Here is a 144,179-nt window from a genome sequence, read left to right as displayed (position 1 = left end):
TGCGCTGGAGCAGGGGGCAGACGCATGCTCCATGTGAACATGCTGAAGCCCTACTACGAGCGCATAGAAGAGGTGACCGCTATTTGCGCCTCTGCCGCTGAGGACTTTGACAATTTACCTCTCCCAGACCTCCTAGAGAAAGAGGGCCAGAAAGAGGACCTGGAAGAGGTTCAGTTAGGTGAACGGCTGAGTCCCCAGGAAAGGGCGCAGGCTCATAGTCTAATAAGGGAAAAAGGAACCACTTTTTCTAATCTCCCCGGGTACACCCCGTTAGCCACCCACAGAGTAGAAACACCAGGGCAGACCCCTCTCCGCCAACCTCCTTACCGCATACCTGAATCCATAAAGGATAATATGCGCAAGGAAATTGAAGAAATGCTACAACTAGGAGTCATAGAGCCCTCTGAAAGCCCTTGGGCCTCCCCAGTAGTTCTGGTGCCGAAGCGGGATGGAACTACCAGCTTCTGCATAGACCGTATCCGATGACTACCCTATGCCCCGGATAGACAAGCTCCTGGACAAAATGGCCAGGGGCTAATACCTCACCACAATAGATCTTTGTAAGGGGTATTGGCAGATTCCCCTAGCCGAAGAGGCCATCCCTAAGTCGGCGTTTGTCACCCCGTTTGGCCTGTACCAGTTTAAGGTCATGCCATTCCGGATGAAAAATGCTCCGGCTACTTTTCAGAGGACGGTGGATCGGCTATTGGGTGGGTTCCAGGAGTACGCTTGCGCCTATCTAGATGATATAGCGATCTTCAGCCACTCATGGACTGAACACCTGACCCACATAGGAGCCGTACTAGACCATATTAGGCAGGCAGTATTAACTCTGAAACCCAGTAAGTGCCATATAGGGATGGCAGAAGTCCAATACCTACGACAACGGTTAGGGAGCGGCCAACAAAAACCCGTACCAGCTAAGGTAGAAGCTGTAGCCAAATGGCCAACCCCTCGTACCAAAACTCAAGTACTGGCATTCCTAGGTACCGCAGGATACTACCGTAAATTTGTACCCAACTACAGTACCCTGGCCAAACCCCTCACCGATTTGACCCGCAAGAATCTTCCTAAGATAGTAGTCTGGACCCCAGAATAAAAAAACGGCTCTTGTGAATGCACCTGTACTTGCCGCCCCGATCCAACTAAACGCTTTCTCGTCCACACAGATGCTTCTATGTTTGGATTGAGGGCAGTACTGAGCCAAGTCAGAGAAGATGGCGGCGAGCATCCAGTGGCTTACTTAAGCAGAAAACGTTTACCCCGGGAAGTAAGCTATGCCGCCATAGAAAAAGAATGCCTGGCCGTGGTGTGGGCCCTTAAAAAGCTGCAGCCCTATTTGTATGGACAACCCTTTTCCTTATTCACAGATCACAACCCGCTGGTGTGGCTGAACAGGGTGTCAGTAGACAATGCCCGGCTGCTGCGCTGGAGTTTGGCGCTGCAGCCTTTTGACTTTACCATACACTACCGCCCTGGGAAGCAAAATGGCAACGCCGACAGGTTATCCAGACAAACTGAACTTGAAAAGTGATCTGTGAGCGCTCCTCCGGACATCCCCAAGCCGATCCGTTGGGATCAGACTGTGTATGCCGGCTTGGTTCTGGGGGAGCATTGTGGCAAACATCGCCACTTATTGAATGTCTTTCTAGTCTGTACATCTTCCCCTACCCCCTCAACCTCCCATCAGCCCTTGCTATTGTCTGACCCCACCTTTCCTTGTACCATAGTAATCAATGTATTGTATGTAAATGAGGCTGTTGGAGGTTTGAAACCAGGTGCGCATGCCTAGTAAAGTCAATTGACTCCCAAACTGTGTGTCGTCCAGTCACTCTTGAATATTGACCTGTTTCTTCAGCTACAAGGGGATTTAAGTGAAGATATTGAGGGTATACCTTGAAGCTCTGCAACACTATGTATAAATATTTCAGGGGTCAGTACAGAGATCTCTCCCATCATCTATTTATCCCCAGGACTGTGACGAGGGGACATCCTCTGCGTCTGGAGGAAAGAAGGTTTGTACACAAACATAGAAGAGGATTATTTACGGTAAGAGCAGTGAGACTCTGGAACTCTCTGCCTGAGGAGGTGGTGATGGGGAGTACAATAAAGGAATTCAAGTGGATGTATTTCTGGAGTGTAATATTATTACAGGCTAGAGCTACTAGAGAGGGGTCGTTAATCCAGGGAGTTATTGCCTGATTGGAGTCGGGAAGGTGTAGGAGGTTTCTCAAACTGGTGTAAAGCTGAACTGGCTTAGTTGCCCATAGCAACATATCAGAGTTCACCTTTCATTTTCCAAAGGAGCTGTAAAAAATGAAAGGTGGAATCTTACTGGATGCTGTGGGCAACTAAGCCAGTTCAACTTTAAACCAGTTTGATAAATCTTCCACATAGCACATAGGAAAATAAGTGTTTTAACAGCAGATCACAACATAAAACTTACTAGTATTATGTTAACCCTTTTGCTGGGTTGGGGCACTGCATTACCTCATATTGTAATACAAGCTGTCCCTGGCGTCTTACCACATTGATCTCCAGTGACCTGCAAAACAGACAGCATGTATATACACAAGACACAGTAACATTCTGGCTCCTTCTTCTTGTCTTTGTCCTGAAAGAATTAGGTTAAGGCATATGCAAAATAGACAGTGTGAATATATTCGGCCTAGGCATTCAATCACAGCAGGTGGGATCTGGGTCAAATGCATCTTCCAATAGGGCCACATGGGGAGGTGTATTCTTAAACTTAGGATATAGTCCTTGCAGTATAGGATTAAAGGGGTTGTCTCACTTCAGCAAATGATATTTATCATATTGCCTTCTTTGCTGACTCCATAGATTTTTACATTGCATATTACACTGCTCATTTCCTGAGGTTATGACCACTGTGCGCTTCCGCAATACGAAAAAATCCGCAGCACTCGTCGGTTTGTGGTAAATAAAGTGGATTTATTCCATAGAAAACAGCAAGGGAATGCGACGTTTCGACCGTTCCCGGTCTTTCTCAAGCAATAAAGTGAATACAGAAACATGTGTTTTATATAGTGCCTAATCAATTACCTAAACCCTCCCCCAGGTACATCCGTTCATTAGCATTAGTGCATATACATAACCATTAACAAATGGCGTCCTTGTGCAATATATCTTAAGTTCCATTACCTCTCCTACAGGGGATAATGTCCATGGGGTCTAATTTCCTCTCTTCCGGATCGTCTTAGAACGAGTTTCATTCGGCGTCCCGGGGTCTCCAATGCGCATGCGTCCCTTTTGATCAACAGCCAATAGAAAAAATTATTTAACTGACGTCACCAGTTGTCAATGGCGTGGAGGCAGACTTTGCTCCACGTCATTGTAGCGCATCCATCCTGTCCCTTTTTAGTGACGTAGGTGTCGTCATGGAGACGCGGTCAGTTTACATAGCGAGCGCGTCACCCGACTCCTCCTCCTACCACTATTCCATTGGTCTCCGGACACATCCTTGTAGGTGTGAGTTCCTCCCTCCTCGCTCTAAAATACCTCCAACATTCAATCTATGGTGTTTTCTCCACACCAAAGATCTCTACAATCACACTTTGCTTGATATGGTTCCTCCAGAATAATTGCCGTATCTCCTCAGCAATACATCCCTCTGAGGAGACCACATCTGACTGACCATTCCTTTATGAAGGCAATCTTGTCTCATCAGTATCACTTGATGAGGCAGACGCCCTCCACTAGGAGTTTTTTAGGGTCTCGTAGATACCACGAGTGTCAGTCATATTCAATGACAATGACTCCCGTGGCACCACAAATTCATTCATCCATCAGCCATATTTTTCAGCTTAAAGGTAATAGAGCATGGATAGGACTCACCCCCTACACTGGACATGCCCGTTGACCATATACTCTGGACCACCTGCTAAATGATCTTGGGGACATCGGCATTAGAAACTACGAGACGGAGGAGGACCCTAATATAGACATCCCTGAGGAAAAATATAATATACTAGATACACGTGAACCAAGGGGACTCAACAGGGATTTCAATTTGGGGGTCTTCCTATAGGGGTTTCTGTGTATCTCCTCTGGAATGTAGACTGGACTCATATTTATTTTTTTGTGTAACCTAAGATTGTGCCCAACTCAGTTGTGATGATTTTAAATTTTTGATTAATATTTTTTGATATGTTCACTAACACGAATATTATATTTTTCCTTTTATTTTTCCTCAGGGATGTCTATATTGGGGTCCTCCTCCGTCTCGTAATTTCTAATGCCGATGTCCCCAAGATCATTTAGCAGGTGGTCCAGAGTATATGGTCAACGGGCATGTCCAGTGTAGGGGGTGAGTCCTATCCATGCTCTATTACCTTTAAGCTGAAAAATATGGCTGATGGATGAATGAATTCGTGGTGCCACGGGAGTCATTGTCATTGAATATGACTGACACTCGTGGTATCTACGAGACCCTAAAAAACTCCTAGTGGAGGGCGTCTGCCTCATCAAGTGATACTGATGAGACAAGATTGCCTTCATAAAGGAATGGTCAGTTTGGGATGTGGTGTCCTCAGAGGGATGTATTGCTGAGGAGATACGGCAATTATTCTGGAGGAACCATATCAAGCAAAGTGTGATTGTAGAGATCTTTGAATCTTTGGTGTGGAGAAAACACCATAGATTGAATGTTGGAGCTATTTTAGAGCGAGGAGGGAGGAACTCACACCTACAAGGATGTGTCCGGACCAATGGAATAGTGGTAGGAGGAGGAGTCGGGTGACGCGCTCGCTATGTAAACTGACCGCGTCTCCATGACGACACCTACGTCACTAACAAAGGACAGGATGGATGCGCTACAATGACGTGGAGCAAAGTCTGCCTCCACGCCATTGACAACTGGTGACGTCAGTTAAATAATTTTTTCTATTGGCTGTTGATCAAAAGGGACGCATGCGCATTGGAGACCCCGGGACGCCGAATGAAACTCGTTCTAAGACGATCCGTAAGATAGGAAATTAGACCCCATGGACATTATCCCCTGTAGGAGAGGTAACGGAACTTAAGATATATTGCACAAGGACGCCATTTGTTAATGGTTATGTATATGCACTAATGCTAATGAACGGATGTACCTGGGGGAGGGTTTAGGTAATTGATTAGGCACTATATAAAACACATGTTTCTGTATTCACTTTATTGCTTGAGAAAGACTGGGAACGGTCGAAACGTCGCATTCCCTTGCTGTTTTCTATGGAATAAATCCACTTTATTTACCACAAACCGACGAGTGCTGCGGATTTTTTCGTATTGCTATTTGATGGTGGATCAACAGCCAGGATCCCGATCTGCTGGCACCAATATTACCGTGGTTAAGGTATAGTGCATGGATTTTCCAAATTGGCTGATTTTGGAGACAGGCGTGCTGCCGGATCTATTTACACTGTGCGCTTCCGGACACCAGAAAAGCTGGTGCTACTTCTATAGTGTATAAAAAAGGCCACCGCTGCTGCATTGCAGTGGTGGCCATAACCACCAGAAATGAGCAGTGTATAATGCGATTGAAACATGAATCAAGAAAAGGAGACAATATGGACAATCACATTACATTAGTAAGTGCCTTGTAATAACTTTGTCTACATGATAAATTCCATTTGCTGAAGTGAGACAACCGCTTTAAGTTCATTACTACGAAGAATTCGTCCACGGTAAAGTGGATAGATACAATCAGGCACAGGGGGCTTGAGTGTCTTAAAGTCCATTCCCTGTATACAGTACTCACTAAAAGTTGGGGATATTTGGCTTTCGGGTGAAATTTATGGAAAACAAAAAGTTCATGTTACAGTGATATTATATCATGAAAGTAGGGCATTTAAGTAGAAGCATGCAATGGTGATTTCCTCATCTCAAACAATTATCTGAAACAAAACCCAACAACAGTGGTGGGTATACCCCCACAAAAATGTCAGTGTCATGTGGCCTTGAGCATCAATTACAGCTTGACAAGTCAACTTGTCTGCTATGGCATGGCACACCACTCCTTTTGAAGGGCGGCCCTCAGGTCATTGAGGTTCTGGGGTACAGTGTTACGAGCCTCTACACAGCGACTCAGCTGATCCCATAGGCTTTCAATAGGATTCAGGTCTGGAGAAAGTGTAGGCCACTGCATTTGTGGTACCTCAGTCTCCAGCAGCCATTCCCTAATGATGCAACGTCAAAGAGCTGATGCATTGTTGTCCACGAAAATGAAATTAGGCCTGTGTTGTTCATACAAAGGCACAATGACTAGATGAATGATGTTATTCAAGTAGTATGGGCTTGTAACTGTTCCATTCACAAAGTGTAGGGCAGTTCTATATTGACTAGACACACCTGCCCACACTGTAACAACACTACTACCACTAAAGGCTTGTCTGGTGACAACATTAAGTGCTCTCCTTGACGTGTTGGCAGCCATCATTTCTGCTCAGCGTTAATCGATTTTCATCAGTGAACAGCACTGAAGCCCACTAGTCCCTCGTCCAGCATAGATGCTCCTTGACCCATGCAAGACAATGATACCTGTGACTGGTGGTGTGGTCAGGTACCCTTGCAGGTCCCCTAGCACTCAGACCGCAATAATGTAAATGATTTTGGATGCTCTGACGTGACACTTGGGTGACTATAACCTCCCTTAAATGCCCCTGGTGTGGCATTCATCATCCAGTTCCGCATGGCATTGTTCACAGTGAAGCAGTCATTAGTGTGGGATGTGGCCAAATGGCTTTCTGTGACTCTTCCAGTCTCTCTGAATCTCTGTTGCAGCCTGGTGATGACACTCTGTGACACTCTAAGCCAGGGCCGGTGCAAGGATTTTTGCCACCCTAAGCAAAGATCCATTTTGCCGTCCCCTCATGTCATCACTCACTGACAGACACACACATACACTCACTGACAGACATACATACACTCACTCACTGACAGACATACACCTACCCACAGAAACACACACATAGAATCTCACTGACAGACACTCACTCACTGGCAGACAAACACACACACATATACTCACTGACAAACATACACATACTCACTGACAAACACACAGACACTTACTGACCGACAGACATCCACACTCACTGACATACACTCACTCACTGACATACACACACAGACACTCAATGACAGACACACATATATTTACTGACAGAAAGACAGACATACATACACTCACTCACTGACATAAATACACAGGCAGACACTCACTCAGTCAAACACTTAAACACTCACCTCCCTGGGGTCCAGTGTGGTCCAGCTCCTCAGTCTTCCAGCGTGCCGTTTAGTATGCCGGGGACGGAATGACGTCATATTCCAACATCACAGAGGGCGCACGAGGGAGGAGTGGGGAGCCGCTAGAACAGCCTCCCTTGCCGCCTGCCTCCTCTACTCCGGTAATTTACTGGCAGAGCAGGCACCTGCCATCAGGGTAAGCAGAAGCCTGCTCTGCCATATTTAAGAAAGACCTCTACCTCCTGGCCCCCCTGTAACGGCGCTAGGGGCGGCTCAAGAGCCGCTTGCCCAGGATTGCAGCCCTAGTCAGGGGGAGCCCACCAGGGCTAGGTAAACGCCTAGTTCACCTATATGGTTGCTCTGGCCCTGCTCTAAGCTCAGTGGCCACTTCCGTCTGAGAACATCCTGCTTGAAACCTCGCAATGGCGAGGTACTGTTGATCAATTGTTAGTGTTGTCTTGGTCTCATGATTTCAAAATGTGAACAGCACGACAAGGAGGACTGTTTAAATACCAATTCTAATTGAACCAGGAATTTTATTGGGCGATTCATGGATCAAACACCTGTTGTGAATTTTGCCATTAAGCTCCTTGTTAGACAACAGTACGTTGCACAAAAAGTTCTGAAACACTGAACAGTTGGGCATGTCCATTTAAAAGTTTAGAGAAGGTCACATTAAATTCACCTGTAAAGGTTAGAGTGAATTTTAGGTTCATCCTGAAATTTCACCCACAAGCCAAATATCCCTAACTTTTGGTGAGTAATAGTTGTGGTCGGGGCACTCACGAAAGAAGGACTCCTACCTGCTGGCTAGCTAAAGCGGTTAGAGTTATGCCGGAACCGCGACGTTGAAGGAATAGCTGAAGGAGGCCAAAAAGAGCGACAATTCCTATCATATCGGAACGCTACAAACATTTATTCATAACACCAAATTCTGACAAGCAAGACTCATTTCAGTATATGGACAAGGAATGTAGCGGCTGAAACATGACGAACGCCAACGACCTAGTCTTATGATTATATGTGCTGGAACCCGATTCCGAACCCGCATATTGAGGACGGGTCTACTGCCAGATTAGTCAGTAAAACGCGAATATGAGTTATGAATTGGGGACAGGTAAGGTGAGTATTATGGAATGGTAGCAAAGGACTGTCGGGCGGTTTGTTTGGCAGAGAGGACAGAAGCTGTTGCAGCACGCGCACGGGGCCCCATTGATGAGAGGTCGGGAAGAAACACCTGGGTCAGGGTGCCTACCTGAGAGGTCTTGGTGATGAGTAGCGAGAGTATGTAACCATCTCTGGAAGCCGAGAGCTGACCGAGAGTGACGTATCTGCTACTGTTAGCCAGGGAGGTAAACTCGGCCGGTCTCAACCCGTAAAAGGCCAGGTACATGGCAGCTTAATTATCAACTATGCAGTGCACCGAATGGTTTTGTCTAGCAGGTCGGAAAGGTCGCGGAAAAGCTGGCCAGTGACGGGTAGCCGGCGAGTGCGTGTCTCGCAGTCGCTTCTCTCGAGACCCCTCAGAGTAGCTTTAATGGCATGGATTGAAAACAACGAACCTGGCTGGGTGAAACTCATGGCTCTAAAATGTTGCACCCCTGCGAGGTAGGACTTGACCGCGGCGTGGGATAGTTTCAGATTGGGGTGACAGTAACCTATAAACGCCGGGATGTACGGAACGAACTCAGTGTCACCTTGCGGACAGGAGTCCTGAAATCTCTGGAAGGCTCTCCAACCTGTCTGGTAGGCTCTGGCTGTATTGGGTGAGAGGGACTTGTCTAACAGTGACCGAGCGGTGGCGAGATGAGCGTCTATGGAAGGAATAGAGCAGCGTATGGCGGGACTGGACTCCCGATGACATCGGCTTCTGGACAGATCTGTGAAAAGAGGGTAATAAACGAGATAATGCGTCGGCTGCTGCGTTGTGGTTACCGGCTATGTGAAGCTATGTAACGAAACTGGTGTTGTAATGACAGAAGGACCAGGCGCCTAAGAAATAACATGACATACAGACTTAGAAGAACCACTATTGAGAAACTCGATGACGGCTGCATTATCGGACACGAAGGACGTTGTCTGACCTGACCAACTTTGACCCCAGGTATGGGATGCTGCCACTAAGGGCTAGAGTACAAAACTGCTGAGGTACGGAAAACCCAGGAATGGAACTGACTTCGATTGGCCATCTGTCTGCTAACCAATGATTGCCAAAAATAGCTGCGAAACCTGTATTGGCAGCGGCGTCGGACAAAATTACGGGGGAGTTGCCGGATATTGTGGGAACAAAGAGCGAGATGCCATTCCATTGCGTGAGAAATGATTCCACATGTTCAAGTCAGCTATGACCATATCGCCCAGACCTATGCTGCTATCCTGGGAAGGGGCTGTAGGAAGGAGTGAAAGTAACGAGATACGAATGCCCTACCTTGCGGAATTGTACGCATGGCAAAGTTCAACATACCTAACAGGGACTGAAGCTGAACTTTATAATCACTCTAGTGGATGTGAAACTATGAACGACTTCCCTGATTCTCTGTAATTTGTCCCTTGGCAACCATGTTCTGGGTGTCCAATACTATACCAAGGAATGTGATGACTGCGGAGGGACCTTCCACTTTCTTGGGAGAGACAGGAACCCCTAATTGTCTGAAACACTCCAGTAGCAACGAAGGTCTTTGGGGGGAGCGTCAGGACGCTCAATAATTAAAAACTATTCAGGAAGTGAATAACATAGCTACAGTGGAATTCATGGACTAAATCCAGTGGAGAGCCTTGGCTAATTGGTCAAATAACCACAGGCTACTCTTAGACCCGAATGTGAGATTGAAAGCAAAATAATAAAGGTCCCTCCATTTGATGCCATGCCATTGCCAGAGGGATGGTTTGATCGGTAGTAATTTGAAGGCGTCTGCAATATCAGCTTTAGAAAGGATGGTGCTGGGACCTAACTGTAAGATAAGAGCGATGGCTTGATCTATGGTGACATATCTCATGCTAACCTCTTCTGATGGGACGAGAGTTGATGTTAAGTATGGGAACTGCTGCAACCGAACTATATTGACAACACACATGTAATTATTATCTTCTTTTAATGAACAGACTACTTAGGGTGGGCTCTGAAGCAGTTAGTACATATGTGTAGCAAGCGGCACTGACTGAAGTTACAGGACGCATGGTTGAAATTATTACAATTTGTGACCTGCCGAGTAGTTTGATGGGTCTACCCAGCTTGTCACCTAAACCAGAGGATCTGTGTGAATCGGACGGGCCGGAAACAGGACCTGTAGAACTAGACCCCTCACTCTGGGCAGCCTTATGACACCACACCGTAGAATGGTCAATTGACTGGCACAGGGAGCATGATAGTGCTTTAAGCCCGGCGAAATGCCTACAAATCTCTGAATCAATATTGGCCCAGTTAGTAAGAAACTGGAACTGACTTGAGGTGGCAGCTGCCTTGACCGAGAAGAACAATGGTAGTCGTAGAAGGAACTCCCACCGTACTTGTAGCCCAACTCTGTTATCCTGAACAAGTATAAATCCAGTTCAACCCTTCTCTCGGGACGAACTGAACAGACTACGTCTCTGTACAAACTAAAAACGAGCACAAACTCAGGTACCGTGAGCTTGCGGTTCAGCCTGTGGTCCCGGCCTTCCAGGACCACTGACACATCCCGACAGGCAATTACCCTACTGTTTTCAACAACAGATGGATCTGTGTCAGCGAGTTCTGAACAGTGACCACTGAGACTTCTACCTGCTGCTGAGGGCCTTAGTTAATGACAATAACCGGTATAACTCAGCCTTCCCAGCAGAAGCGGGATGCGAAACACCCCGTCTGGACATCTCCGTCATCAGCCTAGGGACGGTCCAAGTGCGAGGAGACGACACATTGCCCCCTTCTGACATCCTGGCGGGGTTCTTGTCGACCGAAGCCTCCACTATGTCTGAAGCGCGTGACATATCCTGTAAATACAGCATGCACAAATCAATTTCTGACTGCCAACCGACACCGGGATCATGTGACGTAAGCTGTGGGAAGGTCGAGACCCATGCAACTGTGAAGAATACGAGTGAAAAGGGACGAGAGGACCTGAGCCGAGGAGAAGCGATAGCTGAACCTAGAACACCCCAGTGATTGATGAGTCTGACGGTGGCACAACTGACCCACCACCAGAAGGAGAGAAGAGGAATAGTAACACGACACAGCTACTGCCATACTGTACCCTGATGGTTGAACAACGTGCAGAATATATTGGAAGAAGGACGACACAGATCCTGGAATAATTCATATGTAAGATCCCTGCGTACGACATACCGCCAGGCGTAGAGGCGTGTGCCCAACAATACGGAGATCCTCTAACTAGCACTGAACAAGTATATCGCCCCTTCCTTAAACTCCATCAGTGAAGCATGGGTAACACTCTATAATGATTCTTTTCTCCCCCCCTTTTTTTTTTTTTTCTTAAATGTATATATATATATATATATATATATATTCAAAGAGTATAGGTTAGAGAGGGCTCACCTACTAGTCAAAAATGATATGGGTGCTCCTACAAGAGGATTCACCCACTCCTCTGAAATTTATGACAAGAAATATAAAAATAGTAGGGCACACCAGCACCTGGATTTCACACGGAGAGTTTAGATACAATAATATGTATTTATTAAACACAAAAAACAATCTATTCCGACATATTATAATGCATAGATAAAATCTATAAAAGACATAGATACAGTGGGTATGTGAATATAAAAATATAAAATATAATATAAAACAGAAATAAAAATTCCTTATATTGACCTATGGGTCAGAGTCTTTTGAGACAAAAGGACTTCACGTGCTCGGCAATAAATTGTTGCTGCAAAGTCAGTAAAATAAATTCACTATTGGTAATAGAATAGATAGGTCGCAGTTGTTTTACTCACTGTTTCGACACTGACGATTTAATTGTAACACTGGTGGCGTCCCACGAGTGATACTATTCTTAATGCGTTACGGTGTAATAGGAATTTCCACCGAGTCTATGTGAATATCAGGTCCGGGATCTTCAGTGATGTAAGAAGCTGTGCTGTCGTAGAAGCCGCTCAGTGGTATCTTAATGCTGCGCTGTTTGTTTATATCACGCAAGCTGTAGAGTCACCAAATGCGCTTCCCATAAGTTACCGACAGGTATCCAGCTTTCCTTTATGAAAGTATATTCTCACCGATCCCTTGGCTGTTGGTTCCTTTTCTTTAAGCGCTTTAATCTTCTAATTCTGTGTCTTATTTCATGGGATTTACGACAGCACAGCTTCTTACATCACTGAAGATCCCGGACCTGATATTCACATAGACTCGGTGGAAATTCCTATTACACCGTAACGCATTAAGAATAGTATCACTCGTGGGACGCCACCAGTGTTACAATTAAATCGTCAGTGTCGAAACAGTGAGTAAAACAACTGCGACCTATCTATTCTATTACCAATAGTGAATTTATTTTACTGACTTTGCAGCAACAATTTATTGCCGAGCACGTGAAGTCCTTTTGTCTCAAAAGACTCTGACCCATAGGTCAATATAAGGAATTTTTATTTCTGTTTTATATTATATTTTATATTTTTATATTCACATACCCACTGTATCTATGTCTTTTATAGATTTTATCTATGCATTATAATATGTCGGAATAGATTGTTTTTTGTGTTTAATAAATACATATTATTGTATCTAAACTCTCCGTGTGAAATCCAGGTGCTGGTGTGCCCTACTATTTTTATATTTTTATATTTCTTGTCATATATATATATATATATATATATATATATATATACACACACACACACACCATTTCTCAACACTCCCTTTTTTTTTTTTTTTTTTGTGGTCGTAACCCCTGGTGGCCACTAGATGGAGCCAACACAGGGCACAGCACCATGGACTGTACAGCCGGCAGACGCCACCAGAGGGAGCCTGTGACAACCAACACTGCTCCATGGACTGCATTGACTCCGGCGGCCACCAGGGGGAGCTCACACAGCGCCGGCCACCTGCAGCACGGGCAGACAGCGGAGGAGACAGCAAGCAGGACGCTGAGGTGAGTGTGCGGCTGACATGACAAGGGCCAGAGCGGACATGGGGGACATGAGGGGCATGAGGGGAAAGAATTAACTACAGCTACCGAGAGCCCTACCTAGCTAATGGCACAGCGGCCCGTGCCAGACATTAGGGGAGGAGAGACGTATGAATCGGGATCGCGCTGATCCCTGCACCCTACGATTCATGCCACGTGGGAGTCGGGGCTCCTGGCAGACGCTCCGGTGCAGTGTGGCCCCCTCTTACCTAAGGGAGCCGGCACTGCCGGCCGGACTTGTGAGCCGAGACTGCAATTGTGGCAGCCACTTACCTGATCTAGTAGCTTGCTTTGCGTGGAAACGAACTTCCAGGACCAGACGCAACTTCACGCACCGAACGAGGCCAGCGTTTGACACGTCATTGAAGGAGGGGCAGAGGTGCCATGATATAGGCAACCGTGCCCCTCCCACAAATACAGGCCAATGAATCGGCCTTAACACATATCACTTAAACATGTAAGAAAACATCAGAGTGGCTCAGGTAACTTAAGCTCTTCTCCAGACACACAGTGCTTAAATGTTGCATAACTTTAACATATCATAGCTCTCTGAGAAAAACCTAGGGGATCATTTATGAAACTGGTGTAAAGAAGAACTGGCCTAGTTGCCCATAGCAACCAGTCAGATTCCACCTTTCATTCTGGAGGAATCTGATTGGTTGCCATGGGCAACTAAGCCAGTTCTACTTTACACCAGTTTGATAAAATACCCCCCTAGTCTTTTCTCTGGGCGCACATACTTGAACATTACAAAGAAGGTTTACACCTGAGAACCAGGAGACTTGATGCACATCATGAAAAAAGAGGTGAACAAGTGGTAGAGTCTCTGGGGAGTCTCTATGGGGAGTCTCTAGGGTAGACTTTGTGGTACCAACAACACATAACAGGGCTAGTCTCTTACTCTGGTCTCTTGGATCTATTTTCCTTCTTTTGTTAACTTGGGTTTAAGGCTGAGTAGCATCCCCAGCCTCTGAATCACTGGCAGAATCTGTTCTGTCTGCTCTGGCTGCACAAAAAGCATCAGCAGCCCCTGTTTTGGGTGTCTGTTTCACTGTGGTGGTTTGGTGACCTCTGGTCATAGGCGCTATGGTGATTGAAGCAGAGAGTTTCTGGTCATAGGCGCTATGGTGATTGAAGCAGAGAGGTGATTGAAGCAGAGAGCAGCTCAAGTAGTGAGACTTAATCACTTACTCTGAACCTTTGAGGGCTGCCTCGGTACAATTCAGGAGGAGCCCAACCCAGTGGTGATGGAAATGATGAAGCTGATGTTCATAATGATGGTAGATGGCATTAGTACAGCTGTCACAGCGGGACCATAAATTCCAGACTCCTGACTGGGACCCAGGTACACTCTTCAGGTCCACTGAAGCCTTGAACGAGTTATAACCACCAGATGAGCTGGCAGGGGTTCCTGTCACGGGGGACAAGCACTCAGACACACAGAAAAACCAACAACCAGGCTCTGAGCAAGAAGCAGGGGAAGGGTCACCTCCTAGCTAATCCCTGACCTCTCTCCCTGCACTGCTCAGACCACAGGCAGACCTTAGTGGTAGGAATGCTGTGTCCTCGTGCCTAGGCTAATACACCCTAACTTCCCTGAGATGGTGAAAAGGGGAAATAGGAGCAGCCTGCTCGCACAGAACCTGGATGGGAGAGAAGATATCAACACAACTAAAACAGCAAACAACAAGAACAGAAACCACACTTATCTGTCACGAGGGTGTCAAGAACCACGCCTGACTCCGTTATACCCGGGGTCAGGAAGTCGCAGCGGTTGGCTGTGCGCTCTATGTAGAAAGATAGGGCTGTTTCTTTATGGTAGCTTTCTGGGTTTGCTTTGCAACCCTTTTTGGCTCACCTCAGGGATCCGTAGCTCCTTCTCCTCAGCTGTTCCTTGTCCAGCACTCCCAACCTCCTTATATTCCCCTCTCCCACTTCTATGGTTATAGAGCTTCCTGCCTGGACTTCTATACTGACCCACTGGAGCTGCGTTGCTGCGTTCCCTGGTTGTTGTTCCAGAACGTTACCCTCCAAATCCCTGTTGGGCCTTTGTGGTCTGCTGTTGTCGCCCACCTGGGATTATATGTTTGTCTGTATTGTCTGTCCTCTCCTTGGTGTTTTCCTCTTAGTGTCAGTGGTGTGGACTAGTGATCCCACCGCCCCGTTCACTACCTAGGGCTCATCTTAGGGAAAGCCAGGGTTTAGGCACGTGATCGGCATACGGGTGAGGAACCCGTCTAGGGACGTCATGTGCCGGCATACATACATAATTCGTCTGGGTAGCCATCTTATATGCTTCTGGCATATGTAAAAAAAAAACAGTGAACTCTCATCTTCCTGAAGCCTGCGTCACCTATGATATAGATGGACACTTTTATTACCACTACTCTGTAAGGCCAGCTATAAAAGGTCATAAAGGCTATACCAGGCCCAGCTCATCCTGTCCTATAAGATAAGATCAGCTCGCTGTCAAGCCTGGCTGGAGCGTGACATCATTAATTTCCAGGTCTGGTTTGAGGAGAGCTAATAGCCCTTAATTAGCTCTGGGCATAAAACCAGTCCACTTTCATATTTCATTTATGAATCAACTGCCCTTTCTGACACCAGATCCAGGCTCTACAGAGTATTGTGGTTAATTGGGTATCAAATATGACTAGAGGATGTGATTCCGTAGCTGACCTATGAGTGGTAGAAGAACTGCAGGTCCCAGCATTACCGTGTGTGGTCTCATTCTGTAGGTAAATAAATAAGGATCGCAAATATGTATTCTGTATAAAAATATGCCGATGTATCAAGGAGATACGGGCTTAAGTATAATCCTCATTGTAGGAACTGAACTTTGATGGGGTCATAAAACACTTGGGGGCCAATCCCTAGGCTTCCCAGTCACTCTGCTGCCATTGGCTGACAGGAGTAAGTCTCCTGCCCATGGGAGAGTTCATAAAAATCTGTGCACAAGGACAGAGGAGAGAGACCCATGGAACATCACCAGACACTTAATTGGACATTGACGGCATATCCCTGTATCAGAAGAACTTTGAGGGTCTGCCCTGATACATACTGAAAAGGGGTTTGCAAGGATTCAAAAAGGACATATGAACGACCATCTGAAACCCTCCAGAGAAACTAAGTATTCTTTCATCTTTTTCCCTTTCATTTGAACTGTCGTGATTATTTATATTGTTATTATTATTCTGTAGATTTATAGTCATTTTCATTAGACTTGTATGCACTGCTTTTTACCTTATTAAAGATTATAAAATCTAAATATCCAAGTCTTCCATATTCTAAGCTGCTGAACAACGTACCGTGCCTTTGAAGAGACGTTACCAGGTAGTTAGTTAAATTGCATTTAGGAATTGTAGCTGGGGGTGATTGACTGCGGTTGGTCAGTAAGTGATATCCGGTTCATCCACTGATCTGTGTGATAGTGAATGACCCGGATAGTCGGCTCGTGGACCGGGAACCCACGTGGTGGCAGTTACCGAAATGTAGTGGGGGGTGTTAGCTGAATGGTAATACCCCGGTCACGTGAGGTCTCTGTGTGTGCGCAGACTCCGTCACAGACCACTACGTCACAGCTGTGGGATCCGGAGTGATCGGATCCATAGTACGTGACAGTCAGGGCAGTCAGGTGCCAGCCGCAAGGTGACTCAGGGTTCACCACCTTTCCCTCTCCCTTGGGCAGGGCCTTCCCTTTTCCCTCCCTTTGCGTGAGGCCGGTCATTACATTATCTTAACAGAGCTGGACAGAAAACTTTCCTTGCTTGCTTGCTTCCTAGGCCAGACTGATTTCTATAACCCGCTCAGGGCACTGGAAATGAGAGCCATTTAAACTAATGACCCCACCCAGTGCACCTGATGGGAGGTGGATCCAGCACGACTCCAAAACAAACACTATAAGCGTGCTGCTATTCTGGCCGACCTCCGCATATAGTCAGAGCCGGGCATGACAGTTCCTGACTGCACTTTGGCAGATGGTTTTGCAAGAGCAGCAGACCTTGGCATACTGGGCCCACTCACAATGGGAGAGCTGTGAGGGCTCAAAGCTAGGGTGCATCCCACAGTTCCTCTACTCTCAATAGAATATGTCCTGGGCCGGTTCTCGAACATGACAGCTTGATGGCTGAAGGGTAGGGGCACCATCATTGCCTATGTTGCACTAAATAGGCAAAATCAGGATGTCTCAACTATACTACACAAAAAAGCTGAGAAGTTCTCTTTACCAGACCACACAGTAAAGAGAAGACATCTTGTTTACTGCACCGCACAGGACTACTGATCGCTCCTCTTTACTTTACTTCACAGGAGAGCGATAGATCCTCTTTACTACACCACACTGTTGAGCTGACAGGTCATATTTATACACTGAAATATCAAAAATCAAGTCACTGAAGCCCTGACCCGACAAACTACCCCAAACTGATCGTAAACACACTAAAAAGTCCACTTTTGGGTATGCATGAACACTGTCCCATTTTGACCCAGTTTGAAGGATTGTCCAAAAAGGTCTTTACTACACAGTGCAATAGAGCTTAGAGGTCCTCTTTAGTAGACTACTCCAGAAAAATTAGAGGCCCCTTTGCTACACTTGTTGTGAGAGATGATCAGTTGTCTTTACTGCACCACACAGGACAACTGGCAAATCCTATGTTCTACACCACACTAGACAGCTGATAGGTCCTTTTTACTACACTACACAGGAGAAATGACAGGTACACTCTACAGCTCCACACAGGAGATCTGACAAATTACAGTATCTTTACTACACCTCATAAGAGAGATGACAGATGCTCTATACTGCACTGCACAGGAAACCTGACAGATACTTTGTATTATACCACACAGGAGAACTAATAGCTCCTCTTTTGTTCCACAAATATCACACAAGAGCGCTGACAGATCATCTATACTACACAGTAAAGCAGTCCAATTCCCAAGATGGTCTTAGAAAAATTGTCAATGTGGGTATACTGTACATTATATAAGTCAGTGGCAAGGGTCTGACCAGTACCGTATTTACAATAATTCACCCAAGGGCACATGCCTAGGACACTATTCACTTGGGGGGCAGCTGGATATAAAACGATCTATCTGGCGCTCCCTGTGGGGGGCATTACTGCTGTGGGGACATTGTGAGATACATTAATGCTGGATGCACTGTAAAGGACATTACTACTATGGAGACCCTGAGGGACATTCTTACCAGGAGACATAGAAACATAGAATGTGTCGGCAGATAAGAACCATTTGGCCCATCTAGTCTGCCCAATATACTAAGTACTATGGATAGCCCCTGGCCCTATCTTATATGAAGGATGGCCTATGCCTATCCCATGCATGCTTAAACTCCTCCACTGTATTTGCAGCTACCACATCTGCAGGAAGGCTATTCCATGCATCCACTATCTCTCAGTAAAGTAATACTTCCTGATACTACTTTTAAACCATTGCCCCTCTAATTTAAAACTATGTCCTCTTGTAGCAGTTTTTCTTCGTTTAAATATTCTCTCCTCTTTTACCTTGTTTATTCCCTTTATGTATTTAAAAGTTTCTATCATATTCCCTCTGTCTGGGGCAGTATTCTGCTGGGGCAGTATATTGTACTGCACTGTGGTATTCAAATGTGCTGGGGCAGTAGATTGTGCTGCACTGTGGTATTTGGTTCTGCTGGGGCAGTAGATTGTGCTGCACTGTGCTATTTGGTTCTGCTGAGGTAGTACAGTATGTTGGGCTGCATTGTGGTATTTGGCTCCGCTGGGGCAGTATATTGCACTGCACTGTGGTATTTGGTTCTGCTTAAGCAGAATATTTTTCTGCTCTGTGTATTTGGTTCTGCTAGGGCAATATTTGTTTGTTCAACTGTGCAGTCTGGTTCTGTTGGGGCAGTGTATTGTACTGCACTGTAGTGTTTTGTTCTGATGGGCCAATATATTGTGCTGTGCTTTGGTATTTGGTCCACTTCAGAACCAAATACCAAAGTGTAGCACAATATACTGCCTTTCTATGGTATTGTTAGCCACATCTACCTGTGTTAGCCATACCTATTGAAGTTAACCTCACCTATTCATGTTGTCCCCTACCTTCTGTGACTTTGTGCCAGCCTACAACATTAAGCCACTTTAAATTCCCAGTCCACCCCTGTGCCTGCCCCCTCTTCATTAGTGCCCTAGACAGCCACTACTCAATCTTCCACTCACCTTATCCAGACCCTGATAGAAAGTTTTCAGGCTTGGTGTCTAGGATTGCATGAGCCCTGGGTCTAAAAAGTAAAATTCACTGCTTCACACTAAATTCACATCTATGGTTACACCCCACCCCCATATATCTTGATTCTGAATCCATCTCTTTATACCCTGCTGCTGCTGTAGCCTTTATTTAGTTGTGTTGGTAAATCGCTACACAAAGTCAGCAGCACTGTAAAACAACAGGACAGGCTCACTGTTAATAAGAAAACCCCTTTAGGGGATTAGGGTCACCATCTCCTACAGTAGGCAGGCACTCACGTAAATTCAGTGCACAGCGGCAGTTCTCATTCACCTGACCTCAGACAGTTTTTATTAGTTTCAGAACCCAATTATGAAGACATAAACTTGAAGTGAAAACCTAGGTCATCCAGCATTTCTGCGATTACTAAGCGCTGTCCCTGAACCTCTGCGGACACAGGCACATCTAGCCAACGGCGCTAAATGTTTTCAAATAGGATCTTAAGAGGAAATCTAGTAGCATGGAGGTTCAAATCAGACCAAGGACTCCCTCTGTTTGTGTGGATTTCCTCCGGGTTCTCCAGTTTCCTCCCACACTCTAAAGACATACTGATCGGGAAATTAGATTGTGAGCCCCACTGGGGACAGTGTGATGATATGTAAAGCGCTGCAGAATATGTTAGAACTATATAAGTGAGCAAAATAATTAACTTAAACAAGCAGATAACGGTAACACTTCTAACAACAGTTGCAATTATATTTTTCTTTATAGTGGGCATACAGTGCTCTATATCCGATCATTCTGACTGACCACAAATATTTGTTACTGCAGCAGCTTGTGTTAGCTCAAGAATCATGTTTTCTGACAAATTATTAAAGGCGATGGACATTTTCATTGCATGTATTCTGATGAATAAAACATAATTTCAATAGATTTTTATAAAAAATATTCCTACATGTATCTTCTGCAAATTGCAAGTGTTTCTCATACAAATGAAGCTGCTGGATGCATCCTGTGCCGAATCCATCAGACAGCTGTGTAACGATTAGAGATGAGCGAATTATTGAAAAGTTCAATTCGGCTGATTCGCCGAATTTTACAAAAAAATTTGCTTTGTGTCGATTTACTTAGTCACAAAGGGCATTTTTTTGTAAGTAGCGGGTGCAAAGACAGGGAGATGCAATAGCGCCGCCCCCCATCATTGTACCCCTCATATGCCGTGTTCATACATTATCGTGTAAAAATTTTTTAATTCAACTTACTGCCTCCATTTGCTCGCGACAGGCTGGCCGCCACCATCTTGCTTGACTACCTGGCACGGAATCTCGCGCAGTGCGAGATGACATAATCACGCCAGCCATCGTGTTGACGTCATACATCACCAGGCACGGGATTTTGGCCTAGATATTCAATCAAGATGGAGGCTGGCGGCCTGTCGCGAGCAAATGGAGGCGGTAAGTTAGAATTTTTTTATTTTTTTCAGGTAAAATCGATTCGCTACTACAAAGCACGAGGAAATTCGGCTTAGAGGCGGATCGAATTTATCCTGAAATTCGGAACGAATTCCACTTTGTGGGATTCGATTCGCTCATTTCTAGTGACGATTCATTCTGCAGTCTCTCTCCAAAATGTTAATCTATGCTTACATCTTAAGTTTTATAGGGTAACAGTAGCATAATAACATGTAGAAGACATTGGTTTCAAAAATTCTATATGCAGCACAGAAGTTAAGGGAAATCATTTACTCTAATCAAACACTGTAAAACTTTAAAGGGAATCTGTCATCAGAGACCTCCCTCTCAAGCTGCTTGCATTGACAAATAGCTGCAGTTCACCTAATTAAAAACACAGTTTTTCTTGATCTCGAGTTATACTTTTTCTTAATATGCAAATTAGGCCCTTGGTGCAATGAGGGCATCACCATTGCTCTTATTGCACCCAAGCTTCACTCACTTCTGTGGCCAACCCCTCCCTGGCTGCTTTGTTACTGCTTGGCCCTCTCAATCAAAGCAGCCATGAAGGGGCTGGTCATAGAAAGGAGCAGAGCTTGTGATTAGGGATGACCAAACTTCAATTTTGAAGTTCGGGTTCGGGTGCAGGGAGAGGACTCCTGCTTAATGCAAACAGTTTGAGGTAAGTGGTGACAGATTCCCTTTAATGTTTCACCTGGAATGAGTGCTATAGAAATGTATTATGTTAATTGGATTCGTCAACTAAACTGAAGTTTGCCAAGAATTTGATTCATTCCAAATTAATTTGTCATGAATCACTATAAATCAGGTATACCCGAGCTACTCTGCCTCACGGAGCGGCGGTGCCGCACCTGCCTTTCATTTAATAATGAAGACTGCACTGTATAGTCGGTCTTCATTGTTAATGGCTCTGCGGCACCTTTAATGCACCTCCTCTCTCTGCATCTTGCTGACTTTTCTAGGACATAGAGACTTTGAAGGATGATTTGGAAGAGGTAATGCCAGCAAAAGATGAGGATGGTTATCATTAAAACCTGGCCCCGGTAAAGGGTGCTGACTGGATGGTATTGGTTGGCACGCTGGAACCGGAATAATAAAGGCTTCCATCTTATTGGTATTGAATTACATATCTTAGTTTACAGCTGATGTAGGAATAAGTAAATGTAGGAATAAATAAAACATGATGCAGAAAAAGTCTTAGTGTACTCTCCCTGCACTCCTCCTACACTCTCCCTGCACTCCTCCTACACTCTCCCTCTCCAATATTCTTCAATTAATCATTTTCAGCAATACTGTCTTTAGCGCATGAGCGCTTGCCACATCTCTCCCTATGCTCAGCTCACAGGACAATGGTGGAGACCTCACGTGATGAGAGTTTTATAGGGCTGGGACATCACAGGGAATGGCTATCTGCACATTGACTGGCTGGAGGGCATTATGGGTGATCTTGCATTCCCGGAATTGTGTCCTCTACCGGGGTGCACCTAGAATTTCTGCTGCCTGAGGCGACAACTGAAACGCCCGGCTCAGGCAGCGCCCTCTGAAGGGCTACAGCAACTAGGACTAAAGCCTAATAGAGGAAACGGTGGGCCAGGGAGACATCACTGCCATCGTAGCATTCAACTGTTATGCTGTCCTGAGTACAGCATAGTAATATGTAGAGATGAGCATTTCCACAATGAAAGCGCTCATTGCCCATGGCCCTTCTGCTGCCCCCCTCTTGCCCCTACCTGGTGCTGCCTGAGGCGATCGCCTCACCTGGCCTTATTGGTGGTGCACCCCTGGTCCTCTACACTTAGTTTTGCTTTCTAACACGTGCAGCAACCATTTCAAGAAAATTGATTCATTACCACGAAGCGTGAGGAAATTCGGATTAATTTAGAATCAACGTTTTCCTAAACTTCGGACTGTATTATGCTTTGGATTCTTCACTTCGCTCAACACTAATGTTAATGTATTGTCAGGTTGAGTTATGTGTGTTTTTATGCTGAATAGATTGGATGTATTGAGAATTGAATTGCACAGGGATTGTTGGAGACCAGCTGCTGTTAGTATAAATCAATAAACTGACATTTGTATCAGTGAAGTTTGTACCTGTGAAATATTTACATAGCTGTTTATTGATTTATTGACTGAAGCTCAGACACGACCATATACCCATATAATGGCAGCTAAATGTTTCCGGCAATTGTTGATTAGTCACAAACATCGGCTTGGAGAAATGTTAACCCATTCTTTCATACTAAACAGCTTTAATTCTGGTATGTTGGTAGGTTTTCTCACTTCAACTGCTTGCTTCAGGTCCTTCGACATTTCTATTGGATTAAGGTTAGGACTTTGACTTGGTCATTCCAAAACTTAAATTTTATTTTTCTTTAACCATTGTTTGCTAGAACGACTTGTGTGCTTTGGGTCGTTGTCTTGCTGCATGACCCATATCAGATGTCCTGACATTTTCCTTTAAAATTTGCTTGTATATCTCAGAATTCATTGTTTCATCAATGACAGCAAGTCGTCCAGGCCCAGATATAGCAAAACAGGAGCAAACCATGATAGTATCAACACTGCGTTTCACAGATGGGATGAGGTTTCCATGCTGAAGTGCAGTGTTATACATTCTTCAAACATAGGGGGTCATCTATGAACAGATATACGCCACTTTTTGGTGTATATCTGTTGCAGATTATGGCGCAGATTGTGACGCAAAGGACCTTTTACTCTTTCCCACTGCTCACATCAGATCTAAAAAAAAGGGAGCGTGGTGTGGGCAGGAAAAAGGGTGGCCTGGCAGGCCTGTCTCATTTATCATTTTCTACACCTGTTTTAAGCTCCATTCACACATTCGTTGCTCGGGGTCCGCATCCGTTCTGCAATTTTGCAGAACAGGTGGGGACCCATTCATTTCAATGGAATAGGGCTGCAAAAGATGTGGACAGCACACCGTGTGTTGTCTGCATCCATAGTTCTGTTCCATGGCTCTGCTCATAAGATAGAGCATGTCCTATTCTTGTCCGCGATAGGCATTTCTATCATACGACCGGCCATGTGTGGTCCGCAAAATGCAGAACGCAAAACACTTACGGACGTCTAAATGGACCCTAAGGCATAGAAAATGGTCTAAATCTACGCCAGCAAGGTTGCTGGCATAGAGGTAGACAAGTGTAAAGTCTGCCTATGGTATGTAGATGCCGCTGCATCTACATAACCACCAGACCAGTGTCTAAATTGCTGGTCTACATAAATGTCCTATATAATGCTTCTCATTTAAACCAAAAAGTTTTATTTTGGTCTCATCTGTTCACAGAACATTGTTCCAATACCCTTCTGGCTTTTCTAGGTGATTTTTAGCAATATTGCAGACAGGCAGCAATGTTCTTTTAGGAAAACAGCGGCTTTCTCCTTGCAATACTACCATGCACACATTGTTGTTCAGTGTGCGGTCTGAAAAATACGGAATGCACATGGCTGGTATCCGTTTTTTGCGGATTCAGAATTTGCAAACTGCAAAACACATATGGCCATCTGAATGAGCCCTAAAGCATAGGCAACTAGTCACCTATTGTCAGCAGTTGCCTGTTTAAATCTCCCTCTGGAAGAGAGCATGTGATGTTGGCGCCACGCATGATTGATCTGATACCTCTGTTCCCCAATATGCCGAGCAGCTTCCATGTCAGTGAGACCTGCTGCCACAGCAACAGAACAATGTTTCCATTGAGTAACGGGACCTACCACGGGAGTACCATCAGGTACGTTCATGACAATACCCTCCTTTTACGAGGGGTCACTAAACCATTAACCAGCTGAGCAGGTTTCTCCAGATGAGCTTTATGAAATTCTTTACCTTTGCCTTAACTGACACCCAAGACCTTTCCTCCTGGCCATAACCTTTCCAAAGGATCAGGTATTGTACAGCGCCTTGCACCTTCCTGAAATGAAATAAAACATTTTGGAGACCTGGTAGTCTGATCTGGTAACCTAAGACAATAAACCACAGGACTGAGTACTTCAACAACATCATGGACCAATAAAACGAGGAGCAAGTTTACCAGAAGATACCTTTAATCGCATATTTTTTCTAGAGAGCCACACTTTGTCCTCTACAACAAAAACAAATCCCTGAGAATGTTTTTTTATCAGCCCCATTCTTTTGTATACACTGGGATTATTTCCGGTTCGATTGGACCTGAGCCCAGACTGTGTAGAGTTTATTTGTGGGGATATCAACCTCTAGATTATCAGAACTGACAAAAAAGATCACTATTGCGGATGGAAACCATATAACTGCAAAAACTGGTTATTTATGGAGAACTCTGCCAAATCTAAATGAGCTGCCTAATCAGATTGACAGAAATATAACATCTTAAAAATTGCTCCAAAGACTGATTTAGCCATTCTACCTAACCGTTGGCTTCAGGATGAAAGGCTGATGAAAAAGAGTAGTACCCAATTTAAGACAAAAAGTCTTCCAAAACTTAGAAACAAATTGCACACCACGATCTAACACAATTTCCTCAGGGATACCATGCAGCCAGACTTCATGGTCAATGAACAGAGAGGACAACACTTTTGTATTAGGCAATTGGCTGAGAGGAACAAAATGACACATCTTGCTAAATCTATCTATCAGTGATAAAAATCCATAGAAAGGTGAGCAATGAGCATATGGCCTTTTGGGAATAGGTAGAGGATAAAGCTCACCAGCAGGACATGTCCTAAGGTCTGGGCACAAACCTCACAAGCAGACACTTATGCAAATGTCTTTAGACATAGTGGGCCACCAGTTAAACCTGGAGACAAGTCTTTTTGTGCCAGAAATCCCCAGATGCCTACTTAAAATTGAATCATAGAGCTCTCCCAGGAGGCATAGATGGAACTGGTTAGGGGCAAATAATTTACCTCCGGGAAGATTCTCAGGGGCCTGATCCTGATTAGCTCTGATCGCAGATGTCAAATCCGAAGAGATAGTGGAGATGACAATAGGCAAGATGAGGTTCTGGATTTGAATACGGGAAATGACTGGAACAGAAGCTCCTAGACAAGGCATTGGCCCCATAATTCTTAGTACCAGGCGTAAAAGTAATAAAATTAAATCGAGTGAAAAGTAGTGCCCACCAAGCCTATCTGGCATTTAAATGATAACTGTCATATTTTCTTCAAAAAATCAATTTTAGCATATGTTACTGCTGTAGCAGCATTATGCATAAAGCAATCTTTAGTTTCTTCACTTACCACTTTTTTTCACGAGTTTTCCCCTTAGTTACGGCTGTTTTGAATCTTACATTATGAGGATATTCTCAAGATGGCTCCTCTGACAGTTCTCTGGGGCCAAAACTGTATTCCCTCAGGTCACATACAAACTTGCTGTAGCCAGCAGCTTCCTGCCAGCCAATTAGATTGGATTACCGAGAGACACGCCTCCTCACTCTGAAGCCTAATGCAGGCATGCAGTGTGAAGGACCGCCCCTCCGTCTTCCTAGCTGGAGACAGATGAGCCATAGCAACAGTCTTTTAAGGGAGCAGTGGAAAGGGACACAAGACATTAATGACATGCCTAGCTCTAATAAGCAAATAAAAAATATATATGACAGTTATGCTTCAAACATTTTTCATATTTTAAAAACATCAAATTCTTCTGATTAGAAATAACCTTTATTTGATATTGTGCTCCCTCTAGAAAGTTATGCAATTCTTTAAAGGCCTACTAAATGGCAAGGAGCTCTTTGTTACTAATGTCATAATTTCTTTTAGTTGGATAAAACTTATGAGAAAAATAAGCACAGTGGGGCATAAAGACATGTACTGTCCCTACCTGTAACCACTGCACAGGGGTCTGGATGTATTTCTGTAGTGTAATAATATTACAGGCTATAGCTACTAGAGAGGGGTCGTTGATCCAAGGAGTTATTATGATTGCCTGATTGGAGTCAGGAACACATTTTTTTTATCCTAAAGTGGGGAAAAATTGGCTTCTACCTCACAGTTTTTTTTTTGCGTTCCTCTGGATCAACTTGCAGGATGACACGCTGAACTAGATGGACAGATGTCTTTTTTCAGCCTTATAAATTATGTTACTATGTTATGTTACCAGGTGTCCATTGTGGCATGCACTTTGCCACACAGTGACAATTGCAAGGAGCAGCTTACGCTTTTTTGGGAGTACAGGGCAAGGATGGCTTTTTGGGAGAAATAATGCCATCTAGGTATCTTCCAGTGAGATTGAGCACACGCCATCAGCTCCCTAAAGGTAGCAGACTCAACTAAATGGTAAGGCAGCGTCTGCACCGCCAGCAACTTGGCCAGGTGGGAATTTGGCTTGTGGACCAGTGGACTGTTGAGTGGGTAGATTATTTTTTGTAACTGGAGATGCCCTGACACAGATTTCAGCCTACTATTTCACATTATTACTCAGAGATTTCAAAGCTACCCTCTGTAGTGCTGCTATATTTTGCAAAACAAAACAAAAAAAAAACATTGAATTGTCTGGAGATGCCCTGACATAGATTTTGGACTAGTATTTCACGATTTTACTCAGATATATAAAACACTACCCTTTGTATTGTAAGACACATGTTGCACGTGTATATTGCCATTTTCCCAAACCCCCAAAAAAACAAAAAACACTTAGGGTACTATCATACTAGCGTTGTTGGATTCCGGCAGGCAGTTCCGTCTCTGAAACTGCCTGCCAGATCCGGCAATCTGTATGCAAACGGATACCATTTGTAGACGGATCCGTCCCACAAATGCATTGCAATACCGGACCCGTGTCTCCGGTTGTCATCTGGAAAAACGGATCTGGTATTTATCTTTTTCACATTTTTAAAGGTCTGCGCATGTGCAGACCGCAAGACCGGATCTGTTTTTCCGGAACACTTGGGCCGGATCCGGCATTAATGCATTTCAATGGAAAACAATCCCGGATCCGGCATTCCGGAAAGTGTTCCGGAATTTTGGACGGAGAAAATACCGCAGCATGCTGCGGTATTTTCTCTGTCCAAAAACCGTACAATGACTGAACTGAAGACATCCTGATGCATACTGAACGGATTGCCCTCCATTCAGAATGCATTAGAATACAACTGATCTGTTTTTTTCCGGTATTGAGCCCCTAGGACGGAACTCAATACCGGAAAAGTATAACGCAAGTGTGAAAGTACCCTTACTATCTAGAGATTCCCTGATACAGATTTCAGCCGACTATTTCACATTATCAGTCAGAGTTTTAAAACACTACCCTCTGTATTGTAAGACACATGCTGCTTGCGTATATTGCTATTTTCCTAAACCTCTAAAAAAGAAAAAAGAAATCTGGAGATGCCCTGACACATATTTCAGCCTATTTCACACTATTAGGCTACATGCACACGACCGTATGTGTGTTGTGGTCCGCAAATTGCGGATCCGCAAAAAAAAAAAGCGGATGACATCCATATGCCATCAAGTTTTTGGGGCGGATCCATTGTAACAATGCCTAAAACGGACATGAATACGACATGGCGGGGCTATGGAGCGGACATACTGATTCCGACAGCACACGGTCCGCATTTTTTTCAGACCTATTGAAATGAATAGGTCCACATCCTATCCACAAAAAAAAACTGAACGGACACGGAAACAAACAACGTTTGTGTGCATCTATCCTTACTCAGAGATTTCAAAGCTACCCTCTGTATTATAAGACATGCGTTGCACACTAGTGCTGCTATATTTTGCAAAAAAAAACTAAAAAACATTGAACTGACTGGAGATGCACTGACATTGATTTTGGAATAGTATTTCACGGTTTCATTCCGAGATATAAAACACTACCCTCTGTATTGTAAGACACACGTTGTACGTGTAGATTGCCATTTTCCAAAACCCACATAAATAAAATAAAAATCTAGAGATTCCCTGATACAGATTTCAGCCGACTATTTCATATTATCAGTGACACTACCCTCTGTATTATAAGACACACGTTGTATTGCTATATTTCGCAAAACAAAAACAAAAAAACATTAAACTGTGTGGAGATGTCCTGACACAGATTTCGGACTAGTATTTCATGGTTTCACTCATAAATATAAACTGCTAACCTCTGTATTGTACACACGTTGCACACACATTTTGCTATTTTCCAAAAAACAACAAAAATAACTGTCTGGAGAGAAGCCCTGGCAGACATCGGTCTAGTATTTCAGGTGTTTCCACTGAGATTTCAAATGATATCCATCCTCTAGATGGTAAAACATGTGTTTTGAGCTTATTCCCCCCACAATTATTTTTTTTGCCAGTAACTGCTTTTGAGGTTCCGCTGCAGCTGTGTTATAAAGCAGTAACTGCAGCTAGAAGGCACTGCCAGACACACCCAGCCACAACTCCCCACTTCTCACTCCCTGGCTGAAAGCTTTCCCTACCTTTCCCTATTCTACATAGTTCTTCTTCTTTCTAGCTTTTCCTTTCACTGTCCCTGACACTAGAAATTGAAGCTTGATTGTGATGGTACACTGTCCCTGTGACCATTTTATATCAGGCACTGCTACACCCATCCACTCTCATTCTCAGCCCAACAGAGAATAACATTCTAGTTTACATCTCTAAGATGCAGATACAATTTAGGATACCAGTAGTACTGCTGGATGCAAGGGAATCCTGTTATTTTCCCCATTCTCTTCCCCATTTCATGGCTCTTTCTAAGGGTCCATTCACACGTCCGTTGTTTCTTTCCTGATCTGTCCCGTTTTTTGCTGAACAGATCTGGACCAGATCTGGACCCATTCATTTTCAATGGGTCCTGAAAAAAAACGGACAGCACAATGTCAGATTTTTTTTTCAGGACCCATTGAAAATGAATGGGTCCAGATCTGGTCCAGATCTGTTCAGCAAAAAACGGAACAGATCAGGAAAGAAACAACGGACGTGTGAATGGACCCTATAAGGGACACAGGCAGCACAATGATATCATCACACCGCCTGAGCCGTCCCACAGTCTGAAGAAACCGAGATTGAACTTTATGTCCTCAATTTTAATCATCGTGGGTGGAGGAAACCAGGCACTGTTCATCACGTGCCCAATACCGGCCCTACAGTGATGCATGGTGGTGGCAGCATCATGCTGTGTGGGTGTTTTTCACAGGGACAGGGGGACTGGTCAGGGTTTAGGTAAAGTTGAATGGGGCAAAGTACAGAGATATTCTTAATGAAAACATGATCCAGAGTGCTCTGAACCTCAGACTGGGCCGAAGGTCCACCTTTCAACAAAACAAAAACTAGGCTTGACCAAAGATCTGAAGTTGATTCATTAAAAGGCTTTGTTTGTAATGCTGTTTTCGTACAGCATTAAAATGTATGGGCTCAGTGTAGCAAAACTTTGTCTTGGCCAAAGTTACGCAAGACTTTGGTGAATGACTTCGGTATTCCTATCTACGTATTTTAAATCATTTTAAAATAGGAATCTGAAGTCGGCTTTGTAACTGGCTGGTACCTCGGTACTAAAGTCGACTGCCCTAGTAGCAGCACTATATACACACTGCTGCACTGCTGGTCTGTATAGAAGGATAGTGCCGGCCGGTAATCGGCCTCTGCTCCTCCTCCTACACAGCAAGCACAATGTGTGACAGTATCCTGCCTGCTGGGGAGCGCAGAGTGAGCTGTGATCATCAGAGGAACCAGGTGAGTACTTACTGTTTTTTTACTTCTTGTGAAAGGGGCACATATTTGGGCATAACTACTGGCATGGGGGCACATCTGGGCATAACTACTGTGAGGGGGCATATCTGGACATAGCAACTGTGAAGGTGGCATATCTGGGCATAGCTACTGTGAAGGAGGCACATCTGGGAATAGCAACTAAGGAGACTGGGTGTGGGTACTTATGCTTTGGGCGAAGTTAAAGGTGTGACTGAGTATGCAACAAATTGCCACAGCGCGCCACGCATGCTCATATTGTTCCCCTTCGCGTTTTTTTTTAAGTTGGGAGGTATGCACTAACGTACTATATGAATAGGAATATTTTTACTCTGCTGTTCATTATGTCAATCCTGTATGTACTACGTATTTTCTTACTGCTGTATGGGCTACGATTACTTGATCTAGTTGATGTGTATGCACTACTTGGTCAGTGAATGCATCACTTAGTAGCTGTGCACTCTAATTATTTGTCTGGTCCCGGCGCTACTTGCCTGTTTACTGTACAAAATTGTATTTATTATGCTTTTAAAAAAATTAAAATTCTGGTATGGAGAGGAGCACACACTTTCCAAACAGTCCAGGTCCCATGGTATGCTTAATTTGCTGTTGAAGACACTATATCGATTTGGTATTGTCAATTTGTAAAGACTTGGAAAATAAAGTTTAAACGTCATTTGTACCACACAATGAATACCATAAAAACAAATCCGCCAAAACAATCATGAAAGTGTTATTTTTTTCCATTCCCACAAAATAAAATTGTTAAAATTATTCAATACTTTATACTGTATGTACACTGAAAATGATGCCATTAAACATCTCATTATATAAATCACTCTACACAGAAAAGTGAATTTTCGGAACGTGTAATGGGTACTGTGTGGCAGCACAGTGTGGCATTGTATGGCATTATTATCTGGCACAGTATGCCACTAGGTCTTTTTGTATTTCTTGTTGCTGAGGCACAATTCCATAGTGACGATGGCACAGTTGGATTTGTCTTAATCTTTAGGCAGAGATCTTTTTTCATGATGGTACTATAGTGTTTGTGTTTATTTCTAGTCAGAATTGCACTGTGATGATGTCATAATAGCTTTTGTTTATTTTCCTTGGCTGAATTCTATTGTGATGATGGCACAATAGTCTGTCTCTTTGCTAAGGGAAAATATCATTGTTATGATGTGACAACAGCATTGGTCTTTACTCCTAATAATAATTCTATTATAATTATGTCTTTTGACTCAGGCAAAAACCTTTATCATGATGTCACAATAGTTTTGTCTTATTATAGAATATAATTATGATGATGTGACATTATCACAATGGTATTCTGTCTAAGCAAAAGTTAAACTCTATTGACAGGGAGAGGAGTATAGGCAGGGTATGGCGTTAAAACTTCCACCTTGTCTTTTCACTCCTCCTGGCTCTGCACACTGCTCTTCTTCTCTAGCTCATGTACATTGAAAGCCTAGATTTAATGCTGTCTGCCATCTGCTGGTGAAAGGTAAATGTAACATGGGAAATGTTCACCTTCACCTGCAGAGACAATATAAAATACAGACAACAGTCAAGTTGGTGAGAAAAGGGAGTAGTAGGGTTCCGTTGGTCCACCAGAGGAACTTATTCTTGGGGCCCGACCCCTATGTCATCAATAACAGTCTAATAGGTTTTGAATCAAAGAAATAGACCCTAGTGGCAAATGACTAGCTACAAAGGCAGCTCCAAATGACTTTTCTATTGGTGCTTTGAGACCCACTCTGGTATCTGAGCCTGGGCCCACAGGAGAATCCTGTGGTACTCTGGTGGGCCAGTCTGTCCTGTTGTGTCCATCCACCTCTGTGAGACAAATCCATCAGTGTTTAGATATGTGTATGTATGTGGAAATGTCTGTGTAATAATTTGTATATGTGAGCGTGTGAATGTACAGAATAGAGATACTGTAAATGTATGTACAGTATATGTGTATGTATACATAGTAACAAACATAGTTTACTACAGTTGCAAGAAAAAGTACTGTAAGTCAATCCTTTGGAATTACTTAGATTTCTGCATTGACTACTAGTAATGGACGAACATCGGCCGGGACAATTCACAAACGCGATCGCGCAAACGTGATCAAATTTTCGCGAACTACAAGTTTGCGGCCGGCCCAGTCACTTTGATGGCAGCCGCCAAATAATCACTAGAATTGCACAAATCGTCCCACAACATGGACAGTGACATACCAGAGGGGAATTAATGGCAAAAATTCCCACAAAAAATATGTATTTTATTTAGAGGCCATTTTTATGCATCTTAAAGGGAAACTCTCAAAAATGTGCCCTGCTGGAGCTTAGAAATTTTTTATTTTAGGCCACGGGAGTACAGGCCCAAAACATTAGGCTTTCACCAGACAGAAAACATCAAGTGATTATGTGGCTGGAGGTATATTAGACGGTCAGTGGATAACAATTTTACTGCAGGCCAGTGAAGTACAGGCCCCAAACAATAGGCATTTACTGGACAGAAAACATCAAGTGATTATGTGGTTGGTGGTATATAAGACGGTCATTGGATATCAATTTTATTGCAGACCAGTGGACTACAGGCTCCAAAAATTATTCATTCACCGTACAGAAAAGAACAAGTGATTATGTGGCTGGAGGTATATTAGACGGTCAATGAATATCAATTTTACTGCAGTCCAGTGGACTACAGGCCCTAAAAATTATTCATTCTTCGTACAGAAAAGAACAAGTGATAATGTGGCTGGAGGTAAATTAGACGGTCAATGGATATCAATTTTAATGCAGGCCAGTGGACTACAGGCCCTAAAAATTATTCATTCATCATACAGAAAGGAACAATTGATGATGTGGCTGGAGGTACAGTATTTAAATGCATAATATGTGGGAAACTACTACTGATGTTTTAGCCATATTATTTACATATTATATATTCAAAATATATAATAATATATGTAAATATATTATGGCTAAAAACATATATATGTTTAAATTAAATTTAGCCTCTATTTCTGAAGGGATTTGAACTCAGAACCTTCTACATTACAGCCCAGACCATTAACTACTACTCTATACATCTGCATGGCCAGTGGAAGTCTCATATTTATTTTTTTGTTTAGTTTAGTAACTGGCCATGCAGCTCTGTAGAGTAGTGGTTAAGATTAGTGGTTGTAATGTAGAAGGTTGTGAGTTCGAATCCCGCCAAGAATGTTTCAGAAATAGAGGCTAAATTAGATTTAAATACACTGGGTGTCCCCAAGCACCGATTCCATAGATGGAGTCAGAGCAGGGACTCGTAATCAAAGCAGGGGGAGCCTGGTTTAATGCTTGGGTTCTCCCATTGACTACCATTGTGCTCTGGTGCTCTGTAGAGCATCGGGATGTGTTCTACACTAATAGGGAGGAATCATTTCACAGCTTTTAGGTTCAGTAGGGGAGGTTACAACTTGCTGCACTGACTGGGGACCCAAAGGGTTTATTACAAGGAAATATTTCTATGTCTTATTTGCCCTTGTGCGGTGCAGTTATATGTTTTAAAGCATTTTTTGTCTTGTATTAGTGGGAAAAAGGACTTATTAGGCGTTGTGTGGTGAAGTGCGAAAATTACAGCCCTTTTTGTCGTGTATTAGTGGCAAAAGTAAAATATATTTGCCATTCAGTGGTGTAGTTATAAGTTCTAAAGCCTTCTGTGACGTGTATAAGTGGAAAAAAATAAGGGCCTATTTGCCGTTCAGTGGTGCAGTTATATGTACTATAGACCTTTTTGTCATGTACCAGTGGCAAAAATTAAATATATTTGCCGTTCAGCGGTGCAGTTATATGTTCTAAAGCCTTTTTGTGATGTAAGGTGACAAAAAATGGTTTATTTAGCACAGTTTTTATTTTAATTATTTTACGGTGTTCATCTGAGGGGTTAGGTCATGGGATATTTTTATAGAGCCAGTCGATACGGACGCGGCGATACCTAATATGTATACTTTTTCTTTATTTATGTAAGTTTTACACAATATCATTTTTATTTTTTATAAACAATTTTAATTGTTTTTAAGATTAAGCCGAATGCACACGGCCGTGTTTCACGGCCGTGTTTCACGGCCGTGTGCGGGCCGTGGAACCGCGGCCTGGATCCCTCCTGAGAGCAGGAGCGCACGGCGTCACTGGTTGCTATGACGCCGTGCGCTCCCTGCTGCCGCCGCAATACAGTAATACACTGGTATGATCTATACCAGTGTATTACTGTACTGTGCCGGCAGCAGGGAGCGCACGGCGTCATAGCAACCAGTGACGCCGTACGCTCCTGCTCTCAGGAGGGATCCAGGCCGCGGTTCCACGGCCCGCACACGGCCGTGAAACACGGCCGTGTGCATGGGGCCTAAGAGTAATGTTATTTACGTTGATAATATATCTTATTTCTTGATATGAAAGATTCAAGTATGCAATGTTGAAAGAAATAAAACAGGTAGCAAGTATATCACAGTTACATTGCATAGACAACTTGTACAGAAACATGTGTAAAAGTTTGGTAAGAAAAGCATAAGAGTAGGCACAATAGGATGTAGAGCATATGTATATAATTTTATTAGAGAGACCAGATATGAATGAAGGTGCTCCTAGTTTTAAGCTCCCAGTGGGAAAGCTCCTCTAGTCTATAAAATTGATCCACTTTGTTGGTCCATTGTTCTATAGTGGGGGTCTCTATTGAACGCCACATAGTGGGAATCAGGATGCGAGCTGCGGATATCATATAGGAGAAAAGAAGAGCTTTATGGGGGTCTCCTCCGCGGATGCCAAATGATAAGAGAGCAATCTCCGGTGTACAGGGAAATTTAGATATACATATATTTATTACTTATGTGGAAGATGTTTGCCCACCAGGTAAGTATTAATGGACAGCTCCACCAAATATGGAGAAATGTACCTCTACTTTTTCCACATCTCCAGCATTGGTCCGAAATGCTGGGATAGAAAAGAGCTAATTTTATCTGGAGTTCTATACCATCTAGACAGCACTTTGTATCCGTTTTCTTGCACCCGGACACAACGTGAAAGTTTGTGAGGAATGGTAAAAAGTTAAATAATTTCTTGTCGAGAGAATTGTCTTCCAAGATCTTTCTCCCATAAACCTATTGCAGGTTTGGCATCCACAGAGGGGAGGTTTAGTTTTTTATATAAAGTGGAGATCAATTTGGGGGGGTATTTAGTATTCGATATAAGTTTCTCAAACCACTGTTGGGGAGATCCAGTGCTCAGTTTTTAATTCCAGAAAGCAATCTCTTTTTTGAGAAAGTTAAGGAGCAAAATCTGAGGGTTAGAAATATTAAATAACTTAGCGAGAATTCTGGTGGGACGCACCCATCAGTGTCTATTGGATCAGTTATTAAGAGCTGAGAGTTTTTGATTCCTGAGGGACATGAATCCCTTATTTCCTTGGGAGCCAGAGATATGATGTCTCTGATTTGAAGGAGGGGTGAGGGTAGGGTCAAAGCTCGATGATTGGAGGAGAACCACCCCCACACTTTTAAGGTGGAGCGAATAATAGGGTTTGGAATAGAAGAGCTAGTGTGGGGTGGTCTGTCCGCCAACAAAAGAGCCCTAAAGGAGTTGGGAAGAAACGCAGACTCTATTGAAAGCCATTGTTTGTGGTTAGAAGGTCTGAGCCAATCTACCATCCTACTTAGGTGGATAGCTTTCATATATAGTTCGGGGTCCGGTAGGCCTATGCCACCTAGATGTGTGGGTTTAGTGAAGGTTGATAAAGAGAGTCTAGGTCTCTTTTTCTGCCAAATAAACTTGCGGATGCATACGTTTAAAGATCTAAAGAAAGATCTCGGAATGGCTATAGGGAGGACTTGAAGGAGATATGCGAGTCTGGGAATTACCAGGGACATGAGCATATTTTTCCTACCGAACCATGAAAGGTAAGGAAGATCCAGGGAGTCCAACTGAGCAACAATGGCCGCCAAAAGGGGGGTGTAGTTAAGATGGAATAGATCCGGTAGATGAGATGTAAGTTTGATACCTAGATAAGTTAAATGACGCGATGACCAATTGAAAGGGGAATCTCTTTGAAGATCTTTTATAAGTTTGGTGGGATGGCCTAAGTGTAAAATCTGGGACTTTTGTGGGTTTATTTTGAAGTTAGAAAGGGAACCCAATTTTTGTAGGAGGGAGGTTATTAATGGTATTGATTTGGTAGGATTGGTGGTAAGAATTAGAAGGTCGCCAGCAAAGGCTGCTAACTTGAATTCCTGTACTCCAATTTTAAGCCCAATTATGCCCTCTTCTTGCCTCAAGGCTTGTAATATAGTTTCCATTACAAGGACAAATAGTAAGGGGGAAAGTGGGCAACCCTGACGCATTCCATTGTTAATAGAAAATCTATCTGAGATGAGATTGTTCACTAACACTGAGGCAGAAGAATCCACATACATAGCAAATATTTCATGGATGTACGGAGTAGGAAAGTGGAACTTATGGAGGGTGTGCTTGATGAAGGACCAGTCAATACGGTCAAATGCTTTTTCGGCATTGGTGCCAAGTAATACTAGGGGAATTTTTTTTGTATGAGGCAAAGAAAAGGGCATCCAGGATCTTGGTAGTGTTATCTTTACCTTTTCGACCTTTTACAAATCCTACCTGGTCAGAATGGATCAGGTTAGGAAGTAAGGATTGAAGTCTAATGGCCACCATTTTAGCAAGGATTTTCAAGTCTATGTTTAATAAAGATATGGGACGGTAATTAGCACAAGATGTTAGGTCTTTTCCATCTTTGGGAATTATTGTGATTAGTGCTTTGGTCATGTCCGATGACAAGGGCTGGTCTTTTAATGCTAAGTTGCAAACGGAGAGTAAGTGAGGGAGCAGAAAATTTTGGAAAGAAGAATAATATGTGGTTGGGAAGCCATTAGGGCCAGGGCACTTGTCCTTGGGGGTTGACTTGAGAGCATTTTTAAGGTTTGGCCAAGGCATCATGTTGGGTATTGGACAAGGTAGGGAGATTTAAAGAGCCCAAAAATGTGGTGATAGCAGGGCCCCTGTCTAGTTCACTTTCAAGTCTTTCCTTTTGTGAAGGATTATTCAGGGCTCCGTAGAACAGTCTGAATTGTTCAGCGATGGCTTTGGATGAAAAAAAGTTGATGGCCCAGAGGGGATTTGATGGAAGTTACATATCTCGCCAGTCGTTTACGTCTTATGCGTTGCATCATGAAATTTGATGCTTTATTGCCATGAGCAAAATATTTTTGTTGCGAGGATAAGTAATATTTAGCTGATTTTGCATTTAAATGGTTTTTAAAGGGAACCTGTCACTGGGATTTTGTGTATAGAGCTGAGGACATGGGTTGCTAGATGGCCGCTAGCACATCCACAATACCCAGTCCCCATAGCTCTGTGTGCTTTTATTGTGTAAAAATAACGATTTGATACATATGCAAATACACCTGATATGAGTCCTGTCCCTGAGATGAGTCAGTAACAGGACTCATCTCAGGTTAATTTGCATATGTATCAAATCGGTTTTTATACACAATTAAAGCACACAGAGCTATGGGGACTGGGTATTGCGGATGTGCTAGCGGCCATCTAGCAACCCATGTCCTCAGCTCTATACACAAAATCCCGGTGACAGGTTCCCTTTAAGTTCTGTTCTAAGGGCAGTTAGTTTAGACAGATGTTGGGCTGCTAGGGATCTTTTATGAGGGGATTCTAGGTTGTGAATATCGTCTAATAATTATCAGATTGTTTCTTTAAAAAGAGCATTTGCTAATAAAGTGGCCCCTGATAAACACTTTGTGAGCATCCCATCGGGTTTGAGGGGAAATGTCTGGTGTATTATTAATGGAAAAATATACATCTAAGAGGGATGAGAAATGTTTCTTATGGTCTTCGTTGCTCAGTATGGACTCGTTCAATCTCCAAGTTGGGGGCTTACAAGGTATTGATGGGGAACGTAGATTGCAAAAAATCGGGGCATGATCTGAGATCGTGATATTTCCGATTCTCGTCTCTGTACAGAGGTGTATTTGGTCTTTGGGAGTGAAAATGTAATCAATCCTACTATAAGAATTTCCTGGAGCTGACTAAAAGGAGTAACCTATGCAGGAGGGATTGAGGCATCTCCATATATCCACAAGTCCCAAATCATAGAGTCTGGAACTTACCATAGTCTTTTAAGGTTTCTTGTGAGAAAGAGGATTTTTTTTGGAAGAGGTGTCAATTAATGGTTGCAAGGCGATATTAAGGTCGCCTGCTAAGATGAGTGTTCCCTCCTGCATAGATTCCACCAAGTTTAGAATGGAGATCAGCCAGGTGATCTGATCATTATTGGGAGCATATAAATTTACAAAGGTGTACATCTTATTTATGATACTGCCTTTTAAAATGATATATCTGCCCTTAGGCATGATATGGAGTACAGAAAAGGAACCTGAATCCCACACTCACTCCCCTGGAGGCCACCCCATCAGCCCCGCAATGGTACCAGTTTGGGAATTTGAAAATGATAGATCCGGGTATTTCCCGTGTTTATAATGGGTTTCTTGAAGAAAAACTATGGAGTACTTTTCCTTCCATAAGAGGGAAAAGATTTGTGATCTTTTTGTAAGGGGATCTAAGCCCCTTTACATTAAATCATAATTTAAGGTCTGTCATAATGAGCAGAGAAAATACGTTTTCATGGCAATCCAGTCTGTGGAAGGGGTGTCCGATTTTGGAATAGTGGAGCATCGTGGCAGCCTCCAGGAGAGAAAGCGTCCGGTTTACATCCTGTCCCCTGAATGCGGAGTTATACACATGTGTTTCAAAACTCAGAAAATATAGAAAATACATAAGACAATTAACAATACTGCAGAATAACAGTAAGAAAACAGGTAGCAACCAAATTAACATTTTGAAGCTTGAGAGCTTCTTCGTAGGGGGGTACGGTGCGTTTTACCCTAAGTAGGTATCTTGCCATAATTGGGACAGAGGAGGGTAAGTAGAATAGACTTCAAGAGAAGAGTAATAAAGGAGGGGGTAAGCGGGAGGATAGTGGAGTAGGGGAAAAGTAAAGGCAGAGTATGAGTATTTTCACCAATACTTAGTTCCCTAGAGGGAAAAAATTTGTGATTAGTGGTTAGTAAATGGTCCCGGTTATTCTTCTGGGAGTCAGGTTGCTGCTGCGATGTTTCGATCTTTGTCTTTTCGGAGTGGTTGACTTCTCCCATGGGGACATTTTGGGTAGAATTGGAAGCGTGGCTATATCGGATACTGCGTCCCAATCCACAATGTCCAATGGAGGGATGTCCATGATGGAGAACGCTTCCATTAGATCCGAATAGGAGGTGATCTTTATCTGTTTGCCAGAATATTTGAATGTAAGTCCGAAGGGAAAAGTCCATCTGTAGGGGACTTGTTTTGAGCGAAGGTGATCAGTGAGAGGTTTTAGGTTTCTTCTCTTTTATAATGTAATAGGAGAGATATCCTTATATATTGCGATTGATGATTCACCAAAGGTGAAAATTCACTCACAAATTCCCGCCAAAAGCTCCTATGTAAGACCTCTGGGATAATTATAATCCCATGAGGATTCCTCCATATTACATTTTGGGATCCCGACATTTTGTGCAAAATTATTTGGGCCCGTCTGCCACACGTCAAGGCGATCTCTATAAGACGGGATTCTAACAATAAATGCTACCTGTTAAGTGCCATGACGGACACCATAAAATTCAAAGAGTGCAGGTTCCACATGCATGCTGGGTCCTCTCTGCTTTTTATCATTTTTGGTGCCAAAATGGCCTCCATTAAATTCAGGGAATGCAGGTACCAACATGCATGCTTAGCCCACTCCTGATGCCAGAGTTTTTTTTTTTCTTTGTGTTTCTAGCCATGGAGGCGTGCACCTGCGCATTGGGATGTGCTGACTAACCCCCTTTTTCTTTGCAGATCTTTTTAAGATGCCGCAGCACTTCTTCTTGGGTCAGACAGGGCATTTTTAATGGGGCATTTACTTTAACACTCTGTATGTCACCTGACATTTTTTTTTCCCTCAGTGAATATAGTGCAGAAAATAATTTAATAGCTTTGCTTTCTCCTCATTGTTGTCTACAACTCCTCCCTCATCACTCTGTAAAGGGCCAACACTTTCCGATTTATACTTTAACTTTTATATAATTGAAGAACATTTTAGGGTTAGTTTTACTCTTATTGGCAATGAATCTCTCTGTCTCCAGCTTGGCTGCTTTTATTTGTCTTTTCTTTTTTTGTCCTTGCTTCCTCGTTACCTTCCTAGTGATCTAAATTCATTCTTTTTGTTTATTTCTTCCTTTACATTTCTATTTATCCACACAGTTTTTTTCCTTGTTCCTTATCCTTGTATTCTCTTAAGTTATGTACCTCTCACAATTGGAGTTTAGGAACGGTCACTATTTTCCAGGTGTCCCCCAACCAGCACATCTGTTTTTCTGTCAGGTCTATTGGTTACAGGGATTTTTGAAGATTTTGATACTGATGACCTATCTTTAGGACGTGAGACCCCTGCTGATCAGCTGTTTGAGAAGACACAGGCGCTCTTGTGAGCACCACAGCCTTCTCTCAGCTTACGAAGCACAGCGTCATACAATGTATAGCAGCTGCGCTTGGTATCACGCTCAGCCCCATTAAAGTGAAATGATGACCTATCCTGAGGATAGGTCATCAGTATTTAAATCTCGGAAAACCCCTTTAATACTAAGTCGGTATGGCCATCCCTCTAGTCAGATCCTGAACCAGCTAGGAAAGCTGTTTATTGCCAAGAACCTTTATGAGATATACAGGTTTCAGTTTCCCAGTCTATATCCTGGAAGTTGAAGTCCCCCATGATAACAACCTTAATTATGATTTGTATAACGACCGTATTATGATTTGGTCAGAAAATATATAAAACTTTACTACATCTCCAGGTGAGTGGAGTCCTGTATGCTGGCTGTGGGCAGGGTTGACAGAAGCATGTAGGTACTGGGAAGAGGATTGCAGAAGGGGTACAGCGGGTAGAGTTGAGCGGGGGTTACAGTAGGGAAAATATCCTCCAAGGATGCAGCCTGTCAGACTGGCATAGTACATCTGATAGACCTTGTGGTGCAACAGTACTGCATTTAACTCTAGATCAGAAGGCAACATATTCAAATTGCATTAGGATCCAGTTTTTATCTTTTTACTACATCATGGTAATTTGTCAGCTACAGAGCTAATAAATATTTATCTTATCCAGCATAGGGTTCTTATACAAGGATGTTACTGAAGCAGAGTGTTTGGTCACCAGCATTGATCCCTGCAGGCTGTGGTGACTGACAAATTCTGTGAAGTCGACTGGTGCCCTACACGTTGCAAATCTTTAATCCTGCTGTTAGGGAAACGTGTACATTCAGCTGTGAATGCGCCAGGGTGTTTAGCGAGGCTTTTAAGAGGGATTATAGTGCCTAGTAGCATCACAGAGCAAGCAGCCTTCTGCAGACCTCGTGGCGCAACGGTAGCGCGTCTGACTCCAGATCAGAAGGCTGCGTGTTCGAATCACGTCGGGGTCAGTGCATCATTTTTCATTTTCTTTCTACGTTACAGTTATTTGTTAGCAATAGCACTAATGCATATTTCTCATATCCATCAGATGGACAAGGAGTGCTTGGTCTCTATTGAACACTTTCTTCCTTTCTTTCCCGCGTGCAGTTTTCCTTTGATTAACTAGAGCTGCGCAGCCCTCTTTTTTCAAACAGAATACCGTATGTGTCTGATGCTGAAGCGCAAATAGAAAATATCCCACTGTCTTTGTGTGCTTCTAAATGAGAATATACCAGGGTGTTTAGTGAGGCATTTCAGGACTAGAACGCTGCTTAGTAGCTTCTTAGAACAGGCAGTGGTCTGCAGATCGTGCGGTTTCACAGTACGGCGTCTGACTTCAGGACAATAGGCTTTATGTTTGAATTACATTGGGGTCACTTGCTTTCTTTGTCACTTTTTAAGGGCATTGCTATTTTTTTTCTTTTTTTTTTTCTCCCTTCTTTCAAATATATGGTATATATTGATGTTGAAGGAGCAACAGCAGAAGGGTTGTCTTCTCCCCTCAGTCATTCTTATTAACTTCCTTGGATGTAACTATACATAACCACACTATACATTACTGTGGTAACTTAAGAGGTAAATATAATTTATCATTCTGGAAAAAAAATACAGATGTATGTAGCTTATGTGCGATATATGCAAGAAGCAACATTCCCGCACACTCCGAAAATTCTATGTAAGGTAGCAATAGCTCATCATGCATAAGCAATATCTCTGCAAGGCAGCAATAATCCCTAGACAGGAGTAACTTCCCTGCAGGACAGGAATAACCCTTACCACAAAAAATTCCCTGCAAGGGAGCAATAATCCCTAGATACAGTGCAATCAATTTTCCTCCGAGGTCCCAGACACAGAAACCCTTGCAGGGAAATTGCTCTTATTAAAAGGGTTATTGCTTTTGTTTTTGTCATCTTTATAAAAATCCTTGAGAAATTTAACCTAACATAAATCTCGATACTATTTCTAGGATATGGTTTTAAGGCATTGCAGTAAAATTGTGGGATGGATGTGTGTCCTCCAAAGAGTATTCCCATCTTCAACATTTACAGCAGATCCATAGCATATGCCATAAACTCTTGATCATTGCACCCTCATCTCTTGGGACATCGGGGGTTCCAGGACCTCTGTTCTCCATTTCACGTTGGCCACTTTCACGACAGAAGTCAGTACTGCACCTTATGGCTCTTCCCACATCAGTCACAGACCATCTCACTCACCATTGACTTCTATGGGGAAAGCAGGCATCTTGGATTGGGGAATGAGAGGTCACAAGACCCTATTTCTCCTAATAGGTTAGGGTACCTGCGAATATCCCTTTCAGATTATTTTCTGTGATGCCTATGAACAAAAGATCTGACTTTTTTCATAGGCAATTGTTGAGGACAAGGCATAAGAACCCCACAATTTTACATTAACTTAAAAAGCATCTTCACCATGATCAACTCTATTAAGGGTCCATTCACACGTCCGTTGTTTGTTTCCTGATCTGTTCCGTTTTTTGCTGAACAGATCTGGACCCATTCATTTTCAATGGGTCCTGAAAAAAAAAAACGGACAGCACAATGTCAGATTTTTTTTCAGGACCCATTGAAAATGAATGGGTCCAGATCTGGTCCAGATCTGTTCAGCAAAAAACGGAACAGATCTGGAAAGAAACAACGGAAGTGTGAATAGACCCTTATCCAGGCCTACTGCCTGTTTGATTATATAATGACTAAAATGATACCTTTCTTTTGTCTCTAGGGTTAATGTTTGAAGATTTATTGTCTGTTTTAGGCCTATTGCACACGACCGTATGGCTTTTTCAGTATCTTGCGGTCCGCACAAAACGGATACATGACATCAGTGTACATTCCGTTTTTTGCAGAACAGAACAGCTGGCCCCTGATAGAACAGTACTATCCTTGTCCGTTATGTGGACAATAATAGGACATGTTCTATCTTTACACGGAACGGAAAAAAAGAAATACGGAAACGGAATGAATACGGAGTACATAAAAAAAAAAAATTGGCAGACCCATTGAAATGAATGGTTCCATATACGGACCATATACAGAACGCAAAAAAAGGGAGCGGAAACGGAAAAAAAAAAAAAAACATTCGTGTGCAAGAGGCCTTAGGCCTTTTGCACATGAATGTTTTTTTTCCCGTTTACGTTCAGTTTTTTGCATTCCGTATACGGACCATATATGGAACCATTAATTTCAATGGATCCGCAAAAAAAAACGGAAGGTACTCCATATGCCTTCCGTATTTCCGTTTCGTTCAAAGATATAACATGTCCTATTATTGTCTGCAGAACGGACAATGATAGTACTGTTCTATCAGGGGCCAGCTGTTCCGTTCCGCAAAAAACAGAAGGCACATGGACGTTATCCGTATTTTTGCATATCCGTTTTTTGGCGGACCGCAAAATACGGAAAAAGCCATACGGTCGTGTGCAAGAGGCCTTATATTTATGCAAATGACCAGTGTTTGGAGCACTGATAGCGCCATGGACAATTGAAGAATTATGTACTTACCCACTAGAGGAGATGCTGGAGGTGGTTTGCACCTGGTGTATATGCAAAGTTGTGCCTGCCTTATCTTCAGGAACACCTTCTGCAACACCACACGTTTTAATGTCCATATTCTGAACATAAATTTCAATTTTCTGTATCAATTCGGGCTGTGCCTGGGGTGTAGCACCCAAATAAGTCACACACCCTTTTGCTCACCATACAGTCTACTGTGAATGCTGCATGAACTTTGCACACTTTGCTGTACTGAGGGGTATAGCATTATATTTACTACAGTTGGGGCCATTCCACAGAAGGGGGTCATTCTAAAGATGGGGGCCATTCCACAGAGGAGGGCATTCTCAATACTACAGGAAGGCCATTCTATGTACTACCGATGGGGCCATTCTACAAATGTAGACCATGCTACAGAGGGGGGCATTCTACAAAGGAGGGCCATTCTATATACTACAGAGGGGGCCATTATATATATTATCAATACACAGTTGACATTATACTACAGGTGAGATGAGAGCATTATATATATGGGCACTACAGGGAACATATTAATACAAGTGGCTTTATACATATGGGCACTACAGGGGGCATTATAATACAGGGGGCTGCAGTGGGGATTTATAAATACTGCGACTACTACAGAGTACATTATAAATATTGAGTTATATTACTACTGTGGCCTATATAAGGGTGCCTTATAGATTGGCCTTATGACTACTTTTGGCTCTAAAGGGGTGCTTTATAGAGGGGCCTTGCTACTGCTAGGGGCACTATAGTGGGCTTTATTTCTACTAGGGAGCATTATTAATATGGGGGGTAGCTTGTGGGTATAATTATTTGGCATAATATGGAGGGCATTAGATGCTGCTAAAATAATTTGTCATGGCGGTCTGGTCCGAATGAAGAAGATGAGGATAGAGGACTACATCAGATGAGACACACTGGATGTAAGAGATAGGTGGTGCTAGAAATGCGTACATATGTGTGTGTGTGTGTGTGTGTTAAAAGAAAAATGTATTCATCATTTGTTCACTGCCTTTTAACGATTTAAAGCCCATTTATCTATACTGCCTTCATATGGGAGTCAAACAGGTTAAGGATGGGCTGCTACACATGGGGCAGTGTTGCGTGCTTGCCCCCCAGGCTAAAATTCTCCAGGTATCCCCTGTCTGTGCATAGAATTGATGTCTATGTACACAGTGGTGATCACATTTTCATCAAAGAATATTGGACCCATGTACTGTCCATAAAATAGCCTCTGTGATTTTTCTGTGTGACACTAGTATTCTATCTACTATTCTGCAAAGGAAGATGCGCGCGTGAGCGTACTAGTGATAAGGTGCCGAGGATAGTAATACTCACGATTTAGTTGTCCCTTGGGGCCGACAGTGCAGTGGATGGGAAGACAGCACGAAATCCTCCGGGGCACTCTCTGTTGCAGGGAACACCAGCCAGATGTTGGTTGAGGTGCCCTTAATGGTAATTCGGATAAGGTGCTTTTGAGGCTTGGCCCCTGGTTCGTGACGACAACACCGTAAGGTGCAATGAGGAGGAGAAGTGGAATGATGAGAGAGGCAGTGGTTGAACCAGGCAGAAACTTTACTTGTCAGATGTAGTAAGGCTTCCAATAACATCACTTTGTCTTTCATACAGATGGCAAAACAAAGGTAAAGCTACAAAATCCAAATTGGCAGGCTACTTATGGTGAAGTGCATAGGTTACCTCCAGCCCACTTGAGTGAAGGTGCTGTTTTTACTTGTGCTTGGTTCCTGGTCTTGCTCTGATCCCTTAACCTAACACTATTAGTTTAGATCCTCTGTAAATGAGTATTCTCACAGATGGCCTTTCTGTCCTTAATTATGGTGGAGCTGCAGTAAGCTTAGAATCGCTCCACCTGATGTAAAGGAGTCTGGAGTCTGATAAATGACAGTTACCCTCCTTTGTCAATATAGTCTTCAGTTCAATGATCCAACAACCCAAGGGCGATCTCCCTCATGGCAGGCAAACACATCTGCTTCATTATTTGAAAAGATTGTGGTCTTCAAAGTCATAATCCACTTGATACCCCGGAAGGGTACTCTACAGCGTAGGATCCTATAGTCCTGATCTTTGGACTCAATGGTTAAAACCAGTTAGTTCTCCTAGGCTAGGCCCAGGAGGACAGATACAAGACTGTCTGCTCTCCTGCCTCCTAACTCCTCCACTCCTATTCTCTACTTCCCTCTTCACTTCCTGACTTCCTGCGTCTGCACTATATAAGTAGTGCGTTAGAGACCTTTAGTGGTAAAAAGTATGTTGTGCAGATGACCTGCCTGAAATATGGATTTAGCAGCATAGACAGAGATAGTATATAATAGTATAAAATAACATCATATTACACAACAATTTGGAGTGGACCATACACACAGGAGTGGGACAGTACATTTCCCACTGATTTAAATAAAGTCGGCCTCGACTTTCCGGGTTTGCTAGTTGCTGTGGATCTCCTCGCCGTCACCTGGAAAACACCAAAACATGCGCCACACCCATATATACTTCAAAGTTCAGCATTACACATGGATAGAGTATTTTTCAAGTTAATCCAGTAGATTCAAGTGCATAAAAGAGGTTGCATATAAATTGACATTATCAAAATATCACATGTTAAATACTTTGGTGCAAAGGGAAGATGGGCGTTGTCCTCTTTTCTTTGCTTGATGGTGAAAAAACTGGGCGCAGGCATAAAAACAAGTAATACAGTCCATAGCAAAAGTCCATAGTGTGCAAAGTCCAACTCAACATTGAGGTAAAATATTTATAGAATAAAAGGGTTAAAGTGCAAAAAGTTCTGGTGTTGTAAACATGACTATTGCATAAAACAAGCACAGAAAATGTCCTTCTGGGTACATAGCTTAAAATACTGTGTAATTTTTGTTTCAAAATTCCCAGTAAACCTGAGAAGGGGTTAAAAAAGGAGAAATGGGCCAAAAATGCGCAAATGGGAAATTTTTATGGCTTTGCTCTGTTGCAAGTCCAGCAGGTAATCCTGAGTATATATTTAAAGGGCCCCAGTAGTCTTGGTAGTGACTTGAGTAACTGCCACTAGGGGGTGCAACAAGCACAAGTTCTATGTGGGGCAAAAATATATATTTTTTATCTTTAGATGTGGCCATTCCGGCCTACTTACAAATAAGGATCCGGGGATGATGCACGTCGGTGGAGAGTGGGCTTCCCGAGTTCCACTCATCAGCAGATGAGCACTCTGGCATGGCTTCCAGCCGGCGTCGGGTCGATATAGGGGTCAGATCCAGCCGCTCCCGGACCTTATCAAAGATGGAGGTCTTCTCCTCCAGTAATATTGGCACCTCCGTAGCTTTCTTGACAGCAGCAGGGATGTCCCTCTCTGCAGCTGGATTAGTAGACCCTTGATCAGGACCCTGAAGAGACAATTTCTGTAGCTGGGGGACATACCCTTGACCAGCGTCCACTTTACAGGCTGACCTGGACCTCCTCTAAGTATGCCGTCTCTGGGGCTTTGGCCAGCGAGCTTAGGGGGGCGGAGTAATTGTGGGCTGCCATGCAACGTTTGTACTTGCAAATCCCGTTGTGTAAAGGTATTGCAACGGCGCTGAGGATGTCTCGCGCCGGTGATCCGACCCTACAGGGATGGTGGCCTCCTCCCGACTCTTGCCAGACCGTCGCCTACCCTCCTTTGATTGTTCTGGGGCGGACGGTGCACTTGGGGTCTGGGCAGGCTCTGCGGACCTCAGCGGTCGACCTGCCGTGTAATATGAGCCATATCAAGATTCCCACGCCTTGTCTATGAGCTCATAGAAATCATCACGCTCCCTGGCCAGGAACAGGGCGATCTCCGATGGCTACTGTGAGCGTTGTGAGCCACGACTTGCCCCCGCTGCTTCTGGGGTGGCCTTCGGTGGCCCCTGCATGACTTCAGCTTTAGCAGTGGTTGGTTCAGGGTAGTTTTCAGACATTGCGGGTACGTTAGCAGCCATGTTTGCAATCTCTCCCCCCCCCCCCTCTCCCAGCCGAGCACCTCCGCTTGCTCTGCAGGGCTGGCGTTCATCCCTCTTTCAGGACCGCCCCCTAGGTTCACTTGTATTAGGAAGGGGGCGGTACCACCAGGCGGCATAATGGAAAGTCTATGGTGGCGCATTCAGAATTATTTTCCCGCACTTTCAAGGGGCGGTGTTCAATTTTCCTGCTTTTAGATGGGGGTGTCACCACTTCTTCCACAGTGATGGCGCAGCACAAATTAATAAAGAAGCTTCAGGCGGCCATTTTCGATGCATAGAAAAGTCCATTCACTGACAGCAATCACTGACACAAAAATATGTGATTTTCCTGTTTTCAATGATGCAATTTGACAGTAGGGGTCCTGCACAGCATCAAGCACCAACTTTCAAGTTATTTAAGCCATTCTGCAGCTTAATAAAGACGTTTGTATTCCAGCACATATAAAGTCTCTCAACTAGGTAATGGATTTGGTCAATACACGGTCTACAGTTCATTTCAAGGAACAGAGGCGTTTTTAATTATCCCGTTCATTGTGACGCCAATTTTATGCAGCATGCTGGGGCTCTCTATGGATGATGCGCACATGAGCGTACTAGTGATAAGGTGCCGAGGATAGTAGTACTCATGGTTTAGTTGTCCCTTGGGGCCGGCAGTGTAGTGGATGGGAAGACAGCACGAAATCCTCCGGGGCACTCTCCGTTGCAGGGAACTTGGTAATTGGGGTAAGGTGCTTTTGCGTAAGGTGCAATGAGGAGGAGTAGTGGAATTATGAGAGAGGCAGTGGTTGAACCAGGCAGAAACTTTACTTGACAGATGTAGTAAGGCTTCCAATAACATTACTTCGTCTTTCATACAGATGGCAAAAAAAAAAGTAAAGCTTCAAAATACAAATTAGCAGGCTACTTATGGTGAAGTGCATAGGCTACCTCCAGCCCACTTGAGTGAAGGTGATGTTCTTACTTGTGCTTGGTTCCTGGTCTTGCTCTGATCCCTCAACCTTTCACTATTAGTTTACATCCTCTGTAAATGAGTATTCTCACAGATGGCCGTTCTGTCCTTAATTATGGTGGAACTGCCATAAGCTTAGAATCTCTCCACCTGATGTAAAGGAGTCTGGAGTCTGATAAATGACAGTTACCTTCCTTTGTCAATATAGTCTTTAGTTCAATGATCCAACAACCCAAGGGCGATGTTCCTTGTGGCAGGCAAACACATCTGCTTCATTATTGGAAAAGATTGTGGTCTTCAAAGTCATAATCTACTTGATACCCCGGAAGGGTACTCTACAGCTTAGGATCCTATAGTCCTGATCTTTGGACTCAATGGTTAAAACCAGTTAGTTCTCCTGGACGAGGCCCAGGAGGACAGAGACAAGACTGTCTCCTCTCCTGTTTCCTAACTCCTCCACTCCTTTTCTCTACTCCCCTCTTCACTTCCCATGTCTGTGCTATATAAGTAGTGTGTTAGAGAGGTGAAAAGTATGTAGTGTAGGTTAACCAGCCTGAAATATGGATTTAGCAGCATAGACAGAGAAATAGTATAAAATAACATCATATTACACAACAATTTGGAGTGGACCATACACACAGGAGTGGGACACTACAGAACCAAATTTCATCTGACATGATGTATGGCAAGGGGACCAAATGTCCATCCATGATCATATCCAGTAGCCAATTACAATTTGCCACACACTGGTTTATTCCCCTCTTTTAACTCCTTTTGACACAGCGACTTTCTGATTTTGTATTTTCTTTTTTTCGCTCTCTGTCTTCCCGGAGCCATAACCTTTTTATTTTTCCATGTACATAGCAGTATGAGGGCTTGTTTATTGCGGGACAAGTTGGACTTTCTAATGCCACCATTTAATATTGCATATAATGTATTGGGAAGCAGATAATTCTACATTCTACATTCCGTCACATTATGGGTTTCATGGGCTTTGTTTTTACTGTGTTCACTATGTGGTAAAACTGACTTGTGCTCTTCATTCTCCAGGTCAGTATGATTATGGTGATACCATATAGGTATAGTTTTACATGCAGCAATCTTCTCCACAATATGAGGAGAAGTGATCGCTAAGGACATCACTCATGCCATCGCTCGCCCCAATACAGAATCGTAGCTGGAAAAGGACAATTTAGGTGACTGCATGAAAGATGCGATTACCCTATGAACGAGAGCTTCGCTCGCTCATCAGGTAATCGGCGGCACCTTTACACCACCAGATAATCGATAACGAGCATTCCTATGAATGTTTGTTAGCGATTATCTGGCTGATTCTAAACCTGGGTAAAGGGCCCTTTAGGTCTTGTTCACACTTCCGTTTCAGTGATTTCTATCAGTGATTGCGAGCCAAAACCAGGTGGGGGCAAAAACACAGAACATGTGCAAATCTTTCCATTACACCTGGTGTCTGTGTGGGTTCCACTCCTGGTTTTGGCTTACAGTCATTGAAGGAAATCACTGTCCAAATCTGAAGTGTGAATTAGTCCTAAAACTACAGAGAATCACCATCTCATCTGAAAGAAAGATCTCACCATTTCTACAGTACTCATTGTGACAGTGTGGCAGGGAACTCTGGTAGAGAACAGTAGAGATACTACCAGTTTTTATCCAGCCGATTCCTGGCATTGTCTGCTAGACCTACACCTCTTCACACTTGGACATGACCTGGACACTCATACCTGTATGCCGCAGTATTGAACTACAGCAATTATCACAAAAGTAATATTGCCAGCAATAGCTTCTTCATAAAGAGACTTTGGGAAGATTAAAAACTAAAGAGTACTTTAACCCCCATCCTTAAGATCCATACAAAACCATTTTGGGAAGATTTTCATTTTACATTGTTGGAACTGTGTTCTAAGACTACAGTAAAGAGACATTTATTATTTTAAATATTCTACATCATATGCCAGCCATTGCACACACTACATGCCCTGCCTTGCACCCATATAAATGTGGACACCAAGGGCACCTCAAACTACCATCAGGCAGAAGCCCTAACACTGGGGAGTGCCCTGCGGGGGAAAAAGGTGCGCCCTCCTCTCACTGCACTGGCCATAGGGAGCAACGATGTGAGGAAAGCCACCGTGATAGACTTTCTGCAGCCACAGCCACTATCACTCCCATCTTCCGCTCTGACTTCTGAGAGGCTTGCTGCATATGTGAGTTGCTGATTATCCAAATGTCTCTTTACTCCTATAAACAACAATGAAGAAGTCATCTCATCTGCTCCTTTCTGGTGTGCAACACAGAAGTCAGGTGCCCCAATTCTGACAATTTTTGAGGGGTTGCAGAGTTGGCCACAAAGTTCACCAATAGTACTTACCTGTCTTTGCTACCACGATATACACCACTCACTTTTTCTCTGATATGAAAATTACATGTGATTAGACATGGACAAACATGTCATGCAGATGGTCAGTGTCCATACACAATAGCATCACAGGCCGAATGTGTTGCCCCCCGATCTGAAAAATTACATTTTTTGGTTCACGTGTTAATGTTACCACAATGCAACGGTACAACCAACTACCACCATTTTTAGTTGTTTAAAGATGTGGAAGATTCCAGACTGTGGTCATGTTAGAGTTCTCTTTTCTTCTTGACTACATAATGTGCACTGTGCATACAGTGACCTTCGTAGAAAATACAGAAACATCATTCCCATGAAACTCCATTTACTCTGGAGAGCCTTTACTTTCTGACACTGTGCTCTCTCTCCTCAGCGACATGCAGAGGAAGCCATCTATGATAGAGTACATCTGACAGCTTGACTAGCAAGTCATGCAGAGTTCTCCAAGTACTTTTCCCTTCACACCTCGTGGCACTATGTGAAGGATGCATGTGTGGCTGAAAGCTAAAAAGAATATATATTTTTTAACCAACATCTTTTGGGAATGGTTTTCAAGCCCCAAATCCAGTCAAGAACTGCATAGTACACCTTTTATTGGGAAGTAGTGACAGATCCTTCTCACCGTAGGGTATGGAGCTCACAAGTGGATGAGTTATGGTTTGATCTAAAAATGAGACATTCAATCGAATATAATAAAAGCTGACTCTTAGGATAGAATTTTATGAACAATGAGCTAAATTGGGATACATTTGAGCGTCACTAGAACAGGTTAGGGCTCATGCAGATGCTTCTGTACAAATTCATATTGCAAAGATCCAAAGTATGGTTACTGAAAAGGGGTGTTTGAGATAAACCGCCTGCAAGCCTGAACTTCACCCCCTTACAAATTTATGTCTAAACTAAAATCTTTTTATTGTGCATTGGACTGCAGTTGCTCAGCATGGTTAACTCGGTCATATTACTTTTGCAGTATTGTGTTCCATCGTGCCTTTATAGCCACTCTTTATTTACAGGTACTGAACCATTACTGGTTTACTGCTGGTTGTGGTTGTCATATTGCAAGCAGGCATCAGGGCTGTACTGGCTCCAGTGTGCATGGGCACAGCAAACTTAAAGGGATTATCCCAGGATTAACGTAAAAAATGAAAATCAGACACCATATAGTACATGACAATCTCTTTCTAACAAAGCTAGAACCAGCCCTGCACCTCACATGGCTCCAGTGATCTCCCCATTCATTGCTCTGCTAGATTTATATCAAGCTGGCAGCTCAGGGGGAGTGTCTTTTCTGCTGGAGCTAAGGGGGCGTGTCTGTGCTCTCCCTATCACAGCTCAGGAGGCAGTAAGTAGGACTAAGGCTACTTTCACACTTGCGTTCAGAGCGGATCCGTCTGGTGTCTGCACAGACAGATCTGCTCCTATAATGCAGACCATGGGATCCATTCAGAACGGATCCGTCTGCATTATATTTTAGAAAAAATTCTAAGTGTGAAAGTTGCTCAGACGGATCCGTCCAGACTTTACATTGAAAGTCAATGGGGAACGGATCCGTTTGAAATTGAGCCATATTGTGTCAACTTCAAACGGATCCGTCCCAATTGACTTACATTGTAAGTCTGGACGGATCCGTTTGCCTCCACACGTTCAGGTGTCCGCCTGCTGAAGTACGGATGCGTTCGGGGTCGCTTGTGAGAGCCTTCAAACGGAACTCACAAGCGGAGCCCCGAACGCTAGTGTGAAAGTAGAAAATAAGAAAAAAATATATATATATACAGATACCTTTTGTTGAATAAGGCCTAGTTCACACGAACGTTTTTTTTTTTTGCGAATGTACGGGCCATTTTTTTGTGTTCTGTATACGGAACCATTCATTGCAATGGTTCCGGGGAAAAAAAAACGTTATGTACTCCGTATGCATTCCATTTCCGTTTTTCCATTCCGTTGAAAGATAGAACATGTCCTATTATTGCCCGCAAATCACGTTCCGTGGCTCCATTGAAGTCAACGGGTCCGGAAATGCATCCGTATGTCTTCCGTATCCGTTCCGTTTTTTTCTGAACCATCTATTGAAAATGTTATGCCCAGCCCAATTTTTTTCTATGTAATTACTGTATATTGTACATGGCATACAGAATAACGGAAACACAATGGAACCCAAAAACGGAACCACGGATCCGTGAAAAACGGACCGCAAAAAAAACTATAAAAGCCATACGTTTGTGTGAACTAGGCCTAACTCAATTGCTATACTAAATGATTTTTATTTTTTTCATGATTTTTCTTCTCATCTAGATGAAATTCAGTTTCAAGATGCCCACCACCCATTGATTTTCATTTTGAAACTGAATTCCATCTAGATGAGAAGAAAAATCATAAAAAAAAAAAATACAAAAAAAATCACAAATATTAAATAATAAAGAGATATGTAAAAAGAAAAGAAAAATATAAATATAAGTATAATTGGTAGAATTCCAATATAGTATATTAAGTGAAATGTATAATCCCATGTTGGTTTAAAAACCACATGAGAACTGCATCAAAACCGCACATACCCCTTTTGGTGGATGTATGGTTTTATTATTGGTTATGTATATTTAGACACAAAAGAACATGAATGTGATTATCTACACCTACTTTGGAATCTCTTTATCAAAAAAACGCATTAAAACCGCATTTATCCTTTTGGGTGATTTCATATAATTTGTATATGTTCTACATGTTTTTATTGTTGGTTATGTATATGTAGATAAAAACATTAAGATAACAGTTCACACTTGTTGCAGCACTCATATTTATAGGGAGGAAAGAGATATAATTGATCTTCAAATAAAACATCCAGAATTGCGCCACTATTTTATTACAGGTGTTGTGGATTTGCTTGCTATTTTTATTTTATAGTTCTTTCACTTTTATATATATATATATCTTATATTTTATATCAATTATGTATTACTATGTACTCAGCTTATAAATAAATTGTTTCTCAGAGTGATTCTGCAAGGGGAGTTTGTCCTTACATTTTATTTAGTGACCGGATGAGTCACTGAGATCAGTGCACCCTTTCCATACAGGGTACAGGTGAGCCACCCTACTTTTATACATTGTATAATGAGTAGATATTCGCCACTTTTTGTCATATATCTGTTGCAATTCAGTTGCAGATTTGCAGCCAAATCTGCAACTTCTTCCCCCACCACGCCACATATGCCAGTTCTAAAAAAGGGGGGCTTAGTGTTGGTGGGAAAGAGGGCGGGCCTGCAGGCCCATCTCATTTATCTTTTTTTTTTGCATAGAAAACTACACCAGCAAGGGAGCTGGCATAGATTTAAGGCTGTTAGCTGCCGGTGTAGCGTTATACTACCCTACCTCGTGAGATTTCCCTACCCTCTGACTTCCTGTCGCATGAGCGATGACGTCGGGGGGCGTGTCTCACTTTTCTCCATCTGCGCATGCCCAAAAGGACACTCTAGTGAAAAGCTCAAGGCTGAACTTAGCAGCACGCCGGGAACCTGCGCATGCGTCTGGGAGCCAAGGTAGGGAAAAATCACGGGTCAGTGCGCAAGCGCAGTTAACTCATTAAAATCCACCCGATATACGCGCCTGCGCAATGTGATGGTAGGGGAAAATTACGTCCCAGTGCGCAAGCGCCGAGGGTAAGCATGAATATCCATGCCAAAAGCACTTTTAACCCTTTGCAGGAGCTATTCTCATATTGGTTCTTGACTGATTGTCCTCCTATATATAGGTTCTATTATATAGGGGGTCTGTCTGCACAGTATATGGGGGGAGTCTGTCTGCACAGTATATTTGGGGGGCTGTCTGCGCAGTATATTTGGGGGGCTGTCTGCGCAGTATATTGGGGGGGCTGTCTGCGCAGTATATGGGGGGGGCTGTCTGCGCAGTATATGGGGGGGGCTGTCTGCGCAGTATATGGGGGGGGCTGTCTGCGCAGTATATGGGGGGGGCTGTCTGCGCAGTATATGGGGGGGGCTGTCTGCGCAGTATATGGGGGGGGCTGTCTGCGCAGTATATGGGGGGGGCTGTCTGCGCAGTATATGGGGGGGGCTGTCTGCGCAGTATATGGGGGGGCTGTCTGCGGGGGCTGTCTGCGCAGTATATGGGGGGGGCTGTCTGCGCAGTATATGGGGGGGCTGTCTGCGCAGTATATGGGGGGGTCTGTCTGCGCAGTATATGGGGGGTCTGTCTGCGCAGTATATGGGGGTCTGTCTGCGCAGTATATTGGGGGTCTGTCTGCGCAGTATATTGGGTCTGTCTGCGCAGTATATGGGGGGGCTGTCTGCGCAGTATATGGGGGGCTGTCTGCGCAGTATATGGGGGGGCTGTCTGCGCAGTATATGGGGGGGCTGTCTGCGCAGTATATGGGGGGGCTGTCTGCGCAGTATATGGGGGGGCTGTCTGCGCAGTATAGGGGGGGCTGTCTGCGCAGTATAGGGGGGGCGTACTGCGCAGTATATGGGGGGGCTGTCTGCGCAGTATATGGGGGGGCTGTTCTGCGCAGTATATGGGGGGGCTGTCTGCGCAGTATTACCTGGGGGGGGGCTATCTGCGCATAGTATAGGGGGGGCATGTCTGCGCAGTATATGGGGGCTATCTGCGCAGTATGATGGGGGGTGCTATCGCGCATTTAATGTGGTGCTATCTGCGCAGCTATATGGGGGGGCTATCTAGCAGCAGTATTGGGGGGCTGTCTGCCGGCATAATATGTGAGGGCTATCTGCGAAGTATTGGGGGGCTGTCTGCGCAGTATATGGGGGGGCTGCTCTGCGCAGTATATGGGGGGCTGTCTGCGCAAGTATATTGGGGGGGCTGTCTGCGCAGTATATGGGGGGCTGTCTGCGCAGTATATGGGGGGGCTGTCTGCGCAGTATATGGGGGGGGCTGTCTGCGCAAGTATATGGGGGGCTGTCTGGCGCAGTATATGGGGGGGCGGTTCTGCGGCGTTATATGGGGGGGACTGTATGCGCAGTATAGGGGGTGCTGCTGAGAGTATATGGGGGGGATGTCTGGCAGTATTATGGGTGGGGCTGTATGCGCAGTATATTGGGGGTTCGTCTGCGCATTAAATGGGGGGGGCGTCTGCGCAGTATATGGGGGTGTTCTGCGCAGTATATGGGGGCTGCTGCGCAGTAATATGGTGGGGGCTGTCTGCCGCAGTATATGGGGGGGGCCTGTATGCGCAGTATATGGTGGGGGCATGTCTGCGCAGTATAGGGGGGGCTGTCTGGGCAGTATATGGGGGGGATGTCTGCGCAGTATATGTGGGGGTGCTGTCTGCGCAGTATATGTGGGGTCGTCTGCGAAGTATATGGGGGGGATGTATGCGAAGTATATGGGGTGGGCTGTTTAATGCGCAGTATATGGGGGGGCTGTCTGTGCGGTACAGTATATTGGGGATGTATGTGCAGCATACTTTTGGGGGGGCAGTGTATTATATTTGTGGGCTGTGCGTTAGATGTGGAGCTGTGCACCACGTGTGGCCTGTGTGTTAGATGTGTACAACCCTAATTTAACAAATACTACGAAACTGCAGCCATCTCGTCACTTGGAGAAGGATGAGAAGCGGCCCCCATCCGTCGCTCACTGGATTCTGTAATCAACGCCTGCTGTGTATGTGTGTGCACCGTCAGCCTGCTGTGTATGTGTGTGCACCGTCAGCCTGCTGTGTATGTGTGTGCACCGTCAGCCTGCTGTGTATGTGTGTGCACCGTCAGCCTGCTGTGTATGTGTGTGCACCGTCAGCCTGCTGCACTGCGTCTGTTGTGCCATTTGCTCTAACAATTTTAATTAATTTTTTTGTGTCACAACTCTGACCAGCATGTTCTCCTATGGAACACGAAGTACCTGAAGTGGAATGAAGAAGCCCATGTTTGAGGCCTGCGCCCTGGCGGGAGCATTGAAGGGGCATCTGACACGTGACGAGCTGCTCCTGTGTACTGTGATCACCGCGAGTTCAGAGGTCGGCAACCATAGGCCGTCCACATGCTGTGAATTACATCTCCCATCATGCTGGTAAAGTATTATGGGAGGTGTAGTCCAAAACATCTGGAATACCAAATGTGTATGAATGAAAAGCATGGTGTGTGACTGGTCAGTAACAAGGGTTGAAGCCTTGACGTGGCGTTACTGCTCACATGTGTATCCATGTGCCAATTCAACCAATGTGAGTGACTGTAATTAATACTGATTAGGTAACTATAAATACTGTGACAATGGAGAATTAAACGACTGTATCTCCTACACACCGCTTACACCGTGACCGTATCTCCTACACACTGCTTACACCGTGACCGTATCTCCTACACACCACTTACACCGTGACCGTATCTCCTACACACCGCTTACACCGTGACCGTATCTCCTACACACCGCTTACACGGCCATAGAGGGACATATGTTCTGACCTTTCTGAGACCTGGGGGGATTTAAATGCGGTGTCTCAGAAGATATGTTGTAAGAACAGCAATTTTTTTTTTTTAAACATTCATATTGTTCTTAACCTTACATCATGTTATGTTTTTTTTCCCCCAACATTTAAACAGGTTACACAACGCTGATCTATCCAGGACGGCTTCAGGATGGACTATAAGAAGGAGGTTTACGACGACGCACAATGGCACAAAGAAGGTAAATTATATATATTTTTTAAAGAAATGTAAATGAAATGTAAAAAGAAATGTAATTTAAGGGACTGTCTGTAACAGCAAAGCGTTTGGCTACCCTGTTTTGGACAGCCAACTTATGGTGTAATGTAGACGTAGCATCGGACATGGATGGTGTTTTTAAAGGTAAATTTTTATTTCATTTTTTTCATACAGAACTAAGAGCAGCGCTCTGGAGACTGAACAACCCCCTGATGCGGAAAATGAATGGATCGCCAACGCCAGACCTCCTGTCCCTCATGCATCTGCTCGGGAGAATCCGGGTCCCCTACCGGATCCCTCTGCTCAACAGAGGCTCTAGGTTGACATCAAAATTTAAGAGCCCTGCTGAGCAGGCAGAGATCCGGTAGGCCAAAGCAAAATGATTATGTGGACCGTGTAGAGGTTGTTTCCAACACTGTAGAAGGTTTGGACGAACATCAGAAGGAGTTTAGTGCTGCCTTGATTCGCCGCTGGGAGGGAGCAGAGTCGGCGATCCAATGCAGCCCTAACTACCATTATGGGGTAAGCATAATCAATTTGGTGGACTCAATGACGCCCGAGCAGTTGCATGAGTTTAATATCATGCTTAGAGAATGTGTCACAGAAATTGGCCACGGCCCCCACAACCCCATCCCACACCAGTGACCATTACCGACAACCTTCCCATTCCCAGCCCCCGGGCATGTGTTCACTTCTGTCTCTTTTCTACTTCTCCGTCCCACTATTTTCCCCACCACCTCTACACATGCTCGGGTACCCTCCTCCTCAGACCCTTATACAACCCACAATTTCAACCCGCATCCTTTCTTGTGGACTGTATTTTTAGCTCAGAGAATAAAGAGGACAGGGGGGCTACCATTGCCAACCTCAAACCACCTACCCGACAGTCCTACTCCACTAAAAATTATTTTTTGTATAGTATGTATATATATATATATATATTTTTTTTTTTTTTTATGGATATATTGTAATTTATACAAAAATATAAAAATGTATAGTTAACTTCGATGTATTTGTGTTTTCATTGGCCGGTACAGGGTAACAGTAACCTTTGGCACTACCGCTGTGGTGACATTACAACTACCATAGGGTCACTACTGTACGTTTATTGAAAAGCCCTTGGTATTTTTTTTTTTTTCCTAAACGACATTATTGCCAAAGGTGAACCATGAACAATACAATCAGTAATGAGCTATCTGTTGGCTCTTTATTGATCGTAGACCCTATGATTGGCACATGAACAGCAAAGGCTTGTTCGTCGTTCAATCTTGTGCCCTTCCATATGAGCCCTTGTGGGAGTCACGGTCCATCCGCATCATCAGGAATTCATTAATAAATTGTAATTTAACAGTTTGATTAATGATTTCCCTATGACGCTATGACATAACTAGTGTGATTACCACAATGGACACACAAGGGACTAACTGCTGTTAAAGGGGTATCCCAATCAATGGTGGCATATCACTTGAATATGCAACCATTGTCTGATAGGTGTGGGTACCACCGATAGGACACGCACCTATATTGAGAACGGAGCAGGTAGCGCTGTGGCTGGAGGGCACCAGATTTAATGGGGTCCGTCGACCACTGTTTGCTAATCCACAACTCTCACATAGAGAAGAATGGAGGGCGGCAGAGCATGCGCATTGCGCCATACTCCAATTTCGGGGACCAGTTCTCAATATAGGTGCGGGGAACAGCAGCTATAAGACAATGGGGGCATATCCAAGCGATATGCCCCTATTGTCTGAGATGAGAAAACTCATTTTAAGGCCTCTTTCACACGGCTGTATTCCCTACAAGAGGGCCATATGTCCCGCACTGGCATTGATCATGCCAACAGGAGTACACACAATCCTAGATTACAATGATGCTGCGCAAGTCGAGCTTCAGGTGGGACTATTGTTTAGCATAGAATAGAGAATAGATCATATGAATGCGGGACAATAGCCCATTGTGAGGCACAACATGGACAACATCAAGATGCCATGTGCTCCTGTACGCACGATCAATATGGCCCGTTAACTAACACTATACATGTTTTAGTGCATATAGTCGTGTACAAGAGTCCAAAAGGTGAGATACGGTCACAGTGTAAGCAGTGTGTAGGAGATACGGTCACGGTGTAAGCGGTGTGTAGGAGATACGGTCACGGTGTAAGCGGTGTGTAGGAGATACGGTCACGGTGTAAGCGGTGTGTAGGAGATACGGTCACGGTGTAAGCGGTGTGTAGGAGATACGGTCACGGTGTAAGCGGTGTGTAGGAGATACGGTCACGGTGTAAGCGGTGTGTAGGAGATACGGTCACGGTGTAAGCAGTGTGTAGGAGATACGGTCACGGTGTAAGCAGTGTGTAGGAGATACGGTCACGGTGTAAGCAGTGTGTAGGAGATACGGTCACGGTGTAAGCAGTGTGTAGGAGATACGGTCCCGGTGTAAGCAGTGTGTAGGAGATACGGTCACGGTGTAAGCGGTGTGTAGGAGATACGGTCACAGTGTAAGCGGTGTGTAGGAGATACGGTCACAGTGTAAGCGGTGTGTAGGAGATACGGTCACAGTGTAAGCGGTGTGTAGGAGATACGGTCACGGTGTAAACAGTGTGTAGGAGATACAGTCGTTTAATTCTCCATTGTCACAGTATTTATAGTTACCTAATCAGTATTAATTACAGTCACTCACATTGGTTGAATTGGCACATGGATACACATGTGAGCAGTAACGCCACGTCAAGGCTTCAACCCTTGTTACTGACCAGTCACACACCATGCTTTTCATTCATACGCATTTGGTATTCCAGATGTTTTGGACTACACCTCCCATAATACTTTACCAGCATGATGGGAGATGTAATTCACAGCATGTGGACAGCCTATGGTTGCCGACTTCTGAACTCGTGGTGATCACAGTACACAATGCTGGAGCAGCTCCTCACCTGTCAGATGCCCCTTCAATGCTCCCGCCAGGGCGCGGGCCTCACACATGGGCTTCTTCTTACCACTTCAGGTACTTTGTGTTCCATAGGAGAACATGCTGGTCAGAGTTGTGACACAATATTTTTTTTATTAAAATGGTTAGAGCAAATGGCAGAACAGACGCAGTGCAGCAGACGGACGGTGCACACATACACAGCAGACGGGGATTACAGAATCCAGTGAGAGACGGATTTGGTGGCAGGTGTGTCCTTCTGGATGGGGGCCGCTTCTCATCCTTCTCCAAGTGACGAGATGACTGCAGTTTCGTAGCAAAAAACATGCCATGGCATAGGAGATATAGGGAATTTTTATTTATTTTTTCGTTAAAATAGGGTTGTACACATCTAACACACAGGCCACAAATATAATACACTGCCCCCCCAAATATGCTGCACATACATCCCCCAATATACCGTACCGCACAGACAGCCCCCCCATATACTGCACAGACAGCCCCCCCATATACTGCACAGACCTCCCCCATATACTGCACAGACCTCCCCCATATACTGCGCACACAGCCAGCCCCCATATACTGCGCACACAGCCCCCCCCCATATACTGCGCACACAGCCCCCCCCCATATACTGCGCACACAGCCCCCCCCCCCATATACTGCGCACACAGCCCCCCCCCATATACTGCGCACACAGCCCCCCCCCATATACTGCGCACACAGCCCCCCCCCATATACTGCGCACACAGCCCCCCCCATATACTGCGCACACAGCCCCCCCCCATATACTGCGCACACAGCCCCCCCCATATACTGCGCACACAGCCCCCCCCATATACTGCGCACACAGCCCCCCCATACACTGCGCACACAGCCCCCCAATACACTGCGCACACAGCCCCCCAATACACTGCGCACACAGCCCCCCAATACACTGCGCACACAGCCCCCCAATACACTGCGCACACAGCCCCCCCATTTAATGCGCAGACAGCCCCCCCATATACTGCGCAGACAGCCCCCCATATACTGCGCAGACAGCCCCCCCATATACTGCGCAGACAGCCCCCCCCCATATACTGCGCAGACAGCCCCCCCCCATATACTGCGCAGACAGCCCCCCCATATACTGCGCAGACAGCCCCCCATATACTGCGCAGACAGCCCCTCATATACTGCGCACACAGCCCCCCCATATACTGCGCACACAGCCCCCCCATATACTGCGCACACAGCCCCCCCATATACTGCGCACACAGCCCCCCCATATACTGCGCACACAGCCCCCCCCATATACTGCGCACACAGCCCCCCCCATATACTGCGCACACAGCCCCCCCCCATTTAATGTGCAGACAGCCCCCTATATACTGCGCAGACAGACTCCCAAATATACTGCGCAGACAGCCCCCCAAATATACTGTGCAGACAGACCCCCTATATAATAGAACCTATATATAGGAGGACAGTCAATCAAGAACCAATATGAGAATAGCTCCTGCAAAGGGTTAAAAGTGCTTTTGGCATGGATATTCATGCTTACCCTCGGCGCTTGCGCACTGGGACGTAATTTTTCCCTACCTCGGCTCCCAGACACATGCGCAGGTTCCCAGCGTGCTGCTAAGTTCAGCCTTGAGCTTTTCACTAGAGTGTCCTTTTGGGCATGCGCAGATGGAGAAAAGTGAGACACGCCCCCCGACGTCATCGCTCATGCGACAGGAAGTCAGAGGGTAGGGAAATCTCACGAGGTAGGGTAGGATAACGCATCACCGGCGGTGGATGCGCCTAAGTTATGTGGAGGCCGGCGCCTCTACATAACTTAGGCTCATCAAGAGCCAGCCCAGAGGTATTAATACCGTTCCGAATGTGCTCCTATCTTTCTATGGAGCCCTGCGGCAGCCTAGGATCAGAGGGACGGAGGCTGCAGCACACACCATCCGGCTTCCCTTGATCCCCGATTTTTGAGCTCCCAGATGCCGTGGTCAAATGTAAAAATAGGTGCAAAAGTTTAAAAACTTCTGAATTAGTATAATATTATAATAATCAAAATAGGTGCAAAAAGCGCAATACCTCCAAAACACGGGCAAAATCTGTGGGTAAATGAGACACACAAAAAATAAGAGTCAGAAACAGGCTTTTTAGGCCTCATGCACACGACAGTTGTTTTTTGCGTCCGTCAAAAAAAAATAACTGATGCGGCATCCATTTTTTTCCCACAGATCCCTTGTAATAAATGCCTATCCTTGTCTGCAAATGTAAAAATAGTAGAACATGCACTATTTTGTTTGCTAAAGGGAAACACGGACAACGGACGCGGAACACAAACGGATGAACTATCAGCATTTTTTTGCTGACCCATTGAAATTAATGGGTCCCTATCCTAGCAGCAAAAAAATGGAACGGAGGCTGAGAAAAACTGTTGTGTGCATGAGGCCTTACTGAAAACAGGCAGAGACATTATAGTATGTGACCCCAATGTGCTTGCTCACCAGCATTTTTTCCTCTATAGAAAAAGGTGTGAAAAATATGAAAACACCTGAAAAAAAAAGCCAAGAGCTACAATATGCTACATTTTTTAAAATAAGCCAAAAAGGGGGGGGGGGGGGAGCCACATAAATAAAAAAATAAAATACACCAGTAGAAAAATATGCTTAGATGATCTTTGTTTCATAATTCCCATACACCTTTAGCTAACATCTGAAGCTGGCATTCTTACCATAAAGAAAGAAAGAAAGAAAGAAAGAAAGAAAAAAAAAAAAAAAAAAAAAAAAAAAATCACCAAAAATGCAGGTGCAAAAAATTGTACTAAAAACATGAATAATGTTACAGAATAATGCCAGCAAAAACCTACATGTGAAAGTACTCTAACAGCCCTGCAGATAAGTAGCAATACCCCATGGGTCAATTATATGAAAACTGCATCAAACTGAACAAAAACATACATGTGTGAATATACCCTAAAAGCCTATCTGTTTGCAATTATAATACTGAGGCCTAGATCACACATCACTGTTTGGTCATAGATTTTCATCAATAGTTGTAAAACAAAAACAGATGCGGGTCAAAAACACAAAACAAGCGCAAATTTTTCACTATACCTTCTCTCTTTGAAGGCTCCATTTCTGGTTTTGGCTTACAATCACTGACCAAAACACTCACGTGTGAGGCCTAGCTCGCACATCAGTATTTTGGTCAGTGATTTTCATCAGTGGGCAACCAGGTGTCGGTCAAAAACACTTACCAGGTGCAGATATGTCCATTATATCTGCGTAGCCTCAACTTCTGGCTCACAATCACTGATGGAAATCACTGAAGTGTGAACTAGGCCTGAGTGGCCAGCCCCCACCCCTGAATGGTAGGTGTGTGAGTGGATGAGATTCATCAGCATTGTGCACCTGAGCAGCCTCACAGATATAACATTGTGGCCTGTCTGAGGTGAACTAGCATTTAACCTGCCCCTGTATTAGTAAGTATGGCCCTTTTCTGTGATATGAAGTAATTCTAACCTGGTTTTCTATGGTTTATTTGTAGTGTTGGTCAAGGGAATCACAAGATGGGGGTTACAATCTTCCATATGTTTGCTGTAAAATCAACTAGTACTCATGCTTTTCACTTTTGCTGGATGCAGCCTCGCCTTGGCATATTGAGGGAAAATATGAGGGTGAGGGGATCAGGGAGAGTGAGTGAGCTATATATATATATATATATAATGTATGCTCATCTCCCCAACTTTTTGGACTTTCAAAGAGGGACACTTATGGTTTATTGTGTGAAAGATCAATTTTTCTTGCATATCTATACACTGTAATATAGAACTTTCTGAATATAGAAATTTTTTAAATTCGAATTGCATCAAATTATGAAAGGAGGGCTCTAATATGCTTAAGCGAGACAACCAAACCCTTTCTGGATCAATATTGTAAATGCAATAATGAAAATCTATACCTCAGATCAAAAAGAGGGACATAAATGGAACAAAGAGGGACCCTGACTTGGGTCAAAAAACGGGACTGTCCCTCCAAAAAAGGGACACTTGGAAAGTCTGTGTATGTTAGTAAAATAATAAATATTAACGCCCAGCCGTACATGTATGGTGCTGGGCGGGTCTTTAAAGATGGCGCCCACTCCTGAGCGGTGCAGACGACATAGCCAGCGGGTGGCCGCCTACTTCTTATAGCAGACACCCGCAGCTCATGTCTGCAACCGGCAGTAATGCCAATCACAGACATTTACCCCCTCAGATGCCTTGGTCAATCCTGACCACTACATCTGAGCGCGCTGAAAACAGAAAGCACCCACTTCCGGTTATGCGCTGGCTCCCCCGTGCAGCGATCAGAGGAGCTGGAGCGTGTGTGCATGACAGGAGGTTGCTGCATAGTATTTCCTATGGAGCCCTTGCCTGTAGTAGGGCTCCATAGGAAAGTAGTAAAATCATCATAGATTCCAATGCCATTATCATAGACTCCAATGCACAATCTAATGATTGCATGTTATAGTTCCCTATGGGAACTATTAAAAAAAAAAAAAAAAAAAAAAAAAATTCTAATCGCCCCCCCTTTCCCAAAATAAGAGAATTACAAAAATTCACATCATTTGTGTCACGATGTGCGAAAATCCCCATAGTATAAAAATATATTCCCCATACGGCAAACAGCAAAACGGAATAAATCGTCCAAATGGCCGATTCGCCGTTTTTGGTCGCTTTACTTTCTACAATTTTTTATAAAAAGTGATCAAAAAGTCACACACCCCAGAGTGGTATCAATAAAAAGTTCAGATCGCCCCACAAAAAATGAGCCCCCATACAGTTCCGTAAACATAATTACAAAAAAGTTGCAGGGGTCAAAATTTGCCAACCAAAAAATAAAAAATGTCCCCACTTTTTAAAATAAAAATAAATATATATATATAATTTTTTGTATCAGAACGCAAGAAAAACTATACATATTAGGTATCGCCGGATTTGTACTGACCTGAAGAATAAAAGTAACTGGTCAGTTTTATCGTACATCGAACGTAGTAAATAAACCCGTAAAACTGTGGTGGAATTTCACCCCATTTGGAATTTCTTTCCTGCTTCTCACTACATCATATGCAATATTAAATGGTGGCATTGGAAAGTACAACTTGTCCCGCAAAAAACAAGCCCTCATATGGCTATGTGAACAGACAAATAAAAAAGTTATGGCTCTGGGAAGGCAGGGGCCTGAAACAGTTAATATAGATGGAAAACCTCTAAAGAGGTTGTGCAGTGGTCTAAGGGTACAGCTACACTGTGACATGTTGCGCAACAGTTTTTGTAATGATAGTCAATGGTTGCAACTTGAATGGATTTTTGTGCGACACCATTCACTATCATTACAAAAAATGTTACACGACAAATGTCATGTAGCTGAGCCCTAAGGCCTCATGCACGCGAACATTGTTTGGTTCCGCATCCGAACTGAATTTTTGGCGGCTCGGAATACGACCCATTCACTTCGATGGGGCTGCAAAAGATGCCGACAACACTCAATGTGCTGTCCACATCTGTTGCGCTGTTCCATGTCCCCGCAAAAAAATAGAACATGTCATATTCTTATCCGTTTTGCGGACAAGAATAGGCATTTCTATTATAAGCAGCCCATTCTGTTCTGCAAATTGCAGAACACACGGCGGGATCATGTTTTGCGAATCTGCAGGCGCGGTCGTGTGCATGAGGCCAAATACTGATGACCTATCCTATTCCGACTCCTACTAGTCTGCTGTTTGAGGTGGTTGCAGCTCTGCTGTGAGCACTGCATCCTCTTCAAAGTCTCCTTTATGGCGGCGGAGCAGTGTAATTACAACTGCTCCATCCTGAGAAGTAATTACACTGCACCACCACTACAAAGACAGCACACAGGTAAACTGTGAAGAAGAAGCAGTGCTTCAAACAGCTGATCTGCGAGGGGCTGGGAGTCAGACCCCCACCAGTCTCAGGATAGGTCATCTCTATTATGCCATTGCACGACCCTTCCGTTTTGTGATTCAAGAGTATGATGTGGGGGCGTGTATGTCCATAAAAATGCTGTATAGATCAGGATAAGCTGAGCAGACTGATGTATAGTTTTATAGGAAAAGATTCATTATAAGGGTTCATGCACACAACCGTTTTTGTCCGCATATTATTATTATTATTATTATTATTATATATTTTTATTTTTTTGCGGGTCGGATGTGAACCCATTCACTGCAATGGGGCCACAAAAGATGCAGACCGCACACCATGTGCTCGTACTACTACTCGTACTATTCTTGTCGGTTTTACAGACAAGGATAGGACTGTTTTATAGAAGGCAGGATGTTCCATAAAATGTGGAATGCACACGGCCGGTATCTGTGTTTTGCGGATCTGCAATTAGCGGACCGCAAAACATCAACAGTCGTGTGCATGAGCACTAAGGCCTCTTTCACACTTGCGTTGCCCGGATCCGGCGTGTACTCCACTTGCCGGAATTACACGCCGGATCCGGAAAAACGCAAGTGAACTGAAAGCATTTGAAGACGGATCCGTCTTCAAAATGCGTTCAGTGTTACTATGGCAGCCAGGACGCTATTAAAGTCCTGGTTGCCATAGTAGTAGTGGGGAGCGGAGTAGCAGTATACTTACAGTCCGTGCGGCTCCCGGGGCGCTCCAGAATGACGTCAGAGCGCCCCATGCGCATGGATGACGTGCCATGCGATCACGTCATCCATGCGCGTGGGGCGCCCTGACGTCACTCTGGAGCGCCCCGGGAGCCGCACGGACGGTAAGTATGCTGCTCCCCCGCTCCCCACTACACTTTACCATGGCTGCCAGGACTTTAGCGTCCTGGCAGCCATGGTAACCATTCAGAAAAAGCTAAACGTCAGATCCGGCAATGCGCAGAAACGACGTTTAGCTTAAGGCCGGATCCGGATCAATGCCTTTCAATGGGCATTAATTCCGGATCCGGCCTTGCGGCAAGTCTTCAGGATTTTTGGCCGGAGCAAAAAGCACAGCATGCTGCGGTATTTTCTCCGGCCAAAAAACGTTCCGGTCCGGAACTGAAGACATCCTGATGCATCCTGAATGGATTTCTCTCCATTCAGAATGCATTAGGATAAAACTGATCAGTATTCTTCTGGCATAGAACCCCGACGACGGAACTCTATGCCGGAAGAAAAGAACACAAGTGTGAAAGAGCCCTAACTTGTATTTCATTTCCTGCTCATTCTGGGCTTTGAAGTCCAGGAGGCGGTCCTATCAGTGATTGACAGCTATCTCTGTATACACAGTCATAGAGGGAAGGCTGTCAATCACTGATGGGACCGTCTCCCCGACTTCAAAGCCCAGATTGAGCAGGAAGTTAAATGAATGATATATAACTTATACTGAATCTATTCCTTCAACCTGTTCCCACTGCCTAATGTAGTCTATGATTCTATGGCAAGTGTATGAGAGAAGCAATCTAAATGATTGATTGTACAAGTTTCCTAGGGGTACTATTAAAAAGTGTAAAAAATCATATAAAATTTCAAATCGCCCCTTTCTCCAAAATGAATGATAAAAATACATAAACAAAGAAAAAACTAAACATCATGGGCATCGCTGCGTGCTAAAATACAGTACTATAAAAATATTGATCTCAATAAAAATTGATCAAAACATCTTACACACTCCAAAATGGTATCAATGAAATGTACAGATTGCCCCACAAAAAAATGAGCCCTCACACAACTCCATACACGTTTTAAAAAAATTATAATAACTTAATGGGGGTCAGAATATGGAGATGAAAAGAAAAAAACAATAGATTTTTCCAAAGTTTTTATTTTATTTCAGCATTAAAACGTAAGAAAAACTATACATATGTGGTATCGTTGTAATCATACTGACCAAGAAATTTTTAATGACAAGTCAGTTTTAACGCCTAGTAAATGCTGAAAAAACAAAACCCATAAGTGCGGCAGATTAGTTATATTTTTTATTTCTTTTTTTTCCCCTGCTTTAGGGCTGTTTCCCACGAGCGGATGCCATGTGTGACATCCGCTCCGTGAAAGAGTGCCAAGACCCGATGCAGACTGCAGAGGCACGGAGCATTAACATGACTGATAATGCTCCGTGCCTCTCTGTGATCTCTTTACTACGAATTCACAGTGACAACTTTATCTCACAGAGAGGCACGGAGCATTATCAGTCATGTTAATGCTCCGTGCCTCTGCAGTCTGCATCGGGTCTTGGCACTCTTTCACGGAGCGGATGTCACACACGGCATCCGCTCGTGTGAAACAGCCCTTACACTACATTGTATGCAACCGTAAAAGTGTCATTAGAAAGTACAACTTGTCCTGCAAAAAAAATAATCATATGGCTGTAACTGGAAAAATAAAAAAAGATTTCAGAAGCCAGGGAGTAAAAAACAAAAATGAAAAAATGGAAAGTCGCCCAGTCATGAAGGGGTTAAAACTAGATATTAATCTACTCAGCTCCTCCTACTCTAACATGCTGCCTAGAGATAAGTGAATTTCCTCTTATGAAATTCGTTCACACTTCGTTTGGGAATTGCGTTATGGATTCCGTTACCACGGACCATAACGCAATTCTATGATGACGGAATGCCTTTAGAGGCATTCCGTTATTCACTCCGTCATAATAGAAGTCTATGGCCTGCAAAACGGATCCGTTCCGTTATGCAGGGGAGCCCTTCCCTGCATAACGGAAACGGGACTGCAAGTTCTAAAGGCATTCCGTCATAGAATTGCGTTATGGTCCGTGGTAACGGACTCCATAACGCAATTCACATTTTACCACCAAACGAAGTGTGAACGAATTTGAAAATATGAAATTCGCTCATCTCTAATGCTGCCTGCCGATTATACTGTGTTTTCATGATGACAGGTTCCCCTTAAGGGCTCATGCACACAAACGTATTTTTTGGTCTGCACCCAATCCACATCTTCTTTGGGTCGGATGCAGACCCGTTAACTTCAATGGGGACACAAAAAATGCTGACAGCAAACAGTGTGCTGTCTGCATTCGTATGTCCGTTCCATTGCATTCACAAAAGATAGGACTGTTCTATAATGGGCCGGATGACCGTTCCGCATATTGTGGAATGTACATGGTTGGTATCCATGTATTGCGGATCTGTAATTTGCGGACTACAGAAGATAAGATCCTTTAATAGTCCCACATTGGGGAAATTCACAGTATTGGGCCTCTTTCACACGCTCCGTGGCCGTATTGCGGACCGCATTTGCGGATCCGCAATACATAGGCATTGTTCTGTGTGCATTAAGCATCACTGATGCGGACCCATTCACTTTAAAGGGTCTGCAAATCCGGAGATCCGGAATGGAACCCTACGGAATGCTTCCGTGGAGTTTCGTCCCATACTTCCGTTCCGCAAAAAGATAGGACATGTTCTATCTTTTTGCAGAATGGCTGGATCGCGGACCCATTAAAGTGAATGGGTCTGCGATCTGTTGCGGCTGCCCCACGGTGGGTGTTCGTGCAAGAGGCCTTACAGCGGCACAGAGAATATAAAAACTATAGGCCTCTTTCACACGAGCGTGACGGATTAGGTCCGGATGCGTTCAGTAAAACTCGCACCATTTTGCACCTGCTTCCGGATGCAATGCGTATTTCACTGAAGCCCCAAAAAAGCAGAGGTCAGAGCCACTGTACTATACTCATTCTACTTTTTAGAATATAGAACATGCTGCGTAACTGATGCGTGAAAAAAAACGTTCATGCACACAGACCCATTGAAATGAATGGGTCAGGATTCAGTGCGGGTGCTATGCGTTCACGTCACGCATCGCACCTGAGTGGAAGACTCGCTCGTGTGAAAGGGGCCTTACAGTGACAGTATATTACAGATAAAAATATAAGGAATATAGATATCACAGCTTATAAAATTCAGTCTCTGGATGGAATGATTTCCACAGGAACCTGTTAGCGATGAGTGCAGTCAGGGGTGTAGCTAAAGGCTCATGGGACCCGGTGCAAGAGTTCAGCTTGGCCCCCCTTTCTGGCTTTGTGGCCAGGGGCAGTGAAGCACATAGCCTTCGTGCTGCCTAGGGCAAAAATTGAAGGGGCACCCTCCTCCCATGCCAAATTCATGACCTAACACCTTACCTCCAGCCAGAGTTGTAACTTGACCAGCATGCACTTTCTATACTGGTGTCTTATGTACAGTCGTGGCCAAAAGTTTTAAGAATTACATAAATATTGGAAAAGGTGCTGCTTAAGTTTTTATAATAGCAATTTGCTTATACTCCAGAATGTTATGAAGAGTGATCAGATGAATTGCATAGTCCTTCTTTGCCATGAAAATTTACTTAATCCCCAAAAACCTTTCCACTGCATTTCATTGCTGTCATTAAAGGACCTGCTGAGAGCATTTCAGTAATCGTCTTGTTAACTCAGGTGAGAATGTTGACGAGCACAAGGCTGGAGATCATTATGTCAGGCTGATTTGGGTTAAAATGGCAGACTTGACCTGTTAAAAGGAGGGTGATGCTTGAAATCATTGTTCTTCCATTGTTAACCATGGTGACCTGCAAAGAAACGCGTGCAGCCATCATTGCGTTGCATAAAAATGGCTTCACAGGCTACTAAGATTGCACCTCAATCAACAATTTATAGGATCGTCAAGAACTTCAAGGAAAGAGGTTCAATTCTTGTTAAGAAGGCTTCAGGGCGTTCAAGAAAGTCCAGCAAGCTCCAGGATCGTCTCCTAAAGAGGATTCAGCAGCGGGATCGGAGTGCCACCAGTGCAGAGCTTGCTAAGGAATGGCAGCAGGCAGGTGTGAGCGCATCTGCACGCACAGTGAGGCGAAGACTTTTGGAAGATGGTCTGTTGTCAAGAAGGGCAGCAAAGAAGCCACTTGCTTCTCATCCAAAGGAGTGGGCTCGCTCACAATTTTGCCCAAAAAAACAGCCATGAATAAAGAATGGTACCAAAACACCCTCAGCAACCTCTTCCAACAATCAAACAACAGTTTGGTGAAGAACAATGCATTTTCCAGCACGATGGAGCACCGTGCCATAAGGCAAAAGTGATAACTAAGTGGCTCGGGGACCAAAACGTTGACATTTTGGGTCTATAGCCTGGAAACTCCCCAGATCCTAATCCCATTGAGAACTTGTGGTCAATCCTCAAGAGGCGGGTGGACAAACAAAAATCCACTAATTCTGCCAAACTCCAAGAAGTGATTATGAAAGAATGGGTTGCTATCAGTCAGGAATTGGCCCAGAAGTTGATTGAGAGCATGCCCAGTCGAATTGCAGAGGTCCTGAAAAAGAAGGGCCAACACTGCAAATGCTGACTCTTTGCATAAATGTTATGTAATTGTCGATAAAAGCCTTTGAAACGTATGAAGTGCATGTAGTTATATTTCACTACATCACAGAAACAACTGAAACTAAAAGCAGTTTAGCAGCAAACTTTGTGAAAACTAATATTTGTGTCATTCTCAAAACTTTTGGCCACGGCTGTAGTACAAGGGTCTTCGGGCCCCCTTTGGCTCTTGGGCCCCATAATGACTGCTACCTCTGCAACCCCTATAGTTATGCCCCCTGAGTGCAGTCTATCTTGACTTGAGTCAGTGTTGGTTTTACAGCCTAATAGCAGCAGGGAGAAACGACTTTCAATATCGCTCCTTCTCACACTTGGAGCTTGGAGCGAAGCAGTCGGTACTGACTGTACTGCACAATGCTATCACTGTCTCATGCATGGGATGGGAGTTATTCTCCAGCATGGAGATCAGCTTGGATAGTATCCTTCTCTCACCTATCACCTGCACTGGTTCTAGGGGGGGCTCCCCAGGACTGAGCTGGCCTTACTAATCGGTTTGTCAAGTCTCTTCCTCTCCCTGGTTGAGATGCTGCTACCCCAGCAGGCCACTCCAAAGAAGATGGCTGATGCCACCACAGAGTTTAAAAAGATCCGAAGTGCCCTCTTCACTCCAAAAACTCTCAGCCTCCTAAGCAGGTAAAGCCTGCTGTGGCCCTCTCTGTATAGTGCTTCCATGTTATCTGCCCAGTCCAGCTTAGGAGTACACCCAAGTGTTGACAATCTCGATGTCCATACCCTGGATGTCCACTGGTTTAGGAGGATGTCTGCTTGCGGAAGTCCACAACCATCTCCTTAGTCTTCCCGGCATTGATCCCAAGGTGGTTCTGCTTGCACCAATCCACACATTTATGGGTCAGTTCTCTCTATGTCATCTTCATCTGTGATTAGGCCTACTATTGCTGAGTCATCAGAGAACTTCTGTAAGAAGCAGCTAGATGAGTTGTACCTAAAGTCTGCAGTGTACAGTGTGAAGAGGAAAGGAGCAAGAACTGTACCCTGAGGTGCCCCAGTACTGCAGATCACTGGGTCTGACACAGTTTCGGGCTCTCAAATACTGAGATCGGTTTGTCAGGTAGTCTAGGATCCAATTGGAGAGCTAATGGTCCACTCCCAAAAGACCCAGCTTGTCTCTTAGTAGCCCTGGCTGCATGGTGTTGAAAGCACAGGAGAGATTAAAGAAAACTATTCTCAGTGTCCCCTGGTTTCTCCAGGTGAGAGAGCTTGGTGTAGAAGGTGGATGCTGGCGCCGTCCACCGCAGTGCCAGGCTGATAAGCAAACTGGAGGGGGTCCATGGATGAGCTCGCTAGAAAACTGAGATGTTTGTTCTCACACATCTCTCCAAGACCTTCATCAAGTGCCAATGCCACTGGTCTGTAGCTATTGAGGTCTATCAGATGATGGATGTGAAAACTGGCATCAAAGTAGGCAAAAGGACACTTTTCGCTGATTTGAATAAGTAACTGGTGTTTTTAAGGGGTTAAATGAATTTGGGCCACTGATCTCGCACTGCCAACATTTCCAACATTCAGAGGTTGATGCCCTGCATTAGATACAGTTGAATTCTGCCTGGCCTAACAGGTTCTGGGCATGAAAACTGGAATCAAAGTGGGCAGAAGGACACTTTTCACTGATGTGAATAAGTAACTGGTGTTTTAAAGGGGTTAAATGATGGGTGATGCCCTGCAGGTGAGGGTGACACAAGTGACGACTAACCATTTGTAGATGTGAAGAGGGGGAATCTTAAGGGGGTGAGGGTGGAAGCACGCCCGTGAGCCAGCAGAGTGGTAGCAGTGGGAGATCTATAGCCAAACGTGGGAGGATTACACTGCCTGCTACTCAGGAGACTACTTGTGAGGAACACACTGGCAGTGCACGGGTTCATAAAAGCAGACAGGCATCATGCAGTCCGGGCCCGCTGGCAGCTCACCTTTAAGGTCCCTGTTGTGGTGTGTGTGTGTGTGTGTGTATGTATATGTGTGTATATATTTATTCATTCGTTCTTTTTCTCTCTAGCTGGGCACCGTTACTGGAAGAGGGGGTGGGGGTATGAACTAGGATCTCCTCCTTCTTGGGGTTAAGCAAGTGGCCACCTTAGTCAGTATTTGGTCAGTGATTTCCATCAATGCTTGTGAGCTAAAACCAGGAGCAGGTCAGAAAGGTGGAAATCTTTTCATTATACCTTATCTTTTTGTATGTTTCACTCCTGGTTTTAGGCCTCCTGCACATGGCCGTTTTTTTTTCCCCCAATTACTGGCCGTTTTTTGCGTTCCGTATACGGAACCATTCATTTCAATGGTTCCGCAAAAAAAAACTGAATGTACTCCGTATGCATTCCATTTCAGTTTTTCCGTTTTATCATAGAACATGTCCTATTATTGCCCGCAAATCACGGTCCGTGGCTCCATTCAAGTCAATGGATCCGCAAAAAAAAAAGGAACACATACGGAAATGCATCCGTATGTCTTCCGTTTCCGTTCCGTTTTTTCCTGAACCATCTATTGAAAATGTTATGGCCAGCCCAATTTTATCTATGTAATTACTGTATATGCCATACGAAACGGAAACAAAAAAACGGAACAACGGATCCATGAAAAACGGACCGCAAAACACTGAAAAAGCCATACGGTCGTGTGCAATAGGCCTTAGGCTGACAAACGCTGATGGAAATCATTGAGCAAACACTGGCTGTGTGAAAAACGGGCCTATACTGTCCTCAGCCTTTTATACTTTATATCTTTTTTAGTAACTACTTGCATTCCCAGTGTAATAACAATTTGGCAGCGTACAGTATATTCTTAAGACACTCCTGTATTATTCCTGCTAGAAGTTATGAATGAATTGCTAGCACTTTGCAATGAAGGTACAGCTGGGTGTTACCAGTTGGGGATATGCCCCTGCACAGTCTGATGGGACAGCATCAGACTATAGAGAGGCACACATCCAACTGGTGTGTCTGCCACTCCATTTAAATGAAAAACACAGCCCCCCCCCCCCATTCTAGTTATTGGTCTGACATTTGGGGCCCCTTACCAATCAGACACTGAGGTTCAGACTGGGCAGATTCCTGGTGGGCCAGTTTAACTGTTCCAGCAGAGGTACAGCTGGAGGAATTCACTGGATCCAGTCTTACATTGTCATATAGTGTGAATGTGGACTAACGTCAGCAAATACCATTCAGGGATAGAAAGATGTATCTATAGAGGGGGCACAGTGATGGAGAAGGTGAGGCGCTTAGAGATAAAGTAGATGGCTATGTACGTGTGTAAGAGACAGATGTAGCCATCATTTTGGTCCCATGCTTTTGTGAAAAGACCTCCATCTATCGTGGGCTGTATTTTATATTGGCAGACTAATCCTTAGGGCTCGTTGGGTACAAGAACCAGGACAGGCATGCACCCCTGTAGCTACACCACTGTATACGTGTGTGCGCGCATCTATGTGTGAGAGGGAAGGATATGTACAGAGGTGTAACTTAACACATTGGCCTCAATTTAAAATACTCATCCTCTGTGATGGTTCTCACCATCTCCAGTGGCCTAGGCAGAGCCATTTCTAGAAGGGGGCGAGGGGTGCGACAGCATAGGGTGCTACCCCAAAGGGGGCACCAGACAGATACTTTTAATTAATCTCATCTCTAGTGAGGGGGGGGGGGGGGGGTGCACTACTTGGGAGTTCTACTGGGGAGTTCTACTGGGGGGCACTAAAAGGGAGCATTTTTTGTACTAGCAGAGGATATCATGTGGCACATATGGGAGCATTATTAATACTGGGGACTAGCGGGCATTATTAATTGTTTTCTGCCATATAGTATGTGGGAGCATTCAGGAGTGCAGCGGGCACAGTATAGGGGGTAGCAGAAGGATGACACTGTTGGGGCACTAGAAGGGAGTTTGTTCAGAAGGTGGAAAGAATTATAGAAAAATGAGGAATCTAAGATGTCTGTGTGGGTCTAGACATGGCTGAAAGTTGTCATGGCAGTCTGGGCCGCCTACAACATAATTAGAAGTGAGGAGGAGGATGGAATATGGTAGCTGGCAGTGGCCACCACAGAGGGATAGCTTTGTGAGGTATTTGGTGCAGTATTTTGGGTTACACTATGGTATTGCTGGCACTTGCCTACTTGTGCTGGTTCTGCCTACTGTCACTTTGGAACCACCTACAGCATGGGTGTCACGAGGGTGTCAAGAGCCACGCCTGACTCCGTTGTACCCGGGGTCAGGAGGTCGCAGCGGTTGGCTGCACGCTCTATGTAAGATAGGGATGTTTTCTTATTGTAGCTTTCTGGGTTTGCTTTGCAAACCCTTTTGGCTCACTCAGGGATCCGTAGCTCCTTCTCTCAGCTGTTCCTTGTCCAGCACTCCCAATCCTCCTTATATTCCCCTCTCACACTTCTCTGGTTGCCAGATATAGAGCTTCCTGCCTGGACATCTATTCTGACCCACTGGAGCTGTGTTGCTGCGTTCTCTGGTAGTTGATCCAGAACGCTACCCTCCGGATCCCTGTTGGACCTTTGTGGACAGTTGTTGTCGTCCACCTGGGTGTTTGTGTTTGTCTGTGTTTGTCTGTCCTCTCCCTGGTGTTTCCCTCTTAGTGTCAGTGGTGAGGACTAGCGATCCCACCGGCCCGTTCATTATCTAGGGTTCATTTCAGGGAAAGCCAGGGTTTAGGCACGTGATCGCCGCACGGGTGAGGAACCCGTCTAGGGACGTCAGGGCAGTCAGGTGCCAGCCGCAAGGAGAGTTAGGGGTCACCACCTTTCCCTCTCCCTTGGGCAAGACTTTCCCTTTTTCCTCCCTGTGCGTGTTGCCGGTCATTACATTGGGGCCACTCTTTATTTAGTTTTTCAGGACCCTTCAGACGCACATCCCCCTATCCTATGGATAGAGGATAAGTTGTTAAGGGACAACCCCTTTAAGGACCCCACTGCACATGAATTTGGTCTGACTTTTTTTTTTTTGCCCTTAAAGGGTTAAGTAATGTCCAAGACTGAAGCTACTGTATCTTATTAGTACATGCAGATGCAGTTAAGGCCCCCACCTCTTCCCTCACCAAGCATTAATGTTTCCTTAAATAAAGCAGGGTTGCCAGCAGGCAGTGTAGATTACACATCTAGCAGCTGTCTGACATTTCACCGTACGTTCATTCTGGCCACTGGCAACCATGCCAACCTGTACGGACAATCCATCTGAGTACTCTAAAGACCAATTGAGAAATCTGTTAATTTCACATAATGTACTTCTGCCTCAGGGTGATCAGAGAAAAGCGGTCTATTTGCAGCTCTACCTCAAGCATATTCTCCCTAAAGAAAAGGAATCTGCTGACTTTTCAAGCGATGATGAGGACATGTTATCAGAGAATGATGTAAGTGCTGTGCCAGGCTTGAGGATGATGTGTGTGCGGGATTTAGCAGCATGACGGGTCGGTGATTTGAGTGATTTCAGGGCATTTTGCATTAACGGATAAGTTGTGCCCTGCAACACTTGTTGTTTTTTTATTACAGTTGTGTGCAGTTTGTTATACAGCATGACAAGGGAACTGTTGATGCCCTCCTTTACCCTATACTGTATTCCCAATATAAAGCTATTACACCGGAAGTGGACAGTTATTAACCATTTTAAAACACATCCTCATCCCCCGAGGTCCCCCCCCCTCCCCCCCAAATTCCCAGCGAAACATCCCCACCATTACAAACATACAGTATATAAAGTTACATTATAGAACAAACTCCTGGTAAGATGGACATGATCCTTGAGGCCCACATTCTTGACGTCCCTGAAGGCTTGACCATCCTTGTCATGACCCTTGCAAGCTCCTTCTTAGGCTAGGGCTACACAGCACTTGTGTCCAGCAACAGTCAATGGTATCACCCTGCGACGTCACAGTTGCACCAAAATTGACTATTATAAAAAATGTTGTGTGACTTTTTAACGAAAAGAAGTCACGCAACACACATGTAGCCCTAGCCTAGGCTGAGCCCACAGCATCTACAACTCTACTCCTGCTGCGATGTTCTGGATCAGAGAGAACTTAACTCAAATCCTGAAATTTCTAACCCCTCAGATGCTATAGTAAAGAGTGACTGCAGCATCTAAGCAGTTTGATAGACGGGACTCTGTTACTTTATTGTCCTTAGCCCATGTGGGAATTATTTTTGTATAAGGCTACTTTCACATTTGGGTTTTTACTGGATCCATCATGTATCGGTAAAAAAAAGTTCCGTTAGGATAATACAACCGGCTGCATCTGTTATGAACTGATCCAATTGTATTATCTCTAGAATGACCAAGGCAGATCCGGCACTAAAACAATTTGTAAGTCAATGGGTGACGGATCCGTTTTTCTTTTTGTATCCAAGAAAACAGATCTGGCACCATTGAGCAAAATTGTGTTTCATGCCGATCCTTGTTCTGTATCCCATGACTCACTCAAAACGCTGCTTGCAATACTTTTGTGTGCGCCATGAGAACACAATAGAACAGAAGGCATTCTGGTGCATTTCATTCCGTTCAGTTTTGTCCCCATTGACCATGAATGGAGACAAAACTGAAGCTTTTTCCTCTGGTTTTGAGATCCTATGACTGATCTCCATACTGAAGAGGAAAACGCAGATATTAGCCTAAAACACCCCTTTCCTGCTTTATTAAATTCTAAACAAAATAAGCCTTGCACATAATTAGTATCTCAATGTACGTAATGACCCAAACTACATAGTTGGCACGTTACTTAACCAGCATGCTGAACACCTTAAACAATGCTGGAATTACTGTATTTGTTTGTCCCTGATCTTAAAAACAATAGAAAAAGTGATCAATCATATGTACCACAAAATTGTACAATAAAAACATTTCATCTAAAAAATAAGAGACAGCGCTCTATTGGTGAGGGGAAAAAAAGGTTCAAGCTTTTAATATGGTGACAGAACAAAGGTATATCTCCAGGGGGTATAAGGAGGTGGGGTCCACCAAGTCAGAACTCTGGTGAGCACATTCTACAACTGTACAGGCGTCTACAGTTTATACCTGTGGTAAAGCAGGCTTCCTGCCCAGCCACTCTCCATCTGCAAGGCCATGGGCCACTTTAGGTCTACAGCCTACAGAACAATGGGACCACCATCAAAGCATTAGCATCCAGTGAGGCCGTACTGGGACGCCAGTTTATGGGAAGGCCAACATGAGGGGTTTTGGCGAGAGGTGGCCGGCAGTGTAGGGGTTAATGTTCAGAGGCATATGGTGGGTGGGGTGTAGAAGGCGCGGGTTAAGGAGTTTATATTAGGAGGAGAGTACCGGCGCCATTTTAGTGTGGAAAATAAAAGGAAAGAACTAGCACATTGCAGGCAGTGGAGGCTGTGATCCAGCAGTTGCAGGCAGCGGCGGAGACTCGGGGACCCGAATGGCTGCAGGAGCAGGTGTCCGTCGTTCTGCAGAGGGCGGCAGTGAGTACAGTCAGCTCACCGCCAGTTACTAGACGGCCGCGGCGGGTGCATCCGCCGGCGAGCCTTAGTCCCGATGTAACCCCCAGGGCTCGGCGCCAGGTGTGGAGCCCCTCCGGGGACCCTCTGCCTAGGGAGGTTGGCGGATCCCACCCCTCCATCTTCAACAGTGCGAGGCTTGGATGCAGGACCAGGTGTGATGGGTGCCCCCAGTCCGGGGGAGGCTGCCCGACGTGGGATTGAATTGGTGTAGGTCATGGCTGTGCGCCGGGAGATGGCACACGCGCCACAGGAGACTAACGGGCAGCATGGTGGAGGCTCCACCCACCGTGGAAGCAAGACTAACAGGGGCATGTGCAGAATGTATTCAGCAGGCCTGATGCTGGGATATTGGTGCCGCATGGAGAAGTGCCTCTGGGGCTGGGAGGTGAAGATCGGCCAGCGCAAGAAGATTATCAGGAGGCAGGACCATCAGCTGCGGGGTTCACAGCCCCCTGGCAGCTAGATGAGGCTAACTGGGGTACTGTTAATGCATGGACGGGCTGCCCAGGGGGGGTTGGGGGGCCACAAAGGGACCTGGGTAGGAGCCTTGTTCAGCTTTTCATAGTTTGGCAGGGTGGGGGCTGGAGTTAGCGGGGGAGCTTGTAGTGTGGCGTGCAGGGCATGCGACTCGGTGTCCGTGCATACGCAGGTCGGGGCGGGGAAGAGGATAGACCGAAGGTGGATGACCCAGCACGTGGAGAGGTGTATGTTTGCTTTGAGGGACCGTTGGAGGCGCATTTGAAACAGGAGGTGCGAGAACTGATTTGGAAGGGGGAGTATGTTGAATTTTTTTTCCTTTCTCCCCCTGGATAGGTTTAATTTAGATAAAGGGGGGGGGGGAAAGAGGAAGAGGGAAAAAACGTAGAATTTGTTTAATTCCGTGTACTTTTTCTAATTGGCTCCAGGCATTTTCTATTTTGGCCAGTGTGATGGGGGAGAAGAAGCTGGAGTGCTGTTCGGCTCTTTTTTGTTAAATGGATGCGATTGGGGAGGTGTTCCGTGTGTCTGACAGAGGATGGCGGTGCAAAGTAACATTAGATGGGATCATAAGGATATCTGCTTATGGATGCGGGTGATGGCTCCGGTGTGTACAGGGAAGTCCTATCGGGGTGAGTCGGGGGTATCAGGGCAGTCAACGTTTTCGGTAGCTTCAGCAAAAGGGCTTTGCTTCCTCTTTAACGAGGGCAACTGCCGATTCGGGGCGAAATGTAGGTTTAAACATGTGTTCGGCCTGCAGCGGTAATCATGGATTTAACCATTTTAAAGGGGGCAGGCAAAAAGCAGGGGAGGCCGCTGGAAAAAGGTCTGACTCCGATACGGGTGGAAAAGATGGGGCCCTATCTAAGTAGATACCCTAATCAACGGGTGGCGGAATTTCTGAGGGACTGTTTTACTAAGGCCCCTTTCACACGAGCGAGTATTCCGCGCGGATGCGATGCGTGAGTTGAACGCATTGCACCCGCACTGAATCCTGACCTATTCATTTCTATGGGGCTGTTCACATGAGAGGTGATTTTTCACGCATCACTTTTGCGTTGCGTGAAAATCGCAGCATGCTCTATATTGTGCGATTTTTCACGTAACGCAGGCCCCATAGAAATGAATGGGGTTGCGTGAAAATCGCAAGCAAGTGCGGATTCGGTGCGATTTTTCACGCACGGTTGCTAGGAGACTATGTATTAATTACATGAACAGGACCTGTGATGACCATGATGAAAGATAATGTGATGGAACATGTGATGACCGGAGTGACGTCATCACAGGTCCTGTTCATGTAATTAACGCTCCCCCCAGGTCCTGTTCAGCAAAGGAGACAGAAGGAGATGCCGGGCTACGCGATCAAGTGGACTAAGGCGAGTTATATAATTTTATATTTTTTTTAACCCCTCCATCACAGTTACTATGCATTCTGTATTCAGAATGCTATTATTTTCCTTTTATAACCATGTTATAAGGGAAAATAATACAATCTACAGAACACCGATCCCAGACCCGAACTTCTGCGAAGAAGTTCGGGTTTGGGTACCAAACATGCGCGATTTTTTTCACTCGAGTGCAAAACGCATTACAATGTTTTGCACTCGCGCAGAAAAATTGCGGGTGTTCCCGTAACACACCTGCACATTATCCCGCAACGCCCGTGTGAAAGGGGCCTAAGGGTTTTTGTATTCCTTCGGCACCGTTGCCAGTTGTTATGGGGCGAACAAATTTGCGTTCGGCGACTGAACATCCGGAGGTGGTATTGAAAAAATTGGCAAAGGAGGTATCCTTGGGGCATATGAATTTTTTATTTTTTTTAAAGCCGCCTTTGGCCAATTTGAGGATATCACCTTTGGGAATTGTACCTACGAAGGAGCCGAAATGAAGGTATCGATCCGGAACTCTGTTCGGTGGTGCACATTTCATTTGACGCGGCTGTGGATTGGGTGCGTAAGTTGGGGGTGGGAGCGTTGTTAGCGAAAACGGATATTGAGGTAGCGTTCCGTCTTCTGCCAGTTAATTCGGAGAGTTTGCATTTGTTGGGATGTTATTGGCAAGGGGGTTATTTTGTGGACAGGTGCAGGTGGTTGACAGGACAAGGAAGGAGTCAAAGATCGGATTGAAGGATTTGCAGTCATTGCTGGGAAAACTCAACTTCGCGTGTCGGATTATGCCAATGGGGAGGATTTTTTTGTCGACGTTTGGCAGGGTGTGACGGCCCCGCATCATTTTATTAGGTTGGGGAGGAAATTAAAGGGGATTTAGCGGTGTGGGCGGAATTTCTTCAGCACTTTAATGGTAGGACCTTGGTTTTGGGGGCAGCTGTGGATAATTTTGACTTTGAATTGTTTTCGTACACGGCGGGGGGCTCTGGCATAGGGGTGTACTGTCAATGGTGTGCAGACAGGTGACCGGAGGCCTGGGTGGAGAGGGGATGGGTTCGGAACTTGGCGCTGTTAGAGCTTTTTCCAATTGTGCTAGCAATGGTGTTGTGGGGGGATCGGTTTGATAAAAAAAATCAGTTTTCATTGTGATAATCTGGGGGTAGTGCAGGCCATTAATAGTATGACTGCATCGTCACCACCTGTGGTTCGTTTGTTGCAGCATTTAGTTTTGGTCTGTTTGTCGCTAAATGCTTGGGTGGTAGCGGTACATGTGCCGGGTGTGTTTGATAGTATTGCGGATGCCCTTTCTCATTCGCAGTGGGAGCGGTTTCGCCAGTTGGCACGGGGGGAGATTTCGAGGGATTGGAGTGCCCGGAGTCCATGTGGGAGCTGTTGACGGTACCATAGACAGGCTGCTGCAGGATTCAATGAGTACCGGGACGTGGGTGGCTTACAGTACAGTGTGGAGAGAGTGGCAGCGGTGGTGTGAGGAGTTGGGCGCTCAGGAGAATGAGGGGTATATCCTGTTATTATTGTTCCTAGGCCATGAGAAGGAGCTTGGCTGGTCTGTGGCAAAACTGAATAAGTGGATTGCGGGGGTGGCTTTTGGTTTTAAATTGAGGGGTTGGCCGGATGTGACAAACCTTTTTAGTTAGGTGTTGCGGGGTTGGCGGCGCGGTAAGAAGGCTAAGGACAGGAGAAGGCCAGTCTCTTTTGAGTTATTAAAGTTGGGTTTGCAATTGGATCTGGTTTGTCGTCCGCGTTGGGAGGTGAGGCTGTTTAGGGTAGCATTTTCTTTAGCGTTTTTTGGGGCGTTTCGGCTAGGGGAGTTGGTATGTAACAGCGTGCGGGCTATTGGTGAAGGGTTATTGAGGGAGAACGCTGTGCTTTCAGGCGACAGGGTAGTAATTTAAAATCCACAGGTCAAAAACTGATAAAGAAGGTAAGGGTAGTTATGTTAGGTTGTTCCCTTTGTCCGGTTTGGTGTTCGTGGGAGTATGTCTTGGATGGTGTGGCGGGTCCTTATTGAGACATGAGGACGGGTCCTATTTATCGCATTACCAGTTTTTAGCGGTGTTTAAACGTTGTTTGCATATGCTGGGTATTGCAGCGGATGACTTTACAGGGCACTCGTTCAAGATAGGAGCTGCTACAGAGGCGGCTAGGTTAGGAATGAGTAATTAAGTGATCAAAAGAATTGGGAGATGGGAATCAGTTAGGTTTGGGTCCTATATTCGGGTGGGATTGTTGTAAAAGTTATGCGGACTGATGTGTTGTTGTGTTTGCTTTGTTGTATTTTTCAGGTTCCCGCTCAGCTTTGGTTTGGATACTTGGGCACTCCTTCGTGTTTTGGGGCGCTTTGAATGCGGATGTTCGTCATGAGGGTCGGCAGTTGGGGTTCGATAGGGACCGTTGTTGGGGGTGAGAGGTATGTTGTAGGAAGGGGTTTTAAGGGAAGTTAATCGTTATGTTCGGTTGGGTAGGTCCCCGGATGTGTTGGTGCTTTGGGGGTGAGGCCAGTCAGAGAGCTACTACGGGACATTAAGTTTGATTTATTGCGTTTGTGTCGTTATTCCCGGGCATAGTAACTGTATGGTCCAACATTATGCCTCGCCGAGTGTGGCGTGGGGCACGATCAGTGGAGCGCCTTAATAAGGCGAGGATTAAAGTTAACAGGGCGTTAGGAAAATTTATGGTCAGGAATGGTGCGGTGGCGGTGCGACATTCTGAATTGGAGCCGGGTGTAGGGGCATTTTGGAGGGTGGATGGTGTACAGGTAAATGCCGTGGGTATTGATTTGTGGTCTTTGGGGCTTCAAGGAGGAATTGAGAGAGCACTTGTGTTGTGGAGGAACGCGCAATCCTGAGGGAGGTTTGTTAGGTTGCGTGTTGTTGGCGGTGGGAGGTCCTCGAAGTTGGTGGTATGGATGCTTCGGCAGAATGGGAGGGCCTCAATGGTGGGGCTGGACTCCCATGGTTGGACAGTATGCTCGGATGAAAGGCGTCTGTAAGTTGGTCTCCGAGCTGGTGCTTTACTGCTGGAGGCAAGATGGATGTGCCAGTTTGGGGAGTTGTGTTAAATAAATTTTGGGCTTCAAGGACCTCCCTCGTCAGGGCTAAAACATTGTGGTTATGTTATTTATGGTTATTGTATTTAATTTTAATAAACTGCTGCGGTGGCCATTAAAATCCAAATTTGGTCTGTGTTTTATTTACTGAGTTTGGAGTAAAAAGGTGGGTCGGAGCAGGGAAGGGAGGCCCCCGGAAGATTAGCCAATAACCTACTCATGGTGCAGAAATTGCAATGATGTCATTGCATTGCTTGTTCTAGGACCCTAAAGTCCCTTTACACGGGATGATAAGCCAATTGTCGGGAAGGAAGCATTCCTTCCCAACAGTCAGCTGCTCGCTCAGTGGATGTGAAAATCGGCATTTTGCATGCAGCGATAACCTCCACAGTATGAGGACAAGGGATCGATACTGCTATTGCTCGTCCTCGTATAGCTGCATTGCTTCTGATCCGCAGAATGCTGTTTACACAGCACGATTTGCTACCCAGAAGCGATAATTTACTTGCAAGCGCTAACTACATTTTCACCCGTTGAACAACCGTTTTGCCCGTTCATCCGGTGATCGGCTGCAACTTTAGAAAGGCAGATTGTTGGGAACGTTCATTCCCAATAATCTACCTGAATATCACTCCATCTAAAGCCACCTTAATAGTGCAAGCAAGAGGATCCCTCAGGGTGAGGTGAGCAAGCTTTTTTGTTTTTTATGGGACACGAAGGTGGCAATTAGAAGATGGCTAAAAAGGTTGGAGGAGTGTTTAAACTAGGGACTGGGGGGGAGGGTAATTACATTATAGGAGGGGAAGATAGTGCAGATAGAAACCTGGGGTGAGGTAATGGAGCTGGGGGAGGAATGAAAGGAGGGAATAGAACAGTTCATAAGGAAAGGTGTATGGTAAAAAAAAATATACATAAACCTCTCAATTCTACGTACACTAATGCCAGAAACCTGACTAATAAAACAGATCTTCCCTAAGGAAGGACAGCGTTCTGTCCGAAATGCGTTGGTGGAATTTTAGCATCTGCAACTATCTGTAGTTGCAGAAGTGACGTCATTGCTGCTCCGTGAGAGCGCGCCGCAAACTCCTGTACAAAAGGAATCGCGCCACTGGCCGGGGCGCAATCCACAAACTGAGACAATAGATCCACGAGAGTGTGTGTCCTGGACAGCGCATAGAAAGAGACAGACCCTGTCAGAAAGTCAGCTACAAGCTAAACAGAAGGTGATTGCAATACCGTGGGTACCTTTCAGCAGGGGGGACTACATTTAGTTTAAGGGAGAGTCATTGATATAATTTATAAGTGTATATGAAAACTGCAGAGTTTGTGCGGTTCATCAACTTCGGGCTGATGGCTTGGAGGTTGAATGGGCAATCTTAAAAAAATAAATAAAGGATTATCAAATGCCGTCATAGATAAATTAATGCAGAGTAGAAAACAAGTGACGTCAAAAATATATCTTCAAGCTTGGAAGTCCTTTCTGCTGTCAGTTTCTGAAGTCTGGAACCCTTCCATGGCTTGGGATGTCAATATAATATTGGATTTTTTGCAAGCAGGCCTAGAGAAAGGGCCGATACTTGTACCTTCAGAGTACTTACTCTGAGACCTAAGTGCCTTTATGGAGACCAGATTGGCTGGCTGAGTTGGAGTTAATAAAGAGGTTTTTAAGGGAGCTAGTAGAATTCATCCTTCCTATAGGTCTAAATTACCCCCGTGGGACTTAAATCTGGTCCTCTAATGGATGCTCCCTTTTGATCCTCTTGCTGATATTTCAGAAAAGTTTTTATCTTTGAAAACTGTTTGTTCTGGCAATTACCACTGCCAAAAGGGTGGGAGAAATTCAAGCCTTCTTGATATCTCCCCCCCTTTCTTACAATTCTTGACGATAGAATAACTTTACGGCACTCTCCAAATTTCCTTCCTAAAGTGGTCTCTAAGTTCCATTGCCATAAAGAAATATCTCTTCCATCTTTTTGTTCTCAGGCAACTTCAGAAAAATAAGATTTCAGAATCTCTGAGGGTGTGCTAATGCAGGGCAACACAGTAAGGCCTCATGTACACGAACGTTGTTGTGTCCAGTGTCCGTTGTTCCGTTTTCCGTGATTTTTCTGCGGACCCATTGACTTTCAATGGGTCCATTGAAAACTCTGCTAATGCACAGTTTGTCATCCGCGTCCATGAAAAACCTGTCCTATTTTTTTTTTCACGGACAACGGTTCGCGGACCCATTCAAGTCAATGGGTCCATGAAAAACACGGAGGCACACAAGATAGTCATCCGCGTCTGTTTTTTTTCACACTAGCATTTCAGTTTTGTCCCCATTCATTGTCAATGAGGACAAAACTGAACAGAATGGAATGCTCCAAAATGCATTCTGTTCCGTTTAGTTGTGTTCCCAGACCGGAGAGCAAATCACAACATGTTGTAGTATGCTTTCCGTCCTAGGATGCGGAGCAAGACTGATCCGGCATAACCCCCAATGCAAGTTAATGGGGATGGATCCATTTTCTCTGCCACAATAGAAAACTTTCAATAGAGTTCATGACTGCAATGTTAAAGATGATACAACCGGATCCATTCATAACGGATGCAGATGGTTGTATTACCAATAACTGAAGCGTTTTTCTGAACCCTGATGGATCCAGCAAAAAAGCTAGTGTGAAAGTAGCCTAATAGAAAAGTAAGGAGCCAAAGATGTCACTGTTGCACACTCTACAGACACAAGTCATGGATAGAAGAAATCATCATGGCGATCTGGGCTGGATAGAAAAGATGGGACAATTTCAAAGAGTGTGTGTCAACTGTAAGTCACTTAATTTTACCGTACTGCATTGACAGCCTGTAAAGTCCTTTTGTAACTATAATATCTACCACTGTGCGGTCAATATATAGTGATATTAATCTTTAATGTTTTCATTCAGTAACAGTATGGTGGTAATATTCAGTCACTACGTGATGGTAGTTATATAGTAGTATTATTGCCAATATTGGTCTCTGTATAGTGGCTTTTGTTCAGTAGCAGTTGCTATTTTGTGGTATAGGGTAGTGGTCATGTGGAGGGTTTGGTGCTTATTCAAGCCTTGAATATGTTTCGCAAATATTTGTGCTTGGTTTTTATTGTAGTAGTAAACCAAAAAAAGCTACATGAACAAAGTTGACATGAAATTCATAACGCGCAGTAAATGCTATAAACAAATGCTCCTTTTTCCATTTTCCACTAAGAAAAAAAATGTATACATTAGATGTACTCCAAATGGCGTCATAAAAAAAAAAAATAATCTCTCAGGTTCTCGGAAAACAAGGGATAAAAAAATTATTTGTTATAAAGGTCAAAACTCACTGCGATGGTAATGGGTTACCGTTATATTTATTGCTAGCTGAAATTATATATATATTTTTTACATGTTCAGATCATTGTTCAGCTTAAGTTACAATCCATGACTTTCATTTTCTCTGAGTAAAATATAACATCTATCTTCCTTCTTTCTGACAAATATTAATACAAATGTCAGAATTCCTGCGAGGGAAAACAGGCTTGTGCCTGACTCATTAAATTTAGCGCTAGACTTGGGAGCGATTTCTAGGGATGACAGGCAGGTCAGAAGGTCGTGGTGTGCACGGCTGTTGCTAGGCAACAAAACCCATTGTGGGGAAAATGTTGACAGTTTTTCAAAACTACAAGAAGACAGGTGTCAAGATCCACTGAACGGTTTGTACAAATTACCTTCTTCCATTTAGCTAGTGAACCCACTGCAACACGCCAGGGTGCTAAAACACTAGAGAAATAGGATTTTAGATGTGATTTATAGATCCACTAAATTGGATAAATGTACAGGTGCTGTACAGACTTGAAACCCAATTTGCTGTTTCTTTGTACATGATGATTGTGTTCCTTTACTTTTAGCTGCTTTTCAGATCAGTATTTGTGAAGGCCTTTTGTCCACCGGTGATGTACTGAGATACCTGGCACCCTGATGTGCCTGCTCTCATTCAATTATTTTTGCTTGCTCAATATTTTATAAGAGGAAGACCTTAGGACCCATTCTGAGTCTAACAATAACTTTTGTGCATATCATGTGGCGCAACAAGAAAGCTTATTACAGCAGTGGATCAGTCTTAAATGGATTTTCCCGCCATTAACTGTTATATTCTTTATAGAGATCATACAAAATGAACAATGTTTGCCATTTCTATGTGGTTAAAAACGATCCAGTGTAAAACGACATTTACTACCATACTATGGCGCCACCTGGTGTTCAGAGTATAGCAATGTGCAAATGACTGGTGGACAGTCTGACTTTATTCGTCCTTTGCTGCCAGTGTCTGACTGCAGGGATAGACACACAAATGGTATTTGGACCTTCATAGCAAACTGCTAGCAATTCATTCATAAAGTCTGGAAGGAATAATAAAGGAATGATACAACATAGTCCTAAGAATAGATGCTCCAAAATGATGACATGAGGAATGGAAGCAGTTGCTAAAGCAGACATGCCAAGAGGTTTCAGGTCTTCTTTAAAAAGCATCATCACATATGACAAACTGAGATTCTACAGTTCATGTTGGGGGACAGCAGCTCTGTTGCAATGATGACCCGTGCCCAGGGGTGCACCTAGACTTTCTGCTGCCTGAAGAGAAAAATGAAATGCTCCCCTCCCCCACCAATCCCTATACCAAATTCTTAACCTAACCCCTTCCCTCCTAACATTACATATATAACTACAAAACCTACAGGGTAATATAGCCCTCTTACCTGTTACATCCAGTGAAGTCTCCTCTGATGTAGACTTTTTCTCTCATCTTCTCCATTCAGACCAGACCACCATGATTTTTTTTTAACCATCTCTCGTATCTGCAGTTTGACAAAAAGACATCTTAGTTTCCTACTTTTCCATCATCCTTCCACCTTCTGTACAAATCATACTACTACCCCAATACTGTGCTGCTATGCTCCTCAATACTATACTGCAGAAAGAGATAAACCCCTGATATTACTAGTACCATGAAGATGGTGCCCTCCAATAATTATTGGCACACAGTGTCCTTAAATAACTGCGCCCAGCAAAAAGTGTCCCTGACACCAATAGTGTAAACATAATGTACCCCAAAAAGAACTGTGCTAAGTAGTGATGAACGAGCATGCTCGGCCGAATACCTGTTCGGCGCGAGCATCGCTATGCTCGGCACATGGCGGTACTCGGCCGAGTACCACATGTGCTCGAGCAGCATGCTCGAGTCTCCGTCCCGCATGTTTAAACATGCAGGTAAGTACTGCCATCACTGTAATGCCAGTAGCCATGTTGGCTGCTGGCATTACAGTGATTGGATGGCCGGAACGTGTCATCGGTAGCTATATAGCACCTGATGACGTGGGTTCGGCTCATTGCGAGTTGGGGAGAGCTGCGCTCAGATAGTGTAGAGAGATTGTGATCCCAATATATTTAAGTTAATAACGCTTCAAAGACCCAAAAGTCCTTTTAAGGACCATTGTGTGTGGTGGCAGCAATTTAATTGTGCAAAGTTGTACTCAAATTTTTATTTATTTTTTTCAAATAGCGATTCTTTTGCTATATAGAAGGTTTCTGAAGTGACTTGTGACATCTGTGCAGCAATATCTTCTGTGTGTCAGGGGGAGAAATAGCAAGAATATTAGTGAAAACAATAATTTTTTCCCCCCCATAATCCACAATTTTGCTGTCAACGGTGTAATCTGTGAATTGTGTCCTCTGCGCTTCAATACCTTGTGTGGTTGTCAGGGATAAATATAAACTACATCAGAAAACTGTGTCTGTACCGCAGATTCCAATAATCTGGGCCTACTATAGTGTCCATATTCTGTGTGTTCTGTGACATATACTGTCCTGTATCCGAAAACTTTCTTTAGGGCAAATTCCAATAATCTGGGCCTACTATAGTGTCCATATTATGTGTGTTTCTGTGACATATACTGTCCTGCATCTAAAAACGGTGTCTTTAGCGGACTGTAAAAAAATCTGCGCCACATCTAGTGACAAGACAATTAATATGAAGATGGCGAGCACTAAGGGACGGGAAAGTGGGTGTGATGCTGATGGCCCTGGGCACAATGAAACTGTGGCTGCTGCCAGTGCACCAGGAAAAGAAAAAAAAAAAACAGCTTCATGTCCAACTTAGCTGAGTGGTGCAGGACAACACTGTCCAAGTCAGACCAGTGCGAACAGTTGGTCTGTTGGATTGCTGAAGATAATGCTTCCAGTCAGTTAAGCACCACCCTCTCTTCCACCAAATCCAGTCTCTGTAGCCAAGAGTCTGGTCAACCGAATCCTCTCTCTGATCATCCTTCCTCCCACCATGGACAGGCTTGCCAAACGAGTGATCCTACACTCTGATATTCCGAGGAGCTCTTTCCAGCACCACTATTAATTTTGGCCCTCGTGCCCAGCACGCTTCAAGAGGAACCTGAGATATTGTGCCCTGATTCCCAACCTCTTGAGCCTTTACAGTCTCAAGAAGATGACGGTGGTGAACGGCAATCATTCGTTCACGAAGTGGATGATGATGAGACACCGTTACCAATCACTGGGGTTGTGGTTAGGTCAAGTCAGGAGGATGAGCAGAGTCAGGAAGTGGAAGAGGAGGTGGTTGACGATGAGGTCACTGACCCAACATGGGAAGGTGAAAAGCTGAGTGAGGACAGCAGTACAGTGGGGGAGGGATCTGCAGCACCGCAACAGGCTGGAAGAGGCAGTGGGATTGCAAAAGGGAGAAGTCGGCCCACACCAAACAGGCCAGCAACCGTTACAGCGAGCACCCCTATGTGTAAATATACCTTGCCAAGGGGTAGGTGTTCTGCAGTATGGCGCTTTTTTGGGAGGAAAGTGCAGACGACAAGAGTGGTAGTTTGCAACCTGTGCCATACCAAAATGAGCCGGGGCGTGAACACTAGCAACTTCATCACCACCAGCATGATCCGGCATAAGGCATCCAAGCACCCTAATAAGTGGGCCAAACACCTGGGTCTGCCTGTCACACCACTGCCTCCTCTTCCCCTGTGTTACGCACTGCTGGCCAATCCCCTGTCGATGGCGCAGGCCCGGATGCCCCTCGCCCTGCACCTGGACCTTGGCATGAACCATCAGCAAGATCCACTTCCCTGTCTCGGTGCAGCGTCCAAATGTCCATAACACAGTCATTTTAACGCAAGCGCAAATACCCACCTACAGGCCATAGCACTAAATGCGCAACTTTTGAAATTACTGGCCCTTGAAATGTTGCCATTTAGGCTTGTGGACACTGAGGCCTTCCGCATCCTGATGTCGGCAGCCGTCCCTCGGTACGCAGTCCCTAGCCGCCACTATTTTTCACGGTGTGCCATGCCCGCCTTACACCAGCATGTGTCCCAGTACATCACCCGTGCCCTGACCAACGCAGTTACTGGGAAGGTCCACTTCACCATGGACACATGGACAAGTGCTGGTGGTCAAATGGTGGACATTTCCCTGACCGCACACTGGGTGAATGTTGTGGAGGCTGGGAGTGAGTCGTACCCTGGGATGGCACGGGTGCTACCCACGCCAAGGATTGCGGGCCCTACGTCCATCAGGGTCTCCGCCAGCAGCTATATTACTGGCTCCAACCTGCACTTCTCATCCGCCGCCGCCTCCTCCTCCACTTCCACCTCCAGCAGCAGTCAGCCATCAGTCGCTAGCTGTAAGCAGTGTAGTACTGGTGGGGGTAAGTGTCAACAGGCCGTGCTGAAGCTGATCTGCTTAGGGGACAAACAGCACACCACCGCAGAGCTGTGTCAGGGTATACGGGACCAGACCGAGCTGTGGCTCTCGCCACTCAACCTACAACCAGGCATGGTTGTGTCTGACAATGGCCGTAACTTGCTGGCGGCTTTGGAGCTCGGCAACCTGGCGCATATCCCATGCCTAGCTCACGTCTTAAACTTAGTGATTCAGCAGTTTATCAAAACCTACCCCAATTTGCCAGAGCTACTAGTGAAGGCGTGCCGCGTGTGTGCCCATTTCCGCAAGTCGTCCACAGCTTCAGCCAGTCTGTCGACGCTTCAGCAGCGCTTGCGACTTCCAGCTCACTGAGCGTTGTGCGACCTGAGCATGCTCTGGAACTCTACGTTCCACATGTTGGCCAGGCTTAGTGAGCAGCAGAGGGCAGTTGTGGAATACCAGCTGCGACATGGTCGTCGCCTTTCGAGTAAACTGCCATTATTCACAAGCGAGGAGTGGGCATTGATGTCAGACCTCTGTGAGGTTTTAAAAAAAGATGAATCCACACAGATGGTTAGTGGCAATAATGCTATTATCAGCGTAACCATCCCACTGCTGTGTCTACTCAAACGATCGCTGCTCACAATTAAGGACGACTCTCTGAATGTGGCAGATGAGGAAATGGGGGAGTACATTACACAGGGTGATAGCCAGCCCACCCTCAGTTCGTCTTGTCAGTGCGAATTGGACCATGAAGAGGAGGAGAAGGAGCTGGAGACAGTTGCCTCTGCTACAGAGGGTAGTACCCATAGAACTTTAATTTCATCTGTTCAGCGTGGATGGGCAGAAGAGGAGGGGGAGGAGGATGAGGAGATGGAAAGTAATCCTGATGTCGACATCGACGTCCTGCCTGTTGGTACTCTGGCACGCATGGCTGCCTTTCCAGCGACCCTCGTGTTATACGCGTTTTAGATGACACGGATTACTGGGTATTCACCCTTCTCAACCCCCGCTACAAAGAGAACTTCTCATCTCTCATTCCTGTGGTGGAGAGGACTAGTAAAAAGGTGCAATACCAGAAGGTGCTTGTTTAGAGATTGTTCCATCTGACAACACTGGCGGCAGAGTCCGTACTTCCTTAGGCAATCGAGGAAGGGAGACAAGGGGAACACACAGCAGTTCCAACAAAGGCAGGGCAACAGTCTCCAAGGCATGGGACACTTTCATGACACTCCACCATGAACCTCACCCTGAAGCACAGCCTAGTGGTACAAGGAGGGAAAAGTTTTGGAAGATGGTGAAGGAATACATAGCAGACCGTGTTGGAGTCCTAAATTATCCCTCAGTGCCTTACAACTACTGGGTGTCCAAGCTGGACATGTGGCACGAACTTGTGCTCTACGCCTTGGAGGTACTGGCCTGCCCTGCCGCCAGCATTTTGTCTGAACGTGTATTTAGTGCTGCTGGTGGCATTATAACAGATAAGCGTATCCACTTGTTCACTGGCAATGCTGGCAGGTTGACTCGGATAACAATGAAAAAGGCCTGCATTGCCCCTGACTTCTCAACTCCCACCAGAGAAGAGCTGAGCTGATGAAGGACATAAAGGCAATTTAAATATATCATTTATAATGTACTCAATATACAGTACAGTAGTGTATTTCCATGCACCTTTTCCACCACAAAAAAAGTATATGGTTAAATTCCCCCCCCCCCCCCCCCCCCGGCAGGTCCGGAACTCATGCTGCCTTGCTTTGAAGTAGTAGCCATAGCCTTTTTTCAGTCTCCCTCTCCGAAATCGAACAATGATTCCCTGTTACCAGTGGTCACCATGTTAGGCGCATAAAAGAACATAGTTTATGGGGAAGATATCAAAATGGATCGTCAACGTCACTGAGACGTATGATCAGGCAGAAATTATCTAGAGTCAACAAAGTGGCAGCAGGGCTCTCCTGTATAACGTTTCCTCGTCCAAAATACCGCAGTGACATTCCCTCTAATTTTGTATTACTCATTCCAATAATAGGGCATCTTAAGAGTCCTGTATTGTTATTTATCGTCACTACCTTCCCGAGTCGGGAGTGGGTAATTGCCGTGCACCCGCTGCCTTCCTTGGATGTTTCTGCTTTAATAACTTGACCCACCCTCTCTGGGTGGTTCGCAATTATGAAAAAAAAGTGGTAAGCAATAACAGCCAATCAGATTTCAGCCATTGACCTCCCTTTCTCAAGCTTCCTCTCCTGCATCGAACCCTGATTTCCCCGTTACCCGTGATCACCATGGCGCAGAAAAGAACATCGAAAGCTGATAGGGCAGACGCCAAATGGATCGTCGCCATCACGGGGACGTGCAATCACCCAAAGATTATCTAGAGTCACCAATGCAGCAGCAGGCCCTCTCCCCTTAGGTTTTGGATGGTCAGATCAGCAGGCCCTTGCTCAAATGTTTTTGAGGGTCACCAGCAGGCCAGCAATAATAATTTTTCAAGGCTGTGTATGATGCCCTCCTTTATGTGTAACAAAGGGTGTTTTGGCGTGTCGGTTCCTTGTAATTTTTAGGCTTTATGAGTGTAGGAGTCCCACTACATGAACAATTGTACCACAATGTGAATGAGGCCCTCCTTTATGTGATATACGGGCTGTTTCGGAGTGCCTCTTGCTTGTAATTTCTTGCAACACTTGCACTTTATATACAATTGAATATACAGGTTTATAGGTTTTGTGCGTATTTTTGTCAGTCTGTAAAAGTGGCGTACAACTCGGACAACATGGTTCCCAGCAGCGACCTGGGAGTCAAAGATGCATCCAGACATCGTCCCCATGGTGTTCCCAATCCATTTCGGTGGTGTTTGTCACTTTCTGACCTTTTTTCCAATGAACCAGGCCCCCTCCCCTCTTCAAAGCAGGGGGTGCCTGGTTGTCTCCCATTGACTTCCATGATACTCGGGTTTTCAGCCGAACACCCGAATACTTTGGTGCTCGATCATCACTAGTGCTAAGCTGATACTGTGCCAGGGTGCCCCCATGGTAATAGTGCTACCAAAAGTCCCACCAATAGTAATAATTCTCTGCCAGAGCACACATAGTAGTAATAGTGCTCCTACAGTGCCCCCAACATGTCCCCACTGTGCCCCAGAAGTAATAATGCTCCTATAGTGCCCATACTAGTATTCATGTTCCCCATAGTCCCCCAGTAGTAATAAAGCCCACCATAATGCTCCCCATAGTAATAATTCTCCTTTATAATATGACAGTAGAAAAATGAGCACCATTACAAAAAATGACCCCAATAATGTGCACTAGTAAAAAAAGCTCCTGTTCTGTGTGCCACTACAAAAAAATATCCACTCTTAGTGCCCCCAGTTGAGCTAATGTTCCCCATAGTGCCCCCATAATGTGTGCCAGTATAAAATACCGCTATATAATGCCCCAAAGTGCTCCTCTCTCCTTCCCCATAGTGCCGCCATAATGTGCCAGTATAGAATAACCCTTCTTAGTGCCTTCAGTAGATGCTCCTCTCCCCCTTTCCCATAGTGTCTACATAATGTGACAGTATTAAATAATCCTTTCTTAATGATGCCCCAATACAGTGCTACTGTCCTCACTTCCCCATAATGTGCCAGTAAAAAGTGCCCCTAGATGCCCCCATAGTGCTCCTGCATAGTGCCAAATAAAAAACAAAACACATACTTGCTTCCATGCGGCTGTTAGCGATGCTGGCCTGTATGCTGCCTGGCTCAGGCGGTGCAATGATAATGACGTTATTGTGCCGCCTGCCTCTGATAGGCTGCAGGCACTAGACTCCTCTCCCCTGCCTTGCCACAGCTTCTGTCTGGATCGCTGCCCTGCCTGTGCCCGCCGCTGCCTGTTCCTTCAGGCATGTATGGGAGCCATGTTACTTACCCTGCTCCACTTGCTCCAACTCACTAGCAGCAGATACAGCCACCAGCCTCCCATGTGCTACCTGTCATGGCAAAGGTCTCCTGGCTTGTTTCTAGGGTACATTCCTCCAACTCTTAGGCCCCTTTCAAACGAGCGAGTGTTCCGCGCGGGTGCAATGCGTGACATGATTCAACCCATTCTTTCAATGTGTCTGTACATGAGGTTTTTTTTTTTTCCCCGCATCAGTTCTGCGTTGCGTGAAAAACGCAGCATGTTCTATATTGTGCATTCTTCACGCAGCACTGGCCCCATAGAAGTGAATGGGGCTTCAGTGAAAAACGCATTGCATCCGGAAGCAAGTGCGGATGCAATGCGTTTTTCACCGATTGTTGCTAGATGTTGTTTGTAAACCTTCAGTTTTTTGCAATGCGTGAAAAACTCATCAAAACGCATTCCACCCGCGCAGAAAAAACTGAACGCAATTGCAGACAAAACTGACTGAACTTGCTTGCAAAATGGTGCGAGTTTCACTGAACGCATCCGGAGCTAATCCGTCACGCTCGTGTGAAAGAGGCCTTAAAGGGCCAGAGTGTGCACCCTCGTTTTCTCCAGCCAATGGCTAGCTACTTGTGTGTATTTAAAAGGGTTTTGGCACAAGTACTGTGGTATTTGCTTATGCTGTAGTATTTTGTGCTGCACTGTACTATGCAGTTCTGCTGGGGCGGTGTTTTGTTCTGCACTACAGTATTGCAGGCCCCGCCTACTTGTGTTACCCTGCCTTCTGTCAGTTTGGCCCCGCCTACAACATGGGGCTACTGTTAGTTTTTTGTTTTTCCCAGGGCCACTTTAAGTTCCCAATACCCTTATGTTTGGCACAGTGGTTTCACTCACACACTGCCATTACAAGTTTTGCGGTATGTCTCTGATCTAACCCTGGCTGACCTTAGAGCAGAGCAAGCACAGTGTGATCAGACCCTGCCCCCTCTGTCTATGCAAATTAGTTTTTACACTAAGCTACACCATAACTATTGTGAAGGCGGCACATGTGGGCATTACTACTATGAAGGGGGCACAGTGTGGCGGCAGAAAGGGGGAATAATTACTATGTGGGGGCATTAAGGAGACTGGGTGTGAATAGTGACGCTTTGGGCAGAGTGACAGGCGTGGCACCACATATTGTCCTGCATGCTGTACATAGACATAGCATGTAGTCCATCCTCTTGCCCACACCCTTCCTTACAGTCCCCTCTGTGCTGTCACCAGTTCTTCTATCCCCTCCATACTGCAGCCATCCTATCTATGCAGATATATAATGCACGTATCACATTTTTCTGCCTGACGTCATATATCTAATGACCCCCAGTGATGGACTATGATATGGGGGCACATGGCCAGCTTACCCGCCACACACTAATCCTGCACAGACGACATATGTATAAAACGGCAGAACAGCACTGCTAAATTGTAGTCCTCCACAGCTGCAATATCCCCTGTTACCATGAGGTGGTGCTGTGGCTCTGAGGGAATCCGGTAGACTGGAACATAGATGCCCCCTCACACTCTATCGTTTTTAATCTCCTCCCTGAGTTAGTGCTGCTGCCTTGCCATCTGAAGAGCTTCACCCACCATTTGAGTGCAGTCAGTGGAGGCACCCCAGTAACAGAGCAGAGCACCATGCACAGCCCAAGTCAGCTGGGAGAGGTAAACTCACTAGCCATGAGTGGCCAGGTGTGTATTCTGGAGACCTGCTCAAGGATCCATAGTGGGTCAGAAAGGTCTGTGCAGAATCTGCTGTGTCAGCCAGTTACATGTGGAGCCAGTAGCAGATCACCAGTACAGCCACAGTGCTGTAAGGGATGCTACTGGCTCCACATGCCCAGACTCCTCCAGCAGTAGACCGCTGAGGACAGGGATTGGCTCCAACAGTCACATGACCTATACCGAAACGTCACCGCTGCAGGACAAACAGACCAGCGCTGGAGAAAGGGGTCAGTATAAGGCTACTTTCACACTCGCGTTTTGTGCGGATCTGTCATGGACGGATCCGTTAAGATAATACAATTTGTATGGATCCGTTTGTATTATCTTTAACATAGCCAAGACGGATCCATCTTGAACGGATCTGTTTTCTATTGTGCAGATTGTGTCAGTGAAAACGGATCTGACTTGCATTGAGTTCCAGGATGCATCCGTTTGGCTCAGTTTCATTAGACGGACACCAAAACACTGCAGAGTTTTGGTGTGTGCCTCCAAAGCGGAATAGAGACTGAACTGATGCATCCTGAGCGGATCCTTTTCCATTTAGAATGCATTAGAATGCAAACTGATCCATTTTGGACTGTGTGTGAGAGCCCTGAACGGCTCTCGCAAACGGAAAGCCAAAACACCAGTGTGAAAGTAGCCTTAGATGTTTAAAAAAAAAAGCTGAACCCGGACATACCTTAATTTTCACCCAGGCAGCCCTCCTGACTTGAGCACCGGAGCAGTTCATGCTCCGATGTTCTCCTTTGCCCTTCGCTAAATCGCTCAGGGCAAGGGCATTTTTTTTTTAGATGCGGTTACGTACCGGGCTCTCCATGGGGGTGCCAGGAAGCCCGGTGATGTCACCGTCACTGATGGGCGGGATTTAGCATTGCCCTAGCCAGTAAAAATGCTAGGGCAGCGCTAAAGCCCGTCCATCAGAGCCGGTGACGTCACCGAACACACTGCTGGGTGGAAGTTTCTGCCCGGCGGTGTGTTTTATGATGAACAAAAGAGCCGTGCCCTGCACGATTTAGCGCAGGGCAGGGGAGCGCATCAGAGCATGAGATACTCCGATGCTAGCCTCAGGGGGGGCTGCCTGGGTGAAAATAAGGGTATGTCCGGGTTTCTGTCATGAGAAATAACGTTATGTAGCTGACTGACATTAGCGATGTACTAATGTCAGCAGTACATAACAGTGTGCTTAAGGCTCCATTCGCACGTCCATGGTGTGTTGCGGACCCGCAACACACCCGCCTGGCACCCCTATAGAAATGCCTATTCTTGTGCGGAGCTGCGGACCGGAAGATCGGGGCTGCACTCCGCGGATGCTGACGGCACACTGTGTGCTGTCCGCATCCATTCCGTCCCAATAGAGAATGAATAGGTCCGCACCCGTTCCGCGCTGATGCGGACCCATTTGCGGATGTGTGACTGGAGCCTTATAACTCCCTGCCTGCCACCGTTCTCTTAAAATAAACACTTTTAAAATATGCTAATGATCCCACCTGCTGAAAAGGGATGCTGGCAGAAATGTGTATGGGTAACAGAAAAAAAAGCACAAAAATTGCAGCATTGCTGGTATTTTTGCATCCCCCACCCAAAAAAAAAAAAAACAAAAAAAAAACATTATGCACCCCTATTATAAACTACATCTCACAAAATAACAGCTACTCTGACTTAAAATAAATGGCTGGGATCTGTAGATGAATTTGAATTTAAAAAAAAATAGTGTGTGTGTGTATATAATATAATTTTTTATTATTATTTTATATTATTTTCAGCCCTTAAGGAGTGAGTTTTCCCCAAAAATCTTTTGATATGCCATCGACCAATGGTCCGCAACCTTCAGCACTCCAGCTGTTGTGAAACTACAATTCCCAGCATGCTCCATTCACTTCTATCAGACGTCTGAGAAGAATCAAGGAATTATGCATGCTGGGAGTTGTAGTTTCACAACAGCTGGAGTGCCAGAGGTTGCCTAACCCTTCCATAGAGACATCAAAAGTTTTGGGGTCGGAGTCCTAGAGTGAGGAGAGAGAAGTGCTTGTATGTCGTGCTCAATAGAAGCCTAGGAGACAGCGTGGTATGCGAGTACTTCTCTGTCCTCATTCTAGTGATCGATGGGGGTCTGAGCGCTCTCACCCCATCCGATCAATACTTTTGATATGTCTTTATGAAATATCGAAAGTTTGTTTTTTAGCCCATTGGTGACATTTGATGTACATGTACAGCATAATGCAGGAAGGGTTGTATGGAGTGGTAAGTGGCAACTGCTTGCTGTGATCGGGAGGGCTTAAAGAGGTTCTCCGGACATTTGGTGTAATTAGGGCATGGTGCTAACCTGTGGAGGGAAGTTCTTATATATGCATATTAACCTCTAGGAGCAATGGAGGCGTTTCCATTACGCCTAGAGTCTCTGCAATTGCACCGCCATGTTCTAACCTCCCATAACTTTATACATCTATGGAGCTATGTAAGGCCTCACGCACACAACCGTAGGTATTTTGCGGTCCGCAAAAAACGGATCTGCAAAAAATACGGATGACTTCCGTGTGCATTCTGTATCTTGTGGAACAGAACAGCTGGCCCCTAATAGAACAGTCCTATCCTTGTCCGTAATGTGGACAATAATTATGTTGCTTGAAAAGCCAACATACTGTTATTTGATTGTTTCAGCTTATTTTTGCGTTTTATTATTCTTCTCCGCCCCCCTTTTTGTATACGCTGCTCCTCCTACAGTTTTGGGGTTACAAACACCAAACTTTCAACACTTCTTCAATCTATAGCGAAGTAAGCTGCTTGTGCTTTAATAAGCAATCCCACCCTCCTCGCCCCTGCAGCGGACCACCCTTTTCGCCATTGACTTTGACAGGGAAAATTTTTAAAGGGCTTCTGTCACCCCCCAAAACGAATTTTTCATTTTTGGGCATATTCAAATCCTTATTGGACTATTCCCTATATAGGGCTCTTACCTTTTTCTGTGGCTTGGTTTCACTAAAAATCAAGCTTTTAAAATATGCAAATGACTTCACTACCAGCAAGTAGTGCGTCTACTTGCTGGTAGCCACCGCATCCTCCTTTAAAAAAAACGCCCCCTCCTCCTGTTGATTGACAGGCCCAGGGAGCGCTCTCCTCCTCCGGCTCGCCCTGTCTGCAATTTAAATCCCATGCCTGCACCTTACGTGTCTTCATTCGGCGCAGGCACTCTATGAGAAGGAAGCTCGCTTCCTCAGCGCCCCCTCAGTGCACCTGCGCCGATGACGTCACCTCTAAACCCGAAAGAGAAGACGTCATCGGCGCAGGCGCACTGAGGGAGTGCTGAGAAAGCGAGCGTCCTTCTCTGAGTGCCTGCGCCGAATGAAGACACGTAAGGTGCAGGCGCGGGATTTTAATTGCAGACAGGGCCAGCCGGAGGAGGAGAGCGTTCCCTGGCCTTGTCAATCAACAGGAGGAGGGAGCGTTTTTTTGAAAGGAGGATGCAGCGGCTACCAGCAAGTAGGCTCCCTACTTGCTGGTAGTGAAGTCATTTGCATATTTTAAAAGCTCGATTTTTTTTTTTTTTTTTTTTTTTTTTTTTTTTTTTTTTTTTTTTTTGTGAAACCAAGCCACAGAACAAAGTAAGAGCCCTATATAGGGAATAGTCGTACAAAAAGGATTTTAATATGCCCAAAAATGAAAAATGAGTTTTGGGGGGTGACAGAAGCCCTTTAACCGCTACAGGACCGCCGTACGCAGGATTGCGTCGTGCCGGCGGCCCTGCTCTTCTGGGTGGACGCATACACGCGTCCTCCCGCGAGAGCCGAGATTTCCTGTGAACGTGCGCACACAGGCGCACGCGCTCACAGGAACGGAAGGTAAGCGAGTGGATCTCCAGCCTGCCAGCGGCGATCACTCGCTGGCAGGCTGGAGATGTGATTTATTTTTATTTTTTTAACCCCTAACAGGTATATTAGACGCTGTTTTGATAACAGCGTCTAATATACCTGCTACCTGGTCCTCTGGTGGTCCCTTTTGTTTGGATCGACCACCAGAGGACTCAGGCAGCTCAGTAAAGTAGCACCAAACACCACTACACTACACTACACCCCCCCCCCCCCCTTGTCACTTATTAACCCTTTATGAACCACTGATCACCCCCCTGTAAGGCTCCATTCAGACGTCCGTATGATTTTTACGGATCCACGGATACATGGATCGGATCCGCAAAACGCATACGGACGTCTGAATGGAGCCTTACAGGGGGGGTGATCAATGACAGGGGGGTGATCACGCATATAGACTTCCTGATCACTTCCCTGTCATTGATCACCCCCCTGTCATTGATCACCCCCCTGTAAGGCTCCATTCAGACGTCCGTATGATTTTTACGGATCCATGGATACATGGATCGGATCCGCAAAACACATACAAACGTCTGAATGGAGCCTTACAGGGGGGTGATCACCTCATATACACTCCCTGATCACCCCCTGTCATTGATCACCCCCCTGTAAGGCTCCATTCAGACGTCCGTATGTGTTTTGCGGATCCGATCCATGGATCCGTAAAAATCATACCGACGTCTGAATGGAGCCTTACAGGGGGGTGATCAATGACAGGGGGTGATCAGGGAGTGTATATGAGGTGATCACCCCCCTGTCATTGATCACCCCCCTGTAAGGCTCCATTCAGACATATTTTTTTTGGCCCAAGTTAGCGGAAATATTATTATTTTTTTGTATTTTTCCTTACAAAGTCTCATATTCCACTAACTTGTGTCAAAAAATAAAATCTCACATGAACTCACCATACCCCTCACGGAATCCAAATGCGTAACATTTTTTAGACATTTATATTCCAGACTTCTTCTCACGCTTTAGGGCCCCTAAAAAGCCAGGGCAGTATAAATACCCCACATGTGACCCCATTTCGGAAAGAAGACACCCCAAGGTATTCCGTGAGGGGCATATTGAGTCCATGAAAGATAGAAATTTTTGTCCCAAGTTAGCGGAAAGTGAGACTTTGTGGGGAAAAAACAAAAAAAATATCAATTTCCGCTAACTTATGCAAAAAAAAAAATTTCTATGAACTCGCTATGCCCCTCATTGAATACCTTGGGGTGTCTTCTTTCCAAAGTGGGGTCACATGTGGGGTATTTATACTGCCTTGGCTTTTTAGGGGCCCTAAAGCGTGAGAAGAAGTCTGGGATCCAAATGTCTAAAAATGCCCTTGCAGCCTAGGTGGGCAAAGGGGCACACATTCCAAAGTGCACCTTTCGGATTTCACCGGTCATTTTTTACAGATTTTGATTGCAAACTTCTTCTCACACATCTGGGCCCCTAGAATGCCAGGGCAGTATAACTACCCCACAAGTGACCCCATTTTGGAAAGAAGACACCCCAAGGTATTTTGTGATGGGCATAGTGAGTTCATGGAAGTTTTTATTTTTTGTCACAAGTTAGTGGAATATGAGACTTTGTAAGGAAAAAAAAAATCATCATTTTCCGCTAACTTGTGACAAAAAATAAAAAATTCTAGGAACTCGCCATGCCCCTCACGGAATACCTTGGGGTGTCTTCTTTCCAAAATGGGGTCACTTGTGGCGTAGTTATACTGCCCTGGCATTCTAGGGGCCCAAATGCGTGAGAAGTACTTTGCAATCAAAATGTGTAAAAAATGGCCTGCGAAATCCGAAAGGTGCACTTTGGAATATGTGCCCCTTTGCTCACCTTGGCTGCAAAAAAGTGTCACACATGTGGTATCGCCGTACTCAGGAGAAGTTGGGGAATGTGTTTTGGGGTGTCATTTTACATATACCCGTGCTGGGTGAGAGAAATATCTCGGCAAAAGACAACTTTTCCCATTTTTTTTATACAAAGTTGGCATTTGACCAAGATATTTATCTCACCCAGCATGGGTATATGTAAAATGACACCCCAAAACACATTCCCCAACTTCTCCTGAGTACGGCGATACCACATGTGTGACACTTTTTTTGCGGCCATTTTTTACACATTTTGATTGCAAAGTACTTCTCACACATTTGGGCCCCTAGAATGCCAGGGCAGTATAACTACGCCACAAGGGACCCCATTTTGGAAAGAAGACACCCCAAGGTATTTTGTGATGGGCATAGTGAGTTCATGGAAGTTTTTATTTTTTGTCACAAGTTAGTGGAATATGAGACTTTGTAAGAAAAAAAAAATCATCATTTTCCGCTAACTTGTGACAAAAAATAAAAAGTTCTATGAACTCACTATGCCCATCAGTGAATACCTTAGGGTGTCTACTTTCCGAAATGGGGTCATTTGTGGGGTGTTTGTACTGTCTGGGCATTGTAGAACCTCAGGAAACATGACAGGTGCTCAGAAAGTCAGAGCTGCTTCAAAAAGCGGAAATTCACATTTTTGTACCATAGTTTGTAAATGCTATAACTTTTACTCAAACCATTTTTTTTTTATCAAAGACATGTAGAACAATAAATTTAGCGAAAAATTTATATATGGATGTCGTTTTTTTTTGCAAAATTTTACAACTGAAAGTGAAAAATGTCATTTTTTTGCAAAAAAAATAGTTAAATTTTGATTAATAACAAAAAAAGGAAAAATGTCAGCAGCAATGAAATACCACCAAATGAAAGCTCTATTAGTGAGAAGAAAAGGAGGTAAAATTCATTTGGGTGGTAAGTTGCATGACCGAGCAATAAACGGTGAAAGTAGTGTAGTGCAGAAGTGTAAAAAGTGGCCTTGTCATTAAGGGGGTTTCAGCTAGCGGGGTTGAAGTGGTTAAATCGCTCCCACTCGCACAGTTTTGAAGCTACACTCCCCTAACTCGGACCACATATTGTTGGTGTCAACCCGAATAAAAAGGGGGGACACTCAAAAGTGGGCGGTGCTAGCAACTGCCAATGACATTTTTTTTTTTTTTAATACGCTACTCCTCCCACTGTTTTAGGAGTACAATTACCAAACTTTGCACACTTGTTCAGCACATACCCGAATAGGTAATACATTAATTTTATTGTATCTGTATTAGGGCTGCAGTAAACGAATATTTTTGTAATCGAGTATTCTATCGATTATATTTCTCGATTCATCGAGTAATCTAATAAGAAAAAGCTACTTAAAATAACGTACGTAATTAGGTATGTATAAAGTTATTGGTTTAGAGAGGGGTTAATGAAGGCACCTCCAAGGTGCTTCCATTAACCCCTCCAAACCAATAACTTTATACATGCCCATTGGGTTTGGAGGGGTTAATGGAAGCACCTTGGCATTAGGCATGTATAAAGTTATTGGTTTGAAGAGGTTAATGAAAGCACCTTGGAGGTGCCTTCATTAACCCCTCTCTAAACCAATAACTTTATACATACCAAGGTGGTGCCTGCAGCCTCCATTAACCACTCTCTCTCCATCTCCCTGCCCCCAGCCTCTGATCTGCCTCCCTGCCCCCAGCCTCTGATCTGCCTCCCTGCCCCCAGCCTCTGATCTGCCTCCCTGCCCCCAGCCTCTGATCTGCCTCCCTGCCCCCAGCCTCTGATCTGCCTCCCTGCCCCCAGCCTCTGATCTGCCTCCCTGCCCCCAGCCTCTGATCTGCCTCCCTGCCCCCAGCCTCTGATCTGCCTCCCTGCCCCCAGCCTCTGATCTGCCTCCCTGCCCCCAGCCTCTGATCTGCCTCCCTGCCCCCAGCCTCTGATCTGCCTCCCTGCCCCCAGCCTCTGATCTGCCTCCCTGCCCCCAGCCTCTGATCTGCCTCCTGCCCCAGCCTCTGATCTGCCTCCCCCCCTCCCCCAGCCTCTGATCTGCCTCCCCCCCCCCCTCCCCCCAGCCTCTGATCTGCCCCCCCCCCCCCCCCCATCATCGGTGGCAGTTTGCAGTTCCGATCGGAGCCCCAGCAGTGTAATGCTGGGGCTCCGATCGGTTACCATGGCAGCCAGGAGTCACGCTACTGAAGCCCTGGCTGCCATGGTATGTTAGTGAGCAGAGAGCAGCGCATTATACTCACGTGCGCTGTGGCCGCCGGTCGCTCCTTCTCATAGGTCTGTGCGGCGCATTGCTAATGCTGTAAGCATTAGCAATCCGCCGCACAGACAGAAGAAGGAGCGACCGGCGGCCACAGCACACGTGAGTATAATGCGCTGCTCTCTGCTCACTAACATACCATGACAGCCAGGACTTCAGTAGCGTCCTGGCTGCCATGGTAACCGAACGGAGCCCCAGCATTACACTGCTGGGGCTCCGATCGGAACTGCAAACTGCCACCAATGATGGGGGGGGGGGGGGGGGGGGGACCCTGCGGGATATGGCCGGCAGATTCATTGGTAGTGCAGTGGCCACAGTCCCTCCCCTCCTCCTCCTACTCTGTCCTCATTGGTGTTCAGCGGCAGCCGCGCACAGTGGGGAGGGAGGGACTCCCTCGGTGCGCCTGCGCCGATGACGTCTTCTCTTTCGGTGATGTCATCGGCGCAGGCGCACTGAGGGAGTTCTGAGGCGACGAGCCTCCTCATCTCAGAGCGCCTGGCGCGTGATTTTTGAAATGCTGACAGGGCTGGCCGGAGGAGGAGATCGCGGCTGGCCCTGTCAATCAACAGGACGAGGGGGCGTTTTTTTGCAGCGGCTACCGGCAAGTAGACGCCCTACTTGCTGGTAGAGACCTAATTTACATATTATAAAAGTTTGTTTTTAGAAGAAACTGCTGAAGGAAAGTAAGTAAGAGCATTATATTTTCATATATCGCAGTATAAGGAATTTAACTAGCCCCCCCCCAAAAAAATGACTTTAGTGGGGTGACAGAAGCCCTTTAACTGGTTATTCCCATCTGGGACATTGATGGCATACCCACATATACTCCATAAATGTCCCAAGGTGCTCCCTCAACTACCATCTCATGGCTACTGTAAACGGAAATGTGGCAATGCGTGTCTTGCTTCTCCATTCACAGCAGCCCCAAGACTGGTTTTGGGGTACACCTGCTATCAAGACGGGTGGAACCCCTACTTACAGGTCCTGCGGATACACTATAATGTCCAAGATGGGAACATAGTTTTAAGACTGGATAAGATTAGTGTCACAACTGAGAGTGGGGAAAACCCTCAGCTGTTCGATGTTAAACGTATAGGAAGCTGCTCGGCCAGGACAACAGAATAGGGAGCAGATCACCTCCTATTGCACCCCTAAATCTGACCCTGACTCCTAGCTGTATGAGCCAACCCTGATGGTAGGAGGGCTCATACTCGGGAACCTCGGGTCCCTACTAGCCCTCAGCAGATCCCTGAGCTAGGAGCTGGGTAAGACAACCTGTGCTCACATGCTGTTGTCCTGGCCGAGCAGTTTCCTCTACGTTTAACATCGCACAGCTGAGGGTTTTCCCCACTCTCAGTTGTGACAGTATGACCACAATGGCTCCTTGCGTGGTAACCTTCGAAAGAGGGTGCAGCATGTGTCTCCATCTGCTGATGGGATGCATGCGAGTTCTCCGGAGGGAGAGCGTTATAGGGTTCACAGTTTACGGCTTGCTGTCAAGTGAATGCGGTTGCACCAGGCAACCTGTACTTGTATGTGTGCACTTTTTATGTTGTGTCCACGGGGTTTTGTGTGTGTGCGCACTTCCCCTTTAAGTGGCTTCACTACCCTGTCTGGTCTTGGAAGGGTTAATTCCCTTCCCAGTGTGTGTCTGTGTGGGTGTGTTACTTGGGTTATTTATCCTCTCTTGAGACCTGAAGCTGAGTGGTACTCCAGCCTTGTTATATGCTGGAGTCGTCCTCCTGGTCTCTTATACCATCTTCCAGTGAGGGCCACCCTTGTGGTCATAAATACTATGTTATATTTTATGTTTGTGTGGTGTCTATCCTTATTGCAGTTATGGATCTGGTTTCCTGTGTTTGTGTGTGCTGTGTCCTTTTTATGTTTGGTGTGGACATCAGCATTTGAGCATGGGATCCAGTCAGTGTGTCTGGCAGGTAGGTGTGGAAGTGGTTCCACTCACCTGCCATATCCATAGGCTGTTTGTTTCCCCTTCCTTGCAGTTTGGCCAGTTTAGACTCCTGTTCCTCCGTGTCTTACCCAGCTTCTAGCTCAGGGATCTGCTGAGGGCTAGTAGGGACCCGAGGTCCCTGAGTATGAGCCCTCCTACCATCTAGGTTGGCTCATACAGCTAGGAGTCAGGGTCAGAGTTAGGGACGCTGTAGGAGGTGACCTGCTCCCTAATTCTGTTGTCCTGGCCAAGCAGCTTCCACATACGTGTAACATCGCACGGCTGAGGGTTTCCCCCATCCTCAGCCGTGACAATTAGCAGCAGTTTTGATTTCTGAATGAATTTTTATAGTGCCCTTTTATAGTGCCCTTTTAATGGCTTTGTACATGTTAAGGTGCAATGTTGTTGTTTGTTTTTGTTTGTTTTTTGGAGCATTTACATTTTGAGGTAAAAATCTTATATATTTTTTTTTTTCCAATTGGTTTTTATAAAAAAATATATGGTGTCCTTTTCTCTGTACAAAGCAGAGATGCTCTACTAGCAGAATCTCAATTTTCTCTCTGCTTAGTCAGACAGGTTACTGATAGGCTCCTTATCTCTGCTCTCAGACTTTATAAACTTTATAAAAGGACTCATCAAAGCTCAATCCTAGGGTCCATTCACACGTCCATAAGTGTTTTGTGGATCCGGCCATGTGCACACATATAATAGAAAATGCCTATTCTTGTCCACTATTGCAGACAAGAATAGGACATGTTCTATTTTTTTGCGGAGCCGCGGACAGCACGCATCTTTTCTGTCCCTTTTGAAAATAAATGGGTCTGCACCCGTTCCGCATAATTGCGGAACTGACCCGGACCATTCATACTGACGTCTGAATGGAGCCTTATCTTACTGATAAGAATGTGGCTTGAATAAGTGATTATAACCTCTTAGTACTTAGAGATGAGGGTTATTAGGTGAGCGGCACAGAGTGAAAGTAGCATTCACACAGCTTGAAAACCCTTTGTGACAGAACGGCTTAATATTTTTAAGAAAGACCAAATGAAACAATGATTTTTAGCCCCAAATGACTAAAATGCAATCATTAAAAAAATTGCCCCCGATTGTGTACATAGCCTTTAATGGTGTCCAGTGACATTTGGGACAGATATACTGACAGTCTGTGCACCGGAAATACAAACGTACACCAGCTTTGAGCTGGAATACATTTGTAATACCATTTACACCAGTAAATTATAGTAAATCTGTTGGGCCATCCTATGCCCACTTTCTGCACCACTTTTGAAAAGTAGTGAGAGAAGTGAAAAGTTGCAAATATGGTATGTACCACAATTTATAGCTTTTTTACACCACAATAGTGGCAGAAAATAATTGCTAAATGCCCCAGTAATGAACTAGTAGCCTTACGTAACATACCGGTTATGTAAAACTATCATAAGAAAATTACCGTAGCATAGGGGCAGTACGTCTTTCCATGCCAATGTGCAAGACAAGTTGTTTCAAGTGAAATTTGATGTTTCCTAGGTGTTGCCTGCTTTTATTAGACAGTGTAGCAACAAAAGGGTTACGATTCAGCCCCTCCCGTCATTGAATCAAAAGCGTACAGGAGCATTAATCTTTATTGCGCTACTTAGCATGTATTGCAGGCTCCAACCCATTCCCTGCTAACACCGTTCCTGTTTCCTTTCTCAGCTTCTGCCTGTTTGGGACCACGAGGAAAAGAGCAGTGACCAGATGGACTTAAAAAGCTTGAGTGACAGTGAGCTAAAGGAACAGCTGAAGAAACATGGGGTCAACCCGGGACCCATCTTACGTATGCATATCATATTTTGCTGAACTGCCATGAGTTGGGGAGTGTCAGAGCAGAGCACAGGAAGTCAGGCTATACGTAATCACTACTCGGCATGAGGGAAAATCCTGCCCTGTAGATCATAGACGATAACTGAGCATGGATCCATTATATTGATTGAGGCTTTCTAGTCACATAGGTGTAATAGCATTGGTTAGAGATGAACTGTAGCTCATGGTAATTTTGTAGAACAGAGTAAAAAAAAACATATATAGCTTTAATTCATATTTGTTGTATGTGTACAGATATACATAAAAGAAGCCGCATGCCTTGATGCGGTATTCTGCAATAATTGCAATGCAGTGCAGGTTTATAAATAAAGACCTAACATTTAAAATCTGTTCCTGTTAGGCGAGATTGTCTAGAGAAGAAAAGTAATGAATTTATTACCGTGACTGCATAATGCTGTAGGTTTCCTTTTTGGTGTTCCTATCATCTAGACGCATTTATATAAAATATATATATATATATATATATATATATATATATATATATATATATATATATATATATATATATATATATATATATAATATATATATAATATATATATATAAATAAACAGAGCAGTATGGTGAAAAAAAGAAAGCTGTTGCGTCACCACTGGGTGAATACACGTTTCGGGTCCAACATGAAGCCTTTCTGAAGCATGTTGGAGCCGAAACGTCACGTCACCACTGGGTGAATAAACGGCTTTCTTTTTTTCACCATACTGGAGTGCTGCTCTGTTTTTTATTGATATTATCCTGGGACGCTTTTCCCACTGGAGCTTGCACCCTATTTCTAATATTCTAAGGTTGGTGCTGCCATTTATTATATTATATATAGAATATTTGCCTTCAACCTTTTATGAAGATTGTGCAGAAACACAATTTCCAGGTGTTCAATGCTTGAAACCTTGGGTATTGGGTGATATAAAGGACTAAAACATCATTAAAGGGGTTATGCTAATACTTAAACGTAGCCCCCTAGCCCAGGCGTGCCCAACCTTGCAGCTCTTCAGCTGTTGTAAAACTACAACTCCCACCAAGGCCTGCTGTAGGCAGTCTGGGCATGCTGGGAGTTGTAGTTTTGCAACAGCTGGAGAGCCGTAGGTTCACCATCCCTGCCCTAGCAATAGGATGGAGGAAAAGCGTCAATTGGTGGGGATCCACCAGCAGCTGTGACCATGAGAGCAGCTGTCCTGTGACCCCCTTCTTGTATATTTGGAGCAGAGTGCAGTGCTTGACTGTCTGCAGCAGTCCCTTGGAGATGACTGGGAATAGCAGTGCACATGCTAGATCATCAACGTGATTATATGAGGACAAAGGACCCCTGTTCTTGTGATCAGCGGGGGTCCCAGTAGTCAGACCCCCACTGATCAGATATTTATCACCTATCTTGTGGATAGGGGATAGGTTAAACTCTTGATATAATCTCTTTAATTTTTTTAATATTTTTTAATTTATTTTTTTTTCCCCTAATTTCGAGTAGCCACCACCAGGACCATTTATGAAAAGAAGTTGCAGAAACTACTTGAAGAAAACCAGGTGAAAGAGAATGGAGGTGGACGTGCGGACCAGTATTCAGACAATGAAGATGGTGTGTACTTACGCGATCAGCAGTTTAGCGTGATCAAACGTACTGACAGACTCCCATTAAATTTAGAATACAAATTGCTCAGGCTGCTTTCACACTTGCTTTTCACTTTTCCGGTATTGAGATCCGGCAGAGGATCATTGTCAATGGGGGCAAAACATAACTGAACAGAACGGAATGCTCCAAAATGCATTCCGTTCAGTTTGGTTGCTTTCTCATACCAGAGAGAAAACACAGCATGCTGAGGTTTTCTTTCAGTCATGCGATGCGGAACAAAACGGATCTGGCATGATCCACGATGCAAGTCAACGGTGCCAGATCCGATTTCTCAGACACAATAGAAAACTGATCAGCTTCCCATTGAGCCCTCATTGCTATGTTAAGGATAATACAAACTTATCCGTTCATAACTGATACAGGCGGTTGTATTATCAGTGACAGAAGCGTTTTTGCTGATCCCTGTCTAGGGCTGCAGTAAACTATTATTTTAGTAATAGAGTATTCTATCGATTATTTTTACGATTAATCGAGTAATCTAATAAGAAAAAATGAATTATTAGACTGTTTTCCTTTATAAAAATGCATCAGACCCCCCCTGCCATCAGTCCTCAACACCCTTTGTTCCCCCCCTGTGCGATTAGCCCAAGTGCATTAGTTCCCCCAGTGCCATCAGCTTTCCCCCGTGCCATCTGGTCCGTTTCTCCAGTGCCATCAGCTCCACTCCCCTTGTGCCATAGTCTCTGCTGCCTATGTAATTTAAATATTATTTCTATTGTACAATAAAAATTTTACTCTTTATGAAAAAATATATATATTGAAATATTGGGATCGCTGCATCCCAAGACCCATACATTTTTTTTCTTTTTTCTCTCCACAGAGCTGTGAGGCTTGATTTTTGCAGGACTACTTGTAGTTTTTGTAATTTTTTTTAATTTTTATATGGTGTTCACTGTGCAGGATAATATACATAATAGTATAATTCTGGTCATTACAGATGCAGCAATACCAAATATATGTAAAGGGAATTAAAAAAGGAGATTTTTTTTTTTTTTTTTTTAGCAATAAACTTTAATTCTTGATTTTATTAGTCCCACAAGGGGACTTTTACATGCAATCCTTTGATTGCTCACATACATAGTACATTGTAGTACTTATGTAATATGGTGTACTATGCTGTCAGTAGAAACTGATGCTGAGGCTGTGCTTCGGGCAGACCTGGAGCCCTTCATTGGAACCCTGGCTGCCCTGTGAACATGGTGGTGTCGATTAATGTGCCCTCCGTGCGCCTCTGCCCGCCCGTTTACTCCCCTCCCCTGTCCTTTTCCACTGCGGCTGTGCGGTCCAAATCGTAGCGGGCGCATGCGCAGTAGGTATTGTGATGCCCTGCCAGGAGCGGGCATCGCATTGCGCATGCGCCCGCTACGATTTGGACCGCACAGCCACAGTGGAAAAGGACAGGGGAGGGGAGTAAACGGGCGGGCAGAGGCGCACGGAGGGCTGGGTTATGAGCCGTTTAGGAGGTGCTGTCTGGGGTTCCGAGGATTGAGAGACCACCCTGGGCACTTGAGAGGGCTCATAACATAATCTTAGAAATTCATTTTCGACTAAAAAAAGTCAGTTTTCTACAACAAAGGTACCGTTTTTAAGTTCTGGGTGGATCATCTAACCCTATTTGATCGGTCTAATATGCTGAAATGTGGTGACAGACTCCCTTTAAGAAGTTTGGGGTTGGGTACCAAACATGCCGATTTTTCTCACGCAGGTGCAAAACGCATTACAATGTTTTGCACTCGCGCGGAAAAATCGCGCATTTTCCCGCAACGCACCCGCATCTTATCTGGGCCAAAAACATGATGCCAGTGTGAAAGAGGCCTAAATCTAATTTTATTGAACAAACCTCCCAATGATAAAAGTATAATTTTTTTTTCTCAAATTAAAAACTCAAAATGTTTCAAATTATTATGCACAACAGATTCTCCAAACATTTTATATACAGGTTTTAAATAACTGAAAATGGCAATTAGTTGAATTTGTAGCATTAAGAGGTCACATTTACTGAAATCAAAAACATCTTAACAGGCCAAGTTACATGCTTGATATCACCTTCACAAAAAAAAAATATATATATATATATATATATATATATATATATATATATATATTTATTTAATATAGAATTGGTCCATATATTCTATGTCAGCAGAGTACTGTTGTATTGTGCACGCATTTGCTTTTACATAAGAAGGCACATCGGCGGTCATTAAGAGGATAAAAGAATATTCCCATCACAGAAAGTGATGGTGTATCTCTAGGATATGAGGGAATCTTCTGCTAACCACTCTGTTCCTCCCTTCTTTGGTAGGAGTAGGGTGGTCCTACGTCCTGCCAGGAAGAGGAGTTCAAATCCAGACAGAAGAGATAGGAAGCACATGCCAGAGCTCCTATTCGAAGCAACCATTGCCAGTTCTCCTTTGAGGTCTCAAGGTGACCAGCGGGGCATAAATAATGATTTCCAGGAGCCCAAGACCTCCTCTAGCAAGAGCTTAATGGGGTTGTCTCACTTCAGCAAATAGCTTTTATTATGTAGAGAAAGTTAATTCAAGTCACCTGTTAATGTATTGTTATTATCCATATTGCTTCCTTTTCTGGCTGGATTAATTTTTCCATCATACTATACAGTGCTCGTTTCCATGGTTACGACCACCCTGCAATCCATCAGTGGTGAGCGTGCTTTCACACTATAGGAAAAAGTACTGTCCTCTCTGGTTGCTGGGATCGTGGGACTGCACATAGGTTAGCGATTTCCCCCCCCCCCTATATTGTGCAGGCACGGCCACAACTGATGGATTCCAGGGTGGTCGTAATCATGCAAACTAGCAGTGTATAATGTGATGGAAAAATGAATCCAGCCAGGAAAGAAGGGAATATGGATAATAACAATACATTAGTGAGTGCCTTGTATTCAAGGGTTTCTGTCATCAGATAAAAGGGTATTAACCTGGGTGACATTAGCGATGTGCTAATGTCAGCTGAACATAACTATATTAGTCCCATGTCACTAACTTTTATAATATGCAAATTAGCCTCTAGGAGTAGGGGGGTGTTGCACCTGCTCCTAGAGACTCGGTTCGCTTACCTCTTTCCACGCCCTTCTACACTTGATTGACAGGGCACCGCTTGCTCCTAGAGGCTCATTTGCATATTATAAAAGTTAGTTTTTTCTAAATAACAGCAGCACATAGTGACATGGGACTAATATAGTTATGTTCAGCTGACATTAGCACATCGCTAATGTCACCCAGGTTAATACCCATTTTTCTGATGACAGAAACCCTTTAACTTTCTCTACATAATCAATGCTATTTGCTGAAGTGAGACGAACCCTTTAAGCCCACCTCTTCACTCGCTCGCAATACCTCTCTTTGCGCCATCCAGTCCGCAGCATCACAATCTCTTGGTCATTGACGTCACAGGTCTTGGCGCATGTGCGGTAAGTCAAGTGAGGCTGATGCTCGCTGCAGGTAATTCACTGCACAAATGCAGACCATTTCCTGTTCTGTGTTTGCACGAGATCTTGAGATTTTGCAGAGGGACATGATGACCAGATGGGAGGAGTTCAATGCTGATCGTGACGAGGGGCGGAATGCATGATGCAAGGAGAGGTACTGGGATCGAGTGACGGGGCAGGTATGGGCTGTTGGTAGAGGTGGAATTGGGCTCCTTGAACCACTTTTCCCACTCTGCTGGGCGCTTGGAGGCCTCACTAGAATACCAATCAAACTTATTTGCAAAGTTAATACTAACAAAGGTATGTTTTTGATTGTGATGTCAAGCAGCACTACATAGCATTGTCAAACTAGTTGACTCATTCCTTGTAAGGAGAAAATGCACTTAAATTTTTTTATTGTTTCTTGTGATTTATGATCTCCTTTATTGATCTCATCATTTGTGAAGGTTTTCAGGTGAAGAATCCGATGGACATGAGATGTGAGCTGAATGGGGAAAAATCATCTGGATTTGACAGCTGCAGCCAAAAAAATGTAAGTCCTCTATATAGATAGATAGATTGGAGGAAGAAGGATGCAAGAGTGTTGTACGCTATGTTTTCCATCCTACAGGATCCAGCAAAAAAAAGTAGATGTTGTAATGGAACTTTATGGTGACAGATGCCACTGCATGGTGTCTGTCTGAGGCATCCGATTAATGTGTATATGACAAAAACTTGATGTGAACACAGCCTTAGTTGTACAATAGAAATAAATACAATACAAATGTTTGTACTGATTTGGAGCCACTTTCTTGGGTAACTTCTTTTTAGGCTTTCCCACAGCCTTTTTATGGATGCTTTTTTTTTTTTTTTTTTTTTGCTTTCAAAAAAAATTTATTGGGAAAACTACAAAACATTTGCAATAAAAAGTTTTTACAATCTCTCAATTCTTAGTGACCCAACTAATTATATATAAATATAAATATATTCAACTCGTCTTTTCATAACAATTAGAAAAACCCTCCCCTCCCTCCCCCCCCGATTTTTTTTTTTATGGATGCTTAATTCTGTCATAGACACCTTCTGGGAAGTGTTGAGAAATGTGTTTTCCCAGATGCTGCCTTGCATTATGACCACTATGAAATAATTCTGACTAAAACATGATTTACGAGTGCTTGCTTAAAGAGGACCTGCCACTGCACCTGACATGTCGGTTTTAATAGCTTCATGCATTTCCCATGTAATAACAATTCTGGAGCATCTATTCTTATGGCTCTATGTTGTACTATTCCTTTATTATTTCTACTCGAAGTTATGAATGAATTACTAGCAGTCTGCAGTAAGGGTCCAGAGGGGAGGTAACCAGTTGGGGGTGTTCACCTGCACAGTCTGACAATGGCAGCACTGATCGTATAGAGAGAGTCTGTGCAGGTACACCCCCCCCCCCCCAAACTGGTTACCTCCCCTCTGTACCCTTACTACAGACTGCTAGCAATTCACTCATAACTTCTAGTAGAAATAATAAAGGAATGGCACAACATAGAGACATAAGAGTAGATGCTCTAGAATTTTATTATTACATGGGGAATGCATGAAGCTATCAAAACAGGCATGTCAGGAGTGGTGGAAGGTCTTCTTTAAAGCTGATTTTTGATGGTGAGATGTAAGATCAGTTAAGCTTTATTTTGCTAAATACATCATGGTTTGCATATGTTTCAGTAATTGGTAATCCTTTTGTATAAATCCCCTTTTAGGTTTTTACAGACAATAATGTTGCAGCTTCTCGGCGATCATCTTTACCGAGTCGCACAGTGGCGCGTCCTTCTGCAGGCTCATATACACATGTAATTCCAAACCCTAACTCAGCACTTTGTCACTGGGTGAAGTTTCTTTCTGGTATATTAGCCTGGAAACAAATGATTCATTCTTAAAAATACATACAATCGGGTTCATGAATTGAAACTAGTGTAATCGAGAAATGGATACTCACCTATAGCAACCAATGAGACTTCATTTTCAAAAAGGCCCTTGAGCATTTGAATTATATTATCAACCCCCATGCTGCGAGTCTTTCTAATGCGGCTAATCATTTTATTAATAAGCACAATAGGAGGAACTCATGTATTTATATCAACATTAGGTCAATATATGTAAGAATAGTGACAGGAGTTGAGGCAGGTGCAGTATTTCCTTAATTTTTTTAATTTTTTTTGGATCCACAAAATGTATAAGTGAAGGATCACGAAGCAAAGCTATTTTGACCACTTGGACTAGCCACCCTTAACCTGTAACTTTATTATTATTAATTTTAAGACTTTTTAACAATTTTTGTATAATGGTTTAGGGTGTCTGTTCACACCATGCAGTTTTTGGATCAGGTATCCTTGACCAGGGGAGGCGCTGTTCCTTATGTGTCAGCAGGTGTATACCGTATTTTTCGGCCCCATAAGACGCACTTGTTTTTCCCCCAGTGGCTGAATATATGGGGGCTGCTGGCTGACATATGGGGGCTGGTAGATGGCTGAAGGTTGGGGGGTTGATCTGAGACATTGGGGGTCTGATCTGAAGTCTGATTGACATTGGGGGTCTGATTGGGGCTGTAAGCTGAGGTCTGATTAACTTTGGGGGTCTGATTGCTAGTCTGACCTGAGGTGTAGTGAAATTTTTTTTCTTATTATTGTTCTTCTATAAAACTTAGGTGCGTCTTATAGGGCGAAAAATACGGTATTCCTCTCTCTGTGATAATTTGACGTATTCTGCTGCATGCATGCTTTGGTGTATTTTAGTATTCAACATTTAAATGTGGGTGATGGTGACTATTTCACCCCAGTAGTCGGACAACACATCAGGTTATGAGTAAGAACTGCCAAGTTCGAAACCTGTTAACCAGGCGGTGTAGGGAGTCTATGTCTGTATAGCTGTATTTTAACCAAAGACCAATAAAGATAACGGCAACATATACAACCCTGGATGCTGGAACTTCTCTTCTCTGTTTGCACCAAGGACTTGTCCAGTCTGTTCAGCGTAGTAATAATTACAAAACGCACTACCAAAAATAGGTTTTCTGTAATCACAATTTCCTAGTGTGTGTTTTTTTTTTTTTTTAATTGCAGCATGCACTGGGTGTGGTGTTTTTTGTTTTGTTTTTTGTTTGTTTTTTTCCAGGCATTTCTACCAGAAGAAAAATAACGAATTTCTGTGTTTTTTGTTTTGCGTTTAAGCCAAAAAAGCCCTGAATGTTTCTGCTATCTTGCTTTACAGTAAGGTGTTGGTTGGCATGACTGCTGGATACTCCTTTTAATTTCAGTGATAAGTCAGACGGAATGAAAACTTTTGTGTTTTGCTCTTTCAGATCCCTGCATGCCTTGCAGCCGAATTTAATCAGAACCTTGCAACACTAGGAGATGATTTCAGCGTTACAAAAATGTTAAAACAGGAAAGTATAGTTCTTTAGAGCTGGATGACAGACAATCTATTCCTAGTTTTTAGTCTGCAGTTGGCAGACACATCTGGTCCACATCGGACACTAAATCGGAAGCCTCTCTGAAATCATTCACTGCCCCCACAATGCTTTACTTTCTGAAATAATGTCTATTGAAAGCCAGATATCTACCTCGGACAGAAGTGAATGATAATCGGAGCAGAGAGAAGCAATTCTGGGGGTTCATGTGATAGTGGTGTATCTAATAGCACATGCTCATGCTGATAAGGGTGCATTCACACGACCGTAAGTGTTTTGCGGTCCGCACATGGCCAGTGCTATATAGAGAATGCCTAAGCTTGTCCGCGGTTGCGACCAACAATGGGATATGCTCTATCTTTTTTGCGGGGCCACGGAACGAAACAATGGATGCGGACAGCACAGTGTGCTGTCCGCATCTTTTGCGGCCCCATTGAAATGAATTGGTCCGCACCCGTTCTGCAAATTTTGCAGAACAGATGCGGATCCATTTATACGGTGTGTGTGAATGCACCCTAAAAGAAATGATAGCATGGCTGTCTAGATAATGTGCAAGAGAGCATATAAAGTGATTGAGCATTAAAACTGTTATTGATCTAGGCCAGGGATACTCAACCTGCGGCCCTCCAGTTGCAAAACTACAACTCCCAGCATGCCCTAGTAGCTGTAGGCTGTCCAGGCATGCTAGGAGTTGTAGTTTTGCAACAGCTGAAGGGCCGCAGGTTGGGCATCCTCGATTTAGACAACAGTAGTAATGAAAGAGGTGTCCAATATTGGCTGTATGTAACAAAGGGTAGACTATAGGATTTGTATTATTTTGTTGGTTGTTTTTGTTACCATTGCCATAAGACCGATTACATCTCTATTATAAATCTGTCACAATATAGCTAAGAACAGGAGCTGGTGTGTGTACAATGCCAAATTTGGCAGCTTTTCTTTACCTGCCGTCCTGTAATTATTGTAGCAGGTACCTAATAAATTCACAATTGATCCTTTAAACACTGGATTCACTCGCAACGTTCAGGTCTGATTTGTGCATTTTTGGTTGCTGTTGGTCAGTATGGAACAATGAAGCCTAACACACAATGCATTTTTTATTTTGGTGGTGTGTTTAAGGGCTCTTTCACACTTGCGTTCTTTTCTTCCGGCATAGAGTTCCGTCGTCGGGGCTCTATGCCGGAAGAATCCTGATCAGGATTATCCTAATGCATTCTGAATGGAGAGAAATCCGTTCAGGATGCATCAGGATGTCTTCAGTTGAGGACCGGAACGTTTTTTGGCCAGAGAAAATACTGCAGCATGCTGCGCTTTTTGCTCCGGCCAAAGATCCTGAAGACTTGCCGCAAGGCCGGATCTGGAATTAATGCCCATTGAAAGGCATTAATCCGTACTTACCGTCCGTGCGGCTCCCGGGGCGCTCCAGAGTGACGTCAGGGCGCCCCACGCGCATGGATGACGTGCCATGTGATCACGTCATCCATGCGCGTGGGGCGCCCTGACGTCACTCTGGAGCGCCCCGGGAGCCGCACGGACAGTAGAGTGACGTCAGGGCGCCCCACACGCATGGATGACGTGATCACATGGCACGTCATCCATGCGCATGGGGCGCTCTGATGTCATTCTAGAGCGCTCCGGGAGCCGCACGGACTGTAAGTATACCGCTCCCCACTACTACTATGGCAACCAGGACTTTAATAGCGTTTTTTTTTTTTTTTTTTTTTTTTTCTTACTCTTATGGCAAGTACAAACAGCAACATTAAAGTAAGGAACCTAGAGAACATGTACCATAGGCTGTTCTGACTAATGGTGGTTACCAACACACACTGCAAATGCAATGTAATATTGCATAATTACTGGAATTTTTGTATTCAATGTAGTGATGTTAAACATGGTGTTTGAGCTGCAGGCAGAAGGAGAGCAGATTCCGTATATAGCTCGGTGGGAAAAGATTCAGTATAAGGGTACATTCACACGTCCGCATCCGTTCCGCAATTTTTTGGAACGGGTGCAGACCCATTAATTTTCAATGGGGCCGGAATGTGCTGTCCGCATCTGCATTTGCGGATCTGCACTTCCGCATCCGTGCTTCCGTTTCCGCAAAAAAAATAGAACATGTCCTATTCTTGTCCGCAGTTGCCAGGATTAGGCATTTTCTATTTTAGTGCCGGCGATGTGCGGTCCGCAAATTGCGGAATGCACATTGCCAGTGTCTGTGTTTTGCGGATCTGCAATTTGCGGATCTGCCGAACACTTATGGACGTATGAATGGACCCTAAGGGCCCATTCACACAACCGTATATTTATGTCCGCATCCGTTCTGCAATTTTGCGCAATCGATGCAGATGCATTAATTTCAATGGGGTTGCAAAATATGCTAACAGCACATTGTGTGCCCTGTTCCATGGCCCTGCAAAAAAGATAGAACATGTCCTATTGTAGTACGAGCGCTGACTTCTCTGCTTTGTTTACCTGCTTGCTGCAGTGGTGAGCAGGTGTTATTACAAGTATGGCGTCTCTATTCACTTCTATGGGACGTCTGTCTGTTCAAGTGAATACAGCCCACACAGAAGGCTTATCAATAAATTGCAGACTTTGTGCGTGGTCTCCCATATTGTTGAATGGATTAGGCAGTGGCTGAGGGACAGGCAACAGAGGGTTGTAGTCAATGGAGTATATTCAGACCAAGGTCTTGTTACCAATGGGGTAACTCAGGGATCTGTTCTGGGACCCATATTGTTTAATATCTTTATCAGCGAAATTGCAGAAGGCCTCAATGGTAAGGTGTCTTTTTGCTGATGACACAAAGATTTGTAACAGGGTTGATGTTCCTGGAGGGATACACCAAATGGAAAAGGATTTAGGAAAACTAGAGGAATGGTCAAAAATCTGGCAACTAAAATGTAATGTGGATAAGTGCAAAATAATGCACCTGGGGCGTAAAAACCCAAGAGCAGAATATAAAATCAGTGATACAGTCCTAACCTCAGTATCTGAGGAAAGGGATTTAGGGGTCATTATTTCAGAAGACTTAAAGGTAGGCAGACAGTGTCATAGAGCAGCAGGAAATGCTAGCAGAATGCTTGGGTGTATAGGGAGAGGCATTACCAGTAGAAAGAGGGAGGTGCTCATGCCGCTCTACAGAGCACTAGTGAGACCTCATGTGGAGTATTGTGCGCAGTAATAGAGACCATATCTCCAGAAGGATATTGATACTTTGGAGAGAGTTCAGAGAAGAGCTACTAAACTAGTACATGGATTGCAGGACAAAACTTACCAGGAAAGATTAAAGGACCTTAACATGTATAGCTTGGAAGAAAGACGAGACAAGGGGATATGATAGAAACTTTTAATACATAAAGGGAATCAACAAGGTAAGAGAGGAGAGAATATTTAAAAGAAGAAAAACTGCTACAAGAGGACATAGTTTTAAATTAGAGGGGCAAAGGTTTAAAAGTAATATCAGGAAGTATTACTTTACTGAGAGAGTAGTGGATGCATGGAATAGCCTTCCTGCAGAAGTGGTAGCTGCAAATACAGTGAAGGAGTTTAAGCATGCATGGGACAGGCATAAGGCTATCCTTCATATAAGATGGGGCCAGGGGCTATCCATAGTATTTAGTATAATGGCAGACTAGATGGGCCAAATGGTTCTTATCTGCCGACACATTCTATGTTTCTAAGTGAATGGGGAGGCCATACGTGTAATTACACTGCTCACCACTGCAATTGCTGTGGCGAACAGGTAAACTATGCAGAGCACTGCCTTCTCTTCAGAAAAGCTGATCGACGAGGGTGCCAGGAGTCGGACCAGCGCTGAACTGATTGATGACCCCTCCTGAGGATAAGTCATCAATAGTAAAAAGCGGGGAACCCCATTAAGCATAGGCCATAAAATCCTATGGCGACATGACCATTAGAGCCAATACAGGGTAAGCTGCTAGATCTGTGTATAGTCAAGAAGTTCACTTTGTTTATAGCTGGTTAGCGTGTTTTAATTTTGCAAACAAGTGACAGAAATAAAACTGTATCTGAGCAGATGGAGAGAAGGTCGTCTTTGAGCCAGACAGCAAGTTACAGAAATGGACAGGAAAGCAAGACTTTGACATCCAGTTTTCAGGTACTAATGTGTCTACAGCCTGCCAGACTTTATAACATGCATACCTCCATGTATTCGCGGCGCTCTACTGGGTAATCTGGTGCCAGTTTCTCGCTTTCGAACAACCCCCATCTTTATCTGTGCCAGTAGTTCCAGTGCCCAATATAAAAATGTGGATGTGTATAGTCTATGGGGTGGTCACGATCACTCATTTCCCAAGTCGGAGTGATCTTTACTGCCCTGATGCTGTCCAGTCGCACGGTCTGAGCCGTGACGGTCATTCCCTCTTAAGAAATTTGTGATGGTTGCCAATCCCTCAACTATACATAGCCATATTTACCTATTGGGCACCAGAAGTACCTGCCCCATAATTCAGAAATGGGGGGGGGGGGCAGAAAGTAAAATTGCATCAAATGACTCGGTTGAGAGGGGTCTATTCACAGATATGTGCAGATCAAAATGTTTTACATGGTGACAGGTCCTCTTAAAAGGGGGTTGTCTGGGGTTAGGAAAAAGGTTGTGTTTCTTTAATACAAGCAGCACCACTATTCTCCATTAACAGGTAACTTCATAGAGTAAAATAAGGCCTTTCTATAAATTGTGCTATTATACATTCTTTTATTCCTTAACCCTTAGGATAGCAGAGTTTTTTTTTTCGTTTTCATTTTTCTTCCCTATTGTCCGTGAGCCATAACTTTTTTTTATATTTCCAGTCACATAGCTGTATGAGGGTTTATTTTTTGCGGGACAAGTTGTACTTTCTAAAGCCACCATTAATTATGGCATAAAATGTAGTGGGAAGCGGCAAATAAATTCCAAATGGGGTGCAATTGGGAAAATAAATTAACGCAATCCCACCACAGTTTTCCGCGTTTTGTTCCCATGGTGTTTTGTTTACGGCAAAACTGACCCATGCCCTTCATTCTCTGGGTCAGTACGATTACAACGATACCCCATATGTATAGGTTTTTTGTGTAAAAAATATAACAATTAATTCATCACCATATTCTGACCCCAAAAACTTTTTTATACTTATGTCTACTGAGCTGTGTAGGGGCTCATTTTTTGCGGGACAATTCATAGTTTTTATTGATACCATTTTGGAGTGTGCATGGATCACTTTTTATATTTCATTTTTTTGAGAGACGTAATAAAAAAGAATTGCAAATCGCCCATTTTGACCTTTTTTTTTCCATTACGCCATTCGCTGTATTGGATTTTTTTTATTTTAATATTATGGCCGTTTCTGTTGCAGTGATACAAAGGATGTTTATGGTTATTGTTGTTTAGGTTTTTTTTTTTTTATTACACGGAAAGGGGGTGATTTAAACATTTTTATATATTTTTTTTAATATATATACATATATAATATATAAAAATAAAAATGAAAAGGGCGATTTAAACATTTTTATAAGCACATTGGAACATATATACACACACACACAATAAATTTATATATATATATATATATATATATATATATATATATATATATATATATATATATTATATAATGTGTTCCAGTGTGCTTGCAAAAGGTTCTAGTGTGCGAACCGAAACGTATATCTGGTGAATAGACACTTGCGTTTTTACTGAAGGAAGTGCTGTGGATTTCCTGGGAATGAAGATAGATAGATATATATATATATATATATATATATATATATATATATATATATATATATATATATATATATATATATATATATCTATCTATCTATCATTTTGATAAGGAATTTTTCATTTTGATCTATAAGCGAATATAATCTATTATGCTCATTTCTTATGTTGGCCTGCCATCTGGTGGCCAAAATAAGAATTGCAGCATTAATGCTCTGAATTTCTGAATGGCGCATTCAGGTGCCATTATCTCACTTGATCACGGCATCTAAAGCATTTAATTACCGCGATCAGCATTATTACCGGTTGCGGTAATTAGCCGCAGGTCTCTGCTGTTTGAAACGGCAGAGACTTGCTGGCCATGACGCCCGCTGCACGCGCGAGCAGGCGTCATGCTTGCACAGCGCTACCAGCGCTGTACATGTACAGCGCTGGTAGTGAAAGGGTTAAAGTCAATGCTTTGTTGTTACTGCACAACCTCTCTGACCCACATCTATCTCTAGAATGGGGCCCCCAAAGCAAAGAAGAGGGCACTGCTCTCAATTCACCACTATGAGAAATCTGAAAATAGCAAAGTACGCTCGCTCGGCTCTTTTTGGAACACTCGTAGAGATAGATGGTGGCATATCCTAGCGAGATGGGTCAACTCCTTTTTAAAGTGCATTTCATTTCATTTCATATATATATGTATGTTCCCTGCAAAAGTATTCACCCCCTCTCAACTTTTTTTCCGTATTTTGGTGCCTCACAATACTTTGCAGAGCCACCTTTTGCGGCAATCACAGCTCCAAGTCGCTTTGGATAAGTCTCTATGAGCTTGCCACATCTAACCACTAGGATTTTTGCCCATTCCTCCTTGCAAAACTGCTCCAGCTCCTTCAAGTTGGATGGTTTGCGCTTGTGAACAGCAATCTTTAAGTCTGACCACAGATTTTCTATTGGATTGAGATTTGACCTTTGACTAGGCCATTCCAACACATTTACATGTTTAAACTTAAACCACTCAAGTGTTGCTTTAGCAGTGTGTTTGGGGTCATTGTCCTGCTGGAAGGTGAACCTCCATCCTAGCCTCAAATCACACACAGAGTGGTACAGGTTTTGCTCAAGAATCAATCTTTCCTCAGCTCTGACCAGTTTCCCTGTCCCCCCCCCCCCCCCCCCCCCCACAGCATGATGTTGCCACCGCCATGTTTCACTATGGGGATGGTGTTCTTTTGGTGATGTCATGTGTTGGGTTTGCACCAGACATGGCATTTTCTTTGGCCGAAAAGTTTAATTTTAGTCTCGTCAGACCAGAGCACCTTCCTCCATACATTTTGGGAGTCTCTCACATGCCTTTTCGCAAACTCACAACGTGCCTTTTTGTTTTTAGCTGAAAGTAATGGCTTTCTTCTGGCCACTCTATGGAGCATAAGGCTTATTGTCGTCTTATGTAAAAATACTTCAGTGTCTGCTGTGGAACTCTGCAGCTCACCCAGGGTTACGTTAGGTCTCTGTGCTGCTTCTCTGATTAATGCCCTCCTTGCCCAGTCCATGAGTTTTGGTGGGCGGCCATCTCTTGGCAGGTTTTCTGTTATGTCCTGTTCTTTCCATTTGGTCATGATAGATTTGATGGTGCTCCTGGGGATCATTAAAGATTGGATATTTATTTTATAACCTAACCCTGACTTATACTTCTCAACAACATTGTCCCTTACTTGTTTGGAGAGTTCCTTGGTCTTCATGGCAGTGTTTGGTTAGTGATGCCTCTTGCTTAGGTGTTGCAGCCGAAGGGGCCTTTCAAAAAAGGTGTGTATATGTAATGACAGATCATGTGACACTTAGATTGCACACAGGTGGACATAATTTCACTAAGGCCTCATGCACACGACCGTTGTTTGTCTCCGCGTCCGTTCCGCCGAATTTAGCGTTTCAGATGCGGACCCATTCATTTCTACGGAGCCGTTGAAAATGCGGATAGTACACCATTTGCTGTCCGAGATCTGTGGTTCCAGTCCGTAAAAAAAAAAAAAAAAAATATAACCTGTCCTATTCTTGTCCGCGGAAAATGGTTTGTGGACCCATTCAAGTCAATGGGACTGCTAAAAGACGCGGAGGCACACAAGATTGTCATCCACGTCCGCCTCCTTTTTTTTTTTTCCTATCATTTGCATGGCAAATCTGTCTTAGACTTTTTTTTACCTTCCTTTATGTCTGGTGGTCCTCAAAAAAATAAAGGAAGACACACGGAAACAAAAACTTAAATGGATAACGGAACCCCATTTTACGGAACACAACAATGGTTGTGTGCGTGAGGCCAAATTATGTGATTTCTGAAGGTAATTGGTTGCACCAGAGCTTTTTATGGGCTTCCTAACAAAGGGGGTGAATACATACGCACATGCCAATTTTCTGTTTTCTATTTCTAAACAATAGTTTTATTTATATATTTTTCTCCTTTCACTTCACCAACTTGGACTATTGTGTTCTGATCCATCACGTAAAATTCAGATTAACAAAACATTGAACTTAAGGCTGTAATGTAACAAAACACGAAAAAAGTCAAGGGGGGGTGAATACCTTTGCAAGGCTGTATGTGTGTGTATATGTATGTGTGTATATGTATGTATATATATGTATGTATTGAAAATACACACACACGCACGCGCGCGCGCGCCCTTGTAGTACTCAGTGGATATTTTACCGGAGTAGGGTTCCCACCCTTTTAACATTTAGTACGAAAACTCCAGTTAGATCGTATTGGATGCAACTTGTTTATTAGGTATTCAAAGTCGGTTGCTGCAAGGTCCGGTAAAATATCCACTGAGTGCTACAAGGGCTCTCTGTGTGTGTGTGTGTAATATAAATATATTTATAATATATTATTTTTCCAACTTTCACAATTTTTATCCTGCATGTCTGCTCTCAAAAGCCGAACTCTGTATATTCTACAATAAAAGGCACCACCGGTTTAAAAGCACATTAGCTTTGCAAAGCATCAGATGCTGTATTTTTGTTTTTATTTATAAAAAGTAAAAAAAAATAATAAGAGGTTTGTATTTGTCAGGACAAAGTTACTGCAGACAAGAACACCATGACCTACAGATCTGCGGCTAACACACCCAAGGCCTGCGTGTTTTCCAAGCAGAGCAGACTCCAGGCAACCATCTCTCTTATTGCAATGGCTTTGGGCACTTTAATACTGCACTTCTCTCCTCACTGAGAATGGACAGATTGCAAAATGTTGTTGACTGTTAAAAAAAAAAAAAATAATAATCTGCTCTAATCAGTTTTTCTCTGGGATTTCTAATTATTGTCAGTAGTTTACCTTTGGAAAAATATAGCTGAAATAGAGTATCAGGTCTGGAGCTCATTCTCAGTGATACTGTGATTTACGGTATATCTTTTCACATGGGTGGTTTCTGCCATGTTGACAAATTTTATGCATTTTAATATTTCTTCAAAACACCATCTTGTGTCCACCTATTATGCAAAAAAGTAATTGGCAGCTGTTATTCACTGCTTTGCCTTTGTGGGTTTGTAGCTTCTAAAATTGGATCGTCCTACTATTCAGCCATTAATCATTTATTGCTTTTTGTATCAACAGCCGGATGACACCTCTTCTGATGACTTCTCTGATCTGATGTCCCAGTCTACCCTAGGAATGAGGTAGTTCAGATAACCGTTTGGCATTTCACAGCTCCTTACCGGAGAGACAAATAGCTAGTATATAATGAAGATAAGTTGTCTTTGCCCTTAACTGTGTAGTAGAGGACAGGAAAAGAACACTGTTACAAATAATGGTCATTTAGAGCAATGTTACTTGTGTTGTTTGCTTTGTCTTCCATATTGATTGTTTTTTACTACTCTGTGGCTCAGCCAAAATGAATTTGCTTCTGTGGTTTTCAAGACAGTTTTGTCTCTTAAAGAAGTTGTCCGGGTTTCAAGACTAAACACAGGAGACTGATCTGTAATAAAGAATAGGTGATAACTTACCTGACATCCTGCAACAGTGATGGCACATTGTCTGTATTTGACATTTTCAATCACTGGCCTCAGCAGTGCACTAAGGAAGTCAGTGACTGGCTGCAGCAGTCACTTGTTGACGTGACGTCACCACTGCAGCCAGGAAGACAGCCGTGTTGGGAGAACCAGAGCAGCGGTATGTGATGCCAGATTAAACCAGTGAGTTGTCAGATTTCCTCTTGAAACCAAACAACCCCTTTAAGTGGGATAGATTCAGCCTGGTTATTTACTTGTTTTCTAATAAGATGTATTACACTGGTATCCTTATTTGCCTTGGGCATTTAAAGAGGACCTTTCATCTGTTTAGCCCTAGTCTAATTAGGGTCTTACCATATAGGGCGGCCCCCACTGATGTCGTCACATTTTTTATTTATTTTTATTTTTTCCCCCAACTTTCATCCGCTGTTTTCCCCCGTTGATTTTGGCACCTTATTTTCCCTGGCTATGAGCCGTGCGCTCTGATTGGATGCTCTCACAGCCAGGGAGAAGAAAACCGCTCCAGTCTCCACCTAGTATAACCAAGTCGGCTAATTAGAATATAAGGCGTCGAAATCAACGGGGACAATAGCGGACGAACTTTGAAAAAATAATTAAAAATGATGCGATGACATCAGTGGGGGCTGCCCTATAAGATAAGACCCTAATTAGACTAGGGTTAAACAGATGAAAGGTCCTCTTTAACTTGTCTTTTTCAGTTCTAACTAGTAACATTTTGTCTGGCACATTAAAATTAGCATTTTGTGAGTCTAGCTAGAGAGAGGACTCGTGGGTCCGGTGTACTCACAAGCTAAACTCAATCTCCACCCACCTAGCCTAACAGAGAAGCTCCTTTCAGTATACATCCTCCCCTGCTGCTGAACGATCTCGATGCCCGGTACAAGCGGCCGCTAATCAGTAGAGCTAAACCAATTATCTGGCCGCCTAGCCTATCAATACAGTGGGCTGATAAGCCCTGGCAGTCTCTAAATGGATTTCCAAAAACGTTAATTTTACTATTTGACGGGAAAACTTTCAGAAGCATTATGCAGCTATTCTGAAATGGATTTTCATAGTAAGTACACCAGCCTCATCGGGTGTAGGAAATTTAATGATGTATGTGGTTTGTATTGTAAAATCTGGTGACAAATCCTCTTTATAGAGAACCTTTCACCATGAAATACAATGCAATCTGAATGCATCATGTTATAAAGCAGGAGAAGCTGAGCAGATTGATTATATATTTTTGTGGGTAAAGATTCAGTAAAACTTATAATTTTATACATTTATGTGCAGCTCTGTGAAAAATTGTGACTTGTACACACAATTCTATCAATCACTGATAACCCCTCCTCCCTGTACCGTTGGGGCTGCAAAATATATAAATCTATAAATTACATGTTTTACTGAACTTTTTCCCACTAAACTATATATCAATCTGCTCAGCTTATCCTGCTTTATAACATGATGCTTTCAGATTGCGTTGCATTTTGTGGTGACAGGTTCTCTTTAAAAGTGTTTTCCAGGATTTTTATACTGATGATCTATCCCCTGGATAGGTCATCAGTATCTGATTGGTGAGTGTCTGACACACAGGACCACCACGGATCAACTCCTGTGAGCGGCGCTGCCTTCTTGCCGCTTACGATGCACAGCACCGTACATTGTACAGTGCCTGGGCTTGGTATTGAATTGGATGGGGCTGAGCTGCTCCTAGGCCACGTGACACATGAATGTGTTGTCACTCGGCCTAGAAAAAGCTGAGAGAATGCCGTGGCGCTCACAGGTGTGCTGCTGTCTTCTCAAATAGCTGATTGGTGAGGGGTTATGGGTGTCAGACCCCCACCGATCAGATACTAATGACCTATCCATAGGGACAGATCATCAGTATATAAATCTCAAAAAAAAAAAACTTCAAGCCTCTCTGATACTGGTGAGCAAGTCTATCTTTATCCTAATTGAAGCTTTTTACTATGAAGTCATGCAAAAAATGTATGGACCAACTGTAGTGGACAAAAATGTGTTGACCTGTCCCATCAGTAGAAGCAATAATGGGGAAGACCACCTAGTTGAATTGAAGGGACAAAAAGGTTCAACAAAACTCTATAATCTAGCCATGTACACAGGGTTTTCCTCAATGAACTAGGAAGCAAGTAGAATATTACTTATGATATGCTATGTTGACCCTTGCATAATGTATTTAAGGCTATGGCTGCAGTGCAGTCTCCTTTAGAACAGACAATTACAGATTCATGCATGGAGCACTATCTTCCCATTAAAACAACAGACACTTTGGCAGAACCTGATGGACCATTATAGGTCATTGCTGTCCATCGGTCGCCACTTGTGTCTGAAGTGCAATGGATCAAAGACTGCATTTTGCATATATGATGGAAACATGCATACAAATATGAAAAAGGACCTTAACCATATGTGGCATTTTTGTTAGAATACTGTACTGTATATCACAAGCCAGATGCAGGATTTGGGGTATACTATATATAGCCTAATCGTCATGAGGCATCTTATAGGCCAGGCAATACTCCTCTGGAATTCTGGGAGGGAAGGGATGCAAATAAGCTCTTGGTAAGCTCTGCCTCTAATGCTACCAGATTTAAGGTAACCTTACTATGTCTGTGTTCTACCTTTTTAAACACATACATACCCTCTTCCTAGAATTCCAGAGGAGCATTGTCTGGCTTATAATTGTCCCCCAAACCCTATCCTAGGCCTCTCACCAAGTTAAGCCAGTACGCTCTGCTCTGCAATGAGGAACAATCGCCCTGAAACAGCTGAAGTGATGACTTAATTATCCAAGTCATGTCTCAAGGCCTGTTTAAAAGGTTGAACATTGACTTGCAGGATAGCTACCTTAGATCTGGAAGCAAGATGCAGTCTGTGTTTATGAATATCCAAAAGCTAAGACATCAAGATAAGAAACATTTTTTTTAATAAAGGCCTCCATCTTGGCCCAATGTAGTCTAACAGAAAAGAACTGTAAAGTAAAATACAAAAAAAGGGAAATGAAGCAAGCTACACATGTTGACCAAGTGCAGATGGCATATGATTAGACTGTTGACATAGTGATCAGTATATTTCTTTATTCATTCTTTGTTTCCTTTGTTGCTAGTAGCAATATTAAAAGGGTTGTTCGAGTTGTTATTGATGTTACGTGCTGGGATGCTGTTAAAACAATCAAAAAGTTTAAGTTACTTTCCCAAGCCCCATTCTATCCAGTGGTGCTGCTCTGTCCTCTCCACCAGGCTGCAGCCACAACTTGTTGTTTTGGCTGCAGCAGTGACGTCCTGTATTCTACTGCAGCCAATTACTGGCCTCAGTGGTCTCCTGCTGATGCCAGAGATTGGCTGCAGCTGCATATTGGAAGTCGCTGCTGCAGCAACCAAAACAATATGTCATAGCTGCAACTCAAGCATATGAGGACTGGAAGAGCATGTGTGGATATGAGGGGCTACAGAAGATACGGCAAGTTATATTTATTGTTCAGCATCCTGGTGTGTTAAATCTATAATATAGCTACTTGGACAACCTCTTTAAAGGGAACCTGTCACTGGGATTTTGTGTATAGAGTTGAGGACATGGGTTGCTAAATGGCCGCTAGCACATCAGCAATACCCAGTCCCCATAGCTCTGTGTGCTTTTATTGTGTAATAAAACTGATTTGATACATATGCAAATTAACCTGAGATGAGTCCTGTCCCTGACTCATCTCACATACAGGACTCATCTCAGGTTAATTTGCATATGTATAAAATCGTTTTTTTACACAATAAAAGCACACAGAGCTATGGGCACTGGGTATTGCGGATGTGCCAGCAGCCATCTAGCAGCCAATGTCCTCAACTCTTTACACAAAATCCCGGTGACAGGTTCCCTTTAAGTGTACATTCACACTAGCGTTTTTCTTTTCCGGCATAAAGTTCCGTCACAGGGGCTCAATACCGGAAACAAACTGATCAGTTTTGTCCTAATGCATTCTGAATTGAGAGCAATCCATTCAGGAGGCATATGTTCAGTCCCTCTTATGTTTTTTGGCCAGAGAAAATACCACAGCATGCTGTATTTTTCTCTCCAGCCAAAAATCCTGATTACATCCGGCATTAATTTCCATTGAGATGTATTGGTGCCGCATTGATGGATCCGTTCTTCCGGTCCGCGCATGCACATATCTTTAAGTCTATGGAAAAAAAAAAAAATACCGGATCTGTTTTTCCGGATGACAGCAGAGAGACGGATCTGGTATTTCAATGCATTTGTCAGATGGATCCTTCTGACAAATGCCATCAGTTTGTGTCTGGATTGCCGGATCCGGCAGGCAGTTCCGGCGAGGGAACTGCCTGCTGGAATCCTCTGCCGCAAGTGTTAAAGCACCCTAAGAATTTTATTTTTGTTGTAAATGGTTGTGCTTTATTTGTGAAGTAACATTCTTCTGCAATCCCATTTATCTGCAGTGCTACACGAAGGAAGCCTATAAAAGGGGCTGCTGGCCGTCCCATTCAGTTTCGATATGATGATATTGCAACTAGAGCCAGGATGCAGGAGCAGTCTAAAGAGATCGTAACGGAGGGAAAACCACAACGCTTGGTATCTGTACGTCTTCAGATTGTTCTCTTCATTATAGTAGCCTTTATTGCCCTTGTCTATATCACGATGGAGAGCAGCCCAGACAATCCTTTTGGTTCTGTCACAGAAGACCTTGCTGAAGGACGCCAACCCTAGGGTAAAATGTAGATATATAATAGGTTATGTTCTTTCTGAGGAACAGGGTTTGAAGGTTTTGGAGCGTTTTTGCAATACTTGTTTTGTTCAGTTTGGATAATGTTTTCTTGTAAATTGGTGGCATATTTTTAGCAGCAGTTACTGTGTGATCAATGCTAAGCCTCCTCACCAAGTCTGCTGTCATATATGGATCACTGAATTATTTTAGTGAAGTGCGCTTTGACTGTTTCAGAGATGCTGTTCTGTAATAATGGTTTTGACTTAAAGGACAGTTCCAGGGAGATTCTAGAGCCCTGCTAATTCTTAATACAGTCTAGACAATGACGCTGGGTTCACACCTAGGCGTTTCGCAAACGCGCGTTTTTATGCGCAATTTTGTCGCGCGTTTTTATGCGCGTTTTTTGTAATAGTAAACGCGCGTTTGGGTGATTGACAGCAGTGTTGTCCAAAGAGTCTATGGCCCAAACGCGCGTCAAACGCGCCAAAAAAAGCTCCTGTACTTGTTTGAGCGTCGGGCGTTTTACAGCGCGATCGTACGCGCTGTAAAACGCCCAGGTGTGAACCATTCCCATAGGGAATCATTGGTTCTTGCCTGTTGTGCGTTTTACAGCGCGTAGGAACGCGCTGTAAAACGCTCAGGTGTGAACCCAGCGTTAAAGGTATGTGGTTTCCAAGATATAACTAGTGATCAGTGTTGCTTCCGTTTCTTTCTGTATAATGGTTGCATATATGTCAACAACTGCTAATAATAAAAAAAACAACACGAATGTGATTGTCACTGGTTTAAAAATGAAATAAAATACCTCAGTTGCTGTGATTTCTAAATGGTAAGACCTGATATCACGTCTCTAAAGGGGTTGTTTCACTAAGGTGACTTATCCTGTATCCACAGAATAGGTGACAACGGTCTTATTGCTGGGCCCTGGGGTCCAACCACTGGGGGGCCCATGCTTCCTGCTCAACTGGAGCGTCGGACATGAATGGAGCAGCTGCGCCCATGTATGTCTGCCGAGCACTTGTACTTGCCTATCTCCAGCTGTTTTATACAGCTGAATGGAGCGGTAGACACTCGTGCGTATCTGCTGCTCCATTCAGAAGGGGAGCACAGGCCCCCTTTCTTGTTAATGGCAGGGTCCACAGCAATCTGACTCCTGTGGTGGATCCCCTATGAATAGGGGGTTAGTCTTGTCTTATTGAGACAATCCCTTTTAATACTGTATTCCACATGCTCTTAACTTTTAAATGGAAGACATTTGTAGCAAATCATAGCTGTGATAAACAAGGTTCAATTCAATGAAAGGTTACCGTTGCTTTAATGCTTGACCCATTCAGCATTCAATGTTTCTGCATGGCAGGGTTATGCAATACAGCACAGTTACAGAGGTGAAGACCGGTAGATGTGTTCACAGTTCTTTTGGGGATCAGTTCTTTGCTGCTAATTTGGATTGTTGTGCACTGTTTTTAAGCCACTGGGTTTATGTTTTTCCTCCAAAGCAGTTTTGGCTTGTCATATTCATGTTAAGTTATTTTTATCTGTGTTTAAATAAAGCTGTGTTTTATTTTGCCTCCTTTGCTTTTATTAAAGAAGAATAATCTAAGTTGTCACCATTAGAGTACGTCCACACATCCTGGTAAAAATTCACAGCAAAATCTGAAATTATTACATGTAGATTCCCCACGGATTTCACCCAGCTTTATTAGGCTCCATTCACACGTCCGCAATTTTGTTCAGCATTTTGCGGAACGGAATTGCGGATCCATTCATTCCTATGGGACAGCATGATGTGCTGCCTGTACACAGAATTGCGGATCCGCACTTCCGTTCCGCAAAAAAATAGAACGTGTCCTATTCTTGTTCGCAGTTGCGGACAAGAACAGTCATATTCTATTAGTGCCGGCAATGTGCGGTCTGCAAAATGCGGAAACGCACATTGCCGCTTGCCGTGTTTTGCGGATCCGCGGCTCTGTGTATCTGCAAAACACGTTGCGGATGTGTGAATGGAGCCTTAAAAGTGGTGAAATCTATGGTAAAAATCTGCATAAAGAACTGACATGCTGTGGACCTAAAGAGAGTCTGTCACCTCCGTATGGCCATATACAGTGCTTACATGGCTCTGCAGCACACCTATACAGGATTGTAATGGTACCTTTTGTTCTTTTCTTTAGACTTGCACCAGCAGGAAAAACGAAGTTTAATTCATATGCAAATGAGCACTCGCAAGTGCCCAGGGGCGGCGTTCAGTGTGTAAGTGCCCAGGCTGCTCTGCCTTCTTTTCACTTTACTCCTCCCCAGTCACTGCATTTGCCCTATCGATGAGGCAAGAGACTTGGAGGGCGGGCAAAGGCAGAGGCTGGGGAGGGGTAAAGTGAAAGGAAGGCAGAGCGGCCTGGGCACCTACACACTGAACGCCGCCCCTGGGCACTTGCGAGTGCTCATTTGCATATGAATTAAACTTCGTTTTTCCTGCTGGTGCAAGTCTAAAGAAAAGAACAAAGGTACCGTTACAATCCTGTATAGGTGTGCTGCAGAGCCATGTAAGCACTGTATATGGCCATATGGAGGTGACAGACTCCCTTTAACATGTAACTGCCATTCTATTTTTATTCGTGCAATGTATAGGGGAAGTGATGCTGACTATTTTTGTAATATACTTTTATTACTGAAATCATACGTTTCTATAAAAAAAAAAAATAGCTCTAAAGTGGCCCATTTTGAGCCTTAGCAACGCTCCTCTGTCTTCTGTTTACATAACTGGAGATTTGCTAATACTGTCTGTTATGTAAACAGAAGACAGAGGAGCGTTGCTAAGGCTCAAAATGGGCCACTTTAGAGCTATTTTTGTAATATACTATAGTTACGGAAATCATACTTTTATATTACAAAAATGGTCAGTATCACTGCCCCTATACATTACACAAATAAAAATAGAATGTCAGTTACACTTTAAAATCTACGTTGCATGGTAATTTCCCAAATTATTTTTATTTTTTGAGATTTCCTAAAATTTTATCCACTTTGCTGCAGATCCGCAGATTGCCGCAAATCCAGATGAATAATCCACAGCACATCTACAGCAGCCCGGGAGGAGCGAGCAGACGATGGCAGTAGTAGTTATGGTCCAGAAGGTGGTTTTGGTTCTAGCAGGTCACAGCGGCAGTCTCTCCCTAGGGCTGTGCAGTGACAGAAGGTTGCACCCTTTCTTCCTCTGTGCACTGCCGGGATTTGAAGTGCCAGGTGGTAGTTGGGGGGTGCCTGTGATGTAGGTGTTAGTCTGGGTGCAGGGCAATGGCTGGCGAATGGTGTAGTCAATTATCAATAAATAAGTATCTTTACTAATGTGCAGACTAGGTGTAGTAGTACATTACATCCGACAATTTTTCTCAGTAATTTGGGCACATATGAACATGGGACCAACACAGACGCCTTCACCTGTCAGCTGCACATGTAACGGGTCAGCCAGTTTCACAAGTACAAATCTGTTGACAGATGCCTTTTAAATCATATTTTATAAAGTGTTGGTTTACCTTTGTGTCTATACCAATAAGTCTCTAAAATACTCCTAAATGAATTTTGCACCTTGTAAACAACTGAGAAAGCAGATGAGCATTTGCAGGGCTACAGTTAAAGGGCTAATGAAGAAGATATAGTCCTTGTTTGAAAAAAAACTAAAAATACATGCACTACTTTGGTCCGTGTTGCAGATGACACTCCCATTGAAGTCTGTGGGTCCGTCAGTGGCCATTTTGCATCAGTGTGCATCCATTACCTGGCCGTTTATCGGTTTTTAACAGCTGTTGTCCATCTTTTTTTTTATATGATCCTAACCATTGCAGTGCCCTCAGTATAGATTTTGTATACCCCACAGTGCCCTCAATATAGATCTAATGCCCCTTCATAGAATAGCTTCCAGTATCTATAATAGTCCCCCATAGTGGCCATAATAATGCCCTCTGCATCACCCTTACCCTGTCAGTGCCAACAATAAAAAAAAAATGTAAAAAATTCTAGGTGCTAGGGTCCTGAACTTTCCGAAGTACTGCATCTAGCTCTCCAAAAAAAAAAAAAAATTCTCAGGCTGAGTGCTGCGATTGGCCAGCGCTACAGCCTGGGAAAAGGAGACGCCCAGGAGAACAAGAGCACGCTCCTCCCAGTTGAGCCGAAAATCTGAAGATACCGGGAGAACGAAGCGGCGCCCAGGGATAATGGTAAGTGCAGGGAGATCCCTGGGCGCCACTCCATGTCAGAATACTTAGGGCTCTTTCACACTTGCGCTTTTCTTTTCCGGCATAGAGTTCCGTCGTCGGGGCTCTATGCCGGAAAAATCCTGATCAGGATTATCCTAATGCATTCTGAATGGAGAGAAATCCGTTCAGGATGTCTTCAGTTCAGGACTGGAACGTTTTTGGCCGGAGAAAATACCGCAGCATGCTGCGCTTTATGCTCCAGTCAAAATTCCTGAACACTTGCCGCATTGACGGATCTGGAATAATAGCCCATTGAAATGTATTATTCCGGATCTGTCCTAACATCTTTAGTTGTTATGACGCAACGACTGATCCGGAAGGGCTTGGCTGGCGCGAAAACTTCCACTAGACCGCCCGCGTGGGAGAAGACAGGGCGTGAAAGAAGCTCCTGGAGGTGAGTATTGTGTGTGTTTGTCCCTTGCATATTTTATTAGTTGTAAAACAAACTAGAAATTTTCTGATAAGAAATAATTTACATACCGGATCCGCTCATCAGCACACGACTGATCCGTAAAAAAAAAAGTTGATGTTGGCTTCAGGATTTCTGGATCAGTATCTTACAAAAAAAAAGCCGGAAAGAAAAAAAATTATGCGTTTTTGCGCGTTTTTCTGGATCCGGCGTGTAATTCCGGCAAATGGAGTACATGACTGATCCGGACAACGCAAGTGTGGAAGAGCCCTAAGTTTAGATTTTTTATTGTAATGAAAGGTCCTCTTTAAATTCTAGTAGTCCTGCACAGCCAACATACACCTCATCATAAATTAGACTCCTTTACGGCAGTCCGTGCGTCATAAATTAGGCTCCTTTACAATAAAATGGTGTAATAAGGGGAAAAAAATGATCGATCCTCCATTTTTCGGTTGCTTCACCTCCTAAAAGAAAATTAAGTAATATGTGATCATGGTCATACACACCCTAATATGGTGTTAAAAGGGTTGTCTCACTTCAGCAAATGGCATCTATAATGTAGAGAAAGTTAATACAAGGCACTTACTAATGCATTGTGATTGTCCATATTGCTTCCTTTGCTGGCTAGATAAATTTTTCTATCACATTATACACTGCTCGTTTCCGGGGGTTATGACCACCCTGCAATCCAACAGCAGTGGCCGTGCTTGCACACTATAGAAAAAGGTGCTGGGCTATGCTCACTCCTGTGGTCCCAGCCCCCAGAAAAGCCTGCACTTGTATTAACTTTCTGTATGTTCTAAATTCCATTTGTGAAAATGAGACAACCCCTTTAATAAAAAGTACAGATCATCCCTTTAAAAAGAGCCACAGATGTAAATATAAAAAGTTTGGCTTGAGCAAATCTGGATTAGTTTGAAAACTTTGTTTACAATATCTCCTCTGCAGTGCACTAAAATGTATGGGCCCCACTGAGGCCTTGACAATCTTGCTGCAAATAGTGTGAGACTTGCTTCGTCTTGCGTCTGACGTTATGCTCATTAAGGATCCATTAACACGCCCACATCCGTTCCGCAGTTTTGCGGAATTGGTACAGACCCATTCATTTTCAATGGGGCCGGAATGTGCTGTTCGCATTTGTGGATCCGTACTTCCACATCCGTGCTTCCGTTTCCGCCCAAAAATAGAACATGTCCTATTCTTGTCCGCAATTGCGGACAAGATTAGGCATTTTCTATTATAGTGCCGGCGATGTGCGGTCCGCAAATTGCGAAATGCACATTGGTGGATCTGCAAAACACGGACACTGGCACGAACGCGTGAATGGACCCTAATAAAGCAGAGTTCAGCTTCCGGTTTTAAAACGGTAATTTATGTGCATAACTGAACTGTAAACATCATAGACGCAAGACGAAGCAAGTCTTGCGTTATTTTCAGTGCCTCAGTGGAGACCATACTTTTTAGCACTCTACGGAAGAGAGATTGTAAAGTTTTCAAGCAAATCAGGTTTGTATAGACCAATCTGAACACCATTTGCTCAACATTAGTTATGGGGGCCATTAGTTATGTGTCCCCCCCCCAATTCCACCGTCCCACTACATTGTATGCAACATTAAATGGTGCCATTTGAAAAGTACAATTGCAACAACCGGGCAGAAAATGGCAGACGGTGACTGGGACAAAGCCTCCATAGCGTCCCCGCCCGCCATTGGTGGCGTGGGGAGCCAGGTAAGTATATTCATTGTGAGGGGCCTGGGCATATGGGGGGGGGGGGGGGGGGGGGGGCATGGCATTTAATAGTCTTGAATAACCCCTTTAAGCCTTATTCACATGTCCGTGCTCAAATCCGTGAGAGGGTGGTCAGTGATGCAGCCGTGGAGGATCGGTGTTGGGTCCGTTATGCTGTCTGTGTACCATCCATGTTTCATCCGGGATACTGAACAGCTGAAAAATAATTCTCAAAGCACCTCTTCCTAATGATCCATGCTACACGGATGGCATCCGTGGTTTACACGGACCCATAGACTATAATGGACATGAGGGTTCTGTGAACACAGACAAAATAGAGTGGAGAACAAGTACAGCACGTGCCTGTGAATCACTGACTTGTGAATGAGGCTTTAGTTTAAGTGCAGTTACCATTCTATGACAAAGTAGTCATAGAAGTCAGAAGTCTTTTTTTTTTTTTTTTTTTCCCCCTCAAGGGATGGCACATAAATTGTCGCTTTTTACTCTTGTAATCTAACAGAGGCGAACTGGCAAAAAAGTTGCCCCATGTTGTAGGAGAGTCCATATTGCCAGAAGGCAGCTAGAGATAAGTAGGCAGGGCCACCAATACTGTAGTGTGGCACAAAACACTGCTCCAGCAGAACGAAATGCACAGTGCACCACGATACTGCCCCTCATTATTTACTTTATGCACTGACCTATCCGCAGTGCTCTACAGACACTAGCATCATGCTGTCCGCAGTGGGGCTCACAATCTAAGTTCCCTATTGTGTGGGGAGAACATTCAAACGTCATGCTTATGTAATCATTGGTCAGATTTGCACCTAAAACTCCAGCACTGCAAGGCTCCTTTGCTAACCACTGAGCCATCGTGCATTCAACTCTCACCATCCTGACAACAGCAATACAGTTAAATGCAGAAGTGCAATTTCTTTTGGCAGCCAGGTGCATAAGCAGCAGATGCTCCTCGCATGAACTACTGCTGAGAGCATCAGATCGCTATGTACTTGACCAGAGCTTAGTGGCCCCTCGGCATCGACTCACTGCAAAATGTATGGCATCTATGGCCAGTCTGTCCGCCTGTGACCCTGCTCCACACCCACACTGCCTTCTTGCTGCTTACCAGTCTGCAGCTCACACTGGACTGACTTCTATTTCCTCTTAGAGAGGAAAGGGTGGTGCCAGCCCTGCCTAACCACTAAGGACCTTCCACAACTAATGGGACATGTACAGTAATTCAAGATATAATGCATGAAATACACTGAAACTCACGCTAGCAGAGCTCTGCAGTGAGCTCCAGGACACTGCACAATGCCATCATATGACTATGCGGATGGAAAAGTAAAAAAGTTATCACCCAGGGAAAGCAAGGAGTAAAAAACGATAATGAAAAATTGTCAAATCACTGCATCAGGAAAGGGGTTAATGTAGAGATTGTTCATAGTCCAAGCACATCCCACGCTGTGATTATTTTTCTCTGTTCATTTCATCTGTACAACGCAGTTGGACATCTAGAGAAAATATTTATGAGCAAAATAACCACTAATAGGTAACATGAAACCACCTTATTAATCTCAATAGGGCTAAAGCTACCACAGTTAGTACAAAATACTAGTTACCCTTCCCCCCAGCAGCAATCTGCAGAAGCTAGTGCACTCAGTAGCCACAGGGTATACATTCATACACTTACAACTTAATTTGCTGGTGCACCCACTAGAGAATCGCACAGATTTGCATAGACCCAAACACCCACAAGCTGAACAGCATATTTTTGCATTATTTAGTACACCCACTAGCTGAGCAGCATACTGTATTTCTTTATAAGCTTTATATTTCTAGACAACGCAAAAAGCATGTTTGATACTTAGGACCATCACGGTTATAAGCTTTTTTGCATAATTATTTTCATGTCCGTTAACATGGAGTTGAGCCCAGTTTTGTGGCTATAGCAGCATCCACTCTTCTGGCTAGGTTTTCGACAAGTTGTTTCAGTGTTTCTATGGGAATGTGTGAGGCCAGGCACTGGTGTTGGATGTGAAGGTCTTACCCCCAAACTTGAGTTGAAGACTAGCAAGTCAAGAGTGTGTAACTTACATACATAGCAGATCAATAAATGCAGAATAAAACAGAGAATAGGGCATGTGAAGCTCACACGTTTTGTTTTCAGTTCAAGTACCTTAAAAAAGTATTCATACCCCTTGAACTTTTCTACATTTCTACAATCAAAATAATGTATTTTATTGGGATTTTAGGTGACAGACCAATGTAAAGTACTGTAGCAAGTACGTGTGAAGGAAGTAAAAAGAAAATGATACATGGTTTTTAAAAGTAAAAAAAAAAAAAAAAGCCAATACTTTGTAGGACCACCTTTTGCTGCAATTACAGCCACAAGTCTTTTGGGGTATATCTCTACAAATCCATTCTTCTTTCCAAAATAGCTCAAGCTTAGGGTACTTTCACACTAGCATTTTTGTTTTCTGGTATTGAGTTCCATCACAGGAGCTCAATACAGGAAAAAATTGATCAGACCATTCCATTCAGGATGCATCAGTGCTTAAAATTTTTGGACGGAGAAAATGCTGCAGCATACTGCAGTTTTCTCTCCGGCCAAAAATACTGAACACTTGCCGTAATGCCGGCATTAATTTACATTGAAGTGTATTAGTGCCGGCATTAAGTGTTCCAGCAAAACAGATCTGGCTTTCCGGTCTGCGCATGCGCAGACCTTTAAAAATGCAAAAATTCTTTATACCGGATCCGTTTTTCTGGATGAACCGGAGAGATAGATCCGGTATTTCAATGCATTTGTCAGACGGATCTGGATCCGTATGACAAATGCCATCAGTTTGTGTCCGAATTGCCGGATCCAGCAGGCAGTTCCAGCGACGGAACTGCCTGCCGGAATCCTGTGCCGCAAGTGTGAAAGTACCCTTAGTCAGATAGGATGGAGAACGACTGTGAGCACCTGTCACGATCAGTGTGGCAGGGGAAACTCCACACTGAACACAGGAGGGAAGGGGATCAGTAACTGGGCCTGGAAACTAGGGAAGAAACAGGTCACCTCCTAAACAACCCTAATCTGGGCCCTAACTACCTCTCAATATGAATAGACCTTGAAGGCCCTGGAATGAGGTTAGGACCAGAGACAATCCATTCCTCCCCAGATGGACGAATGGAAGTCTCTGTCTCAGGCCCAGGTACAAACAACAGGGAATATAACAAACACAAAACAATAAGAAAAGACAAGAATTATCTGAAAGTAGAAAACTGGCAACTCCAGAACCACCACAGAGTACAACCGTTAGAAGGCAGGAAGATAATCTATAAAACGCACCTCCAAGAGTGAAAAGCGGCTACTTATGGGAAAGACAAATCACCAACAAACAACACCTGAAGCAAGGGGTGTGGCATTCACCAAAACACAGACACAATAAGATCCACAGGGAACTTGTCAATTTAACCCACGAGTTGCCAGTCTCTCCGATCTCCTGGTACCTGCCATTGGAACATCCGTGACAATACCAGTTTTCAAGTCTTGCTACAGATTCCCAATGGAATTTAGGTCTGGACTTTGACTGGGCCATTCTAACACATGAATATGCTTTGATCGAAACCATTCTATTATAGCTCTGGCTGTATGTTTAGAGTTGATGTCCTGCTGGAAGGTAAACCTCCAGGCCAAAAAGTTCAACTTTGGTCTCATCTTACCAGAGGACTTTCTTCCACATGTTTGCTGTGTCCCCTACATGGCTTGTGACAAACTGCAAACAGGACTTCTTATGGCTTGCTTTCAAAAATGTCTTTCTTCTTGCCACTCTTCCATAAAGGCCTGATTAATGGAGTACACCACTAAGGCTACTTTCACACTAGCGTTCGATCGGATCCGTTCTGAACGGATCCGATCATATTAATGCAGACGGAGGCTCCGTTCAGAACGGATCCGTCTGCATTATATTGGCAAAAAAAAGCTAAGTGTGAAATTAGCCTGAGCGGATCCGTCTAGACTTTTACATTGAAAGTCAATGGGGGACGGATCCGCTTGAAGATTGAGCCATATTGTGGCATCTTCAAACGGATCCGTCCCCATTGACTTACATTGTAAGTCTGGAGGGATCCGCACGGCCAGGCGGACACCCGAACGCTGCAAGCAGCGTTCAGGTGTCCGCCTGCTGAGCGGA

At 44.3% G+C, this 144,179-nt stretch overlaps 1 protein-coding gene, 1 long non-coding RNA gene and 1 other non-coding gene across 9 annotated transcripts; all 3 read left to right on the top strand.

The window, feature by feature from the left end:
- The first annotated feature begins 42,191 nt into the window (after nt 1-42,191).
- Nucleotides 42,192-42,263, top strand: TRNAW-CCA. Its single transcript has one exon. It is a non-coding gene; the product is annotated as a tRNA-Trp (tRNA).
- Nucleotides 42,264-55,658: 13,395 nt separating this feature from the next.
- On the top strand, nt 55,659-58,801 carry LOC122930739. 2 transcript variants are annotated; one of them, XR_006388166.1, is made up of 3 exons: nt 55,659-55,718; nt 58,021-58,118; nt 58,746-58,801. It is a non-coding gene; the product is annotated as an uncharacterized LOC122930739 (long non-coding RNA). The 2 variants fall into 2 exon arrangements; XR_006388167.1 differs by lacking the exon at nt 55,659-55,718 and adding an exon at nt 55,787-55,838.
- Nucleotides 58,802-78,274: 19,473 nt separating this feature from the next.
- LEMD1 (LEM domain containing 1) lies at nt 78,275-136,836 on the top strand. 6 transcript variants are annotated; one of them, XM_044286933.1, is made up of 9 exons: nt 78,275-78,482; nt 110,504-110,624; nt 112,134-112,241; nt 116,193-116,278; nt 119,078-119,161; nt 123,222-123,302; nt 128,488-128,549; nt 133,352-133,490; nt 136,645-136,836. In XM_044286933.1, the coding sequence occupies exons 1-9, from the start codon at nt 78,282-78,284 to the stop codon at nt 136,726-136,728; spliced, it is 966 nt and encodes a 321-aa protein (XP_044142868.1). In that variant the 5' UTR covers nt 78,275-78,281; the 3' UTR covers nt 136,729-136,836. The 6 variants fall into 6 exon arrangements, with proteins under 6 accessions (XP_044142868.1, XP_044142867.1, XP_044142869.1 ...); XM_044286932.1 differs by lacking the exon at nt 136,645-136,836 and having other exon boundaries at nt 133,352-134,064; XM_044286937.1 differs by lacking the exons at nt 78,275-78,482; nt 136,645-136,836 and adding an exon at nt 98,708-98,815 and having other exon boundaries at nt 133,352-134,064.
- Nucleotides 136,837-144,179: the final 7,343 nt, after the last annotated feature.

Source organism: Bufo gargarizans, chromosome 3 (genome assembly GCF_014858855.1).
Source record: "Bufo gargarizans isolate SCDJY-AF-19 chromosome 3, ASM1485885v1, whole genome shotgun sequence".
NCBI classification, from domain to species: domain Eukaryota; kingdom Metazoa; phylum Chordata; class Amphibia; order Anura; family Bufonidae; genus Bufo; species Bufo gargarizans.
Note: the sequence above shows the minus strand (reverse complement) of the source record. Positions and strands in the feature narration are given on the sequence as shown.

Bases quoted from the DNA above. Each gene is read 5' to 3' on its own strand.
- LEMD1 (XM_044286932.1), top strand. From the start codon at position 78,282: ATGCCAACCTGTACGGACAATCCATCTGAGTACTCTAAAGACCAATTG. The intron at 78,483-110,503 runs GTAAGTGCTGTG...TTCCTTTCTCAG, and splicing joins ACATGTTATCAGAGAATGAT to CTTCTGCCTGTTTGGGACCA. The intron at 123,303-128,487 runs GTACTAATGTGT...TTGTATCAACAG, and splicing joins CTTTGACATCCAGTTTTCAG to CCGGATGACACCTCTTCTGA.